Here is a 144,179-nt window from a genome sequence, read left to right on the forward strand (position 1 = left end):
GGTCATCCAAGGTTGTTCTTTATTTCTTATACGAAGGGCTGTTTATCTTTTTAATTCAGCAAAACCTGGAATCCACAGTCTGCAAAGGCCTGCAGTGTCCAGGAACCTTTTAAACTTGCTTTGCACTGGTCAGTGGAGGAATATGAAACACAGTCTCTTTTTAGCTGCTTTTAACAGGTAGGCCACCGGTCTCTTTTAAGGACTCAGCTTCTGTGTTAGCACCCCTTCTGCTTTTTCTCTTTACTTTCAGCCACAAACAGGTGAAGGGTTTGGTCATGAGGGGGGGCTCCTCTTCTTTTTGTTAGGGCAGTCTTTCACTCAGTGCTCTTTTTCTTTAACAGATAACAGTAAACACTTTGATCTTCAGCCAAAAGCTTGCTTTTGTTGCCGGGTACTAAGTTTTCTAGCTTCCCTGACTTTTGTGGCCGGCATTTTATTTCTCTTATCTTTTTTTAAAAATTTTCTGGCTCCCTATTTCTTACAGATCATCTCTAAGTGCTAGTATTATTAGCAAGTGTCACTTTGCTAAGTTCTAGTCTTTGTCATTTATTTCTCTTTGCTCCTGTTTCTTAACTGCAATGGAGATCTCATATAATGTCTCTCTTTCTATCTATATATATCTCTTTCTTGTCTTTGCTTACTTTGAATGTTATCTAATTATTACATCTATATTCTGTCACTTAACTTTTTTCATAGTTTACCTCTTTTTACTGTTAACCTATCTCTTCTGAGTCTGCTGAAGCTTTGCTCTCAGCTCTTTTTTTTTCTCAGACCTCTATCCTTTTCTTAACTTCTATAACTTTTTATTACCTATTACCTAGGTCAGATTGATGGGACACTTACTAGTCCCACAGACATGAGACCTTTATCTGAGCCCGGCAGTTAGACTCGCAGGTGTTCCCTACCTTGGACAGAAGAAGCCCCAAGTGAGTGGTCTCCCTCACCGGAGCCCAGAACAAACTCACACAGCTCAGGGCAGTGCCTGAGAAGAGAAAACACATGGGGCAGAGAAGGGAGTGCAGCTCTATTTGGCTGCACCAGACCACTGATATTTCAAAATGAACACAATTTTTTTCTCTGTTAACAAGAGACAAGATACAGAGGGCAGGAGAATGAGCCTTTCTCCCACCCAAGAGGCAGGCAAAGGCTGAAAACAGATCCTTTGATGTGAAGAGCCCAGCGCCAGAGTCTCCGCTGCGCGCAGGAATGCAGCGTAAACTCCTGGGAGTGGCAAACAAACACTGGCAGGCAGAGGCAGCAATTTAACTATTTAACTACCTGATAGATACCTGGTGCTCTCTGCACTGTCTTTGGGGAGGGAGCACGCAGCCAGGCCGGCACAAGGGAGTGCGGGTAGACTCTGGGGGGGGGACAAAAAGAGGGACGCTGTAGTCGGCCCCTCCCCAGCTGTGGCAGGCTTCACGGCCACTCCGGGACTGGCAGGCGGGGGCCGGCAGGCCGCTGCACTCACTATCAGCATTTTACAACTCATTCGCAGGGCACAGACAGCCTCCGTTGCTGCTGTGTCTGCAGAACTCAGAACCTCAGCACCACTGCGGCAGCTCTGGATCTCAGAGCTCTTTTGAGCAGCCTGGGGAGGACCGGCCTGGTGGTTTTCTTTCCTTTTTTAAAACCATTGCTGACAAATTCTGTCCTGACGTCAGTCCAAGTCTACAGTCGACAAAGGGTTAACACACACATATACACACACACAAGTCCGTCACGTGACAAAAACTACAAACAAGCACACCCGTCCACATCTGGACTTATACAACCAGCCAAACACTATTTTCTGACGGGGTCGGATTCCACATTGACTCCTTTTCCTGATAGGGGTGGGATTCCACATCCACTCCCGCTCTGGCAGAGAGAACACTCTCTCTCTCTCACTCTGCCAGGCAACAGCCAGGTCTTTTTGACTGTTCTGTACCCTGGCCACTCCTTCCAGGGTCTCCCTTGGAACATCTCTTTTGGGGTGCAGACTGTGAGGCCATAGACAGTCGTCCTCTCACAGCCACTGCCAGAATAAACCCACAATCTCAGAATACACAAATGCAGCAGTTCCACACCTACACACCCAGCAGATTGTCCCATTTCTAGAATAATAGCAGACACGACAAAAGCAGACACGAGACTGAGATAAAAAGAAAAAAACCAAAGCACGAGGTGGGACTCGAACCCACGATCTCGCAACCTGAAGCACGAGGTGGGACTCGAACCCACGATCTCGCACAGAGGCACGAGGTGGGACTCGAACCCACGATCTCGCAACCTGAAGCACGAGGTGGGACTCGAACCCACGATCTCGCACAGAGGCACGAGGTGGGACTCGAACCCACGATCTCGCAACCTGAAGCACGAGGTGGGACTCGAACCCACGATCTCGCACAGAGGGGTCCACTAAGCGTCCTTAGTCCTCCCCTTGTCCTCCTGGGACGTCTCCCAGGGCGCACAGACGGTGGACACCTGGACACGTCTGTCCTCTCCACACCCTACGCTCCTACCCGGAGCGCGGTCTCACTGTGCACATTGCACACTGAGCGTCTGCAAACCCGAAACTGCGATCGCACCAGATACAGAATGGCCTTCCTGGCCTCTCAGAGACAAACAAAACACAGACACCAGACCAAAACAGAACAGTAAATCTTACTTCTGAGTGGGTCCAGGACTTCTGGGTGGTCGCGCTGATTCCCGGCCAACGCACCAAATGAAAGACTCCAAAACTCCCAAAGGGAGGCACTTACTCAAGCCTCGGGTCAGCCGCGCACCCAAGAAGACACTGAGACCGGTACTTAAGATGTATAGAGAGTAAGATTTAATACAGCAACGACAAGAAAGCACATAAAAGCACATATACCAGATATCTGGGGTCGAAACTCATGCAGCAGGTGCAGAGGAGATTCGGCAATTAGCCCAAACTTTTCACAAGCTTTTATAGGAAGGAGGCAAGGGGGGAGCAGGGCAGGGAAAATACAGGTTTTACGTCACTAAGAGATTCAGCCAAGGGTTTTTCCAAAGTGCTTTTGCAACCGCGTCCCACACTTTGGCCATGTACTTGATTCATTGGAACTGAGGTTTTTACTCACACCCTTATCTCAAAAATGTCCCTGGCACAGTCCTTAGTTGGGAGGGGTTGGACTGGGTTCGTTCCAGGAGACCCTTATCTCAGAAATGTCCCCGGAACAGTTTTCATTTGAGAGGGGGTCTGACTCTGGTGTGAGAGTTCAGAATGTACTCTGGGGTGAGAGTTCTGGAGGGTTCTGGGAACAATCTCCAGATGGGAGGGGTAGGACTCTGGGGTGAGAGTTCTGGTGGTCAGTAATTTTCCTCTTTCAGTATTAGCTACCTGGTATTATATAACAAATAACTTTAAATCTTGGCATATATAAATAACAAATGCTTATTGTCTCTCAGAGGAGCTTGGCTGATTTTGAACTTAGGATCTCTCAGAAGCTGCCCTCAAAGTTTCAGCCAGAAATGAGCTCATCTCATACAAACTTTCCCAGAGCGATGGACTTAGATGGATTAGGCCTTTGTTCTTGTTTTGGCAGCTGTTACTGTCTACATGCTGCTGAGTTTTACAGCCCAAATAGCACCTTCCATCATGGAGTCAGTTTGCTAAGGTCTGGGGCCTGTTATAAAAGCATTGCTATGCTGTACAGGTATTAAATACAGGACATACTCAGTATGAAATTCACTAGTGCGAACATATGGGTAGAATTACAAAAATAATGTACCCACTGAGCCATCTTCTCCAGCCCTAGTTACATTTCTTTTAAAAAAGACTTTAGTGTTGCCCCAAGGCTTGTAGTATACATCTTTACATTTTCCTTTTAGTTGTAATTTTTAACTAACTTTTTGCTACCATACAAAAATAAGTTACTGTGACATTTTCATATATATATATATAATTTCATATATGTAGTTTACTTTGTTTTTATTTCCCCTCAAGCAAGCTCCTTATTTCCCCTGCTCCCCTCTTACTCTCCCCATCTCTCCTTTAATTCTTTTCCTTCTGCATTAATCTCACATATATTCTATCTCTAGTTCTCTCTACCTTTCAGCCTTTAGACCTCCTTCTCCCTTCTCATAGTCCAATTGCCCACTTCAGGTCATTTATATGTCTATAAAAATTTCCATCTAGATTCTGCTCATTTCAAAAAAAAAAAGTGTTGTCTTTTTGAATCTGGCTTCCTTCTCTTAACATAATAGCCTCTAGTTCCATCCATTTTCAGTGAATGTTATGATGTCATTCTTCTTTACTGCTGATGAAAATTCCATTGTGCATATGGACCATTTTTCGTTTAATCATTCATCTGCTGATGGAAATTTAGACTGTGACTAGTGCAGCAATAAGCAGGGGCGTGGCTCGCTGGCTTAGAGTCATTGAAGTATATACACAGGAGTGATATCATTGGATCACATGGTAGTTGTATTTTAGAGTTTCTTTTGATGAAGTTCCATGCTGATACCCCTGGTAGCCCATCAGTTTACACTCCCATTAGACATGAATAAAGGCTTTTCTTTCCCCTCACATTCATCAGTATTTGTTGCTGTTTAGTTTTTGAAGACAGCCACCCTTGATAGGATGAGATGGAATAACAATGTAGCTTTTACTTGTAATTTTCTAATGTTCTCAAGAGGAACATGACTGAAAACTTAATACACACACACACACATACACACATGCACACGAGGGAGGGGGTGAAGAGAAGGGTTTATTACAATGACATGCAGACTGTGATCTAGCTAGTCCGAAAATGGCTGTCTATCAACAGGAGGTCCAAGAATGCAGTAATTGTTCAGTCCAGAGGCTTGATGTCTCAGCTGAGTATACACCAAGTATATTAGTATACAATGGAATCCTGAAGAAGTTATGATTTTTTTAAAGATTTATTTATTATATGTAAGTACACTGTAGCTGTCTTCAGACACACCAGAAGAGGGCGCCAGATCTCATTACAAATGGTTGTGAGCCACCATGTGGTTGCTGGGATTTTAACTCTGGACCTTTGGAAGAGCAGTCAGTGCTCTTAACCGCTGAGCCATCTCACCAGCCCCAAGAAGTTATGATTTAATGCCAGTAAAGGAATAGACTTGCCATGGAGAGCAAGCAGGCAAAGAAAGCAAAACTCCCTTCTTTCATGTCCTTTTATAGGCTGCCGACAGAAGGTGTGACCCAGATAAAAGGTGTATATTCCCATCATAAAAGATCTGGATTGATGGTTTATAGTCTCACCTCAAACCAGTCTGGATCAGAAGTAACTTCAAATAATTAAGAAAAAAATCCTTCACAGGTGTACGCAGTCACTTGGGTTTCATTTAACCCTAGATGCAGTCAAATTGACAACCAAGAATAGCCATCACAAGTCCACCTCTTGTCAACTTACACAACCACATCCTTATGCCATAATTAATTTCCAAATAAAGAACAATAATTGCACCTAACATGATAGAACTATCTCACATACAATTACAAATGTATTATATATTTAACTTGGTCAGCATTATACCTAGCATGATGTAAGTCTCATACATGTATATCCCTGGTACTTCCATAAATACACGCACACAAACACATTATAAATTTAGAAGAGGTGGCTACGTCTTTTGAAGTACATTCTTCTAGTATCTCAAACTATTGGTGGGTCCCAAGGGACATCAGTATTGTCTTGGCTGGCATTTCTTCAAGGAAAATCACTACCAGACAGTGGAGGATTAATTTTCCCAGTCAATGGCAGACAAGGCAATATTTCAGTGGTGGAGGTGGGAGCATATCGTCTGTCGAGGGTGGAGAGACGGCTTTCCCAAGTGACATTAAACCCCTAAGAATCTGAGGGTTCAAAGTCCTCCCACACGTTTCTGTTTCACATTACAGGATCCCATTCTTTACCAATTAATGCTCTACTTTAATGGATGATGCCCTCCAAGGCCTGGACTTGAGTTTTTGCTGTAATTCACCCAACCGTATACTAAGGGCGTTGCATTTAAGCTCTGTTGTTGCTAGAGAGAAGAGTCTCTTCCAGGCCACACTTAGAAACCTTTAGACTGTTTACACACATCTAAAGCTGACCATCTTCACTGTTGTTGTACTCCATACTCTGGTAAGATAGAATTTTATCATGAAGTGTATTCTTTTCCTTTGTCAGTTTATCCCGAGATGCTAGGAGTAGCCAACAAGCATCTTCATTTTCCTTATTTTTTTCCCACAAGTTGCCAAACGTTTTATACACAGAGTCACCAAATCCTTTGCCTCTCATAATTGGTGAATCAGGATAATCAAATGTGTTTGTCTTCTCATGTTCTTAAAATAGCTTACACCATGGGATTTCAATATTCTCCAAGATGCTAAGAAGAAGCATCAATAATTGGAGAGGCTTTGGTAACCGTAGATGTTAGCAAATTGGAAAGCTTATTCCGGATACTTTAAAAAGTTATGTTTATCCTTATACTTACTTCTGTTGCTCTAGAACCATTCCTGGTATCAAAATCTGTATTAGTCAGTGGTCTCCAGAGGAACAGAACTGATAGAATGGCTTACTATGCACCATCTCCTTCAACAATTGCTGTTAATTAATGGAAGGCACAAGAATCTAGCAATTATTCAGTCCCTGTGGATGGATGTCTTAGCTGGTCTTCTGGTAGGCTCTGATAACAGTGAAGGAATGGACTTAGCAAGAGGAATCACAGAAAAAGAGCAAGCTTCCTTCTTCCATGTCCTTTATATAGGACAAAGAAAGATCTGGAGTAGAAGTACGTCTTCCCACTTCAAATGATGAAAAGAAAAATTCCTCATAGTTGTACACAGCCATTTGAGTTTAAATTAATTCCAGATGTAGTCAAGTTGACAACCAAAAGTAGCCACCATACCTAAGGATATTAAATATTTATTGACCATTTGTATTTTTACCTTTGAAAACAACCTACTCAATTCATCTACCAATTTAGTAATTAGATGGTTTAATTTTTTTTAGAGCAGTGCTGCAAACATATGTCTCTGCTTGTTCTCTATCTATTGAAGACAGCTTTAAGAAAGTACATTAGTTATTTGGTGATATGCTTTCCTTAGCATTATCCCAAATTAACCAAACCAGTTTGAATAGAATTGGGGCAAAAAGTTGCTTTGCAAGAGGCATACCAAGGAGATCCAGGGGAAAAAAATGATACAGGACAGATTCCAATAATGAAGGTTTATTTTTAAAAATCACCCCTAATAATTTCCTAAAAAAGAACACTCTGAGCTTTTACAGCCACATCCTAGGTGTACACATATACAGGGCATTGGTTAAAGCCGCCTTTACATAACTCAGAGACATTCTTTCCTATTTAGACCATTAAAAAAAAATTGAAGCTGGGTTATTTAAAAAAAAGATTTCTATTACATCGAGCTTAGTGCTGTTAGTGGAAGACTGGAATTAGAGAAAAGAACACAGCTTCTTACTCTAGCTTTGTGTGTGTGGTGGGGCAGGGATGGGGGTCAGAGGAAGGTTAAATTAGGTCTCATGTAGCCAGACGAGCCTTGGATCCCCTATGCCACTTAGGCTCACCTTACCCATGATTAACTCTGTTTCTCAAATGGTGGGATTACAGTCCACTACCACCACACCCTTCTGCCCTGTTTCAAGTATGGAATAGTAAGTCACACTGAAAGGTTTCCAGAGACCAAAGAAGGCTTGCTCTTAACACAGAATTATCCTGCTCATCAATAAACCATACGGCTCAGAAACTGTGAGTCTCTTTCTAGGACAGACTGTTCTCTTATGGTTGGTGGTGGCTTTCTCTGCTCCCCAGAGTGGTTTACTGTGCAGCATTCCAGTTTCTTGGAGTCTTCTGTTTCAATAGGCTGACTTTAGAGAGCCATCATCTCTGCCAGGTTGGTTATGTTTAGAACACTCACTATATCTTTGAATTTTTAAAAATACAATCTCATTTTTAAAAGAAGGTTTATTTTTTAATTTAAGTGTATGGGTGTTTAGCTTGTGTGTATGTCTGTGTACCATATGTTTGCAGAATTCAGAAGAGGGCAGTGGATTCCATGAAACTGTATTTACAGATGGTTAGGGCTGCTGCCATGCGCACGCTGGGAAACTTGGGTTCTCTGGAAGAGCGATAAGTGCTCCTAAGCACTGAACCATCTCTCCAGCCTCCAGATCTCTATTAAAGTGACACTTTATCAATAGTGAACTTATATAACCCTTTTAGGTTTTTTTTTTTTTTTGAAAGATACTGTGTTCATGAGCTTAGACAGAAATTATTTAAGCACCAAATTTCTCAATTTGTTGCTTTAAAAAAAAAAAAAGGAAGAGGTGAAAGGAGGGACAAACAAACAAGTCAGGCTTTTGTCTAAGTGGTGCTTGCTGGTCTTATTTCTGAGATGGTGCGTGTGAAGAGCCTGCCTTTCTGAGTGGCCCGCACCAGTGCTCTGAGAACCCTGCCCAGGGCTCCGGCGTGTTTTAAACTGCCCGCCAACTCTGCAAGCGGGCCCTGGAGCAAGAATCGGGAAGGCAGGTGATCGCCCTCTGGAGGCCACTGGGAGAGCCGCTCGGCAGACCGCGGAAGGGCGGGGCCGCAGCCGGCTCCGCCCCTGCCATCCCCTCCCTCCGCTTTCCCGCTCTTGGTCCGCTGCGCCACTTCCGCCGCTCTGGCCGCGATGCTGCCTAGGTTGTGGTGGCTGGTGCTCTGGCTGCAGCCCCTGGCTACACTGCCAGCAGGCGCGGTGCGCGACGAGGAGGCAGCGATGTCAGGTAACCCCGGCTCTGGGCGGGGGGCCTCCTTTCGGCGCCGCAGGGTCACGCGCGGCCAGGCCCCGCCCCTGTCTGCGGGCATTGGATGCTTCAGTGTTTTGATTTGTTCAGGATCACACCGCTGGACACCCGCACAACTGGCCCTTTGTCTTCAGTTTATGTCTGAAACCTTATTTTATCTGTCTTCAGAAATCTCAGGAAACTCAAGGCTAGAGAAGGATAGAAGCTTCAGAAAGAAACCGAAATTCTGTTTCTGATTGGCTGCTGTGACCTGGGTAGCTGGTCATATGCAAAATACTGGTGATGCTCCAGCATTGAACCAGGTGCACAGGAAGCCTCAGTGAGCTACTCAGACTGTTTGGGGTGCTTAATATTCTGGCTTAGAAAGCTGTAGCTGCAAAACGCAGTCTCCACGAGTTTAACATTTATTTCTACCGTTCACTACATCCTTTAAAAGATTGCTTGTTTGTATTCTTCATTACATGGTCACTTACAGACTCAAGGGAGGCTGTCAAGATAAAGACTTTCAATTGGGTAATATTCTGACACCGACAAAGTTAGTAGGGTGTCTAAGACTGAAAGAGAGAATGGATGTTCAGTAGGCAGTTATTAGCTTCTGTCACACCTTGTGCCCATACTGGTATCTTGCAGTGAGTTACACCTTAGGGGACGGTCTGTGGTCAGCTTTTCATTGAATAGGAATGTGTTAATTAACTATTTTGTGCTATGCAGGGCTGAATTGCTTTAACTGCATTGTCTTATACTGATTATTCATATATGCCCATTTTACATGCTAGAGAACAAAGAATTGGTAGTAAATATAATTGGTACTTGTGAAAATATAAAACAGTTTGAGGAGGAGGGCTCCTGAGTGTGGCAACAGAGGGGTAGAAGTAGTTATAGAGATGCATTCAGAACCTTGGGCTGTAGTGCAGTTGTTGATTTAACCTGTAGGTGTCGTATTCTCCAGGGCCACACAGGTATTCTTTATAGACCAGATTTTTCTTCTCATCAGTAAAATGAGATTTCAATCTTTTCTGCTCCTTTTATTTGCTTCAAGGAACTCAGTTTTTCAAGTTTTGCTGCTGTATGGGTCACCATATAGACCTAGTAGATCTGGAGCTTTTTATATAGACCAGGCTGGCCTTGGCTGTACAACAGTCCTGCCTCTACCTCCCTGGTGAAGGGTTTACAGGGCTGTACTGTTGCACCTGGCTTAATAGTCCTCAGTTGTGTTAAAGACGCATGTAAATGTTCACCAGGACTTTCTTTCTGAGAAGTGTAAGATACCCAGGAGATGATAAAATTCCAGTTCACAGCTGAAAAAAAATGGCAACTTCTGTCTTGCCATTCCAGATATTCCTTACGTTCACATAGGAGGGGATCACTGTCCTGCAGTGTTGAGTGACACCGTGGGAACCCTTGGTTGGCTAGGTCTAAGAACTGCCGCTACTGTAAAAGCTATGGTCTTATGAGGGGCCTGTGATGAGACAGCTAGACAATAATCGCTCTCACCCACAGGAAATGTATTTTCTAAAAAAGCACCGCAGTACCGAACCTTACATGCCCCCCACCCAGTGTGTGTGTGTATACATTACATATCACAGCAAGAGATTTATAATTATAAATCAGAGCAAGAGATAGTTATTACAATTCATTACAATAAAATATTGTGGAAAAATTATTTGAACTTACATATTACTACTTTGAAAGATTTTTTTTTTCATTTAATATTTTCAGACCTTGGTTGAACACAAAAACTTGAAGCCTCAGCAAGTGAAATTGAGTGTAATGGAAGACTGGGGGGTGGGTTGCCTCTGATGATGCCTAAGACCCTTTCCAACTCTGAGAATCTGCTTTGGGTACTTAGACACTGCCATGGCACGAAGAATATTCATTCCAAGGCCAGCCCTCTGATACCCTATTTATAGAAAAGGCAGACGCTTGTCATAGAAGAGAAACATCAAGTCGAGCATGACTCTTAATTTGAAAGCAGCAGGTCAGATCCACGAACACTGCTTCCCTTCAGATGAGGCTCTGGAATGACGTCCCATGCTTCCACTCCAGCGAGAGGTCATTTGAAGTTCCTCTGTAGCAAAAGAAATTGTCTGTAGGTAGACTCAGACCTGTGTGTGTGTTAGCTAGGATGTGCTCATTTCAGTTCCATTCTCATGACCCTGGAGGAAGAAAAACCGAGTTTTATATTCAGGTTAAAAACAACAAACTGGTACTGGTACAAGAGACATGTTACTTATGTAGTTTACATCTTTGAAAAATGTGAAACTAAATACCAAGAAAGATAGTAACTCCATCTGGACCCATTCATTATCCTTGAACTCCCACAAGGAAGAAGGAGCCAGTTTAATGAAGACAGTGGCAGCGTTTGCTGTGTTCTGGTTCTGGTCACATTAGAGGATCATTTTTCTGGTTGCAGACTGTGGAAAGCTAGGTTCCCCGAGGGGAATGGTGATGAAGGGTTTGTTTTGTTTTTGTTTTTGTTTGTTTTTTTATGGGAAGTAGTTGCTCAGGCTTGAGGAGTGCCTGTGGTTTTCATTTTTAGAAGACTCGATGAGTAGGTTAAGTACTACCTGCTCCTCAGGTTATGACTAAATATTTTTACCATATGTCTGACTCAACTTTTTAAGCTAAATATACTGAGGCATTAAAGAAACTAATAGCAAGAAAAGCGTTAAAGGAGCCATTTACTTTTGACTTACTAACAAAGCAGGAGATGCAAGGGTTTTTAAAAATGTGTACAGCAGTGCTCCTTTGTCCCTTCTGAGACCCCGAGTACAGAGCACTGAGCCCCATGTGTGCCCTTCCTGCCCCACTGAAACAATGTCTAAGTTAGGACGGTTAAGGATTCACAATGACTAATAATACAACAATACTAACAATAAACTCAGCAGTTTCTTGAAGCTTGTGAATTGTTTATTTCTGGAAGTTTCTATTTAATAACTTGGATCGTGGTTGACCCAAAATAACTGAGACAGTAGAAAATAAAGACACAGAAGTGTGGGTGGGGCACCACTGTCATCCCCACGCTACATTAGCTGAATTTTATAAGCTGAATGATACTTATAGGGAACAGAGGGGCCTGTCTCATTGGTTCACATAAAGGTGACTTGAGGCTTTTAGTAATGTAAGTGATTAATTCCATCTGCTCGTTCCTTAACCTGTTGAAGACGGGAAATCCAGGAAGTTCTAACCAAGAAGTGCCTTATACATACACTGATGTCAAAACCAAGATTCTTGCCACTTCTTGGCCTCCACATCTGGGAGGAACAAGAAAGATAGTCCTTAGCTAGAGACTAAGTGTAGCCAGCCTTACCCTCTAGTTTAGGGTGTACTGGTGATAGAGTGGAGAGGGGCGCAGTCTATGCCCCTTGCTTCCTGGGCTCTCGAATGGATGGCTTGGGACAGGCTGAACACAGAGGGACACTGCTGGGGAGGTTTCAAGACAGGGCTCAGTGCACCGCCTCTTGTGCTGGCAATTCTTCAGGGAAATTGGTTATATTTTCACTGGCTGGGCAGTTCTTGCTCAGATAATCCTCTAATCCTCTCAGATTGCAACACACACACGCAAGTGACAGGTATTTGAACGCTGCAGGATTTAGTTAACTCCATAGAAAGACAGTAAGATAAGAAGTGCATGTGTAAGATGGACCCTGTGTAGTCAGCAGAAAGTAGTTGAGCATCGTTGGGTGTGCATATTCAGACATGGCTCAGACAGGGCCTTCCGTGGAAGAGCAGACAAACATGCCAGCTATTGACAGGTGTAAGCCTTCACAGGATCTAGGGGAAGAAAATTGCAGTCCAAGGAGACCTGAGGCAGGAGTAAGCTGTTACTTTGAGGAGCCATCAAGCAAGAGAGAGGAAGAAGTCGTCGTAGAGGTACTTGGATCTTTCTAAAGGAGGGTAGATTTTGCCTTGGTGTTAGCAGAAACGATGAGAGGAATATAATGGACCCCAGGTGAAGTTTTCAAAAGATCTGTGTGCCTGTTTAGAAGAATGGTTGTAGAGGGAATCGTAGGGGGTATTTCTGGAAGAAGGGAGACCACCTAGAAGGCTGTTAGAGTAAGCTTAAGTGTAAAACGGCGTGGCTTGTACTAACAGAAGCATTTGCTCTATGCTATGGCACTATACTCACAGCTTCGTCCTGTTTTTAGGAGCTACACGTATCCAGTGACTTAGGAAACGGCCATGGGACTCTGTGAAAAGCCTTTGTTTGATGGTAGCCTTTCTTTGTTTTCAGTCCTCACAAGGAGATGCTTCAGCAGGGCATGGACACAAAGTTTTATGTGGAAGTTGGTTCAGCCCTTAAATAGTGGGGCTCACTAGGAGAGTTACAGGGAGAACCCTTGGCAGCATCTAAAAAAGTCCCCTTAGCATGAAGTGCACCTAGTGCCAGACTGCCAGTGAGATTTGTATAAAGTTCTGGGACACTAGGGTTGTGAACCTGTGGCCCCATGCCCTTCACCTTTTCTGCTAAGACGTGTTCTTCTCCAGTGGTAAATGGATCCCTTATCAAGAATTCACTGTACAGAATTTCCAGTTCTGGCTGCCCAGTTTAGCTCTGGTTCCTGTTCAGAGGGGCAGGAGATAGAGCATGAGGTCTGGGAAGGCCAGGCCTGAGACCTTCCATTCTCTCCTCTGTGGCTCAACAGGTAGGGCCTCCAGGGTGTGTCATTGTATTCTCACATCAAGTACTTCCTGGTTTTACTTTGCATTCTTTGACCTCTTTCTTTTCTAAAGCTAACTTCTTTTTATTTTTTATTTTTAAAATGATTTATTTATTTAATTTATATGAGTACACTGTCACTGTCTTCAGACACACCAGAAGAGGGCATCAGATTCCATGACAGATGGTTGTGAGCCACCATGTGGTTGCTGGGATTTGAACTCAGGACCTCTAGCAGAGCAGCCAGTGCTCTTAACCACTGAGCCATCTCTCCAGCCCTAAAGCTAACTTCTAGTATTAGACATCCAAAGACTGTTTCTTCCAGCATGCTGCCCTTGGCCTTGAACTCTGTGCCTCTCAGTTATGCACAAGAATGCCTCTGCCTTGCCTGTCTTGTGTGTTCACAGCACTGGTTATACTGTCTTCTTTGGGTTCTTGTGTATAGGTGTACCATGATGGAATGTGTTTTTAATTTTTGGTAGCCTGTGCTTAACTAAGAGCCTCTCAAGTATCCTCTTACTGCTTTGAAATCTGGCTCTTGACCTAGATTCTTGTATTTTCAGCTCAGACAGTTGATAAATTTAAAAGCGTATGTGTTTCATCACTGTGCTAAGAAGAAAAATGAAAGGATTCATCTGTCACAGTAGAACATACTGGGTCGTCATTATATAACTGAGCTGTCACTTTGGTTCAGCTGTCTCAAGGAGGGACTGTGCCTGTCCTCACTTCAGCCTGTCACAAAACATATTTCAGGCTAGGGCAGGTACCTATTGAGCTTATTCAACGTTATTCTTCTAAATCGGTATAATGATCAACTTGTGGCTACTGGTCCTTACCCAACTTTGTTATAACAGTTTGCTCTAACTTCAATTCAGGGTTGTCTACAGATTTCCTTCTTGTACTTTGAATGGGGCAAAAGGCTCATTTCTCTTTGTACCTGTGAGTACTCCATGCTCCTGCTTCCTATTCTGCATCCGCACTTGGATCTGGGTAAGTGCCTCACCAGCTCCCCATTACCAGATACCTTCCTCTCCTTCATCCAGTGAAGCTCCACAGTATGCTGATTTGTCCTCTGAGAGCTCTTGAATTCTTCTACCCGCCTCGGTTTATAGCCTAAGTCACTGCGTCCTCTCCTTACTGTGGGGCTGGAGTTGATTGAAGCCTCGTCTTGTTGTGCCTTTGCCTGGTAGTTGGTGCTTGTTCTGCTCACACTTGACTAGGCAATTTAGTTGAGCCCTCTTTAGTGTCATCTGTTTCCTACTGAGTCTGTTAGGTCTTTTTGGACTCTGCTCTCATGGTGAAGTATAGATTCCTTATGTAGAAGTGGTTGTGGTTTACCTCCAGCTGCAGCTGTCTAAGATGTCCCTAAGCTGAGCCACCGTGACTTTGCTCATCTTAATACTGTGCACATTTGTCATCTGTCAGTCCCAATGCTGTCTTATGCTTTCGACTAATTATTGAGTCTTCTGCTCGAGTTTCTTTTTCAGTATGCTTCCCTTAGCTCTTGCCATCACTTGAGGACCAACGACATCAGTGCATGTGTGCTGCTCAGCAGGCGACCTAACAGTACTGACTCTGGATGGGCTGTTTGCCGACAGACGCCTGCTAGATAGGGAAGAGCAAGGGGCCATAATCACCATGGAGAAGAATTTTTGGTCATAAAATACTAAAAACTATGAAAATCTCCCTTTGAGCACATTTTTTAAAAGGGTTTTTGGAAAATTAAATACTTAGGTAACATGTTTATTTCATTTTTTTTTTTTTATCTTTCAGTTCCCAGATGTAAATCTCTGAAGGAAACGGACTTAATTAAAACTTCTGTGTCAGACTGCTATTGCTACAATCAACATTCACAAATCCAGTGGACATATATGTGGTCAACTGTGCAGGTTAGGGCCTGCTTTTTTTTTTTTTTAATCATGACTTAAAAATGTGGAATTAAAATGTACCACTTTGTGTGGGAACTAAAAAGGGGCCCTGGGGAAGAGGGGGAGGAAAGACCCACGTTCCATCAGAGTTCCATCTATGCTCTGGACAGGCGGATGTGGGAGGGTTGCCAGACACTTTCCACTCAGCCCCGAGTGGGCATCCAAACCTCTGACCCACTCTTTGTGGGGGGACAAGGGGAAGCCCAACCTGGGGGCCCCGGGCTACTTCTCTAAAGCCCCAGGGTTATGGGAGAGAGGGATGAGGGAAGAGAGGTTCTCACACAGGCGAGAGTGAGCACAGCGGATCTTGACTGGAGCACATCCGGCCTTCCATCGGGAGATTAGAAATTTCTCATTAGGAGAAAACCTATCCCATCCTCCAAGCGCAGTGGGCCTTGATGAGCAGAGACTGTCTGTGGTTTTAGAGTTTTATTGTAGAAAGGTAGGGGGAAAGAGAGAAGGTATGGGGGGCTAGAGAGAAAGAGAGTAAGAGGGAGAGAGTGAGAGGAGAGGAGAGCAGAGAGGAGAAGGCAAAGAGAGAGGAGAGAGAGGAGTGAGATAGATGAGTAAGAGAGAGGAGTAAGAGAGAGGGGTGAGGCCAAGCAGCCCCTCTTATGGTCTTTACTGTTGCTAGGTAACTGTGGAGGAGTTTACCCCAAAGGTCAGAAGCTTGGGACATTGTCTCTGTGACTTCTAGCCATGCTTCTCTTGTGAGGGCTGTGGGGGGCAGTAAGTTAGTCAAGGGTTAGGGTTCCAGGAGCATGAGGGAACGCCTGCTGTGTCATGTAGGTGATTTATCACCCTTCCGGGGTTCAGACCTCAGCTCGACTGGAGACTAGCCTGTCTGTGCATAGCCCAATGCCCCACAGCTTTGGAATTTAAAAATACATTTTATATGGCTTAATTTATCAAATGAATTTATCAAGATAAAATCTAATTGATGAGCACATAGTGGCTTAAGGGGAAGTTATGTGGGAGAGGACATTAATTCCTTTTTATATCTACCCAGGCCCTCCCCTGACCATTCCAAATAAATACGCCATTTAAGTCACTGGTTCTCAGCCTGTGGGTTGTAATCCCTTTAGGGATCACCTAAGAACTTTAGAAAACACAGATATTTACATCACTATTCATAACAGTAGCAAAATTACAGTTATGAAGTAGCAACAAAAATAATTTTATGGCTAGGGGCGGGTCACAAGGGTCTTAGAGTTGCTATTACTGTGCTGAAACACCGTGACCAAAAAGCAAGTTGTGGAGGAAAGTGTTTGTTTGTTCAGTTCATACTTCCATATTGCTGTTCATTATTTAAGGAAGTCAGGACAGAAACTCAAGCAGGGCGGGAACCTGGAGGCAGGAGCTGATGCAGAGGCCATGGAGGAGTGCTCTGTACTACTGTCTTGCTTCTCTTGACTTGCTCCTCCTGTTATCTTATAGAACCCAAGACCACCAGCCCAGGCATGTCACCACCCACAATGCACTGGGCCCTCCCCCATCAACCACTAATTTAGAAAATGCTTTACAGCTGGATCTCATGGAGGCATTTACTTACCTGGGGCTCCTCCCTCTCTGATGACTCTAGTTCGTCAAGTTGACACACAAACCAAGCAGTACTGGAGGGTTGATGACCTCTGAGGGACATGATCTAAGGTAGTAATTAAACGTGAGGAGAGCAGCTCTCGCTGAGAATGGGACACGTAAGACTTCGGTGATGGGAATTACCTTTTCTGGGGTCTGATGAGCGTCGGCATCGGGCGCCTTAACCCGGCGTTCGGTTCATCTCGCAGCACCAGTTCTGCTTACCAAAAGTGGCCCACTAGGCACTCGCATTCCACGCCCCGCTCCACGCCAGCGAGCCGGGCTTCTTACCCATTTAAAGTTTGAGAATAGGTTGAGATCATTATAGGTTGAGACCTCTAATCATTTGCTTTATCGGATAAAACTGCGTGTGTCGGGAAGAGCGAGAGCGCCAGCTATCCTGAGGGAAACTTCGGAGGGAACCAGCTACTAGATGGTTCGATTAGTCTTTCGCCCCTATACCCAGGTCGGACGACCGATTTGCACGTCAGGACCGCTACGGACCTCCACCAGAGTTTCCTCTGGCTTCGCCCTGCCCAGGCATAGTTCACCATCTTTCGATGTCAGCTCGTACGCTTTCTAGAAAACAAGATGTTTGAGGCTTATGTGGTTTCTTGTGCCACCTTGCCTGGAGCTCTTGGGACGTGAAAACTGCAGTCCTTCATATCTCACACTCCTGTTCATTCATTCTACATTCAACAAATGAGTTCATAGTGAGTTCCAGTACCTGCTTCCCATCTTCATTCCTGCCCAATGCTCTTTTACTTCTTTAAAATAGAAGAAATATACTTTAAAAATGGGGGTAAACAAATGGGGGGGGGGATGAAAGGCACCAAGGAAACAAGAGTGTCTAGGCACAGCAGGACTGATGCATGTCAGATGAGCTTGTTGACTGAGGCGGCTTGCAGAGGACCCTCACAGGTCCAAGCGCAGGGGGTCCCAGCACGGAGAAGGGAAGTGAACACAAGCCCCCATCTCCAACTGAGAAGCTGTCTCCAATTGATAGCTTCATAAAGGAAAAGTTAGTTTTCGCCAGTGAAAGGTTACTGGTATACAAAGCACACTTTCCAAGTAGGCCCCATGTCCAGCAGTAGATGGCCAACACAAACCAAAGTCAGTGATAGTTTTTGGAGTTTTTAAAATTTTTTCACAGGTATTTTGCTTCTATGTCATGGTTTCCAGCTCTGTTTTTATGGGATTTTTGTGTGTGAATCTATGTCTCTGCATCTGTATGTTTTTCGTGAGCTTTTTCTTAGGGGCACTTTCCCTGCCTTGTTTGTTTCTTTATTTGTTTTAGCTTGTTATCATTGATTTATTTTAGATGACTGTTTTCTAACTAGAGGAAAAAAGGGTGTGGATTTGGGTGGGTGGAGAGGATCTGGGAGAAATTAGGGGAGGAGAAGCCATGATCAGAATGTTCTGAATCAGAAAAAAAAAATTCAATTTAAAGAAATGTAAAAAATAAAGATTAAGGTCATAAAGAAAAAATGGAAAAAAATTAGAAATGACTGTGGACTAGCTCTTTTCTTACCAGCCGCCCACGTGTCAGCACCTGTAGGCACATGCTCTGCTCCTTGTCTGTTACGATGAAGTGTCTGCCACACAGGAGATTTGTATGTCTGAGGCCTCGACTGTGCCCTGGATCGCACACACTTCTGCCTGCTCAGGTCCTCTCTGCCCTGGCTGATTCTTCTACTCTTTATCTGATAAAATTCCTTTTCAAGTCGGTGTCCGCAGCCTGCAGGTCTCCCATGCTCTGTATGGGACTGACTCCTTCAGTCAGGTGCTCACACTTAAGTCTGCTTAACCAAGGTCTCTAGCACCTCCATGTTGCTAACTATGTGGCCTCAGACTGTCGATCCATTGTCTCAGAGTCCCAAGAACTGGGACTACTGCCACATGCACCACCACACCTGGCAAACCATCCACTCCTCTAAGCATCTGTGAACTGAATGCAGGTATGTGAAGACCCAGCCACTGGGGACCAGAGCCCAGTCTTGTGTATTATGGTATTTTTGTCAGCCAATTCTGGCTTCTTACTCCTCTGTTTGTGTCTTGAGGTGCCAGAGGGAAGGTTTTGAACCTACCTGGATTGATCCATTCCTGTTTTGTAGGTGACAGTAACCAGCCCGGGCCTGCTCAATATTGTATATATCACAGGAAGTCATAATTGCCAGCACACAGAAAGCATTTTATCATTTATCAAATGTGTGACTCATAACTTTTGGGCACCAGAGGAGGCTAAGGAGATAACCATAGTCTTCAGTCCATATGGAGAAACTGTGTGCTTCTCTGTGAAGCCTGTTGGGAGGTTACTTCCCTACATAGTAATCGTGAATCGAAACAGTAAGTCTGTTTTCATTATAATTGGCTGGACATTCAATGAGTTGACTTCCCTATTCTTTATTTACTAACACAGAACATTGGTTGTGTTTGTTTTTTTTTTTTATTTTCCAGTTGTGGATTTCAAACTCTTCCTTGTGTTTGTGACAGGCATTTTCCTTTTCTTGTATGCAAAGACCTTGAGCCAGTAAGTGCCCCTTTTTATATTTGTAGTGATTTAAATTTAAATTCTGATTGAAAAGTCTAGAGGTTGTTTGTGACTCTGTGCTGAGTATTTGCACACTATTCTGCATGTGTGGTTCTTCTAGGATTTACAGATGATAGGTCTGAAGGTAGCATTTGATTCAACTTTAAAGACGGAGGCAATTGTATAACAGATATGTACATGGTACCGAGTACTTTTGCTTACATTATTTTACACACACACACACGTGAACTTTTCCCGTTGCTATTAATTTTTGGTTACAGAACCCACAGCCCTCGTCTCTGACTAGTTCTCCAGGGTGCTGGGGTTTGCTCATGTTCTCTGATACCAGGCGCTAGCTGTTGATTGAGTTAATTTGCCTCCTGAATTGGTGACTCTGGTGTAGGATATTAGACATGACAAATACTTGCTTCTCGGATAAATACGTTGTCCTGATATTTTGTTTCTTGTAACTTAGCCTATAAAACCCACCGCTCTTCTCAATATTTACTTTTTAATTTGCCCAGGCTACTTAATACGAATATTTTTGCATTGTTCTTATCATTGTTCACTCTTGAACTTTTCTTTATGATACCATCAGGTATGTGTAGTGTTATCTGCCAGCTTTTCTGACTGCGAGATGGATGGATGGATGGATGGATAGCAGGAAGAGAAAAGCCTAGAAGTTAGGCCCTATATGCTGATGAGCTGGGCAGCTGCTCTGAATCTTCCAGCAGCCAGCTCACATGAAAGGCGTTTAACTTCTTGCTATCTCAGTTTTCTCCTCTGATTTAGCTGTGGATATCTGGGAGTTCTCGGGCAAGTGCCTGACATGTAACAAGCTCTTAGCATTGTCAGATGACATTCTGACTATAGAAGACAGCTAGACATTCTGCAACAGTCTATTTACTGAACTTTCAAGTATTGATTTAAATTTTAACGGTATGAAATACGATTAGAGTTTTTCTTTCTTAATATTCTGTACTGGCTACTATTGCCACATTGAGCATTTTGAACTCTTTTCAGGTTTTATTGCTGAAATTGCTGGTTGATGTTTATGTGGCTTTTTTTCCTCTGTCTTGACAGAAGCCCTGTTTTCTATTACTCTTCGGGTACCGTGTTAGGTATTCTAATGACATTAGTCTTTGTCCTTCTGATGGCTAAGAAACACATTCCAAAGGTAGGTCTCTTATATGCAAATGAGTACAAAATAGGAACCAAGATTTTATGGATCTGAAAAATTACCTAATTCAAACGTGCTCCTCTGCTGTGTAAATCGACCTTAAAATGTGTCTGTCTCTGAAAAGTCAGTTTTTACTTATTAGTAATGCATAGGATTACATTAAGTTTAGTGACATTTACTTATTAGTAATGCATAGGATTACATTAAGTTTACTGACAGTTTTTGGTACTGGTTTGTGAAATGTATGTTGGCAGAATGATCCTGGGTCGTCAGCGCTTTGTATACGAGTGGTCCTACATCCGGGCTTTTTGTTCTTGTTGTCCCTCCGCTACATCTTCAATAAAATAATGTTCCAATGGATAAATTTTAATTCATGATGGTAACTTTATGGCTACCCTGATCAAAACTCTAAATAGCAGCGTTATTTTGAGATAACTAATGTACTTTCTGGTAGTTCTCTCCAACTTCAGTGTACCTGCTAGCCACCTGGGGGTCTTGTTAACGTGTAGATTCTAGCAGGGGGACCGGAGCCTGCATGGCTGTCATTAAGCTCTTGTGTGAAAATGGCTCTCCTCCTCAGAGGGTCATCCTTGAACAGAGAGACTCTGGATTAGATCAATACTTGACTTAGATTTGGCATAGACCTTTCAAGCATAGATTATTTATCTGTTTGCTTCTATTTTTATGAGAGTGAATGAACCAATATATATCTATATATGTATATTGTGTCGTTTATTTTCTCCCGCACACAGTATAGCACATTTGGGGCGCTAATGATTGGTTGTTGGTTTGCTTCAGTTTATATTTTGTGCCAGTTGATGGAAGATCTGAAGTGGCTGTGGTATGGAAACAGAATGTATATATTAGGTAGGTAAACACACAAGAACTTCCTGTCTATCAGGCTGAGAAGCAGGGGGCTTCTGGGCACATATTTTTATTTGATTGAAGGAAAGGTGCTATTAAAATAATATTGTATTCATGACCATAGTTGGTGTTTGAACTCATTTAGATCTCGTTTTACACCACTTTCCTTTATAACCATTCTTAGTTGTCTGTACAAATCGTTAAAAGAATAAAACTACTTGAGAATTATGGCTGAACTTGAACTGCATCTGAGCTGCACTACACGAGCTTCTTTAAAAGCTGGTTCTCTTCATCTGTCAGTTTTCTTTCTTGATGTGTTCTGTATAAAAAGTGGGAGGTTGTTAGTAATGAAACTTGACTTTTCAGAAACAGAGAGGGTAAAAATACCATTTAATTTCCTTGTTTTATGTTACAAATTTCTTCCATTTTGTTAGGAAATAATGGTAATTGCAGACCCATTAACATCAGATTTCACATATGAGGATACTGTTGCCAAAAGAAAAGCAATTCATCCTTGAACACTTTATTTTTAGCCTATTTTCCTAGTATATTAAGTATTTATAATTTACTCATAACGTGAGACATTCCTATAAGTTCTTTACTCTTTGTCTCTAAAGAAACAAGAGCACATTTATATATAACTGAATAACTCTTACTTATTGTTGTTGTTGCTGGGAACTGGACCCAGGGCCTCATGTACACTCAGCATCCGTTGCACCACTGAGTTAGATCCTTAACCTCACTCTTCGATGTGAAAGATTCATAATTGCATAGAATGACCTACTGCCCAGGTCATATTGAGATTTTGAGTTACCTGTGCTGGCTGACTATATAACCTCGATGCTGTGCTGAACCTTCTGCTGGGCCAGGCAACTCTCCCAGTCCATCATAATTTCTTTTGTTTCCCCCAAGTACAGTTTAGTTTTATTACATATGGCTTTTTAAAATTAATTATTTTATTTATTTACATTCCAAATGTTGCCCCCCGAATGTTGGTTCCCCTTCCCAGAGTTTTTCACCCCTTACCCTCTCCCCTTTGCCTCTGAGAGGGTCCTCCCCGCAGGCATCCCCCTGCCCTGGGGCATCACATCTCTACAGGATTAGGTGCATCCTCTCCCACTGAGGCCAGACAATAGTAATAGCCCCATCATTGCTTCTTTCCTCACCGAGGTGCTGGAAAAGCCGCATAAGACATCCTGTGAGAGTTCCACTTTCTAGATTGATGTGAGGCCCATTTTAAATTTAACTTATTCCTCCTTAGTGTCTACTGTAAATGAGAAATTGAATCTTAGATTTGCTTAGAAACAAATTAAGCACCTACAGTGAAAATCACTAGAAGTGCCATATACTTCCCATCTGGAAACAATGTATCAGATATAATTATGGACTGGGCATGGCTAGCTATCTGATTGGTACTCTGTAAAATTACATTCTCCTTTAGTGACCAGAACTTAAAAATTAAATCTAGGGTTTGTAAGCAAAGTATGATATCCACTGGCTTACTTTTAACCAAAGCAACCATGAAACCACTTGTCCACCCAGGACACTGGACTTAAAAACAGATATGACTATTATTATCATAATAATCAGCATATATCTTAAATTATTACAGAAGCTAGCCTGTCAGGCTGGAGAGATGGCTCAGTGGCTTAGGGCGCTTGCTGCTCTTCCAGAGGCCTCGAGTTTAGCTTCCAGCACCTGCTTACAACTGCCTGCCATCCAGTTCTAGGGTATCTGACGTTCTCCTGACTTTACCGCTTGCTCATGTACACACTCAGATAACAATAACGATACATCTTTAAAAGCCGGCCTGTTCACTCACTCAAATCAAGGACTAATGAGCTGTAGAATCGCTTTTCAAACCTTATTGAAAAAAGGAAACATTTTAATTTTTGAAATCAAAGTTAACTGGTAGATGTTACTGTTCAGCCAGGGCTCTGTCAGGTCTTCCAGCTCAGGTTTAAACGCTTGCCCTTCTCCTGTGTTTCTAGGCTATGTCTTGGTTGTTGGACTTTGTAGCTTTGCTGCCTGTTACAGTCACGGGCCTCTTGCTGATGAGAGGAGCAGAGACCTTCTCATGTGGACACTGAGGCTCCTCTCCCTGGCTCTGGTCTACACCGGTGTGGCCGCTCCTCAGTTTGCCTATGCTGTTCTGATCCTCCTCCTGTTCTCCTGGAGTCTGCACTATCTACTGAGAGCATTCAGCTACCTCAGATGGTGGGTGTCCTTTTTCTATGGTTACCAAATCTGATATTTTGAGTTCTGGGTTAGTTTACTGTTTTAAGAGATACTTTTGGTTACATCTTACAAGTAGTTATGGGGTGTTTGTTTGGTTTGGTTTGGTTGTTTGTTTTTAATTTGGGGGATTTTTTTTGTCCTTGTTGTTTTTTTGTTTGTTTTGTTTTGGTTGGGTTTGGTTTTTCAAGACATGATTTCTCTGTGTAGCCTTGTGCAGTGTCTCCTTTCTGTGTCGGGTTAATCAGAGGCACCACCACTAGGTGGGGGTGATACCCCACAATTCCAGCTTCTTTGTAGTGTAGTAAGTGGTGTTCCTCCCTGTTGGTCTTAATGAAAGGACACATTGAAAGCTTGCCAAAGAAAATCAGCAGACAAAGCAGGAAGCCAGACTTTTTGTCTAATTGTTTGATTAGAAATCAGTGAAAAAAGTATAATCAACATCTCAATCAGAAACTGATTCTCCAAAGCCTTAGGCCATTGCTCTGGCAGGGAGAGAGGAGGAAATCACAGCAGACTCATTCCTTACCCCTCTGTCATGGCAGGACTGTGCAAAGTGCAGGCTGCCATACAAGGAGCTCCCAGGTATGACCGTTGGCGTGTAAGATGCGTATTTTTGTGTATTACAAGGATTGATTTGGGCAGGAATCTGGCAACCACGTGTCATGTGTTTTAGGAAAATGAGGCCGTGGTTCACAGCAGAACCTCAGGTGGTGAGGTATCTCACTGATGAAGAGTACAGGGAGCAAGCTGAAGCTGCAACAGCCAGCGCTCTCGAGGAACTGCGCCAAGCCTGCTGCAGGCCTGACTTCCCTTCCTGGCTGGCTGTCTCCAGACTCCAGGCTCCTAAAAAGTAAGTCCTGCCCTGGCCACAGCTCACGTTTGAAGTGATTTGAAAATCACGTAGTATCTGCAGCATACGTTTCTGCTTAGAAGCAACCATTCCTCTTGGTTACACCAGAATTGTGGGAGTTCTACTTCCTGGCTGCTCTGGCCTGCCAGGAGAGCTGCTGAGGTCTTAGATGCCATGCGGATCTGATCGAGGCATTGACAGTGAAATCTGAACAATCCACTACACTCAGAAGGAACAGGGGAAGTTGAAGGAATGACTTGGTACACCCGCCTGTGGATGAATAATCCTGCCCACATGAAATCACATAAGCTGTTCTCTGTATAGGTTTAAATGCTATCCTCAGCTGACACAAATTCAAATTTAATTAAAGGGGATAAGTGGGGAGGCACACATCATCTTTCAGATAAACCTCTATGACAAAATTAACTATTTTTTTAATTAGATATTTTCTTCATTTACATTTCAAATGCTATCCCAAAAGCCCCCCAGACCATCCCTGCCCCCACCAACTCCCACTTCTTGGCCCTGGTGTTTCCCAGTACTGAGGCATATAAAGTTTGCAAAACCAAGGGGCCTCTCTTCCCAATGATGGCCGAACTAGGCCATCTTCTGATACATATGCAGCTAGAGACACGAGCTCCGGGGGTACTGGTTAGTTCATATTGTTGTTCCACCTATAGGGTTGCAGACCCCTTTAGCTCCTTGGGTACTTTCCATTGGGGGCCCTGTGTTCCATCCAGTAGAAAATTAACTATTTAAAGCAAAATTTTCTTAGGTTTGCAGAGTTTGTTCTTGGAGCCAGCCACCTGTCACCAGAGGAAGTCAGCACACATGAAAAGCAGTATGGCCTTGGGGGTGCCTTCCTGGAGGAGCAGCTCTTTAGCCTGCAGACTGACAGTCTACCTGCAAGTTGACTTCATTCTGAAAGGGAATGCAAGGAAAAGGCAAAGATCCTACTCCAGCTCAGAGAAAAATAAGCCATGCAAATAAGGAAAAACTCGTTTGCATTTGTGCCAGAGAGCTCTACTGTGGTGGTGTGAAGGCTGAAAGCGTCATTGCCACGTCCCTGAATGAAGACCTTCATGGCAACAGTGCAAACCTGTTCTTTAGGACCAGTAAACAGAACCTGAGACCTTCCCTTCACCAGGCACTAACTCCCTTCTGGATGTCCAGGAGCTGGCTCAAAAGGCTGCATTATTGCCCTCCGTCCTTCCCCTCCCTCATACCAGTTCACCAGTATCAGTGCTTTCTAAGGTGCCATTCACATGATAGTACGAAGTGCTGCTGAAAGAATTCTGATGCTGGCTGTGGTTAAATCAGAGTCATATATTCTGCAAGCTCCTCGGTCTTTAATGTTACAAAGTCATTGTGGGTCTCCTAAAAAGCAGACATGCACAGGGCTTCTAAGTTACTAACCACAAACCATTTTTCATGAGACTAATAATCTTTAGAACTCATGGTTGGAAATGCTATTGATGGTGGAATTTGGGTTTGAGAGTTAGAGCAAGAGTGTCATCAGCAGCCTTGGCAGCCCCTGGTGCATCTGGGACTCAGGTGTAAGACACTTCTTCACATGCAGGTTCAGGGCTGTCTCCCTCTAGCCTTGGTCTCATGGTGTTGGTGCCCCAGGTTTTTTTGTTGTTTTGTTTTAATAACTGTGATTAAAAAGAAACATTTCTTAGGCTTATATTTAATGTTTTGATAAGATTTTATATACACAGATTAAAATATTATAATTTTTGTACTTTTTATATATTGAAATTGAAAGTATGAAAGCATTTGTGACATTTTGAGATTTATTTTTTAAAACTGATTATATATGTCTACAATGAATTCCCACAAAATAGATTTGTGATACCTCGGGGGTTTTTTTGTTTTTGGGGGGTTTTTTTTGTTGTTGTTGTTGTTTTAGTGAGAGCAAATGTTTGTTTCTTGATCCATGATAAACTTCAGGATAAAATGAGCTACAAACTGGGCTTTGGGCCCAAGGAAAGGAGCAAAAATAGCCTTAAGAGTTGGCTATGGCAGACATTCTGTGAACAGGTCTCTACTTGATCCTCTGAGAATCAAAGTCAGGGTGTTTTATCTTATGTACTGTAATGATTAAACAACAACAGAAACACAAAGCATGAGAGAGGAGGCGGGGGACAAGACACAGACTTGGTCACTGTCATCCCCTGAGAGTGATGCTGACTTCGGAACTTTCTATATTCACTCTCAAATGATGCTCTCTCTTTGGAGCTCTATGTCAGTGTTTCTGCCTCTGCCTTTTGACAGACATAGGTAATATCAGGAGTCTTTTTCCTTTTCTTAGAAACCTCACTCAGGTCAATCTGTGCCTTTACGTGTTGACTTTAAAACGTCAAAGAATAGGGTCTGGAGAGATGGCTTAGTGGCTAAAAAGAGCCTTACAGAGGATTTGAGTTTCGTCCTCAGCATCTGAGTGGCATGGCAGCTTGCCGCCATCCATAACTCTAGTTCCAGGAAGTCTGGTACCTTCCTCTGATTTTGCATGCACATACAGACAGGCATGAACACTTGTGTGTAAACAATGTGCTTCTATTCATTTTGGCAACTATTTTGCAAAAATAGACAGGAGTTGTAACATTTTGCCACAGCTTACTCTGGCTTTCTTTTTCAGTAGCTTTATTTATGGGCATTGTATCGAAACAGGTCAGTTGTGTCAGTGCTAGTGCATTGCCATGTTCACCTCTCACTACGCAGCTTGCCTAGTATAGAATGTGTTTGTGTGTGACTGAAATGTCAGCACCCCTTGAGCCACCAGGACAACCCCACAGTTGGGACTTCACTGTGAAGCTGTAGCTCCCAGCACCAGCAAGCCTGTGTACCCACAATGAAAACAGTGGTCATCTTTTGGGAGAGCAGTTTTTCATGTTCATTTCTGGAAAGAATCATGGATCTGTCAGATTGTTATGTGAGAGCTGTGAGGAGCTAAACAATTAAAACTTTTCTGGTGAAATGTTCCTTGGGCTCCGAGTCAGTGTGTATGACAAAGACCAATGACATTTCTAATGCCCACCAAGCAGTGTACAGTCCTTTCCTTCTAACCTTCCTCCTCTTTCTGAAGCAGCCGATGACTGTCTATCCTTCAGTGGCAGCTATGTTTCAAACCTTCGCAGACATGCACGTACACACAGCAGAACCCTCGTTGTGCCCTTGCTTACAACAGATGCCTCCCAACAGCATCCTGTTTGAAGCAAGTTGGACTGTTTGACACCAAATGTGTGGGTGAGAAGCAGCGTAGGTGGCTATACTTAAATGGTTTAAAAAAATCATATCATTTGAATGTTAGTTTTCAAGGGTTTTAAAACACAGTTTACAAGCACAAAGACAATTTGTAAACTAGTTATATAGTTTGCCAATAATATTCAGGGCTTAATTTTAGAGGAGTGTCCATGTGACAGGAAAATATTTGAATTTATGTCTTTTTAAAATATCTAGAAATGTAAGAGATTACAGATTTTAGGATATCTGATGGATTGTATCAATATATCTGAACATATACATAGTTACGATCCAGAGGCGATGCTGATTAATAACCACCCAAATAGGATCTCACATTATCCTCTATTTGGGAATTCCCCACAATTAGATGTGTAATTTTTAGATTGGCTTTTCTGTCTAACCTGCAGTGGAATCTTACACATAAATCACATGGGATGCTTGCGTCTGATGAAGCCTGCAGCAAGACAGATGTCTTCAGATGACCCTGTGAGCAAGCTACCTTCACAGAGTCCCCACTGGGTGACACTGCATGGATAGATGAGTTTAGCCTCTGACTCATACCTGACTTCCATTCTCTAGACCTGTCTCCCATTAGGCAATCTGCAGTGTATCCCAGCTGGCAGAAGATAAAGACACGGAGACTCACATAACCAGCAGATTCTATCTCAGAAGACACGTTTACCTGGTTCTGTACTATCAAGTCTCTCACTGAAACCTCACTTTTACACAGGAGGCCTTAGGACCATATAAACTGTGACTGGCAAAGCTGACACTTCAGTCCAGACAGACTTCTGGCCCCAGACCCACATTCTTGACCCAAGTCTCCAAGCTGCCCTGTGAAATCTGGGTCTAATCTTGAGCTGCAATAGGGCAAGTGTGTTAGCGGCCCAGGGCAGATGGGAACCAGATGAGATGTTCACCTGGGCTGGCTCACATTTTCCCAGACAGCAGCAAGTTGCTCCCTTTTATAAGCCATAGCTGGCCCTGCATAAGCTATGTGATTTCTGATTTGAAAACAACTTTTCTTTCACCTCCCAAATCCTGTCCTCATACAAGCATCACTTTCCCAGATGCCCGTTGGTTTAGAAGTTCTGCATCAGGGAGTTATTAAAGCTTTTGTGTAAACAGTACATGAATGGTTTAGAGTTTAAAGTGTCTTGTCTCAATGCACTGAAGGATGTCTGGATGGGAAATCACCCTTTCCCTTTCCAGTAATCATCTCTCATAATCATCCTCTCACCTTCACAGAGTCACCTAACTTGGATCCAAGAGCTCTTGCCGAACTTAGGGAAGTAGAGGCCCCCAGACTTCCCATAAGTGATGTCTTGTGTGACAGTTTGCATCACAGGAAGTGGTTTAAAGATAGAAGCCCACAAAAATAACAGGAAGTAACAATCACTTTTCCTTAATATCTCCTAACATCAGTGGACTCAATTCCCCAATAAAAAGACATTAATTAACAGACTGGCTATGTAAACAGGACCCAGCATTTTGCTGCATACAGGAAATGTACCTCAGTGACAAAGACAGACACTACCTCAGAGTAAAAGGTTTGAAAACAATTTTCTAAGCAAGTGGTCCCAAGAAACAAGCTGGAGTAGCCATTCTAATATCCAATAAAATCAACTTTCAACCAAAAGTTATCAAAAAAGTTAAGGAAGGACACTTGATACTGGTCAAATGAAAAATCAACCAAGATGAACTCTCAATTCTGAACATCTATGTTCCAAATGCAAGGGCACTCACATTCATAAAAGAAACCTTACTAAAGCTCAAAGCACACATTGTACCCCATACAATAATAGTGGGAGACTTCAACACCCCACTTTCAGCAATGGACAGATCAGGGAAACAGGAACTAAACAGAGATACAGAGACACTAACAGAACTTATGAACTGAATGGATCTAACAGTATCTATAGAACATTTCATCCTAAAGCAAAAGAATATACCTTCTACTTAGCACCTCATGGTACCTTCTCCAAAATTGACCATATAATCAGACACAAAACAGGCCTCAACAGATACAAGAAGATTGAAATAATTCCATGCACCCTATCAGATCACCACAGACTAAGGCTGGTCTTAAATACCAACAAAAACAACGAAAAGCACACATACACATGGAAGCTGAACAACGCTCTACTCAACGATAACTTGGTCAAGAAAGGAAAATATAAAAAAAGAAACGCTTTTTAGAATTTAATGAAAATGAAGACATATCATACCAAAATTTATGGGACACAAGGAAAGCAGTTGTAAGAGGAAAACTCATAGCTCTAAGTTCTCCCAAAAGAAACTGGAGAGAGCTTACAGGAGCTTGACAGCACACCTGAAAGCCTAGAACAAAAAGCAGCAAATACACCCTAGAGGAGTAGATGGTGGGAAATAATCAAACTCAGGGCTGAAATCAACCAAGTAGAAACAAAACCAACTCTACAGAGAATCAAAATCAGAAGCTGGTTTTTTGAGAGAAATCAACAAGATAGATAAACCCTTAGCCAGACTAACCAGAGGGCACAAAGACAGTATCTAAATTAATAAAACCAGAAATGAAAAGGGAGACATACAACAAAATATATCTTAAAATAATTATTCTGTTTGTTGAATATTAACAGTTGAAAATACTAAAATCATGTTCTACAAACAAAAAAGCCAACCAAACAAACAAAAAAGATAGAAATCCTCAGAGACACAGTAGGTACATATCCACTGTAAGAGTCACAGGCAGCTCATAGCACTCATACTGGGACAACAAAAGTAGAGAACCTACAATCTTGTCAGGAAGTTTTATTGGAAAGGCTATTGCTTGGGATGCTGATTTAAGGTTTAGAGAATGTCTAGATATCAAGAATAGAAACAAACACACATAGGTTTCAGGCACACAGAACTCATGGCTAGGCTATTTATGTCTTGTACCACAGTGGAAGCTTTCCCTCCCACTAGGATGGGAAGGTGGTAGACGGGGCTCTGGTGTTAGCAAGAGTTGAGTCTGTGTCCTGGCTCTGACCATGATCCCATAACTTAGGCCCTATTGGCTTAAGAATCCTCATATTTTCAATGAGGAAGGTTATGTAAACCAGGTAGGGCTTTTTAAAAACAAATGATCTAACCATGGATGAACTTCCCTTTTTGCAGCTGCTCTACTTAACGGATATGCTGAGAGGCATATTGCTTAGGAGTCCCATGAGCAAGCTGCAAACCCCTGGGAGTGCTAGCCACCTGCCTGTTTCCTGCCACTGCAAGGTCACTAGGATGATAAAGTAGCACTGTCCTATGACTCTGGCTCTTTAGCTGTGCTGGCCTTTGGGATGTACTATTACTCTGCTTTAAGAATAGTCTAGTTAATAGCAGCGAGCCAACTTGGGTCCACACAGAACTCTAGGGTAGCATAACTGTTCCTGCAGGCAGAGAGGAGCAGGACAAATCATTATCGTAGTGATTATTAGCCTCAGCTTTGACATCCCTGAGTATTTCCAAGGATCTCAAGAGAGATTATAAAATTCTCAAATCAAGTTTAATTGGAATTCACTTTAATATTTTTCAAGTGACATATGGCACTGTAAGAACAGGAAGAAAAAGTCACAAAGTCCACAAACTCGTGAAGGTGTCAGCTCAAAAGGCTAGAAATTACTGCATTGTTGGATCGACGCTCACAGTAAACATTTTGTAACGAAGGCATATTGAATTTGGTGTCATTCATTACAGAGCAGAGGATGTTCTCTTGTTTGGTCACGTGTTTTTCATTTAAGAAATATTTAAAAGTGGTATTTACTTTTTATTTCAATACATCCACTGTGCATCTCCAAAACCAGCAGCTTTTCAAAGACATCAACCAGAATTGTAAACACAAGATACAACGCTCTGATTCCCTACAGTCAGTTTCACAATCCACATACTGTACATTCATAGGTGGGGCTCAGTCTGTCTCCCACTTCATTTCTGTAATTGCACAAGCATAATAAATACATCTGATTTTAAAGGTCACTTAAAATGAGCCTTGGGGGTTGACAGTGCAGTACCATTCAAGTGCAAAAGTAACCATTAGCTTAATTGTCCCCATCATTCCAAGCTGTGTTTTGTGGTGAAGCTAGGCATCCAGGTGTAGAATGTTTCCTCCCGAGACAGGGGCAGGCAGAACTGTCACACAGAAGCCTTCACTGGACAGCTGATCCTGTCTCCTATGTTAGAGGCTAGGGTGAGCTTCCATTTCGAACCATTCTGGTGTCCATCCACAATATGACTGACCCCCATTCAACCACAGCAGCATCCCCCTTCCATAGGCAGGCATCCCTAGGCTTCTTACAGCCTCTGCTTTCCTTCTAGGAGGAAGCTCTACATGCAGTCACCCAGACACCTTCTATCTGTGGTGGTACCTGGTGTAGTTTGTAGCCCAAACCCAAAAGTTTTCAGTGTATGACTATGGTTTGGGGGAGAAGAATATGCTAAGATTCATTTCTTAAGTCTTTAGAAAGTCATTCTTATTCCCATTCCTGGCTCCCTACTTACTCCTTCACAAACAAAACAGACCTACTATGTAAGTTTTAAACATCAAGTCCCTCCCCCAGGCACTTAAATCTTATCCTGCTCTTTGTAAATAGTACTCTTTAGCTTAACACTTAGGAATCCAGTGAGTTTTTTTTAATTCCATTAGCTAATTAGAACCCAAGTCTAATTAAAATACAGCATCAGAGGCTGCTATAGAAGGGCCTGCTTAGAAAGGCCTTGCCTGTCATGTCTTAGGATACTGAGTTTGTTGGAGTCTTTGAAATATCCTCTCACTTCTGCTCATTCTCACAGCCCATTGCATCAAAGACATTTTAAAGCTCAACTCAGTATGCAGTAGTCTGTAACAGCTTTGCTTCCCAAAGAACTATGCTCACTATATACTATATGCATATAAAAATATATTTGCTAGAGATGTACAAAGTTCAGTGAAACTCTGAACTTTTCTAAACAACAAAAAAGCATATGTTCTACTAAGTTCCATCTGGTTCCCTTTTCAATATGCCTTATAATTTTTAAAGTTCTTTTCTTCAAGATGAATAAAACTATAGATATACTTTTTTCCCTCTCACTTTTCACTAAGAACCCAATATTTAGAATAAATAATCAGAAGAGGGAGATGAAGTCCTTGTTCACCTTGTGGCCCTTTCATTCACCCAACTTGGTGTGAGTTCTGCTTCTCCCCCTTTCACCTTGGTGGAGAAGTTAGGTCAGACCTAACTAACCAAGAGACGTTGTTCTGTGTCTCTACTGGACTGTGGCAGTCTCTGTTTTCCTGCCAACATGTACTCATGTGTGCCTGTGCATTTGTGCATCTGTGTGCGTGCGAGTGAGTGAGTGTGAGTGTGTGTGTGTGTTGTTCCACAGTAATGAGTTTAGATATTTAGAAGCATATGCATTGCAGTGACCCCCTTGCAGAGGCATGGTCAGGGTTGGGGCCTCGCCCTCTGTCCTGGCTGAGGTGCCTAGTGCCATGCAGGGTATGACATGACCCTCAGTGTTCTCCCACAGTGGGCTGAGCCTGCTTCTCTCCACTCTCCTGTCCATGTGGGGTAGCACTGGGGTGAGCAGGGTTGGACTGCGTTTGAGATGCTGCTGTGTCAGGGGATGGCTGGTTTCTAGGTGAGGCAGAGTGAGTTTCACGTGGGGCACGCTGGGCTCCACCAGCTGGAGAGACGTCCCGATTCTCACTGGTCCCCTGGAAGGAAAAACACATGTTCCATGGTGTTTGAGAAAAAAACAAATCCAACCATTATACATATTTTCACACAGCTAATGTGTGGCGATCTCTCAAAAAGCCCACTTCAGGGACCAACGCATAAAGGAATAGGATAGACATCTTACCTTTCATCTCCTTTCCTATGTGCAACTGCCAAAGCCGCATGAAAAACACAAACACTATAAGCAGACATACCTATGGCTAAGGGAACATTTGTATCTGTGTTCTTGTCACTGCTAGGCAAACAACTTTACATTTACACATACGTCACAAATAGAGTACCCCAGCCCTGTGGCAAGTCACCAGGCAAGAGCCATGGGATACCTGAATGCTAGCTATTGGAAAGGCCACAGTATTGAAGAGCCAGGAGACACTGAATAGTAATCAGTAAACAAGGACCCTCAGCCTCAAGATATCTAGGCAAAGAATGCCTGTGAGAGAGTCCTGGATTTCAAAATGAGTACTAATAGCTAAGCAAGACAGAGCAGGGAATGCACACAGGTCTGTGAAGCCGATGGGAGCGATCTGAGAACACACACCAGTACCCTTAGTAAATGCTACATTGACTGTACAAGTCAGGGAACAGGATTATTTCAGAAGTTTTTTTTTTTTCTTCTGAATTGCTGTTCATTTCTATTTCCTGTAGTTGAACTAAAAATTTTTTTCTTTCATTCCCCTGATTCTGAAATGTAATTACCTCAAACAATACAATTTTAACTCACACAAGAGAGCAAGAAAAGCAAACTTTAATGCTGCACAGGCTACTGGGCATCTGTAAAAATAAGGATAAATTCACAAAGTACTGAAAGTATTGCCTCTCCTGGGTAGCAGGGCATCCTTTCCCTGTGTCTCCTTCCTGCTTTAAGCTCTGGAAGCCTCTGAGCGCTCCTCCATCTCCTGTCCAGTCCTGGCTTGATGGATGACTAAACTGGACTATGCACATTGTGGCACGAATATGGCTATCAGTGAAGTGTCAGTTCAGTAAAACTATGCAAAGACTTTCCAGGTAGTTTATAAACCCGAGATTCATCATGGTAGTTTGACAAACTTGCCTTTTCTTTCATGAAGCTTTGTCTTTATTTTGAATTATGTGTGTGCATGCGTGTTGGCGGATGGGCACCTGCACACGAGCACCATTAAATCCTTTGGAGATAGAGGTACATACAGCTGTGATACTGGGCGAATCCTGGATGCTCAGAACCAAACTCAGGTCCTTTGCAACAGTAGCAGACAACGGTTGGGCCATCTCTGCAATCACCAGTAGTTTGTCAAAATTTTTAAAAAGAAATTACTCTTTATTTTCCCTCTTATTTTTCCTTTTGAGTCGCTTTTTAAAAAAAATCACATTTATTTGTTTTTGTTTGTTTGTATTGTTGTCTAAGTGTGCCATGGAGTGGGGATGGAAGTATAAGAACAACTTGTGGGAGTTGACTTTGTCTTTCAACTATTTGTATTCCAAAGATCAAGCTCAGGTCATTGAGCTTGGTGACAGGTGTGTTTACCAACTGAGCCGTCTTGCCTGCCCTCCTCTGGGTCCTTTTAAGCTACTGTAAATATAAAGCTGACATGACTTATCAAGAAAGTGGAAAGATTAATCTAACCGTGGAGTAGATTTATGGCTTTGACCAAACTGTTCACAGAAGGCATGTTCCTTTTCCAAAGTCAGGGTATGACTTTATTTCTATAATTGCTGATTTTATCAATAGCATTGGACTTTTTCCAGGAAAGCCTTTGGGAACAAAAAAAGAACATGCCTCTACCTCCCAAGTGAGGCCTCTCAGAACCAGACTTTACTGAGTAGGCTTATCAGACAGAGCCATATGAGGCATAGCTAAATGGGTTAATTTAGCAACTGTTTACTGCACTCCTGGTATGTGTAATGGTCCCCCTGGAATTCTGATTTATAGAGATTAGTAAACACATTTTCTGAAAGCAAGAGCTGCATATTCTGGCTGAGAATTGTAGTATGAAAAGCTGGAATAGATTTTTTTTTAATGCCTTTGTGAAGCCTTTCTGATCTCCATAAAGCCCATTCTCTTCCTATGCTACCTGGTAAACACTCCTGTGACAGAGTGATCCCAGACCACTGATATCCTTTGCTAACATGCCTGATTTTCTGTTTCCCATATGTTTTGATGAACAAGGAGGGAGTAACGGTGCAGACGCCATGCTAGCCCAGCAGAGGGTTACCTGTAAAGGTTGTATCTCAGAAGCACGGCTGTCTCTTGTCAGTTGCATTAGCTCTTTAACTTGGTAGAGAGCATAGACAAAGGTCACCCAAGGCGAGGAGCTGACCCCCCAGGCCGGTTTATTTACATCTTCCTGCTCTTCCTGGTGCTTGGTTTTTTTGGGCGGAAGTCTGGCCTCAATGCGTGGCATGACATCTTCAGTCTGTTGTTGTACCAGGTCGATGGTTGCTATGGGAACAGGACTAGAGGGAACAGGGATCCTTTCTGCCAACATTGTCTTGTCTAGAGAGAAAATAATGTTAAAATGACTTTTTGAGTTTTCTACATGTTTCAAACAAAGGTGAAGGTGAACACAGTCCTGACACGGTAGTGCACACCTAGGACCTTATACTCCCAGCCAGAGACTGAGAACCAGTCTCTGTCCAGTGCTGCTCAGTGAGATTGAGATGTTCCTCTAAGGTTCTGTAACAAGCAATGTTCTCTCTTACTAGACCACCTCAGGGAATATTGAAGTATCATGTGACTGGGAATATTGAAGGACTGAGAATCCAAGATGCAGTGCCTTGGATTGACACTTGGATTGGTTGACACTTTTCACCAAAAGTTTAATAGCACCTGACTCATGTTAATTTTTTAAAATCAGGACTAGAGAGATGTTTCAGATATTAAAGGCTAGGCTCACAACTAAGATGTCAAAAAATTGTATTATTTATTTAGTGTGTATGTGGTGTTTGTGGGAGTGATGTAGAACACAGGTGAAGGCCCGAGAGGACAACTTGAAGGCATTGGTTCTATCTTTTCACTGTGTGGGTCTCTCGGATTGAATTCAGATAGGCTTGGCAGCAGGTGCCTCTACCTGCTGACCTGTTTCACTGGCCTGACCTCCCCTTTGCATGACAGTTTTTTGTTGTTTTTTTGTTTGTCTGTTTTGGGTTTGGTTTTTTTGAGACAGGGTTTCTCTGTATAACCCTGGCTGTCCTGGAACTCACTTTGTATACCAGGCTGGCCTCGAACTCAGAAATCTGCCTGCCTCTGCCTCCCAAGTGCTGGGATTAAAGGTGTGTGCCACCACTGCCCGACTGCATGACAGTTTTAACAAAGGCCATGCCTCTCAGCGGAAGTATCCATAGACATATGTTTAATGAAGGTAAGGGCATACAGTTTAATAAGGGTATCCCATGTTACTGGTAGTAAATTACCACACAGCTGTATGTATTTGCCTTATATCTGCAATCTCTTAAGAATTCCAGGGAGGTTTGTAACTACTGCTTCCATGGCACTTCACACTATTACATAAAACAAAACCAAGAAACTGCAATCAGCTCAGCAGCCAGTCTTCTCATTATAGGAGGTGTGTCATCTCTATCATGAGTTTACCAAGACAGCACTGAGAACATGATGTCTGCAGGCCAGATGTTCACAGTACAGCAGGATTCTTGGGAATCACCAAGAAAGAGGCAGGATTGCAAACTCAAGGCCAGTCCAGGTTACACATGGAAGCCTAGCCTCAAACCCTTAACCTCCTACGCTCACCTCCAAAGATGAAAGGAAAGGAAATGTTCACCTTCTTCTTCATCTGGTACTGCCAGCCACTGGATCAGGGCAAAGAGGAGAAGGATCACCAGGCAAGCCATGCCAATTCCTCGGAAAGTTGCAGCAGCCCCTTGAAAATAAGCAAAGCGGGCCAAATGGTAATTCCAGGAAATAGAGCAACCTTTCGCCGTAAACAGTCTTAACACTGGGGCAAAGGAAGCATTGGTTCATTGAGCAGTGACTCACTGCCCTTTCCTTAGCTGCCTGTATTAGGAGACCCCAGTGCCGGTTCAGCTCGGTGGAGGATTGTCTCTCAGTCACATGATACTCAGTGCTGTCTTCATGATGCCCATCAACCAGCTTGCTAAGGAACAGTGCTATTCATCTGCAGTTGGGCAGCAGCTCTTAAATAGTGCTATAAATTCACACAACCCTGGGTGCCTTGCACAGACCAAGCAGTCAAAAATCCAGAATGACTATCTCAGCTGTCAGATTTCCAAGGAGAGGTCAAATGAGGCAGACTGGCTGTGATGCAAAGACCCAGTGTCAAGAACAGTGAATAGGGAAGCCTTTCTAAGCAAGGATAATGGATTCAGCTTCCTTCTTATTACTACAGCAGGTGTGGGGCACAGGACTCAACTAAAAGCATGCGAGTGTGCTTCTTCAATTGTTTGGCTCCTTTGAGGTTTATGTAGTATTTCATCAAGCCATTTGCCAGAAGATTGGGCCATGAACATCTTTACAACCTAATTTCCTAGAATGACCTAAATGGCTTTAAACATCTTCACAACCTGACCATGTGCTTTACAATTATGATGACCATGTAGTGTAAAAAGAGGAGGACAAGAATACTGGTATAGTTGGGAGAAAAAAAAAAAACTATTTTCCCCAAAGGACCAAAAGGAAAATCATTCTTACCAAAATAATTGACTAACACGCCTCCGATCATGGCACCACATCCTCGCCCCAGACCCAGATGAAGGCCTTGCAGGATTCCCTGTGCAGAAGTCCTCAGCTCAGGGGGAACAGCTGCACTGAGGTATGAGATGCACGCTGCCCAGATGGCTGCGTGTGTGACACCTACAGAAGAAGAGCAGGAGGGCGTCAGCATCTGCTCAGCACTCCTTGGATAACATTTATTTTGTGACATGAATTATTTATTAAACCAGGGACCTATTATAATATATAGATATACTATGCATATGTGAAAACACATGTACATATTTTATGATAAAACATACATAACAAATGTTTCATTTAAGTCACTGCAATATATTTTTTTGCTTTGAGAATTTCATTCAAGCATACAATGTTCTTCTGATTGTTATTTTAGCTATTTTTCTTAACATATAGTTCAGGAGCATTAGGGACAGTGATAGTGCTATAGCACTAGGCACACTCACAGTGTTGAGCATCCATCACTATTATCCATCTTTGACTTTCTTATTATCCTAAACAAAAGCATCGCCCTTTACCCCACCAGGCTATTCCCTAACAACCAACCATCTTTCCATCTCTGCGAATGTGACTGCTCTGCGTCTCATATGGGTGGAATCATAACAGTATTTGTCCTTTCTTTCCTAGCTTGTTTCACTTAGTGTGATGTCTTTAAGGTTTGTCCATAGTGTAGCATGTGTTCTGCCTCTCCCCTCCTTCAGTGCACACCTTGGATGCAAGCATAGAGAAATCAAGCTGTGTTGGGGCTGGAAACATCCTCCCTGCCTTTTCAGGTCCCAGGGGGTGCTGTACAAGTTGCTAGGAGAGGAAATGTTAATAGTTGTACCCAGTTGTGAACTCTATGATCTACAAGTCTGACCTTTCAGTAAGATGTGCCCACTTTTGCAACAGTGGTACCACTGTTATGAGGATAACAACTGCTTTTGGTTTGGATTCAAGACCTTATCCAAAAGGGCAACCTTGTTTAAAAAAACACACACACACAAACACATGGTTGGGAAGATCTTAGATCTTAGTGGGGGAACTGAACACTATTGTTTCGCTAAATTTATAGAGTGTCAACCTGGCTCTAAATATTTATATTTATACCAATAGAGAAATGCTACTATCATTCTAATCAGAGAAACCTCTTTCTAGTGAACGGTACTGATTGAAGATTATGGCTGTAAAAAGTGCTGAGACTAAGTGATAGGTAAGCTCTAGATAAGACATTTATACCACCCTTTCCAAGGCTTAGGGGATACTACAGAAGAGGAGAAGGAAAGAATGTGGAGGCAGATGGTAGGGCACAGGGCTGCAGAATGCTCTCTTCTGGACAAGACACAGCTATGGTGATCATGAACTCACAGCTGCCATGAATACAATGCTTCTACACAGGAGTGACACCTCTCAGCAGTCAGGAACAGAAGGAGACGGCTCAGATGGTCCACCCCTGACACATGAATGCTTGCTACTGGCAAGAGTTTGCCAGAGGGGAATCCTTGACTGCAGCTCTGTAGCCACTGATGAGCCTCTCAGGCTCAAACGTATAGTTCCAATCCAATAGCCACACAGATGCCCCTAAGTAATTTCAATAGGTCACAAAAACCAGGCCAAAATTCATGAACCTGGGAAAGGGGCTAATAGAGATGAGGTTTTGATAGGAGGAAGTTGAGAGCCACAGGGTGGCAGCATAATCAGAATGCATTCTATACATTCATGAAATGGTCAAAAACAAAAATGACTACTATAAAAATGATTTTCTGTTTTTGTAAAGACTAAATAATAGTTCATTGCACATATATACCACATATACATCACATTTTGTTCCTCTGTTGATTGCATATGAGTTGTTTATACCTTTTGATTATTATGAATAATATTGATTAAATATTGATATTTCAGTATCTTTGAGTAAATACATGCTGGTGTTTATACAGATAGAAGTGGACTTTACCGTCACATGGCATTCATTATATTTAATGTTTTTTTTAAAACAGTAGTTTACTACAGCAGCTGTACCATTTCACACACTACACACACACACACACACACACACACATACACACACATACGCACACACACACACCAGAAATCTACAAGTTCTCCTAACCAGAACTTTTAAAAACTATTTTCTTCTAATAATAGCATTCAAATTGCTGTGCAAAACAGTGTCTGCTGTGCTTTGGCTTACAACTCCGACAAGCAGTGCTGAGCACTGTAAGGCACTATTGACTATCTGTATATTTTTGGAGAAATGTTGAGTCCTCTGCTTGGCCCTACTGAAAAACACATCATCCCTGAGATTAGAGGAATACGCAATAGAGGGGCTTGTGATGTCTTATGTAATAGTTATCACTCAACTGAGCCTGATCTGGCCTCACATAAGCAACCTTAAAAGTGAAACCCAGAAGGACTGTACTGTTTCCAAGTAACTTAACTATATCTCAGAAACAAATTTGTATTTACAGGAATATAAATATATCCAGCACAGGAAAGGTGAATCTTAATTCTGAGTTATCTGGACTGACTGTGATTAAGGAGGCCCATGGGTGAGTAAACCTTATCTTTACTGTGCACATCAGTATATGCCTTATCATTAACTTAGAAATATTAAATCCATTTTCCTGTTTCTTATATGTGTTTCAGTCATAATTTCAAGGAAGAAGGTTTTATGGAGTTTGTCTGTCTTGCTTTGTCTTTGGCAGTGCTGAGGTTAAATCCAGCCTTCTTACACACAGGGTAAATATTACCACTGAACTGCATCCCTGAACCAATCTAGGTTATTTTTTAACTACAAATATGGACTGAATAGTTATTAATAGCATGCACACTTAATTAATTTCCACAGATGTCAAATAAACTATTTGCTTTGTCTGGTTAAACAACCGCAACACTGTAGATATTGTCAGTCTTTTCAGAATCAAATAATGCCTAGACAGAGCCCTAGTTATAAATGTTGACATAGTAGTATACAATGAGGATATTTTCATTTATATTTATAAGATGATATTGACTTCTTTTTCAGATATCTATATTATTTTTATGAGTTACACTAGAAAAAAAACTTCAAAAGTATACTGGGAAACAAAATTAATTAGACTCAATAGTAGAATTCAAATGAATTCATCTTTAAGAAATGATTTCCAATGACCGAAAACTATATCAAATGGCCATAGGCTAACTTCATTGATGAATCTGTCTAAGTCATCAGTTGTAGGATTTATAAGTAGAGGTAGATAGGTGTGGCTATCTATGTGACCACAACATTACATTATATTTGGGGTTGTGATTTTCGATCACATCTAAGTCCTGAATTAGCCTGTGTATAAGGGTTAGTTACACACAAAAGCATTTGAATAATAATGTACACACATCTCTCTCACTGCCTCCTGCTCCCCATCTTTCCCTCTTTCCTTCCCTCTTTCTACATTCTCCTCCTCTTTCAAAATTGTATTTTCTAAAATTTTATTTTACGAGGAAATTAAAGCATTTTCCAGCAGTATAGCTTGAGCATGGTACTGACATTATGTTTAAAATCTGTTGGCTGGCATTGGGGGGCAGTTATAAAAGAATCTGTGCAGTTAGATTTCTGTTTGGGGGGTGTTATTACTAGATAATTGCAAACTATGTTCTTTTTTTTGTTTGTTTTTTGGTTTTTGTTTGTTTGTTTGTTTTTGTTTTTTCGAGACAGGGTTTCTATGTATCACCCTGGCTGTCCTGGAACTCACTCTGTAGACCAGGCTGGCCTCAAACTCAGAAATCTGCCTGCCTCTGCCTCCCAAGTGCTGGGATTAAAGGCGTGTGTCACCACCACCCAGCAGTAACCTATGTTCTTTAAATCAGCAGGAGGCATTAACTGAAGGAAAAGTCAGTAATGCACACAGTGAAGTTCCTACCTCTAGTCCCCACATGGACTCTGCTAGAGCATATACTCGCCCTTCTTCAACTATTTGTTATAAATGCACTGTGGTTCCTTGGTAGTAGTTGTCACCAAGTCACATAGTAGATGTTTGATAAATATGCTGAGTGACAATGAATGACCCCCAAAGATCAGACAGGTATGAAGTCTAGTGTCTCAGTCCCCCCTAGCTTTACTGGGCTCAGTCAGGATTAGCTTTGAGGCTCATGGAATGGAACCTTTCCATACTATTCAAACTGTATCTACCTGGAGGCATAATTAACAATAAAAATGCCGTTAGCAGCATCCTTACAGCATCTTTCTCTACATAGATTTATACTATTTTACATAGCCTTCCATTTATTCCTCCAAACCATCGGAACTATTTTTTTCTACATTTTCTAAAACAAAACTCAGGCACCGAGAGATTACCCTTGTTCAAGGTCAGAGGGACAGCAGAACAGCAGAAGGGATCTGAATCTCAGGTGTCTGTGTTCAGAACTGAAGTGGAGTGGTACGACTTCACACTATTTCCTTGAGGGTTGGCATAAGTTAAACCGCTTTGTGAAGTTTTGCTGATAGTATCATACATGACCGAAGATTTATCTTCTTAAGAAATGAGTATTAGCCGGGCGGTCGTGGCGCACGCCTTTAATCCCAGCACTTGGGAGGCAGAGGAAGGTGGATTTCTGAGTTCGAGGCCAGCATGGTCTACAAAGTGAGTTCCAGGACAGCCAGGGTGACACAGAGAAATCCTGTCTCGAAAAAAAAACAAAAAACAAAAAAACAAAACAAAAAAAGAAAAAAGAAAAAAAAGAAAGGAAAGGGAAAGAAGAGAAGAGAAGAGAAGAGAAGAGAAGAGAAGAGAAGAGAAGAGAAGAGAAGAGAAGAGAGTATTATTACCTTGTTCCTTTCCTAAGGAACTGTACGTTCCAAAGTTCTCATGCACCTAGGGAATGCTCTACCTTATAATATTGCAAAACATGTATTTCAAAATTGTTCTCTCTTGGCCCACGGTAGTATGGTAGTATCTATTGCAACAACAGAATGTACAAACAAGGGGGAAAGACCCCTTCTTAAGAGACCTTTGTACAATGCTGCTTGACTTGGGGAAATCAAATCATAATGGCCGGGAGGGGTGAGACCTGACAAAGCACTGGGAGATGGGCTTGTTTTGTTCTTGATTCTGCCGTCTGTGCCCACTCACTGAACAAGATAAAAGCTCCTCCACAGTAGCCTTCAGAACAGCAGCGGTGGCAGGCCTTTGCTACTGAAAAATCAAAGCACTTGCTCAGTTCAGAGTGCCTTTCAAATGTGGGGACGGGAAGAGCTTCGGAGAGATCGATCTGATGAGCCTCAGTAAGAGAGCTCTCTCTCTCTTCCCAAGAAAGGCCTCCACCAGGCAGGCAGTAGAAAGTAACTGTAATGGCTAAGGTAATGAGACTGTCATAACAAAAACACTTCAGACTCCTGGCTTTGCATAGTAATATTCACGCTTACATGAAGACCAGTGGGCAGGAGACCAGAGGCTCGGCAGCTCTGCTCCACACAGACATTCACAGATCCAGCTGCACACTGCCCTCTTCAATGACTTGTTACCCCAACGTTCAGCATCCGAGCTAGGAAGGAGGAGCGACTCCATATGGGAAGTCTTGTGGACTGGATTGAGAGGTAGCATTTCATTTTGTACAGGCCAGACATAACTAACTGTAAGGCTTACCGGAAAAGCTGTACATGCACAAGGAAATGAAAACAAGGGGAAGAGCAAGCCCGCCAGAGTTAGAGCCAACAACAAAGGACTTTCTGAAGAAGGAGGAGGAAAAAAGAGTGGGAAGGAGGAGAAGGAGGAGGAGAAAGGAAGAGAAGAAGAGAGAGGAAGAGGAGAGGAGATGAGAAGGAGAGGAAGAGGTAGTGGTGGAGGGGGAAGGAAATTATAAAGTGCAATTATTGCTAGGGTCCATGTCTCCACATTTACCAATATACAGCACTGTCAGAATCTCTTTTGTGTATCCATGCATCAGTATCTTACTATGTGCCAGATAGCATGTTATAACTGACAAAAGACAAAAAGTGGCTCCAGCCATCAATAGCTCATGGTGTGCCATACAGCAGTGGGTGAAGCCGGGACAGGATTTACCGGAAAGAAGAGCCCATTAATGCCCTTAAGAATGTAGCACCCAGCACAGTGCTTCATACTTAGTAAAAGGTCAATGGCCTGAAGCTAGGCAGGCAGTGGGTCTCATGATGGAAGGTGAAGAAGGAAGTGTTTGTGGGTAAAACACACTCTGGGTAAAGTAGGAGAAAATGTCCCAATGTCATATATAAACAAAAGAGGATAGGAAAAAAAAACAAAACACTAGCTGCATCTCATTTATATACATAAAGGAAAACAGTGAGCTCTACAAAATCCCATCCAACATTTGAGAACCTCATGAATCTTACATTATGCCTTCTGCCTATCTTACAGCAGGTTTTAGTAGTGTCAACGAAAACTGAATGTGTTTAATGTCAAGACTTGGCAGTACTATAGTCTACTGTGTTTATCCATGCAGCCATGAAAATGACTTTCTCAATGTAAATAAGAATACCACATCATCAAAGGTAATTTGAAGACCAGTGTGCACTGACCAGTTATGATTCTCACATGCTTTGGTCATGAGGCTGCAGAACCAGTTTATGGCAGATATAATTGCAGTTGATTCTCTTGGAAGACAGTCTTTTTTTTAATGTATTTTTTAATCATTTTTAATATTGTATGTGTATGTGGGTCTCTATGTGAGTGTGCTAGGCCAGCAGAAGCCAGAGACATCAAATGCCCTAAAGTCACAGTTACAAGTGGTCATGAGCCACTAGACATAGGTACAGAGAATCAAACTTAGATCCCTGGAAAAGCTGTATTTAGTCTTAACCATGAAGCCATTTCTACAGCCCCTAGCAAGGGACTCTTTTAAAATATCTTCTCCTTGACATTGATGTTTATATATTAATAACTTTACCTTTGTATGACTGTGCTACCTAACACTAGCTGGACAATAATTAATAATTAATACTTTGCACTGATTGGTTGATTCTTGTTATTGGTCTCTTCTTCTAGCTCCAAATTGTGAGGCTTTTGCACAAAGATGCAGAGCTTATTGGCAGGGGCAGAGGCAAATGTTAATTTATAACTTCCAAATTATTGCAGATTTTAAAAACTTTCCTCAACTAACTTAAAGATGAGTGTTTAAGTATGTGAGTGTCCCACGTCAGTGTCTTGACAGCTGTCCATGGGAAAGAAGCTACCCTGTCCCAGGCTTCAGAATTTATTTGATACACATTTTTAAGAACTATTTCATCTACTAATTATGGCATTTCAAAGTTAGAAAATAGCAACTACAATACTGGAGACAGAGGGTAATAAAATCCACATCTCTGTATATACGTACATCTTTGGAGAAGTCAGATGGTAAAGGCATGGACTTTTTTAATCAAGGGGTTACACCATGAAACAAAACTAGTATTTGGAAATTAATTAGGAAGCAGCTAAGTCCTATGTAACTATGTAACTGAAATTACAGAAATTCATGTGGCTGAAAATATTTTAGGGAAAGCTAAATGTGGAACACAACTGCCAGAGGAGGTCCTCAGACAAGAAAGCATTCCAGATGGACAAGGGCGCTCTACTTTGAAGGAAATATTTTTAAAATCGTTCAGTAACTGTAAAAGAGTTGACTTTTATAAGCCAGTTACTAACTGGACTTGTCTATCATAGTTATTCAAGTAGCAAACTACACATGCTTCAAGGATTAAGCCTGGCAGAACTTTTTCAATATGGGTGCTAATAGAATCATGTCTAGAATAGAATTTCCGCTGTCAGATAAAGCCTGGATGCTAGTTGTCTTATAAAGTTTTTCTGTGAGCTCCCAGAACATAATGAGAAGGGAACAGGACTCTTACCCCCTCGACTCACATACTGCACGAGATAGACAGAGACCAGGGCCAGTGCTACTGACAGAAAAGCCGCCTCTCATAGGGTCTCGACTCTGCTTCCTCACTTAGATCCCACAGAGGAGCTGGCCAGTTCTCACTTTTCAGTACTGGAAACATTAGCTCAAGTAACTCAAAAGGACCTCCTCAGGGGCTAGGGAGATGGCTCAGCACTTAAGAACATTGGCTGTTTTCCAGAGCACCTGTGATTGGCTCCCAACACCTACTGGGAATTGTAGAACAATTCCAGGGCATCTGGTGCCCTCTTCTCTTCATTGTGGGCACATACATACTCATGGCGCACATAAACTCACATATGCACATTCACATAAATAAAAATACATTTTCAAAAGGAGCTCTTCCACCATAGCAGCCCTGTCTGGTTTATTCTCCTTAAATACATTTTTGTTTGTGTATGTGTGTAGGTATTTTGCCTGGATGCGTATCTGTTCATCGTGTGCATGCCTGACACCCATAGAAGCCAAAAAAAGGCATTGGATCTCCTAGGCCTGGAATTACAGATGGTCATAAATCCCCATGTGGGTTCTGGAAATCAAACCTGGGTGCTCTGGAAGAACAGACAGTGCTCTTAACTGCTAAGCCTCCACTAAAACAAACAAAACACATATTTACTTTATATGTTGGACAGGGTGCATGCGTGTGATAGTGTGGAAGTCAGATGACAGTTTGCAAGAGTTCTCTCCTTCCACCATGTGGGTCCCTGGAATTGAACTCACGTCATCAATACACACTAATACCAAGAATAGTTGTGATCCCATCTGCTGCTGAGTCTTTCTGTGAATTGCCACAGCTAACCTCTACACAGGAAAGGAGCAGAGTGCTTCTGATCTTGACCTTTATCGAATGTCACAATCCCAAGGATCTAAACGTTCCTTGTAAAAAGTAATTGTGAAAAATAAAAATAATCTTGGCCAGTATTACCATCGTCCAACAGCTCTGCCAGCACTCAGACCCACTCTTAAATCACTGCAGACTCACCACAGCAGAAAGCCTGATTCTCTAGATGGTGCTGCCAAGTTGCCTGCTGAAAACAGTAGCTGGCCTTCTCAAAGGATGGGCTTCAAGGGAGCACTGACCACCACACGGGGAAGGAACTGATGGAGAGGGTCAGTCACATGAACCTAAGTAGAGGCCACTAGCCATGTAGCAGGTCTTAGAATAAAATAAATCGGGTTAATTAAGTTACAAGCTAGCGGGAATGAGCCAGAGCTTAGGCCTAGGCATTTATTCATAAATAATTCAGTCTCAGAGTCATTATTTCTGGAACTTGGGCATGGGTAGAAAAGCCTGCAGCTATAGACAGACTTCCCTTATATTTTTTTAAAAGAGACTATTCTTGGGTGGCTCAGCAGGTCAGAGTGCTTGCCACAAAATTATAGGAACCTGAGTTTGATTCCTGAAACCCACAAACGAGAGACTCAACTCCTGAAAGTTATACTGTAACTTCTCAATGTATGCTGCTACTGCATGCACATGTGTGTACGCAAACGTAATACACCCAGGGGGAGGACATCTTTCTTTCCCTGCAGTGCTGGGACTCAAACCCAGGGGCTTGATACATGTTAAGCAAATACTGTCCTTAAGCTATACCCCTACCCTTAATAGGCGTTTATGATGACAAGTAGGCTTGTCCCAAAATCAGGACTTCCTTACAGTTATTTCCTGCATTGACTATATACTAAGATTATCTCCTTTAAGGGCAGACCCTAAGGTCATTTGGACAAGCCTATACAGATACCAGAATCAAGGATGCCCAAACAAACCTGTTTAGTAATATCAGGTGTGGATTGGTTTAATCTGTGTGAGCCTTCTGGGGATACCACATATCAAAGAAGGGGATCTGTGCAGCCAGAATACCAACTCCTGCCTAGAATTGAAGCCATGTCCTCCAGCATAGAAACAGGGAGCTCTGGGGAAACAGGCTGCAAAACCCTCTGCTGAACCAGGAGGCATTTATGGTCCTTTCTTACTTGTGGCAGATCAGCACTGATTTCCATGGGCACAAAGGAGAGTAAAACAAAAGTATAGAAATGTAAGCCATAGCTGGCCTCAGGAAGAATTCCTGTTCAATCCAGAACATGCCCAGGGCCCACATGACACACTCTGAAGGGAATACCATAAGGACCTATGTCCCAGGTCAGCAGCTTGTGATGGCCACTCCATCCAGCCCTGAGCATAGCACAGTGTTTGTGTTCCTGAGTGGGGGTGGCTTTTGCCATCTACTCTTTGGTCCACAGTGCTGCTCCATAGCCGGTGTCTACTCCTGATAGGCCACATGTGGCCCTTCAGATGCCAGCTCAGATCAGACCTTGAAGAACTTTTCAATAAAATGTTCAGGCCTCTACTCTGCTTCACAAATCTAGTTAGTCGCTCTAATGAGCTTCTCACTGCAAGTGCACACCCCGCCCATCCATGCACTGTGTCTGTCTGGCTTCCAGAGCAAGATCTTAGCACCTGAGCCCATTTTAAAACCGTGTCTCAGTTCACCTTATACATCTTTGCTAAATAACAGAAAAGGATTTCTAAATTGACAACAAAGAACATTTGTTTTCTTCTCTTCTAAAACTCTTGGATTGTTCCCTTCATCACGCCATGAATGTCTTTTGTTGTTTGTTTGTGTTGGCTTTTATAGACAGGATCTCACGCTGCATTCAAGCTAGCCTCAAGCTCACAACACTGGTCTTCCCTCAACCTCTCAAGTGCTGGGAGAACAGGTATGACAAACCCAGCATGCCCAAATTCACCAATGCTATTTTTATTGAGTCTTTTATGTAAAGTGTCATTTTCTATCTAATCTATATTAATTTAAGGAAAAATAGTATATTAGTGAATATGCAATATACATTTTTATATTTTTATAGCAACATGAATTTTTAGTAGGCACACAGATCTCTTTATGGAATCTTAATTTCCTTATATATCAACAATTAAGATATTACAATTAAGCAAGACGAAAGAACAGACCCTTGAAGTGGGAAATGCCACAAATTCGGTTTTCCTTATGAGAACCCTTGCTCTTCATGCTTACTGCTTTATGATTCTTTCTCTCTCTCTCTCTTTTTGCAATACATTTCTCTGGTTTTTTTTATTAGATATTTTCTTTATTTACATTTCAAATGTTATCCCCTTTCCCGGTTTACCCTCAGAAAACCCCCTATTCCCTCCCCCTTCCCCTGCTCACCAACCCACTCACTCCTGCTTCCTGGCCCTGGCATTCCCCTACACTGGGGCATAGAGCCTTCATAGAACCAAGGGCCTCTCCTCCCATTGATGACAGACAAGGCCATCCTCTACTACATATGTGGCTGGAGCCATAGGTCCCTCCATGTGTACTCTTTGGTTGGTGGTGTAGTCCCAGGGAGCTCTGGAGGTACTGGTTTGTTCATATTGTTGTTCCTCCAATGGGGCTGCAAACCCCTTCAGCTCCTTGGGTCCATTCTCTAGTTTTTCCATTGGGGACCCTGTGCTCAGTCCAATGGTTGGCTGAGAGCATCCACTTCTGTATTAGTCAGGCACTGGTAGAGCACCTCAGGAGACAGCTGTATCAGACTCCTGTTAACACGCACTTGTTGGCATCCACAACAGTGTCTGGGTTTGGTGACTATATGGGATGGATCCCCAGGTGGAGCAGTCTCTGGATGGCCTTTCCTTCAGTTTCTGCTCCATACTTTGTCTATGATTGTTAAGTGACAAAATGCTGAGATGTGTGCTTCACTGTAAAACCCTTTCAGACTTCTAAGTTACAGACAACAGCTTTCCTTTTAACAAACAATAACTTGCTATTATATAACCCATCTTTGTATATGTACTTGTAAACACATTTTCTCTTACCGATGACACACTATATCAGATCTGAGAAAAGCACCTTTAAGGAGTGCCTAGTTTTGAATTACATAATTACATGACATAATGATACCTATTCTTTAGTTTAGCGTGCTCTTTCTTCTTCTTCTTCATTGTGAGCAGGGACTATAGTAAATGAGCATGCGTTTTACACAGTCTACCTAGATGAGGAACTGTGAATCTGAGTCACGACAGGACATTAGCCTGGCTACAGTACACTCACATCCTTCAAGTTAGGAAATGATACAGCAACAGCTAAGAAAGCGAATGAAATTATGCAATCACAGTGATTTAGGAGCCCAGGTTGTCACAGGGCTTCTACTCCAGTATTCTTATCCTGACGATCAAAATCATAACGCCAACCACTATTCAGGCTAGCAAAGTTTTAGAATCTAGATAGGGTCATGCACACTAACATGGCAAGAAGCTTTGAACACAGATCGATGCCTTCAGTACTCTTGAGCCACATGCTAAGAGTCTTTCAGATTTATATCTTGGTGGGAAGCAGTGCCCTGAAGCAACAGAAGGAAGTTGGAAGAGCTTGTCTGAGCAAAGACTTAGGTGGCTCATGGGAAAACAGTAACATGACCCTCAAGGTTTCATTATAAACCACCAGATGCAATAAAAATAACCTAAGAGAGAAAATATTAGAGCCATATTTTCTCACATGTACAGTTAACCTAAAACAAAAAACAAAAACAGAAGAACCTTTAAAAGACACATCCGTCTTTTTTTTTTGTTTTTTTATTTTTATTTTAAAACCACCTTTGGAGGGCTGTGCAGCCAAATTTCTTCCTCTTTCTTTGTTTAAACAAGGGTGTGGAGAATATTCAGCCTTGTTTGGCTCAGCACAAGACGGCATTCAGAGCAGCTGAAGAGCCAGCCTCTGACATCAGAGCTGGAGGTGGACCCTCCCTTCCTTCCGGGGTGGACCCTAATGCAGAAGGTCAGGGCCCAGGGCCACTGTGGTCACTGCAGGAGCAGCAAAGAGGCTGGTCTCTTGCTAGCTGTCAGCTTACCTTGAAGAACTTCCATAGGGAGGACAGTCCAGGCATTTTCCAGGTAGGAAATGTAAATATAGCGAGCTGTATTACAGGCCAGGCCAATGTATAAAACCCTGGAAAAGAAAAAAAAAATGAGGGAGTGTTAAGTTGAGGGTCAAGTGTGAAACACAAATTGTGAGTATTACTTATTTCACTCTCCAAGCCATTCACAATTAAACGGATATGTTCCAAACTTAGGAACAGGATACCTCATGGAAAAAACTTAACCACCAGTGTAGGAAGGAGACTGTCCCTATCTTATCTGCCTGCTGCCTTATGCTTAATGTCCCCAAATGCTTAATGTCAAAGCCAGCATCACCCTTCCTAAAAACTTCATTAGTGGCAAAACTGATGCTTTTTTAAGATAGTCTGGGCTCACAGCCAGCAATATAATGACATTGCTGGCCTCCTTCCAAGTGGCTGGAGCCTAGACATGGCTGGGTCCATAGTCACTTCACAATGATGGGCAGAGAGGTTAAAGTGGATGGGGGAAGTATAAAATTGGAAACCTAAGCCTTGAATATATATGCAGGTCACCAAAGAGTTTCATAAAATTCACATCTTTTAAAGCCAAGCCAAGTATGACAAACGATAAACTGGAAATCACATGTTTTCTCTGGAGTGCACTGATTCATGTTTGTCATTTTTTAAAATTACCTGTGATATCACATTCTTACAAAACAGATAAATGTACAGCAATCTCTCATATTACTACCACCAAAAATATAAGACAATCAAATTGAGCATAGACTAAGGCTGTGCAGCACCCTAGATACAACTGTGGCCGCTTCTCAGCTCATGGCGGCAGGAGTAACCCCTATCCCTATTTTCTATCTTCTGATAATTTTCTTAGCCTTGAGGCTTTTATTTTCTTTCCTTGAGAGACAGAGGCACAGACAGACAGACAGACAGACAGACAGACGGGCAGGTAGGCAGGCAGGCAGAACATGTGCACATGTATCCAGGTACACATAGAAACCAGAAAAGAACATCATATCTCCTGGACATGGAGCCACAGGCTGTTGCAAGCTGTCTGTTATGAGTGCTGGGAACCAAGCTCAGGTCCTCTAGAAGCACAGAAAGTTGTCATAGCCACTGAGCCTCTTTCCAGCCTGCTTGCCATGCTCTCTAAGTGGATGAAAACCAGAGTGAAGGGAAACCCACAGGACAGTCGGCACCTGCCCTCATCTTGCACGACTGTATTTTTACATTTCCTAAACACTGCCTCTAGCTGGAAGTGATCATAAGTATGCAAGAAAAGACAAAGTCAATGTGGGGAGGTGCAGGGGGCAGGGACACACTACTAGAAGGAGCTTATGAGATCCTCAAAGAAGTTCTTTCCATAGAGAGAGGCCTGGGCCATCTAGTTCTACAGATAGTGTATCCATACTTATGTGGCTTAGTGAATAAAAGCATATATTTCAGTCTTGTTTGATAAAAATTACTTTTACTTGCTACTAATCTATCAGCCTCTCTCTGTTACAAAAAAAAAAAAAATGACACAGAAAATTAAGATGTAAACCCCTATACAGAAACAGGCCTTTCAGCTTCGTTTTTAAGTTGGAAAGCAGCCCTGTTCATGGTTCCCACTTAGCCTAACTTAGGGATTAGTATTAGGGCCTATGAAGTAGACAATTTAGGCTTTCTGCACTACAGTCTATTGCAATTGAACTCCACTGTGACAATGTGATAGCAGCCACAAATGAATAAGTGTGCCCATACCAACAGTTAGTTAGAAGCACTAGAATTTAAATTTAATATAATTTTCATGAGTTCTTGGGCTTTTTCTCAACCACTTTCAAAATGTAGAATTTTTTTAAATTCATGGGCACACACACACACACACACAAAAAAAAAAAACCCAGAAAACAAAACAACAACAACAACAAAACCAGTATGTAGTCCAGATTTGGCCCTTACACCACAACCTTGACCACTGGCCTAGCTCATTAATTGCTAGCCTTAGCTATAGATCAAATTTACTCTGATAATTTCCAAATGTGTGTGTCAGGACCCATCTCAATAAAGAGCACTCTGGGTAAAGCCCAGGTGTGGTACATTAAAAACCTGCAAGGCTGTTCTGATGCTGAGAGAACCACAGGCATGCTTCTCCCTAGTGTTTCCAGTTGTATTCCATAAGCCTGTCCTAAGCAAAATTGCTAACCACCCTCAAACATTCATACTGCCCATCTTTAACCATGCTCTTGAGCTGTGAAACTTTATTTGATCCAGGACACAATTCAAAACTCTCAGCTTCAAGTAGCACAATGTTAAGCAGGCAGATTAAAGGTGGCATTATAGTGTGACCTCCAGGTTCTCCGTACGTGGAGCGCTGTCACTAAAGTTACTGGTGTGTACCTTGTGGGACTCTTTGGTCTTCACTGAAACCAACCAGCTTAGTTGCTATGAATTAATTTACCATTACTTCATCCCCTTGGTTCCAAAGTCACAACAGATAGTGTGCTAGAGCAAAAGAGTCCCATAAAAAGAAAAATGGGAATAGTCAGAACAACTTACTCTAAAAAAGGATCCTCACACATCAGATACCGATAATAACATAGTATCCCACAGGTGTGTGGTGATCTCACAACACAAGTACTTGATAAGTGGTGGCATTATCATTACTTAAAAGTATGTGTGTGTGTGTGTGTGGGGGGTGATCCAAGAAATTTTTTATTCTCTGACAAAAACTTTATTCCAGGATTCCCGAGGGACCCTCTTAGATTTGGGATTTCAAATGTCCCCCACAGTCCACATGTGGCAGCTCTGGTCCCCAGATGGGTGTGCTATTGGAATGCAGTGGAGAAGCTGGCAGGCACTGTTCTGGGAGGCTGTGGGCTTGGCTGGTGGAGGGGAGCTACTGGTAGGTCTTTGAAGATTATAGCTGACCCTGTGTCAGTCCCACCTTCTGATTCTCAACTCACCAAGCTGTAAATGAAGGAGCCACAGCACAAAGCTCTTGCCTCACTGACAAGCCACCACCCTTCCCTCTCCCCCGCAACCCCTGCCATAACAGATTATACCGCCTAAAACTGTGAGAGTAAAAATGAACCCTCCTCCCTTTAAGTTGCCATGTGAGGTATTTTGTCAGAGCAGTGAGAAAAACAACTAAGACAGGGGTCATGTACTTGAAGGGGACATTGGGACCCCACCCCTTTCCCTGTTCTCTACTTCTTGGCCACCACGAGGTGAGAGGCTTTCTTTCACCATGCATTCCATACTACAAAGTCCTCCCCAATCTCAAGCCCAGAGACACAAGGCCAAGTTAACCTGGAATGAAATCATAGCCCAAACATTTCTTCCTCCTTTAAAATGCTGTCTCTACTATTTTGTTACAGCCATGGAAAGCTAGACACACTTAGTGAGTGAAAATTATTTCAGCAAAACCCAAGAATCCCTTGAGTGTTTGAACAGGATATTTAAACTATAATATATTCCCCTTTATAGGCTAAATGTGAATGTATTTGGTGACATCAAATAAGGTCACACGGGTGGGTCCTAATCCAATGTCTGGTATCTTCAGAAGAGGGGAAGAGAGAATGAAGGGACAGATAGTGGAAGAAGGCAAGCCAAAGAGTGGCCCTAAGAAAAGCTAACCCTGGAAACACTTTTATGTTAGACTTTTAGCTTCAAAAACTTTGAAGAAAAACAAATACCCTAAGCTGTCCTGTTGCTAGTATTTTGTTAGGGTAGCTCTGAAGCCAGTGCATTTACTCCAAGTTTGTTAATAAAAAGGAAGTTACTGTGTATTTAGGAGGCCTTCTTCTGGAAAGACCAACTCTTTACATTGGACATAAAGTTACGTTCAGGGTCTTAGCCTATTCCTTGGTACCAGTGACCTAAAACTCCTCAGGGAGTGACCGTGGATAGGAACCTATAAATCATTGCTGTGAGTGTAGCAACAACTTTCATCTCTTTTCTATTCAGAGCAGGACTCAGTAAGAAAAGCAGACAAGAAAGAGGGAGGTTTGGAGCAGGTATTTGGTATATGTGACATTACCCACCAAGATGTGTAAACATAGCAAAAAGCCAAATAACTTGTCAGATCAACCTAAATTGGAGCAAAATGTGAAGGTCAGTGAAAAGTGCTTATGAGACTCTAACTTTTTATATAACCACAGTTCATAGTAGCAGCAGTTTTGGGGTGACCGACAGTCACAATAAAGCTGGTATTGTTTTCAATGGGTGGTATTGAAGAAAGACACAGAATTGTGAAGTCATTTGGGGTTGCTGATACAACATATGTGAGCAGGATACCAACTATAATATAGTGGAGTGCCCATTCCCAAGAGCCAGACAAAACTACAGTGAATGTGTGTTTTAAGAGTGTACATTAACCAAGACATCACTGTGCACTCTGCACACTGCTGGGTTCAAGGTGAATAAAAACAAACAGAAAATGTTCCTTGTCTTAAAAAAATGACAATCCACTGGGAAGAAAGCAACATCAATAAACAAGCTAAAACAAGGACACATGCACAAAGAGGCATGGGAACACTTGCTACCCATATTGGGTCAGACACACCTGAGTTAAAAACCAGCAAAAGTAGAAACAGCATTACACACAGCAGGAGCAGAGGGAACAAAAAATAACCAGAAAGCAAAAGATGGACAGAGACTGTTGAAAAGTTATAAAAAGGGTAAAAAATATAAGGGCAGAGGGGAACAAGGAAACCTCTTCATTCAGACTTATTCAAGAAAATATTTCAGAGACAGCAAATGTGGAAACAGGGAATCTAAGTAGGCTCATACTGTGATGCTCAACCAACTCTCTACACAACCAATCTATATCTCCAGGTCCCTTTGTTTTGTGACCTGAGTTTCTGTTTCAGTTTAAAATAGCAAGGACCAGAGGGACAGCCCAGTGGGTAAGAGCACTAGCTGCTTTTGCAGAGGACTCCAAGTTCTAGCACCTTTGTCAGGTGACACAACTGCTTGAAACTCTAGCTCTGGCCAAAATGACACCCTCTTCTGGATGCCACAAATACCCACACACCTGTGACACACACACACATACAAACAAACAAACAAACACAAACAAAATGATAAAAATAAAATAAAAAAAAAACACAGTCCTAGCTGAAATACTACTGAATATTGTTCCTATATCTTTAATTTATTGAGAGTCTGGGTGTAGCTAAACCACATAGTTGCCTAAAGAGTTGAAAACATGAAATAGTATTTCCACAATTATTTTCTTTCTGAACCTAAAAGGAGGAAGAGGAGGAAGAGAAGGAGGAGGAGGAGGAGCTCTGTAGAGACAGACTTAAGGAAACTACTTGCTTCTTTCAGAGTCATATCAGAAAGCATAGAAAATGTAGTTGGGACATTCAAATCAAACCAATATTATCTTAAAAGCCATTTCTCACATAGCCTCCCTAGGCCAGCACTGTGTCCTCTAGCCCATATGCATGCCGAAGGAACAACTGGCACAGCACCACCCCATCCCTATGTCCAGATGGTGTTCCTTCAGATCTTACTCAGCTGTAGCACATATGAGGGCCATTCCCTTTGCAAACGATAATGACACCATGTGACTCTGCACAACACTTAGCTTGTAGTAACTATACATTATAAGCTGACCATGTTGTCAGTGGAAGGTGGGGTCTCTGATATTATGATCACTCCATTTTATACTTACTGCCTGATATAATGAGTACTCAATAAATAGATACGAACTGGTGGGAATTATGAATATTTTAAATCATCGCTGATTAATAAATATTTAATAAACACATTTATACTATATGGGTACAATGGCAAATAAGATATAAATACCCATTATGTATGTGTGATGTTTATAAGTGTGTATTTTCTGATAGCTGGTTAGAGTATTGGAATAAGTGAACAGTTTATGAAGAAATTGATTAGCTTCTTAGAAACAGGAAGGTTAAAAAAAGATGTCCATATTTGGCAACATTTTTGACAATGTTCATGACTAAGCTTGGAGATAAACGTGATTTCTGTGAAGATGTAAACAGTTCAATGCATAGGGACAAGAAGTGGCTTTGGGTGACATCCTGAGACACTGTACAACGGAAGCCGGCACATGCGCAGAAGCAGACAACAAGGCTCTGCTCACAATAGGCTTGTCTCACTAAAAGACAGAACTGTTAACATGTAAGCCACAGAGCTCCAAAAGCCAGTAGTGTTCCCACAGAACAGCTGAAGGGACAAGCCTGAACTCCTGGAGGACATCAACCAGGCAGGTATCCTGGGCTACTGACCCATCCTTGGAGAGAACAGGGCCTAAGAGCCACCCTGCATCAGAAAAGAAGATGAGAGAGAAGCAATGATCATCTTAGCTGTATGTGTCTTCTGCAGATACCAATAAAAGTTGAGTTAACAAAGTCTGAAGTCACTGATGGACCAAGTCATTCCCTGTTGTTTTCAGATCTTTCTCCTCTTAGATGGCTAAGGAGCTAATAGGACAATGACAGCCATCATCGGCAAGGTCACTGTAGTGCCAGTCTATGGTCATATTTATGTTTCTTTATTGTTCTTTTACCTGTCTGTACTTGTTCAGGAAGAAAATTAAAATATTCAAAAGTGAATAGGACTGTTATTAATGGTATCCATCTACTTCTGCTCAGATGTTATGTTTTCCAAATAGGTAAAAGCTAAGTGAACACACACACACACACACACACACACACACACACACACACTATTATTTAGTTTTTCCTAATAGGGCTGAGGTAGCCACATGGTATGAATGCTGTAATTTTCAGAGCATAATCAGTGGCATTTGATATATTGGTTATTTTGGGAAAGACATTCAAAGTTTAGTTGACTCTAGATGACATTTGAAAGAACTCAAAAAGTTAATTAAAATTCAAACTAAAGGAGAATTGTGACCAAGTCCATAGCTGCTCCTCTTGCTTTTGTGCTTGCAATGGTACATTTGAAGACATGACTTACAAATCCGACAGAAAAAAAAAAAAGCCAGAAAATGAAGGGGATGGAGAATCCCTGATAAGATGGATGATGTGGAAGAGTAGCCAAGGGGACTGGAAAAGCAGGCTGCAAGGACACTCAGGCAGGTGGGTCTCCCTTCTTTGGAAGAGGGAGTGCAAGGCAGACAAAGGTACAGCCTGTACAGCAGAGTATTGTCTGAGGCCTTCCTCAGTTTCCAGCTGGACTTGACCCTGGAGCTGCCTGGGATCTCCAGCATCTATATGGCTCAGCTTGTCACCAAAGGACTGGTAAGAAGGAAGAACCCAGGTTCTGATGACATCATCTGAGACCTACTTAAAACTACACCTAAGGCATTGGCTGGGCTTTTCAGTTATACAAATATATTCCCCTCTTCACTTAAGTCTCTGACACGAATGTTAGCTGCCTTATGAGTGAGCAAGTTCTACATCACTACATATGGCCAAACCAAGGCTAGGTAGTGATCTGCCAAGGACTAGAGGCCATAGTGAGATGAAGCCAGTCCTGTGGGCCTAGCCCCGCACATACTACAGAGAACTTGAATGGTTTAAGCAATAGACAGTTACTGTCTTAGGATTCTTGGGGCTTGGAGTTCAGGAAGAGGGTGCCAGTAGTGTTGATTTCTTCAAATGCCTTCCACCCTGGTTTGTAGGTGACTGTCTTGTCCTATGTCATTGTGAAGGATGTGCTTGTGTCTGGATTACTTTTCATAAGGACAGCAGTCGGGATGGATGAGAGCTCATACAAATGCCTTCATGTTAATTTAACCACCTCTACAAACATTCACTTCAAAGAGTGTGTCACTACAGCCTCCCTATAAACAATGGGTCAGTGCTGGTGTCCAGACTCTGCAGTTGGGTGGAAGGAAGAGGTGGAAGGAAGCTGGGTCTATGAGAAGGGCTGTGAGCACTTTGTCCAGCCCCATTCAGACATATTTGCTCATTTACTTTAGCTGGGGGACTGGCATTTACTTTTCCACTGGTTGATATAAAACAAAAGGCTTGTACAAACATTGCTAATAAGTACACTTTGCCAGTCTGGAGCACAGTGGGGCACGTGGATTATATTCAGGCAGGCATACGTGAAGTGGCCTTTATAAGGTCACATTTGAACAGATCAAATAAGGCTATAAGGAATAAGTGTAGGGCTAGAAAAAAATGGCTCAGTCAGTACAGGTGCCTGCCACCAAGCCTGGCAACCTTTGTTCAACCCCCAGAACCACACAAGTGCTGCAGCACTTCATGTATCCTTCCACCCAGACACACACGGAATAGAAAATAAACTGTGTAAGCCATCACTAAGTAAAATGCAGCTTTCAGCAAGAACACTGATGCCTTGAGAATTCTGCCCAAACCCATAAGACTAGGTTCCAAATTCCACTGAAGTCACATAGCTCTGAAGAACATCAGCCTGGTGCAGCAGCACTGCTCTAAGTCACACACGCACATACCCACCACTGGCTGGATGAACAGATAAGTGTGTGTGACTGTCTCCTGCATAGTCCTACTCTCACAGTCTGAGCATCATAGGACATAAAGGATAAGGGCATCCAGGAAGGGGAGGTCTGATATGTGACTGCTTTCAAAAGTCACAGCATAAAGTAGACCCATAGTTCAAACTAAAAGAGACACAGTGGCTACTCCAGCAGCCCATTTCACAGATGAGCAAAGAGAGGGTTGGGGTGGGGGCAGGGATCCAGCAGAAAGTCACTATTGGACTTGACAGCCACCTGTTGTTTTCCTACTGCAGGGTGGGTCCCTGGACAGTAGCTTGGCATGTTAATGTGTTTTCTTGGGACACGCCTCAGCATTTAGATTAAGGAAGCTGGGTATGTATTTGTGTTGGCTTTGGAAAACTTTCTGACATTTTAAACTTTCACAAATCAACGAGAAGAGCAGGCAGAAGAAAAGTAGAAAAGTAAATGCCACTCAGCATCGGTCCAAGATTCTGGATCACAATAAAAGCTTACCCAGAAGCAAGTGGTGTTCTGGGAAGAAAGGAGCCATCTCCACTGAGGAAGCTGGAGACAGCACAGGCATCCGTCCAATGGAGGCAGGATAAGAGGTGAGGAGGGTTCCTTACTTACTGGAGGCTCAGAAGTCTCCTGTTAGCTATGTAAGGCACAGAAATCAAGGACAGGCTTACATGGTGAGAGAAGAAGGGAGGTAGGAACAAGCCACAGAGAGCATAGAGCACTCAGCACAGAGCACTCAACAAAGATCACTCAGCATAGAGCACTTGACCTGATCTTTAAATCTAATCCTAGCCCTTCCTCTCATCATCAATCTTTTAAGGATCTCTCTCTCCCTCCCTCCCTTCCCCCTCCCTCCCCCTCCCTCCTTCCTCCCTCCTCTCTCTCTCTCTCTCTCTCTCTCTCTCTCTCTCTCTCTCTCTCTCTCTCTCTCTCACACACACACACACACCTCTCCCTGTCTTAAAATCTCATTTTACAAGTATGTGTTATCATGCTCTGCCTACATTTGAAATTGATTTCTAAAAAGTATCGTACAACTCTAGAAAACTACAATTAGCAGTAATAGCTTAGTAAGAAGATAGTCATAGTCATTATCAGTGATTTGATTAATTGCAATGAAATCATAATGTCATCTATAATGGTTACATTGACAATAATATATGGCATGTGTAAATGATCAGATGACCTGGACTGAAGTCTCACTCTTCTTCCAAACAAGGGGAGATTATGGACAAATCTGGTTTGATGTTTGTTTGTTTGCTTGCTTGTTTGTTTTAGGCTTGCACAGTAGTTTTGCTAAAACAATGTACATGTCACCAAAAAATACATACACATGCAGAAGTAAGGTCTGCCACTGCTGGACTCATTCCTTGGCTATTTTGCTATGCTGAGCCATAAGTTCCTTTACAGCATCCCCTGGCTGTGAGAGTATTTAGAAATCTCTTTACATACAGTTCAGGTTTTCCTTCCTACCTCTGTGTAGAGGCATAGAGGTTACCCCAGGCTGTCATAAGAAGGTACCTGGATTGTAAAAAAAAAAGCAGACATTTATTTCTAAGTTCTGGGACCTGGATACTGATGGTTGTGTTTGGTGACAACTCTCTCACTATCTTGTAGAAGGCTGCTATATATAGTATCCTTACATTCCAGGAAATGTGACAGAGAAAAATGGAGGGAAGGAGAAAGAAACAGGGAGGGAAAGGGAAGGGGAGAAATGGACAGAAAATGTAGGATGATGAGGGAAGGAACAGGGAGAGGAGGGGAGAGAGAGAGTCAGGGAGGAAGGGAACCAACAAACGTGAAAAGAAGTGAGCACACAAGCACATGTCTGCTAAGCACTAGTCCCATGTGTTCATGGCCTCATCGAAAGCCTAAGAACCTGGAAAGGCTTCATCTCCAGGAGGCATCCCACTGACAGATCAGGTGCTAACAGGTCAGTTCACGGGAGTGCATAGCCCAGCCCTCTACAGCACAGCTCTGCCTCAAAGGTACCTGAGATTTGACAGCTGTACCAGACATTGTTCAGTCCAAGAAGAAAAGATGATTAAAGGGTAAGAATGGGTTCCATAAAGGAACAAAATCCTTACCATGCTAACTTACAAGTTTAGAGTCGAGAGTGCAGTTTTGAAGTCTGATGGTTTTCAGCATGTCCAACCAATAATCCACCAGGAACCCAGAATCACCAGGATTCCCCAACATGAAGTCATAAAACTGCAGACTTACCAAAAGTGCTCCTGAGATTGCTTTTGAACTTTACTTTTATAATTTAATAGTGAAGTTCCTCAACATAGTTGAAAAGGTGATGTCACAATGTCAGAAGTTGGGTGCACACATATTGTCAATTTATTAGTGAGCTGTGCTACCATGGGCATTTAACAAGTACAACTCTTATCTTAAAATGGACATAGCAACACCTAACACCTTTTGCTAAGGCATCTAACATGTTTCTGCAAAGCACTTTGTATGCAATAAGCATGAAAATGATAGTATAGCCACTGCTATTCTCATTGTCATATCCTATAATTATATTTTACTGCAATGAGAGATTGTTACCATATTTTTATATTTTACTTATGCTCTAGAGTTTAGGGAAAGTCAGAAATCTTGATGCTGTTAAAATAGAATAAAAATTTTCAACTGAATTATGAGAACACAAAGCATTGACTTATCGTTCAATTAAAAAAAAGAACAATTCATATTTTCTCTGAAATCCAAAGATGTAGTAAAATGGACCTTTCTAGGTGCATAGCAACATAAATACTTAAGTAATTTTTATTGGAAAAAAACAAAACAAGAAAAGAGGCTGGAGAGAAGGCTCCGTAGGCAAAGTGCTTGCCACAAAAGCATGAGTTTGGATTTCCCAGCACCCTTGTAAAGTCCAAGAATGGTCCTGTGAGCTGTAACCCCCCTAGCTTGCAGGGCTGAGTAGAAGCCAGAGCATCCTTAATGCTCATTGGCCAACCAGTCAGCCAATCAGTGAGTGGCCCTTGCTCAGGTGATAAGGTGGAGTGTGACAGTGCAAAGCACCAGATGTCAACCTCTGGTCCCTAAATGCATACGCACATACATGCACAGACACGTATACATACACACCAACATGTACACAGAAATACTGTCTTCCTATAAACTTTCTTTTCAAAGAAAGAACATACTGTTTACGCCATCCCCTGCTCAAATTCCATCCCTCTTAGAAGAGCATTGTCACTGTTCCTGAGATCCTTGAGCCATGCAGGACTCCTGCCCGCTCTGCTCAGTTACTGCTCTTTACCACTAGGCCATTCACACTCCTGTATTTTCTTTGTCCTTAAATCTTAATGTGCAGGACTCTGAACAACTGACAGTTCTTCAGAGAAAACACACACACACACACACACACACACCAGACTTACCTACACTAAACCCACTCCCTTGCCTCACCTATTTTGGGATGTTTCACATATCATGAAATTAAAATAATGTTTACTCTTTATTGCCCATCGCAATAGAACATTAGCCCAGGAAGCCCGTTCATCTGTCATGTTATATACTGCATGTTTGCCTGCATCGACAAAAGTGCCTGCCAAGACTGTGTAGTTGATAAACGTTTGCTCAAGGCGTGAACTTCTAACATAATGATACTGCTTCCTGTTCCTAGCTAAGCACTCAAGTCAGTTCTGTGCATTATCTCACTGGCTTTTAAACATGCGCTGAACTCAGGTACAGTTGTTGCTCCAGTTTCACCAACAAGGAACTTGAAACTCACAAAACTGAGAAAACATGATCACTGCCATACTACCCAACCATCTAGGGCTTGGACTGGCAGCCGGAGTGAAGCCTAGGCTGACCTATTTCACTCTTTCTCAGTTTCCTAAATGAAATGAAATGCCTGGTTGTGGAGGTAGCCCAGGACTGGACCACAATCCCAACCTCTACAGGCAACTACAACACACAGTGGCATGGTCCAAAGACACAAAACCAGGGGGTATAATCAAAAGTTAAACTTCCATTGTTAATGCCAGAGCCACAAGGAAAGCAAAGATTTAATAACTGGTGTCTGTTACAGAGTCAGGCATGTTTTCAGTAGAAAGTCACCAAAGAATAGCTCTTAATAATTCAGAAATAAGAATGAATTATGTCTTTCCTTCCTTAGGTTAAACAGTCTTTGGAGAGAGATATTCAAAAAAAAAAAAACTCTAGGGATTTCTTCTCTTCTAAATTATATAATTGCAGCTCCCTAAATATTTATATGGATATGTAGAAATAAAATTAGTTAAATGACTTAGGCTTTTGGCTTGTCTAGTAAGAAGGAGACCAACACTGAAGGAACCAAGTAGTCACACAGCTGTTCAGTCAGAATGGACATTACTTGGCTTTTTCATATCCTCATGTGAGCTTTAGTCCCCACCCCCTTACTCTACCTCACCCCTGTTCTAAAGATCAAACCCTGGTCTTTGCACATTCTTAACAGCCCCACTACAACCCCATTCTCTTTGATAAAAAAGAACTACAATTACTACTCAAATTAGGGCTATTGCTGCTGGACCCAGTAGAACATAAATTCTTAATTGGATGTATAAATATGACCAAGTCTCATTATTAAAGAAAAGAAAATAGAGCCAGAGGCTATGTTAATATTAGAAAGCACAGTTTTAATAATTTTTGCTTGTTATTTAGGGAAAACTTAGGAATAAACTAAGTATAGAAACTTCTTAGTGTGTACCTGATATATTTGGAAGAATATGCCTCTTTAAGACTATGCTATAGTGACTTACTCATGTATATTTGGGTCTTCAACAGTAGAATGGTTATATAAGTCCACTATAAGGTGACAAGGTATTCAATTTTTTTTCCAATAGGAAATACAAACAAAAGAAATGAAGAGAACACTGAGCACCAAGAAATGGAAACTTGGGACCCATTTCCTCCCTCCTCGGACAGGATACTGTCGTATAGTGTGGGTTTTCTTTGCTCCCTTTTCCTTGTGTCTTGTCAAAAAATATCCAAGTCTCATAACGATTAGAATACACTCTGTCTCTCCAGTCAGTACTTTTCTAAATATGTTCATTTATCCATGAAATGCTTAACTTTTAATATTTATGTATTGTTAGATCCTAATAAAGGTATCAAAGCATAGCATTCAGACATTTACACACTTAATTTTGTTTTGGTATTTTGAGGGCCTTCTATGCTGACTTAGTCTACCTCTTGCATGCAATCCCTTCTTATGAGTACACCACACTGAATGTCATTGCTTGGCCTTTTGCTCTAGGAAAAGGACAGTGAACATACATAAATGGCCACATGTTTCTCTTGTGTATATGTAAATGTTTCTTTACCTTATGTAATTCTTAGGTCACTGGAAATGTCAAATTTAAGATTACCACACACTATTAGATGAGTCTCACTGTGGTTGTGTAAACAGAGAACATGTAGGGACAGTCTTCACGATTGTCCAGTGCACATCTTGGCTACCACCTTGGCATGTCGTGAACAGGAGCAGGCTACAGTCACAAAGCTAAGAAGTGTAACAAGCCAATTCTGCTCTCTCTAAGCCTCCCAGTGCCTCATCAACCCTGAGGGTGGAAGAGAACACAGTGCTAACAACTGAAAACTATGGATTTGTTTTTGTTCTTGGAACAGTGGCCTTTTGTTGTGAGCTATGAATAGCTGGGTTCTGAGTGGACCCTTATTAATAAGTCAGCCTCGGGACTAGGATATATTATACAGCTATGTTTTTACAAAGATGCTTTTTCAAGGACATAAGAGTCAAATGCTTCCTCTTGAGTTCTAATCACAAGTTCTAGTTTTCAAACTTTACTTCATACACTTTAGTAATAATATTCTAAACTTGAAATAACTCCAAGAATCTTTTCCAATATGTATTGATATTTTTGAAGGCAGAATTGGAAAGGAATTGAAAAAACCCAAACCCACATAAATATAATAATAGCAATAGTTATAATTATGCTGTATGCAAGCTATCACAGAGATGAGTGTGTATATTATAGTTCCAAGGCCTTTTAAAAAATGGCACTAAGGGGGCTGGGTTGGTAGCTTGATTGGTAAAAGGCTTGCCTTGGAAGCATGACCTAAGTTTAATCCGAAGAACCCATATAAAAATAACATCACAGGTGTGGCAGTCACAGTTCCAGCTGTGGTCCCAGTACGAGGGAGGCAAAGGCAAGCAGATTCTGCGCTACCAGTCAGCAAGCCTGGCTTACTTGGTGAGTTCCAGGCCCATGAGAGTCTGTCTAAAAAAACAAAAAACAAACAAACAAAAAACAAAACTGGACAGCAACTGAGGAGGACCAGCAGCAAAAGTTGTCATCTAACAGACACATATGTATGACACACACACACACCTCAGAGAGAGAGAGAGAGAGAACTATAAAGAAAACAAACAAATTTGACTTGTATTTTCTTTTTTTTTAATTCCTATCATCATTATGGACTGCACTTACAAAATATGGCTTATATGTCTCCCATGTACAAACTGGACTTGGAGAGACAAAACCAGCCAAGAGTTGCTCTTATTTTTATTTCAAAATGCTCCAGTTTGCACAACTAACCAAGAAAATCCACTGGTGATGAACTTGTTCTGACCTAGCTTCTCTTTCTCACCCATCAGCACAGATAAAAGCAAATCTAAACATCTAAAGCCACTAACTTTGATTCCTAAAGAAAAGCTCTAACTGGCTCACTTTGTTACCTACTTAATAATTCCATCCCAGACCCACCCAATTGTACTAATATTTTACTTTATAAGTAAAAATACCTATTAACTTTGTATGTGTCTATAAGTCACAGATAGACAGACACACAGACATGCACACGAAGTTGGACTGGGGAGTTCTGTTTAGTTTCTTCAGAAACAGGACTGTATTAGACAAGGGTCTCTTGGCAACACAGTCAAGATGTCTCACCTTCCTTAGTGGCTCAATGGACCAGCAAGGTACTGGAGTCATCATATCCCCATCCCCTCAAACTCCTAGCTTCTTAAACCTCAGCCCTTCTAAACTCTAGTTCCTTTAAAACTAGAACTAGTGCGGTCTTCTACTGTGTTGTGTTGTTTAATGCTGACGCTCAATGTTAGAAACAGGCCATCGCTGCTGAAGAGCCAGGGACACACTTATCCCAGAAATCAAGGGCTGATCCCTGGTCTCTGCAGTCCACAGTGCCAGGCTGTGCTGTAACTGCTACAGATTGCCTCTCTTTGGTACCCTGGTTCAGTCTGTAACTCATAGGATTCTTCATAGGTAGAACGCATCCCACTGCCCTCTCAGCTTTGGAAATATCACTGACATTGCTAAATTTTCTTTCAAAGTCAGATCCTGATGAGCTGCCTCGTCAAATTTTATAGCTGATACTGTTTTTATTGGTTAGAACTGCCTTTCTATTAGCTTTTCAGGAATTAGAGGGAACTGTGACAACTGGAGCTGCAGGATTCTGCACAGTAAGGTACTTCTGGCTGTATATCTGTTGGGTAGAATGCTCTGCCAGGGAGTAAGAGGTCTACAGAGTCCCCACCTGCATCAAGGGAGATTGCCACAATCTGGCTCTGTGAAGGTCACCACCAAAAACAGTCAGACAAGGCACTCAACCCTATCACCAGTAAAAATTTGAACATTGTTTGGGGATGGTGTCTCTTTTAGAGAATATGTGTGTGTGTGTGTGTGTGTGTGTGTGTGTGCATGTGTGTGCATATGTGTGTGCCTGTGCATGTGTATGTACGGTTAGCTGAATTTACAGACATTTTTAAAAATATTCAAGTTTATGCCCTTTGAGAAAATGTGGAGATAGCATATCATTTTTTTTCTGACAATAATGTCTTTAATACATGCTCTAAATCTCCTGTGAAAAATTAAAAACAACAGTTCTGTAATCCATGGCTTAAAGAAAAACCAGGAAAATCACCTCCCTGTGGTTCACACAGTCAGGGGCAGAAGTCATAAACCCCTTCCCCATGGGCACCTCTAAAATAATGATTGTGAAAACAGAACCACTTTTTCCCAAGTTACTCTGCAAATGGATTTTTTAAGTGAAGATACTGAGATAGGAATATGATTTTATGCAGTAAGTCACAACAAGAAACAAATTACTTTTGCTTTTATGCAACTAGCTTCATGCTAGTCATGACACTGGCCTTGGAGAACTAAACTCATTCTTGTGTTCTATGGTAATGGTGGGGTGTCTCTCTTTCTCTCTCCCCCTCTACCCACCCCTCTTTCTCTCTCTCTCCTCCCCCTCTCCTCCTCCTCTCCCTCTCCATTTCTCTCTCCCTTTCCGTCTCCCTCTCCCTCTGTATGTGTGATTGTGTGGGTATGATTGTGTGTGAATTTCCATATGAAATACTGTCCTCTGTGTGTGTTATTGTATAAGCATTTCCATATGAATGAATATTGGCGTGTGTGTGTGTGTGTGTGTGTGTGTGTGTGTGTGTGTGTGTTGGCAAATGTGTGGAAATCAGAGGACAATCTTGGTGCCAGTCCTTGTGTTTTACCTTGTCCCCACAGAACACACTAGGCTGGGTGGCCCAGGAGCTTCCAGGGATCCCCCTGTCTTTCATCTCTCTGTGGGAATGCCAGGAATGCAGATATGTGCTAATGTTCCAGCTTTGTATGGTTTCTGGGGATCTGAACTTTAAGTCCTCATGCTTGCACAGCAAGCACTGTAACTAACAAGATGTGTCCCCACGGTTCTAAGGAGCACCAGTTAACAAAGCCTGGAAGACCCACCCTCCCCGCTTGTCTTTAAACTGGGCATGCTGTACCTTTGTTCCTGTACAGGAGAATATCTTTGAAAAAGGCACCTAGGGTCAGCAAGATGCTCATGCCACCAAACCTGATGGGCATGAGGTTCCCATCAAGGGCCCACATGGTGACAGAAAGAACTGACTCCCATAAGCCGACTCTGCTCACCCTCCACACACGCTGTGGGAGTCATGCACAGCCCCACACTACATAAGTAAGCAGGGAGTCTAGAACTAACCTATTTGAGTCTCCTTTCTAGTACACAAACTGTGTGATTCATGTATTTGTCCTTACTACTATGATAAATTGAAAATAAGTTACTTGAGGTAGCAGATGGCCCAGAGTGACCTGAGTTCACTTCCTGGGACCCAAATAGAAGTGGAAGGAGATAACTGACTGCTGGAGGTATTCTCCCTCTCTCTCTCTCTCTCTCTCTCTCTCTCTCTCTCTCTCTCTCTCTCACACACACACACACACACACACACACACACAAGTAGTATATAGCCCATGCAGAAACATCATGTGAACACACACAAATTAATATATATTTTTTTAATTTTAAAAATACCTCACACTCAAGTATTACTGCTAGTAACAGCAGGCCCTTCTACTTCCCCCACCTTTGCTCTCTAGCCGACCCACACTCAGTGACGTACATAAATACTCATGAAATTCCCCCTAATTCCCCTGTAATTACTGCCATCCAGACTTATAGTTAAATGAAACTGCAGCTCAGCACACCTAGTACACCTAGCACACCCAGCACACCCAACGGCACACCCAGCACACCCAATAGCACACCCAGCACACCCAGCAGCACTCCCAGAAGCACTCCCAGAAGCACACCCAGCATTGTCTCATTAGGGACGGAGCTGACATAGGATGGAAGCTGGCGCAAACTTCAAGGCCAAAGCTGCCAGGCAAAGTCTTTAAATGAGGGCCCTGAACGATTTTATCTCTAATCTAAATATAATATAGCATGTGAGAATTAATATATCTAAATATAATATAAAATGGGGAAAATAATGTCATGAAAAGCTTAGACTTAATAATTGAATAAGCAGAATTCAGAACTGCACAAAATCATGGTCTTTGCGAAACTGCTTCTAGAAGAACTGGGCTGCTTGCCACACCTAAATACTTCAAAACTATAACTGTTAAAAGCACATACCAATGTAAGCAGTTCATAGAAGTGTTTGGCTGACTGACCAGTTTCAAGAATTAGACGGTGACTGTACGTTTGTCCTCTGCAATGCTCCACCACACTTTTTCATGGCACAAATGACAAAATATGACAATAACAAAACTGAGTGCTGAGAAATAAAGGCTTCCAGGGTCTCCTCCACACAGAAGGCAAAGGACACAGTTATGTTGACTGCAATTCCCCTGCCTCAGATCTTGGGGGTAAACACCTAATTCCCACAACAGACCACTCACTCATCATTCCACATTCTCCACACTGACACTGACACGGTAGCAAGACTACGGCTCTGACTACACTGTATCCTTGCCTCCTGTGCTATGATGAAGAACAGTCAACCACCCAGACTGCTCAGGCAGAGAGAGCCAGGGCATCACTTCCCCATTGCCAAGTTAGTATACTTTATTTTATTAACTAGCTAGAGTCCATCAACTCACCAGAGGCAAAGGTACTTGATTGTCTGGAACTAATTAATTTTAATTAGACTAGACTGATTTCTAAGACCATCTCAGGTTTTATAAGAATTTAAAATTCTGGGATGGCAAGATAATTTAGTTGTCAATGTCCTTGCTTAGTTTGAACCCCATATAAGTTGTGGTGGCATGTTCTTATAATCTCAGGATCTTGGGAGGTGGAGAGAGCCAGCTCCTTGGAGCTCACTAGCTGACTGGTCTAGCCTACTAGAAACGTCAAGGCGAGAGGGAACCTCTCTTCCCTGCAAGGAGAATGGCTTCTGAGGAAGGAAACCTTAAGTATTTGTCTTCTGTCCTTCATATCCATCTTTATCCATACCAGCAAGTGCATATTCATTCATTCATTCATTCATTCTCTCTCTCATATATATAGGTTTTGTCAGTTATTATTCTACCAGTTCAACATAATACCATTTCATCTGACAATTTACAATCACCATAAGTCAGTAGAAAAATAGATATCTTGATTTGAACAAGATTTCACCTTGACCTGGCAACTTGCTGATTGACACACTATTGATGTTATATTGTTACCTTAACTTTTACTAGATCCAATGTGTCATGCAGCTACAAGAAACTTAACTAAACAATTAAACATTAGCTGACGCGTCTTCAGTGTACCAGTCACTGCAATGAGAAACTGCCATGTTCCATCTAGCTATCATAAGCCACTCTCAATAGACAGGCACTAACTTCATGCCCATGAGCAGCAGCGGACGTAACAGACACGGAAGCTCTGTAACTTGCCTAATACTGTCAAGTGGCAGCTTTGGGTTGAGTTGGAAAACCTAGTTCAGCTTGTGCTAGCATAAACACAATGAAACTAGTGGCCTGGTTCATGAAACAGCCTTTTATAAACCAGGCCCCTTACTCTTACAACGGTACTGGAGGATGCTTGTAGGTCAACTCCTGCTGAAGCCAGATGTGGGAAACAAGCTATATAAAGTCCATAGCACATCCCTAAAACACTATATGCTCTCAGCATGCAGGGACTTATTGAAGCCAGAAGTCACAGGCCAACGTTTCAACACCATCAGGGACTTACAATGCTGTCTTGTAGAGAACTGTAATTGATTTTCTACAGCCTACTACCTTTTTTAGCCTACAAGGTTTCCTTAGCAATCTTATCTATGTTTGTGGTTTAAGCTGTCCCAAATCTTCACGCCCGCCCAAATTTAGAGTAGTTAACTGTGTGCCTGACAGTTCCCTGTAGAATATTCCAACTTCAAATTAAACCCAACATTAAATCCAGGTCATTATGTTTCCCCCTTTCTTCAACTCTCTCTTCTCTGGATTTCCTATTTCAGAGCTACCTGGACACATCAGGGTCTGTAACCTCCCACTTACTGATCCAGTCCATCAGCTTCACCTTGCCAAAGTGTGTCTGTCAATGTCTGCTGCTACTTCTGCAGTTCAAACAGTTCCTGCCTCACACAGGGACTCTTTAAGAATGTTCTCTATCGAAAATACACAAGGAGCTAAAGGGATCTGCAACCCTATAGGTGCAACAACATTATGAACTAACCAGTACCCCGGAGCTCTTGACTCTAGCTGCATATGTATCAAAAGATGGCCTAGTTGGCCATCACTGGAAAGAGAGGCCCATTGGACTTGCAAACTTTATATGCCCCAGTACAGGGGAACACCAGGGCCAAAAAGTGGGAATGGGTGGGTAGGGGAGTTGGAGGGAGGGTATGGGGGACTTTTGGGATAGCATTGGAAATGTAATTGAGGAAAATACGTAATAAAAAAAATTTAAAAAAAAAAAAAGAATGTTCTCTGTCGGCTCCAACTTCAGAGTTGGCTGTAGGCCACACTCTGTAGTGTAGTGACCACCTCATGTGAAAAATGAGATCTTGTTTGCATTGAACCTTGCTATGATTCCCATCTGCCACCAAAGAAAGGTCACACTGCTCATGCCAGCATTTGACCTTCAATAGCCTTTGTCTTTCCCAGCCCATTTAGCACACATTCCTTGTATCCAATTAATCTGAGATTCTCAAGGCCCAGGTAATTATTCAACTAAATTGCACAATTACCCTGGCTATTTTAAATAATACAAACCAACAATTGATCATTTAGAGCACATATAACATAATTGCAAACTTAATTATGTCATTTAGAACATTTTACTGTGATCAAATACTTTAATAACTGTTTCCTACTTATTAGCTTTCTGGGGGCTGGGAGGTGGCATGCATAGGTGTGTGTGGAGGGCAGAGGACAGCTCAAAGGAATTGGTTTTCTCCTAAAGTGTGTTCTGGTGACTAAAGTTGGGTCATCAGGCTTGGTGGCAGACACCTGCTGAATCATCTGGTCAGTCCAGGAGGAAATGTTTTTTTAAAAGAACTGCTGTTCTTCTAAATTAAAAGGGAAACAGAGGTTGTTAAAGTTCCACCATTGTCTTGCTTTTAAATCAAGAAGTGAGTTAGCCAGGCATGGAGGCACACACGTTTAGTCCTAGCATTCAGGAGGCAGAGGCAGCAGATAAGTTTGAAGCCAGCCTGGTCTACACAGAGAGTTCCAGGCCAGCTAGGGCAACACAGTGAAACTTTGTCTAGGTGGAAAAAAACAAGGAAGTTGTTGACTTCCATTCTATTTCATCACAGTGGCCACCACTGTCACCAGAATTCTTCCTAGGCTGTAGGATGCTCTATGAGTCATCATCTAACCAGGGAAACAGGCACCAATCTGTCTTATTCTGAGTACTTTAAGGGAGAAAATGGAGAAGCCTGAAACTGTGGTTACTGCAAGCAGCCTTTGAATGGCCAAGTGAAGTAAAGAGAGGAAACGTCCACACAGTAGATGGACCCATAAGTTAGACAGGCATGCTCCAGAGATGGTGTCTGATACAGTGCAGAGATATCTTGAGTTGAAAACACCTAGTTCTCAGAGTACAGCAGTGGAATGACCTACTACAAGAGCAGTTTCCCTGAGTACCAATTACCACAGGTATGTGTGAGAAGTCCTGAAGGCAAGGAAAGGACCACTTAAAAGGATTAAGGAATAGAGGGCCATGCTACATATTCTGGAAAGGCAGAAAAATGCCCTGGATCTTTCCAGACTTTCTGTCAGCCATGCATCTAATTAGCCTAGCATTCTTAACCTTGGCTGCAGAGTGAAACCCTCTAGGGATTTTGGAAAATACACACCAGAGTCTGATGTCACTGATCTAGATGCAGCCTGGGTATGGGTAACTATAAAAGCCCTTTTAGGAGTCTGCTGGTGGAGAACCATGACATTAACTGAACTCTGCAGAAGACAGGGTGGCAGGTCCCAGGAAGCAGAGCCTTGGGAATCGGAGCCCTTCAGAGACATCAGATCCAGAAGCAGGAGAAGGCACAAAGAGATGGGTTGAAACAAGAAAAAGTATGAGAAGCAAATAAGCAAATCTGGACACATAGAGAGAGGTCATATCTCTGTCTTCCAGGCTCAGTCTTCCTCCATTAAATATAGTGTGCTGTGTATTCTTTCCAGAATCCTCAGTCAGGTGCAGCTCTGCACTTCCTACCTGTCCTGGGTCTTCCTGCAGTCTTCCCCTCTGGAAGCCTGGAGCTCCTCTTGTTATCTGTGTCATCTTTGCCAAACTAACTGGCTAGCCTATAGTACATAGCTAGTCTATTAAGTACATACATAAGTATCTAATACGTAGAAAGCAATGGGTAATATTTTCTTCCCTCTAATATTACATGCCAGAACTGACCTTAAATATGAGAATTTTGGGACAAAGTGATTGAGTAGATTTTCATATATCCCTTAGAGTGGAACTAAATTTAACTAGAATAACATAAGTGGTAGCCAAATACTGCGTAACAATGACTTATAAATTTATAATGACTTACTGAGATTTATTTTCGGTCACAACCTACTCATCACTCTACAAGTGTTCATCAAGGTAAACATGCTCTTATGCTATCTTTAGAACTCCAGCAAACCATCCTTACATAAACAGGGTTAGAAAAATACTTGCAGTAAATTCCAAAGTCTTATGATTTCAAATAAAAAAAGACTCTTTTTTAGTGCAAACATTAAGAACCATCATATTTACCTGGCAAAGTTACCTTACAAAGAAGGACAAAATCCAAGGCCAAGTCAGAAACTATTTATTCTTTGTATGTTAGGCTGTTGGAATTTTTCCTTGAAACACTGTGTACAATTGTGGGACTGTTTAATTACTGAGTGGTTCAAAAGTAGATAGTTTTTGAAAACGATTTTTTTTCCTGTGAAATTGTCTTCATTATGAAACTATCTAAACAATCTGTGAAAACAGTGGACTAGTGAGACAGATCGGTCATCATGAGATACTCGTCTTCCAAGCATGAGAACCTGTGTTTAATCCCCAGAACCCAGGTAAACAACCAGGCACATGCTTGTATTCCAGGAGTGGGGAGACAGACAGACAGACAGATTCCTAGGCTCTCTATCCTACTGGACTAATTGGCAAATCCCAGACCAGAGGCAGATCCTGTTTTAAGAAAAATAAGGAGAGCCAGGCATGGTGACTGCCTCCTTTAATCCCACTACCCTGGAGTGAAAGACAGGTAGATTTATATGAGTTTGAGACCAGACTGGTTTACTACATAAAGGCTTCCAAGCTAGCCAGAGCTACACAGAGAGATCTTACCCCAAACCCCACAGCAACCCCCAAAAGTAAAGAGAAAAATAAAGGAAAAGAAAACCAAGGTGAAAAGTACCTAATATAGTCTCCACATGTATGTACACATACATGCACACCACACATACATTGCACAATTTTTTTATGAAGACATAGTTGTAACTATATTAGGATATTTTCAATTTTTGTTATTTGTCTTTTGTTTTTCGAGACAGGGTTTCTCTGTATAGCCCTGGCTGTCCTGGAACTCACTCTGTAGACCAGGCTGGTCTCGAACTCAGAAATCCTCCTGCCTCTGCCTCCCGAGTGCTGGGATTAAAGGTGTGTGCCACCATCATGGCTTATTTTCAAATTTTTAACATAGTATTAACTCCAGAAACTCTCAAAAGGAACCAAACAACAACAAGATGCACAAAAATCCACCAGGAGCTTAGATTTATGACTCCTTATAAAGTGTAAAATCCCTAGAAAGATAGCCCCTAGGCTTTATCATGTACTGATATTTTCCCCAGCAAGAAGTTGACTGTTCACCTTTACACATTTCAACGCCCATGGCTCAACAGCCACCTGACCAGGCCTTCAAAGCTGACGCCAAGAGAACAGCTCTCTGTCTCTGAGTGCAAGTGTGGGCTCAATCATTTCGTAACTATTAGAATTCTTAAATTAGTAACATGTTTTGTGTATCTGTGTATGATGTGTGTGACTGTATGTTTGCGACTGCAGATACACTCATGCTAGGCATGTGTGTGAAGTCAGAGGACTGCCTCAGGTGGCCATCCTCACCGTCTGCCTTGTTTGAGACAGGGTCTGTCTGTTGATTCCATGCTGAGTGTGACAGCCTAATTTGGCCTGTGAACTCATCCCTCCTTCTACCTCTGACAGTGCTGGAATTTCAGACATACCACCACATCCAGATTACCTGTGGAGTCTTGCATCCCTCAAGAGTCAAATTAATATTTTAATGGACAGAATTTAAAAGCAAAATGGAGGAATAGCCAACTTCAAATTGATGGAATCCTCAAAGCTCTCTTGAGAGCAACTATGAAACCCCAGAAGCCCCCTTCTTGATTACATCACTAAGCAGGAAAAGGGAGATGTTTTTGGTACATAAAACCAGGGAATTAATGTGAACTGTAGATTTCTAAGTAGTTACTAATATTGCTTAGAAAGAAAGGCTACAAGTGTAAGCTCATTGAATTGACAAACACAGCAGTGAATTAATTATGATTTTGTTATAGAAGATATGTCTCTAAGGCCTGGGGAGATAGCTCAGTGGCAGAGTGCTTACCTAGCATGCACAGGACCCTGAGCTTAGTCACCAGTACTAGAACATAAATAAACAAACAACAAAATGTAAAAAGAACATATCTATTTCATATAGCTAGAAGGTGTCTTTTCTAGATATAAGGAGGGCCTATTTGAAAGTGTACATATATTTTATACTGTTTTCAACTATGTTGTTGGATGATTAATTTACTCTGTTTGGGAATTCCACTCATTGTTGACACCTAACTGGACATGTCCTTTGAAATAAAATACTGATTCAAAAGATACTTTGAGCAGTGAGGCCCACTCCCACATCCAGAGTGCAGAGAACACACACACTCATCAAGGGCAATGCACTAGGCATGGCTTATACAAGACTGAGGGGTACTCTCGAGAATCCCGAATTTTAAGTCCCCTTTCTGAGTGATTCGGATTACTTGTGCCACAGGGCCTCAAAATCTGGGAACCATCCATACACAGCCTGGCTTTTAGTGACAGCACACAGTCAAAGATGTGAGCAAGAAAAAAAAACAGGACACAACCTCATGAAGAAAACCAAACAAGAAAAACTCTTCACAGTGGCTTAGGGGAAAGTGTGATTCTCACTGAAACTTTACATTAGAAAACATTCTCTTCACCTTACAATGAGTAAGCACCACTGTTTGCCAAGCCTTCCCACTGTTGCTGCCTGCAAAATTTCATATGGCAAAGCAGATCTGAAGAGTATCACAGACACAGCACACAGCTGTTCAGTGAGATCAGCTTAGTAGTTTATGGACAGGTCTGTTGCACTTTTCTACAGCTTAAGTGGTAAGTGTAGCTCACTTCCCATTTTAGAGCCAGGTACTTTTCGATCTGCTTTATACAGATGCTAATGGTAAAAGACTATACTACAGAAAAGGTAGGCAGCTGTCTATTTTATTTTAACTAAAAGGATAACATAAGAAACTTCAGGTAAAAGGTCATCAAGGCACATAAAACTTCAAAAACTAAGCTAATTCAGAGAAAATGTTATATGAAAATCTCTTCCACATAAAATCATGGATTAGAGAACTATGGTATGTTACATCACACTTTTATTGAATTAACAGTTATTTTCTTTTTCCTCCCCTTCTTTCTTTTTTCTTTTCCTGGCAGTTCTGGGGATCAAAACTCATATTCACAAGGGCTCTGTCACTACATGTCCAGCCTCTGGCATTTTTTATATGGCACAGTCCCTAGCTCTAGATTATTAGTAGGTATCGGAGACTATACAAAGGCTGGAGAAAGACAATTGTTATCCACTAAAACCATCCTTCATTAGTGCCACAGACAGGTGAGCCCTTGAGCTTCAGGGAATAAGAGTTCACTACGTTGATACTTGGAAATATTCGTTGTCAGAGTCCCTTAATAAACAACCTCATACCTATATGTTTTTTGGGGAATGGGGATTATTATAGCCTCCTGTGTGTTTCTCTTAGATAATCCAGCTAAGCCCGTGTCTTGCTTCCTTTCTTTTATTTCTGTTTGAAGGAGGAGGAAGAGGAGCAGCAGAAAGCTCCACCCCAGTGTAGCCCCACCCAAAGCATAACACTCTTAAGAAGCTATACAAAGGAAAGTTCAATTGCTGAGGAACAGCCAATAGTAAGCTTTCTCTTACCTGATATGGCCAATCAACTCAATAAGCTTGTGGCTGAAGAAGTAAGCGGTCAATTCTGACACATGACTCAGGACTGAACAGACCCCAAAGAGGGTTGTAGTTCCATTTAGGTCTTCCAGATGCCAGTAGAGAAAGGTGAACACGAAGCCGTATCCAAAACCCATGAACCAGGCCACAAACAGAACCGAGCCATACTGCACACTGCATAGCAACTTGATCAAGTCCCAGAAGTTGAAGGCCTGTGAGTGAGTCGCGGCAGTTGGAGTCTCTTCAGAGGACTCTGTGGAGTTGTCCCTTTCCACCTGTGGGATCTCCACCTCTTTCCCTTTACCATCACTATTGTTGAAGTGGTTGTAGCGGAACCGGAACTGAGTGGCAACGATCAGGGCCATGGTCATGAGAACTCCAAAGACGATGAAGACAATCTGGTAGTTCCGGTACTCGGGGGGCTTACACCCCTTCCCATCAATGAGCACATCTATATGAGTATAGTCAATTCCAATACCCACAGACAGCATGGCCAGGCCCCAGCCCAGGGAGCCCCACATGCGCTGTAGCCCATAGCGGTCTCGGTGTTTTCCCAGGTACTGGAGGGTTACTGTGTCTACAATCGTGACAGAAGAGGCACTGAAAAATTCTCCTATTATGACAACCACCAAGATAATCAAGAATATCGCCTCAACTTCCTGTTGGTCATACACAAGGGTGACTTGATCAGATGGTAAAGATTTGGTGGTGGTGACCACAGCAATGGTTGTCTCCCTGGTGACATTTCCTGTGGGGGGCAGAGTCACTGTGCTTGTGTTCAAAATCAAGCCTGTAACAGGGTAGGTAATTGCCTCTGTCTGGGGCCTCAGTGTGGGTTCACTGGTCAAGGTCAATGCTGTTGACAAGAGATCTATGTCTGAGATATTGGGCTCTGTTTCAGACAATTGCACGTCCCTTTTCTCGAGCAATTTTGGTGGTGTGGTAAAGAAAGCAACAGTGGAGGAGTTCATTGGCAGAATAGTTACTGGGTGACTTACATTGGTGGGGTGAGCTGTTGGGGGGATCTTTGGTAGACATCTCAAGGTAGCAGGTTTGACAAATCCAATGCCCAGGTTGAACAAAACCCAACACAGAAGCGAAAAGAGGAGGACAATTTTGCCCTTTTTGAAACGATCTGCAACTACACCCCAGAAGGGGGCACTGCAGAATTCAATGAAGTATCGAATGCCCACCAATAGTCCACTCTGGCTAGGTGACATTCCCAGCTGTTTATAATATACAGGTAGGAGAGGGTAAAGAGAGCCATAGGCAGAGTAAAAGAAAAAATAAAACACCTTGGAGATGAGAAGGTCATTGTTGATTTTCACACAATGTTTCTCTATCCAGTCTATTTCCTCCTCAGGAATGGCTGACGTCTCTGTGGAGGAGGGGGTTTCGTTAGAAGGTGGTTCTGGTTCCCTGCAGATGCCATTGAAGGGATCAGCAAGCACGTATTTTCTCTTCTGCTCCTCTTCGTCATCAGTTAGGATAGCAACTTTATCATCAGCAGCCATGGCTTACCACCACCATTAGGGTCCGTGACCTTCAAAATTCTGAATGGTGATCTGTAAAATGAAGCGTAAGAGACACTTAGCAATGACAATCAGAACCTCAGTCTGCAGAGACATGAGGAGTTTCAAGCTGCAGATCAAATCACAACTGGGGAGAGAGTTCTTATCACAGCCATAGGGTCCTGACCAAGAAAAACAGCCTTAAAAAATTAAACACAAGGATGGAAAAATAGCTCAGTGGTTAAAATCTCTTTCTGTCCTTATAGAGCCCAAGTTCAGTTTTCAGCACCCACATCCTGTGACTCACAAATGTTCCAACTTGAACTCCAACTCTAGGGCTCTAATGACCTCTTCTGGTCTCCGCAGACAAAGGCACATACACATGTTTACATATATATAATACATACATACATACACACACTGGAAGGACACATATATAAATAAAAATAAAATAAAGTCTCTTTTGAAAATGAAATACTCTTCTGACCACTGATTGGAGGTGGGGTCAAGACCTACAGGTGAGAACCACTGCTCTAACCAGCCACTTAGGGGCTGAGTTTAAGTGACTAGAACCAAAACCAGGTACTATCTTTTGAGGGTTGCCATATAGCTCCACGGTAGAGCATTTGACTCCTGAATTGGTTTGGTCTCTAGCAAGACACATATGTAGAAATAGATGTGGATTCAGTCTCCTAGTTGAGAGTACACAAAAGAAAAAGAAAACATTTACTGAGCTCTTACTACACCTAGCAATACTTAAAGTCTTTTACATGTATTAGTTCACATTAATCACAACATGCCTACTATTCTGTCCACATTACAAATAAGAAAAATGAGGCCTCGCAAGGTGGCAGGGCCTGGATTTGAACCCTGCTTTATAGCTTCAGTACACATAATCTGATGCAGTACTCAGCTTATACAGTGTGCAGTTTATGGGCTACGTGTATTCTTGAATAGCTTTGAATATAATTGAACACATTTATAAAAAACAAGAGTCATGCTGCAGTATCAAAAGATTGGATATTTCTATCACCAAAATGTCAAAGATTAGCAATACATCAATAGTATAAATTTATAGAAACCATGCCACATGGTTCCATAACTTTCTCTTACTTTTATTATAGAAATGACTAAAGAGTCAAAAGATTGTATTTGCATTAAACTTTGTCCTCTCCAGTTCCAGTAAAAATATTCGGATGCTAAGAGGCTTGCCTATTACAATCCTTTCACTTTCTCCAGCAGAGAGAAACATCAATTCCACTTGCCACCCCAGGCCATGATCTTAACTTCTTTTTCCCAATATGAACTGACACTCAAACAATGCAGAATCATGCATGTAAATTTCTACAAGGCTCCTAGACAAACAATAGAAACTTTTTTTTTTTGAGCCAGCATCTCACTATGTAGAACTTGCTCTGCAGACCAGGCTGGACCTCTGGATTAAATGCATGTACCATCATGTACACCTGGAAACACAATTTAATAAGACCTGTGTAGTTAGCTGATTTATGTTCTAGCCCCCAAAATGATGTAGCACATAGCCACTAGTTTCTAACTTCAGGATATTTAGGTTCAAAAATGGTTTATAAATTGAGGTAAAATTCATATGAGTCATTTTTAAATAAATAAGCCACTGGCACTTTATTAATTTCTCCCCTTTGATTAATTTTCAATTTTTAAAATATGCCATTTCCCTCACAAAATGTCTGATCATAATCTTTCCTTCTTGCCTTTCTTCAGAGTGAAATGAGATGCTCAGGTTACTTAATGGCCTTAAACTGGATTCCAGGAATACCACCAACCATGTGACCTCTTGACTAAGTCAAGCAACCAGAACATTATTGCTTTGTCAGTGATATATAAGCAGCCATCAATTGGCATTGAATCTCTGATTTTCTTGCTGTTCTTAATCAGTTGGATCCCGCCACACTTCCTGATAACTGCATTTAACTCTGAACCATGCCTTTTCCAGCACAGTTCCCTTTGCTTTAAGAAACACTTCCAAAATAGTTGGTCTTCAGAACTATGCCCAGCTAGGCATCTGGGATTGTTTATTAAGCTATACCAAGTCCCATTGGTGAGTATGGAGCTTCCTAGCATTAAGACAATGCATACATTTGCCTGTCCTGCGGGCTTCACAAGCCTGAGCAAAAGAACTCATTTCTCAGCCTCATTTCCCCATTTTCCCATTTTTTTCCCTTTTGTGGAGCTGGGGTAGAATCTGGGTCCTTAAGTATGTTCAGCAAGCACTCTACCACCAGGCTACATGCCCAGCCCGAAACCTTTTTTATCTTAGTAAAAAAACACATTGTTTTCCCCCAGGACTAAAAGCTCTTACTGCTGGGTTATGACAGACTTTCTACAATGTACTGTTTTTATTTTTCTGTGGTTATTAAAATCTTCTCTTCAACTTAGCAGTTCAACTGGCAACTCTGCCAGCCAAAGGACATTAGAACATGAGTCAAACACCAATAGATCTCACCAGGTCCTGAGAGGAAATGTAGATAACCCAGGGAGAGCCTGGGATGAGATGGGATGAAGTACAGAGAAAACAAACACATTATGTGTCCCCATGGTAACCAATCACACACTGACAGCAAAAGGATAGCTCTACTAGGGAGCAAGAAGGCACAGACAGCAAGGCAGCTCCACAACTCTGTCAGCCCTGAGAGTGACTCCCAAGCCAATCTTTCCTCTGAATTCCAGTGGCTTTTATTATAGTTCTCTAAGTTTCCCCACTAGTTCCCAAGCATCAACAGACAAGGTATCAACAAATGCAAGTAACTAAGGAAGTGCTCTATAACTATAGAGCATTCCCTTCTGTCTGTATGGAAGACACACTTGGAAAGGTCAATCTAAAAATATAAGCAATAAAGTACTTTAGTTTAAATTCAGGACATTAGTTTTTATTGGTTTGGTTTGGTTTTTGAGACATGGTCTCACAGTATAACCCTGGGAGACCTAGAACTCACTGTGTAGACCAGGCTAGCCTCAAACTCATAGATCTGCCTGACTCTATCTTCAAAGTGATGGGGTTGAAGACATGCAGCACTAGGCTGGCCCAGGACATTCAGTTTTAGACAATATTTTCATGTCCTATTTGGATTTTGAGGAAACAGAACTCAACCATGGAACGCCACTGCTGTAACAAAGATGAAGCAAGGTAGAAATGAAGTCACTTCTGCCACCTCAGGACCAAGGGAAAGAAACATGCCAGAAATAATGCCTGCATTTTAATAAAATTAAGATTTATTAGAGCCAATGTACCTTTGTTGAATTGGATTATATCCGTTACAAATGCAGACCAGACAAACATTCAGACTGTTAGCAATACCTGAGGTTTAGTGTGCTCAGAGTGAGGGGCAACTCTGTTATTCAGAGACTGAGACTCAAAGATGTTTGCATCTCCCTGCCAAGTGCTCAAGTTGAAGCCATAGGCACCACAGTGATGTCTCTAGACAAAGATCCTGAGAAAAAGACCTTTGAGATAGGATTAGATCCCTAGCAAACAACAAAACAGGTTCCTCTTTCCCCCAAAGCACCTGCTGAGTAAAGGCCCTTACAAATGCAGTGAGAGCCAGCTGACTTCAAGGCAGGAAGCCATCCTCACTGGACACTGTGACCTGGGAGTTCCCTGTCTCCAGAACCATGAGAAATTAACCTCAGTGCCAGTACACACATGAAACTTTGTTACAGCAGCTTGTGAATCCTGGGACACTGGTCAGCCAGCATAGACCCATGCAGCACATCTGTTCTTACTGCTTCCTTAGACATTGTACACAGAAATCTCTGAGCTTCTCTAGGACAGGTCTACAACTACTTCTAACTGGGTTAGCATGACCTTTTGTTTATTTTGTAGAAAGCCAAGCATTTTCTTACCCAGTAGATTCTAATCAACAACAAGGTCCTAAAAGGCCTCCTACCAGTACCTACACTGAGTCATTCCTACAGCAGGGGTTTCTGAATTATTATGTGAGACTGTGAAATCATCCTTACTAAAATAGATAGTTTTTTCATTTGGTATTTATATTAACATGGCTTAAATGTATATTGTCCACAAATATATGCTACGAGGATGGAAAGTGGTAGAAAGACTCGGAGAGGACATCAGCTTCAGATCCGAGACATTATTTGGCCTAATTGGCCTAATTGCAAGGTCAGACTCATGAACATGATGAGCAAGTGTGTCTTGGTGTAGCAGTGGCACAGCTATCAAAGAAGAGAGTAAAGAATCCCTGGTTAGGGCTGGTGAGATGGCTCAGTGGGTAAGAGCACCCGACTGCTCTTCCAAAGGTCCGGAGTTCAAATCCCAGCAACCACATGGTGGCTCACAACCATCCGTAATGAGATCTGACTCCCTCTTCTGGAGTGTCTGAAGACAGCTACAGTGTACTATATAATCAATAAATAAATCTTTAACAAAAAAAAAAAAAAACACTGGTTGTTCCTTTAAAAAAAAAAAAAAAAAAGAATCCCTGGTTAGCACTGGAACAAAATGTCCCCTGTGCCATCGCTACTATAACCCAGTGTTGCAGAAACCTGGCTGCAGCTGTGAAATAGAGACATCTATTTCCTGAATTGTGGAGCCAGCTCTGCCTTGTGAACTGTCACTGGTCATTCAGAATGTCATTAAGCAATGTGAATTTCAAAGCACAACTTGGCCACTGACTGCTGCAATTTATTGCCAGCAGAGAAAAGGGGAAAACAGTGCAAGCCAGGCTCAGAGCTCAGAGTCCTAGCATTTTTATCTACTACACTCTCCAGCAGTCAGTTCAACCCTAGCATTTTCCAGAAGAGCTGATTGCAGAAGCATTCACACAGTGTCAATCCAGCAGATGTTTTAAGATCAGGATTGCTTTTGTATCTGCTACCCACTCAGCCAATGTCATGAAACACACATACAAACTTGGCTGGATAGCAGCCCACAGGAAAGGTCACTGAAGCACATCAGAGGGAACTACTGCCTTTGGAATCTTCTTCCTTCTGAGGCTCTGTGACGCTGAGGGCTGAGACAAGCTGAGAGACAATGCCCAATCTCACTCTGTTAATCCACTTTCCAGCTGGGCTCTCTAGGTCCTCAGCACTGTGCCTAGGCCTGCAGAGCTGCCCTACAGACTCGCACAGCAATTGAGCCTTCCCTCAGAACTTGCCACCTTGGAAAGCCCTTCCCAGGCCCCTGACAAAACTTGTCTGTAAGATGACAAAGAGATCCATAATTTGTGGTTGCATATTTATGTTAATTAACTCCTAGTGGTGTATTTACATGTTAATTAGAAGCACAATTATTATTACTAACCTGTCATGGTTTCATAAGGATTAACTCAATCTTCCCAGAATAACACAACAGTTCCTAGAATATACACGGCCACTTTCCTACTGTACAGATGAGGAAACTGAGGCATAGCAGAGAGCTAGCCCCAGCTCATATCCAAAATAAACAGAAGAAATGGGTTTCAATTTCAGATAGTCTGTGCTTTTAGTGGTTGCTATTTCTAAATGTACTGTGGAGCTATTAAATAAAATGCCAGATGCACACTCTTTTGCCTCAAAGCCATTCTTTATGGTAAGTAAAATAGTCCTTAAACTCAAAGAAACATTAAATAATGTGAAAATATTAAGTGGCAATAGAGAACAGTAATGAAATAGAAGCTACATCACACTGCATAATAAATTAGCAATAACAAATTATAGACAATAGGAGTTCTGAGTAAAGAGTTTGCAAGCTTGTGAGAAAATGAAGGGCTTACAAGGTACTTTTACTTGCAGACTGTATGATTCTCTACATCAGCAACCATAAAGACATCACCAGGAAACTCTTAGGTCTCACAGACAGCAGCAGGAGACAAAATCAACATCCAAAACTCAGCAGATTTCCTACATACCAATAAATACCACACATATGGAGAAAGATACCAGGGCATGGCAAGATGGCCACTTGCTCTACAAGCACAGTGACTTAAGTCTGATCCCTGAAACCCATGTAAAGAAAAAGAGAAGTTACTCCAAAGAGTCCCCCTCTGGCCTCCATTTATCTGTATGCATTGGTATGCTTGCCCCATATCATGAATGTGTTTACACAAGAACACACACAGGTTTTTTTTTTATTTTTAAATATTTTTTGAGATTTTATTTATTTGTATGTTATGAGTGTTTGCCTGAATATTTGCACATGCATGCAGTTCCCATAGAAGTCAAAAAAGGGAATCAGATCCCCCAAAGGGAATGGAGTTACAGATGGTTGTGGACAGCTATGTTGGCAATGGGAATTGAACCCTGATGCCCTGGAAGTGCTCTTAACTGCTAAGCCATCACTCCAGCCCCACAAACAAATGTTTTAATAATTAAAAGAAACCAGTAAAACAATCCATCCATTTTACAATTGATTTTGAAAAAATCATAGAATAAACCTAACTAGAGAAATCAAAAGTCTTCTTCAGTAAAAAATTTAAAACACTGAAAAAAGAAAAAGTGTAATACAGAAGACAGAAAGACCTCCCATGACTATGGGCTGAAGGAATTAACATTATATAGATGGCTATGCTACTCAAAGCAATGTAGATATTCACAAAAAAATTCCCATGAAAATCCCAGGCCATTCTTCACACAAATCAGAAAAATTCTTAAAATGAACACGGAAGCAAAGAAGAGTGCAGAAACTAAAGAATTCCTAGACTAAACGAATAATGTTGGAGGCTTCACCTTACCTAATTTCAAGTTATATTGCACAGCTACAGAATTAAAAATAGTATGGTATTGACTAGCATGTGTACACACAGGCATATACAGATACACACAGACATATACAGATACACACACACTACCATCAACAACAACACCAGCAAAACCCAGACACAGAGATCAATGGAATGTAGCACAGGATTCAGATATAACCCAAACTACTACAGCCATCTGAGTTTTGATAAACACACCAACATAATGCTGAGAAAACTAAACATACACACACAGAAGAATCAAACTGGATCTTGAACTCACCCTAAACAAGAACCAACTCCGAGTGGAACATAGATAGACCTTATGTAGGACCTGAACTCTGAACTCCTGGAAGAGAAAGTGGGGAGAATACCTCAAGATACAAGAACCAAGAAAGAACTTCCTGAATTGGATTAGAGCTACTTCATAAACAATTCCATCATTTAACAAATGGATTCTGGTGAAATTAAGAAGCCTCTGTACAACAGAACAAATAATAGGGTGTGAGAAAACAGCTTCTAGAGTGGGTAAGTCCTCTGTAGACACGGTCTGAAAGGCTGGAACTTGGACATGCAAACAACTCAAAATGCTAAACAAGAAATCAGACAACCCAGCCAATAAATGGGCTGATGAAAAGAATAGACAATTAAAAGATGAAGAACAAATAATTAATAAATAATGAAAAATATTTATTGATCAGAGAACATGTAAATTAAAACCACATTGATAGCCCATCTTACCCTAGCCAGCACTAAAACACTGAATCCCAGCACCAGAAGGCAGATGCTGGTGAACTTCCATGAGTTCAAGGCCAGCCTGCTCTGCACAGTGAGTTCCAGGACACCCATAATAGACTTAATACCCTGTCTCAAAAAAACAAACAGCAAACACAGGGATGGATATGGACAAAAGGAACCCCTTATATACTGCTGGTGGGAATATAAACTAGTCCAGCTACAATGGAAATCAGTGTGGAGTTCCTCATAAAACTGTAGGTAGATTTACCATATGACCTAATGTTACCACTCCCAAAGGACTCAAGGCAACCATTACAGAGACACGTGCACGTCACTGTCTATTACATTCATAATAGCTAAGCTGTGGAACCAAGGGAGGGGTCCATCACAGAGGAACGGATGAAGAAAGTGCGAGATAAATGCACAAGGAAAAAATTCTGAGTAATAAGGAAGGATGAAGTCATGTCATTGTCAGGCAAATGGGCTCAGCAGAGATAATAAAATTAAGTAAATTAAGTCAGTCTGAGAGATAAATACCATGTTTACTCTTTGTGGCTCCTACATTTTATATAGACACATAAAATTGTGTGTGTATAAAAATGGCATAAACTGCCGGGCATGGTGGCGCACACCTTTAATCCCAGCACTCGGGAGGCAGAGGCAGGCGGATTTCTGAGTTCGAGGCCAGCCTGGTCTACAGAGTGAGTTCCAGGACAGCCAAGGCTACACAGAGAAACCCTGTCTCAAAAAACCAAAAAAAAAAAAAAATGGCATAAACTATTGTCAGGGGGAAGAAAGCAGTAAGAGGGAGCAGGAAGAGGTGAAAAAGGAAGGTACAGAGGTAGGAGGAGGTGTTGTCAAAGTACATTGCACATAATATTTAAACAAAATGTCCTATGCGGTCCTGTCCCGTGAACAAGTCTTCCAGGATGGGAAATGAAAGAAGAACCACGGTTCCTTAAAGAGTTTCCAGCAGGACTATAGAGCGTGTGAAGTTACCAGATAGAACAGATCACAAAATACTTGAATACCAGGCTGAAGGACAAACAACACAAAACAGGATACTAAAGACTGAAAATACAGACATCCATTTTCTTTTTAATCTAACAGGTTAATCTAACCTCACCACCAACCATTAGATGGACATGCACTTTGTGGCCCATGGTTCACACAGTGAAAATCATATAGTCTGTGATTTCTAGTCCACAGACAACAGAGATGACAGAGGTTCTCCAAGTCCCAATATACTGCTTCAAATGCTAAAACAGGAGCAAGCACAGAAGATGTCCTGTGAGGGAGCCCCTTGAGGGAGCTGAAGATGCAGAGCCATTCAGGAGAGAGGAAGGATTCTGATCTGGAGGCCTGAGACTGGCAGGAAATCCCAGCTGTCAAAACTCTGGGAATGTTTTAACTTGTCTTATCTCCTCAGCTGCAAATGAGAAGGGGGGCATTGAATCATGGTAGCTGTGAGAGTGAAATAGTGCATACTGGGCTTTGTATAGCATGGTGTATAGGTGTAAGGAGCCGCCCTCACATTGGCCATTACAAGATGGCGCTGATGGCACTGGCACCTGTGTTCTAAGTAGTAAACAAGCAAGCTGCGCATGTGCCGGGGTAGCTTTCCACGCCATGTGCTCTGCCTTTCCCGTGACGACAACTCCGGCTGATGGGCTGCAGCCAATCAGGGAACGACACGTCCGAGGCGGAGGACAGTCCTCCATAAAAGGGACGGTTTCCACCACTCTCTCTCTCTCTCTCTCTGGCTCCCTCTCTGGCTCTCTTCGCCACTGGCTCCTGATGGGGTAAGCAATAAAGCTTGTGCTGCAGAAGATTCCGGTTGCCCTGAGCGTGTTCTTACCAGGGGTAAGTAAAGCGGCGCGCAATAAATGGCGCCGAAACCCGCGAGCTACTACTTCAAGGGGAAGGAGCGGTTAATGAAGTGTTCCCGCAAAACAGACTGTTGAGAAGGATCCGGCATGGGTTCAGAACTCTTCAGCTGGGGAACTGTGGTAATGAAGTGTTCCCGCAAAACAGACTGTTGAGAAGGATCCGGCATGGGTTCAGAACTCTTCAGCTGGGGAACAGAGCGGAACCAGAACTGTGGGGACGGGACGCACGTTACAGCTTTACAAGGTATGTCTGGTCTTGAACTTTCTCTAGTGTTAAAAGTCCTTTTATTTCTTTTCACATGTCAACAAGTGGTTAAGGCAGGATGGAGAATTCTGGACAAAATTCAAGACAGTCTATCAGAAGTAAAGCGGGGAGAGAGAGCAGGAGCAAAGAGGAAACATGGTGCACCAAATAAGTACACAGGCCTTTCCACGGGTCTTGAACCCGAGGAAAAGTTAATGTCAGGGAAGAATACCTGGGGAGAGATTAGAAGGAAAGAGGAGAAAAAACAAAGGAAAAAAGAAAAGTTAATGTCAGGGAAAAATACCTGGGGAGAGATTAGAAGGAAAGAGGAGAAAAGAGATGAGTTTAAAGAGCCAGTTCTTAGTAGCTGTGAATCAGATGAAAAAATTAGCCCTTCTGAGGAAACAGACTTGGAGGAGGGAGCAGCTCGTTATGAGAGAGAAATGCGAGCTTATAGGTCAAGAAAAAAGCCAAAAGCGGCTGGCAAAGGCCAGCTTGCTGCTCGGCCTCAAGGTCATAGTGCACCTCCGCCCTATGCGGAGCCCCCGCCTTGCGTAGTGCATCAGCCCTGCACAGAGAGGCAGTGTGCAGAGAGACAGTGCGCAGACTCGTTCATTCCAAGAGAAAAACAAAGGAAGATACAACAGGCATTTCCGGTCTTTGAAAGAGCCGAGGGTGGGCGTGTTCATGCTCAGGTAGAGTACAGGCTTGCCGGCATGGCACTAACTCCTGCCGACTGGCAAATGATTGCAAAAGCCGCTCTCCCCAATATGGGCAAATATACGGAATGGAGAGTTCTATGGCAAGAGGCTGCACAAACGCAGGCCCAAGCAAACGCTGCTGCTTTGACTCCAGAGCAGAGAGATTGGACTTTTGACAGGTTCAAACCTTGGCAGCCACATCCAATGATTGGGCAGTTTTAGTTACCTCCTTTTCAGGACAAATAGATAACCATTATCCAAAACATCCAATTTTACAGTTCGCCCAAAATCAATCTGTTGTGTTTCCACAAATAACAGTAAGAAACCCACTTAAAAATGGGGTTGTGGTATATACTGATGGATCAAAAACTGGCATAGGTGCCTATGTGGCTAATGGTAAAGTAGTATCCAAACAATATAATGAAAATTCACCTCAAGTGGTAAAATGTTTAGTGGTTTTAGAAGTTTTAAAAACCTTTTTAGAACCCCTCAATTTTTTAGAAGTGGCTGGAGTGATTAAGCCTTCCAGTAAAGTTGCCAATATTTTTCAGTAGATACAATTAGTTTTGTTTGCCTCTCCTTTAACTGGAGAAAAGGCCTCACATGTGATTCAACATTGCCTTAAGGCATGGAGTGCTTGGGGAAAACCCAAACTCCTTAAGACTGATAATGGACCAGCTTATACATCTCAAAAATTCCAACAGTTCTGCCGTCAGATGGACGTAACCCACCTGACTGGACTTCCATACAACCCCCAAGGACAGGGTATTATTGAGCGGGCGCACCGCACCCTCAAATCCTATCTAATAAAACAGAAAGGGGGAGTCGAGGAGGCTCTACCCCGAGTACCAAGAGTGTCTGTGTCTACAGCACTTTTTACACTCAATTTTTTAAATCTTGATTCTCATGGCCATACCGCGGCTGAACGACATTGTTCAGAGCCAGATAGGCCCAAAGAGATGGTTAAATGGAAAGATGTTTTAAATAACAAATGGAAAGGCCCGGATCCTATTTTGATAAGATCCAGGGGAGCTGTTTGTGTTTTTCCACAGAATGAAGACAACCCATTTTGGATACCAGAAAGACTCACCCGAAAAATCCAGACTGACCAAGGGAATACTGATGTCCCTCGTCTTGGTGATGTCCAGTGCGACAACAACAAAGGGAGAGCAGCATTGGGAGATACAGAATTGGACGGCTAAATTTGAACAGACCCTTTGAAAATTGAGACTTGCCCCACGCACTTGGACCTGTCCCTGACCTAAGGACTATCTTTTCAACATTTTCCTTCTTTAAAGAATGGGTGGGGGTGGAATTATTTGGAGCTGTTCTTTGCTGTGGATTAGTGTTGCTTCTCTGATTGGTCTGTAAGCTTAAGGCCCAAACTAGGAGAGACAAAGTGGTTACTTCCCAGGCGCTTGCAGCACTAGAACATGGTGCTTCCCCTGATATATGGTTATCTATGCTTAAGCTATAGGTCGCTGGCCACTCAGCTCTTGCACCCCACGAGGCTAGTCTCATTGCACAGGATAGAGTGAGTGTGCTTCAGCAGCCCGAGAGAGTTGCACGGCTAAGCACTGCAGTAGAAGGGCTCTGTAGCATATATGAGCCTATTCTAGGGAGACATGTCATCTTTCAAGAAGGTTGAGTGTCCAAGTGTCCTTCCCCCAGGAAAAACGACACGGGAGCGGACCAAGACCCCTTCAGGTGATGAGCCTGGGAGGAGGTTTTGTGTAAAGCCCCTATTTTGCACACTGGGGATTTGACCTCTATCTCCACTCTCATTAGAATGGGTGGCCTATTGCTCTTAAATAAAAGAAAAGGGGGAGATGTAAGGAGCCGCCCTCACATTGGCCATTACAAGATGGCGCTGATGGCACTGGCACCTGTGTTCTAAGTAGTAAACAAGCAAGCTGCGCATGTGCCGGGGTAGCTTTCCACGCCATGTGCTCTGCCTTTCCCGTGACGACAACTCCGGCTGATGGGCTGCAGCCAATCAGGGAACGACACGTCCAAGGCGGAGGACAGTCCTCCATAAAAGGGACAGTTTCCGCCACTCTCTCTCTCTCTCTGGCTCCCTCTCTGGCTCTCTTCGCCACTGGCTCCTGATGGGGTAAGCAATAAAGCTTGTGCTGCAGAAGATTCCGGTTGCCCTGAGTGTGTTCTTACCAGGGGGACACAAAAGCTCGCAATATATAGGAACATGCTCAGAGCAGTGGAGAGCCTCTGTGGGGATGAAGCAGGAAGCAGAATGCGCATGTTTGGATTTTACAAACATCCTACCATCTGAACTTATATTTTAGTGTAGGGGCTTTTCACAGGGTGATATAAAAGATGTGACAGTCTGTTTTAGGACAAAGGGCACTTTGTCAACTGTATCTGATGCAGCCATTGTTAACGCCTGGACCCTGATTCATCGTGTAACACTGTGTGACTCTCCTTCCCCCATTTCCACCTCACACACTGTCCTCCCACCTGACTTGTAGGATTTATTACAGGACTTACAGGTAAGCCTATTTTCAATCTTTTCATAGATTCCTCCTCCATACCTACAAGATTACAGACAGCTGAGAGGATTACACACTTCTCATATTGTTCTTTATTCTGTCACTTGGCAATTCACAATAGCAATATGTGTCTTAAATTTATGTGATAAATGTATAAAATGTAATGTGATCAGAGATTAGTTTTAGAAAAGAGCACAGTGAGGTCCTAAATGCCTCTTTAACCCTCCTTGTCCTCTCAGTAAAAGGAGGATCAAAATATCAACCCCCAGGGGGCCAGGCAATGAGGACACACGCCTTTAATCCCAGCACTCAGGAGGCAGAGGCAGGTGGGTCTCTGTGAGTTCAAGGCCAGCCTGGTCTACAAAATCTCCATGACAGCTGGGGCTACACAGAGAAACCCTGTCTTGGAAAACCAAAACCAAACCAGAGCCAAAACAAAACAAACAAAACAAGACAGCCCCAGCCAACTCCTCCCAGAGGATTTTATGACTCCAATGAAACAATGCAAAGAAAGCACCAAGTAGTTTCATTCAACAGCAATATATGAACATTTAGTGGTGGCAGAGCTGCAGCTGCAGATTTATCCCATAATACTCTACTTTTTTTGCAATTATTCTAAAAGTATTCTTCTGGACTAAATGTTCTAGAACTGCTTGACGCCCCCCACTGGACTAAGCTGGTACTTTACCCATGATGCTCAGAGAGTATGCTCTGTCAGCATCACAGGCCACCTCCCAGAAGAGGGTGTGAATGGGGCTCTGGCTCTCAAAAAGCACCCTTGAATTACAGACTGGAGCAATAAGGATTATTTCTAGGCCAAAAATGGTTGCTTGTGTTAAAAGAAGCAACTAGCATATTTGCAAGTAGCATCACAAATCTGAAAGAAAAGGATTAAAATCTTTAAAGTGGCTCTCCAGCCTATTAAGAAGGTAACAGGAACAAATTCGTTTCATTTCTTTAAAATAGAGAAATAGCTCTAGTCTTAACAAAGAACCAGGTAGGTGGTTCATCATTTTTGCTTTATGCAGAGAAACAAATGTCAATTAAAAAGAAATTATAGTTCAGGCCTTTTAGACTGTATCAATCAACATCAGATTCCTGCCTATGTGTTTTAGATGGCTGACTTAGTCTACTGATAGGTATCTAAGAATAATTTAGAATATATGTTTGAAGCTAGTTTCAGAATCTCATCATCTTCTTTCAAATAAACATCCCATCTTCAAACATGCCCAGTGGAAGCATGGAAAAGCTTTTAAAGAAAACATATTTATATATCTTTTCCATTTCTCCAATTAAAAAAAAAAATTCAGGGGCTGGAGAGATGGCTCAGCGGTTAAGAGCACTGACTGCTCTTCCAGAGATCCTGAGTTCAATTCCCAGCAACCATATAGTGGCTCACAACCATCTGCAATGGGATCTGATGCCCACTTCTGGTGTGTCTGAAGACAGCGACAGTGTAGTAGCTTCATATACATAAAGTAAATAGATATTTTTTCAAAAAGAAAAATGTCATAGATGCTCAAGAGAATTAAATGTGTCACTGAACCTGTGTATTTATTGATTAAGAAGAAATACAATGTAGGGACTTAAAGGGTTCCATAAGCTTCTGTGAAATGGAAGCAAGTTTTATTGATCTCTTCCCCAACCACAATCCCTAGCCAGATGGCAATGACATTATCTGTGTAGGAAAAGTCAAGGGTAGCGATATCCACTGTACTTCAATTGCTGATGCTCAGAAACCATTTCCTCAAGGAAATAAGATTACAAATAGGAGTACCCAGATTACTCAGCAAACTAAGGGCCAAAGATGATAGGATATGCAATTTTAAGGGAAAATCCTTCCTACTTTATAACCCAGGATGCCAGCAACGCATCTCGCTGGCATCCCCACGGGGTCCTATTTCTTCATGGCAACAGTAAGAGGGGAGGGGAAGACTGGGAGGATAGAGTCTAACCACCATGGTCAGTCATGACTAAGTGGCTATTTGACAGCTGTCTCCAGTAGAATCACACCTCTGTCCCAATGACCATAAATGTGGCTGTCAGTAAACTGGCAATAAAATGATTTTTAAAAATCTTTTTATAGAAACAAAGGAAAAAGCTTGTAAGAGTTGACATTGAAAACAATTATTTGTTTAAGGTTTTATAGCAGGCTTTTCTTCAATTAAAAATTGTTATACCATTGAAGTAATTTATATAAAATGAAAATTAGTTTTTAAAAAGACAAAGTAGTGTCCAAATTGAGTGGCTGAGAGTTGCTTTTGAAAACTAGCTAAATTAATTCTTTCGATCAAACTTACACAAAGAGATCCCATCCCAATATTTTCAGGGAAGGAATGAGTTTGGTCAATATAATTATGGTAAAAATATATGGGACACACACACACAAAAAACCAAGGAACACTGAAAAGTAAAAGCATAACTTCAGATATAGTAGTATAACCATTCATAGCACAATGGTAGGTATAAATTAATGGTATCTTTAGAATGGACTCTTAATAAATGGCTATGCAATAAAAGACTGATTCTTATCATATGGCTCTGCTGATAACTGACACAAAGAAGTGAGGGGGTTAAGGAAAGCACACCTCTCACAAAAAGCACAGAATATAGATATCAAGATTTAAACTACATTTTTCTATAGCCATGAACTTATTACCAATGTTTCTATCTGATTCCACTAAATACAGTATAATCTTAAAAAAAAAAAAAACAGTTTGTGTACTTTTAGCACATTCTGTATGTCATTTAAAATTGCCTAGCTGTTTCTTGTGCTGTTAAGGTTCTGATGACTGAGAATTATCAATGCTATCAATTATAATGATATACTTACCTTCAGTAACAGTTTATTATTTAGCATGTTAAAGAAAGAAGTTTGAATATATAATCCTAGCAATTCCTTGTAAAATGCTGACGAAGGTAACAAGCACTCTCACTGAAAACAGAACTATAGAATTTCTGGAAAGCAACGGTTTAAGTGTAGACAATGCAATCGTTTTCATAGTTAACAATGGAAAGCAGGAATAATATGGGCAGTTAAATAAATTATGGCATGTCCTTATAAAAGAAAAATTAGCATCATATATCCATATGGGATGGGAAAACATAACAAAATATAACATAGACAAACAGGACAACAGAACAAATATCTATCTTTGTCAGTTTTTATCTGTAAATTTGTGATCTTCACATGAAATATATTTTAGAATAAGATTTAAAGAAATAACACCAAATTGTTATAAGGATTTATCTGTGGGTAACAAAATTAGGACCTAAAAGGCAATTTCCCCCATATAGATGTCTAGATTTTCTTTGGCAAACATTTATCATTCTTCTAATACACTATTCTAAGTAATAAAGCTTTGCTTTAAATCCAAGTCATCTAAGTGACGTTTGCAGCACTCCTAATTCTGGAGATCATGGATGATCACAGGGAATTACCACACTGCTCTGATGTCCATCCTTCAGAGGTGGCTCTCCTCCCCCACAGAGACCCTCAAAGCACCCGTCACAGCACTCCCTCTGCACCTGGACAAGACTTTACACCCTTAACCTTATCATTATAAGTAAGGAAAACAGTAAAGTGTACATCCTTCTGTCCCTCTTCTTCTCAAGTATGAAAATAAAGTCTTGTGATTAAATTTCCTTAACAATGGTGGCTTTCAGGCATAGCTGTCTGTTAACACAGTATGACATCATTGTGAAAAGAACCAAAAAGGAGCTTTACAGTAGCAGTCTTCAGGATCAAACATGTTCACCAAGAACAGTGAACTTTTTTAGGAGTCATTTAAAGTAGGGTTGTCACTATATCCACTCTGGCCTTCTATGCTTAACATAGGGAATGTGTGCTGGGCTGTGTGTGAGCAACCTTATTTGTCTTGTGCCCTGTCAGGGGTGCTCAGTTAACCATGTGGAGAGTAGACAGCGCCCAGCTGAGGAGGGAAAGCTTCCCACACTGGAGGGAACAACCGACCAGTCCAGACTCGTCACTCACTTTCCCTTGGCATGGTTAACCCACAAATCAGGCTCGTCCAGGCAGCAACAGTTCCTCTTTCTAGTTCCCATTTGTCTCCCCCTCAAAGCCACAGTAGGCCTCCCTCAAGCCATAGCTGACTCATGGGATTCCCAGCCTCCCTCTCAGTCTCCAGTTTGCTCTGCATCTCAGATCGAAATACTTTCATGCATTCCTTCAGTCATTCAAAGTTGGAGTATCCTGTTTTCTAATTATAGATATTCCCTGGATTGTTCTCTCTTCTCAAACAAACTAAGAACCATGGCAAGAATGGTATCCATGCCACCCAATTTATTCCTTTTCACATCTCTTGAATATGACTTTTCTAATAGACCGAACTTCTTCCATCTCTGCTCTGTATTTCATTCTATCCCACCTTATCCTAAAATGCAACAAAGCCACCTACGAAGGCAACATTGCAATCCCATTCATGCTGACAAACTTGGAAATGCTCTCAGCTCTACCATCAGTTTAACTGTGGCTCAGCCACTCCTGCACTTTACTGAACTAAAGCATAAAGCTATGTAGACAACATACAACAGGCATACACACACACACACACACACACACACACACAAACACACAGACGCCCCGATACGCAATGCTTAGAGATACAAAGTAAAACTAGGAGTGTAACATCTATAGTGAACACAACCTCAAGGCTTGGGTTCCACATTTTAAATATTTATTTTGGTTTTCTCCTGTTTGCCTTTGTACCAACAAATGAAGCATCATTTGTCATGGCAAAGGACATGGGCAGCTTCCAAAAGTTGCCCAATGAATCGAGACCATGCTGTTTTATAAAATAATAAACATCTTTCAAATATAGAGGCCAAAACAGCTACAAAGAAAGGGCAGTAAATCATTTAGTCTAAATACTAGGTGACATGCTGTTCAGGAGTCAAGAAATCAGGCAAGATGAACAAAGCTGTATTCACACACTGAAGGCCGGAACAGTGAACACAGCTAACTCTGGGGAGCTAAACATGGAGGACTGCAAAAACCCAGAGGCAATGTCCCAGGTGGAGGCACTCAGGTGTGTTTACTGCCTCAAATTCACATCAAAACCTAAAACTACTGTGCCCTAGGAAATGCCTTGAGGGTTCCACCTAAAGGAAGAAACTTTGACCCAAACTGGCCTTAACCAGGGTACGTTTTTTGCACAGATTTCTATCTACCTGAAATATAATGAAAACCTTAAATGAAGTGTTACATGATGCCTAGAACTGTCAGAAAACCTCCTCCTCAGATGAACTTTATAGGACCTCTCCTGCCAGATTGCATTATAATAAAGTTGCATTCCAATGGACCAAGACAATTTAGATTTTCTTCACATATGAAGTAGTGTGTTTTCTCATATCTAAAGTCTGAATGTATTTTTCTTTGGATTTCTAATTCTGAGCAGAAAAAAATTGTATTGACCTTTTAAAATTCTACACATTAATTTTGGTTACGTTTACATAGAAGTAGGAAGACTTTTGGAACTGTTTTTAGGATTACTAAATACATACGTACATCAGACTAAACTTGATGATAATGTGCTGCTCCTGAAATGACCCTATGCCAACCTGAAGTCATCTGTAATGCCACATTTTCCTGAGATGACACAGCAAGTAAGCTGACTCCTCCTATCAACTTTACCAAGAAATGAAAGTATCTCCCTGCTTGCAGTTGCAAGCAAGACTAGACAGAAGGAAAGACATTCTGGCATTCCAGCCTAGACTTAGTGGGAAACCTGGGCATCAAAGTGTCCTTGGAGGAAGCCCAGCAAGCTGCAGACTATGCCACAACTATGACTGGAAAAGGGAACAGTTGGTCATCTGAGACTCCTGACTCTGCCCCACCCCTGACCCCCTCTTACTTTCCAAAACAATAAACAACAACACAAATAAAACAAAACAACCTCACTGTATGTTGTGGTTAGGTGCACTCAGTTTTCTCTTCAGTGATTTTTTTTCCTTTCTTCTCTTTTTTAGTTTATATAATAAAGGAACACACACTTTTCCAATTTTTTTAAACCTAAATCTAACTTTCTAAGGTCAAAAGAAAAATTACCCCTGTATTGGTCTAATACTCAACTCATATTTGGCACTTAGTTTTACATTTCTTGTAAGTTCAAAAAATGTAAAAATAAATGGGTAAAAGTATTATACATCCACTAATTTATATACATCATCAATATGTAGATGATTCTGCATGGAGAAATGCTAGCATGTGTAATGCACACATGTTGAAACAAAGTTAATTTTCAAAGGCAAGAAGCAAAGTAAAAGCTTCCGTGTGGTGGGAGAAGGGATAGGTTCATATCTGGAGGAACCGTCTGGAAGCTTCCTGGGCTTTGTTTGGGGCCATCGGGATAGGTCAATTCTAACTCCACCTCTTATTGAATAAGTTGCATAATTTCTCTGAGCTTCTTTTTCATGGTGCATAAAATTAGACATTGGTACAGGGATTTGGAAACTAACTCCAGAATGGTGCCTTTAAAAACATAAGAATTCCAAAAGTGCCATATTACTATAAGATAATGCAGAAGTTATATATATATATTTTTTAAAAAAATGTATATTATTTATATATATACACATATGTACTATATATATATACTATAATACATATACATACATATGTGCATACATATATGTGTATATGTGTATTATGTATATGTATGTATATATGTTGCATAGAATTGGTGATGATTCAATACCCAGACCACCAGACATGTACTGTTTTGTTTCTGTTTTAGTCTACCTTCTTGTTTTATATTTACCTTGATAGATAGCCTGGAAAACTGTAAAATATTTAATAGTTTTAATTCATTTTTTTTTAAATTATACCCCTTTTTCTTTCCAGATGTGTCTTGCATTGTAGTAACAATGTTTCAGCCTTTTCCTAAGCAATTTTTTTTTAATATTGTGAATTTTTACTCACAACCTGTGAAAACGCCCACTCACCCTTACTCATCACCAATCAAATGAAAAATCTTCCACATATGCTAATGACAAGTATTGGGTGTCATAGCCAAGCTTCCCAATGCAAAGGACTTTATCCTCCTCCTTTTCTTCATAAGAGCATCAATAATGCATACACCTTTAGCTGGCTAGGGCCTGGTCTCGAGGAAGCGATGCTCTGTGCAGAACATGGACCTACCAAATGTTCTCCTCTTTTACTGTGCTGCTGGTAACACATAAACTGTATGCTGCCTACTTTCAACTACACCTAATATCACACACAATATCACACACAACTACACACAACATCGTGAACTTCCAGCAAGGTTAAAGGAGATTTGACTGGTGTACTATCATCTAGTATCCATCTTTTTCCTGTGTGAGAAAACTGCAGCCTGGGATGATGTAACAACAACCCAAGGACACAAAACTACTTAGACACTGGTTGGGACTTGAAACTTCAACTCCACAAGGTTATTTCTACGATGGATTGGCAGGTATTATATGTCCCAGTGGGTGTAGGCATGCTTATTAATTTTTTTTTTTGATGAAAGGGAATGTCTGTGGTTTCGCAGGCGTGTGGGAGAATCAAAACGCACAGCGTGCCAGACTTAAGGGTGGTAATCCACGGGCAAGACCACGTGGGGAGGGGCAAAGAGAGGAGGAGGGGCTACATCTGAATTTTTCCTCTACCTGGTAGTCTCTGTGAAGCGAGGGACCCAAGCCTGAGTTGAAGCTCAGTGCTCAGCGCACGCACACCATAAGGCATTTCTCCTAAGGAGGTAGCAGCCCGGGGAAGAGGTGTACCACCCCCTGTATTTGTTTCCACGGGGGAGGCAGACAATGTCAGTTTCCTCCTGCTACACAGGGGGACACTGTCAAGGGCCATGAAGACAAGCTCGCCTCCCCTTCTCTCCCGGGGATGTTTACCTCCAAGGCGACGCCGGGACCGGACTCTGACAGGCTTGGGCCCGCGGGGCCCACCCGCGCCCCCCACCTTCTGCAGCAGCTGCGGGCGGGCGGTGACCGAGGGCTCCCGGGCAGCGCCTTTGTTTTCCCGACTCCAATTACGTTTGCGGAAGTGCTGCGGGCGCGGGGGACGCCGCTGTCCTGCACCCCGAGATGACAGGCGGCACCAGGGAGGGCGGGATAGGCTCGGAGGCTCCCGGCCGGGGCGGCGCCCACCCCGCAGCAGGTGCACGGAGGAGGATCCGGGGCCCCGGGGCGGCGCCGACCCACTCACCTGGAGGCGCTCAGCTGCGCGAGGCGCGGGGAGCCCTGTCCCCGGGGTGCGGGGCGGCCGCTCGGGGCGCCGGGGCGGCGGCGGGCAGGCCAGAGCGCCGCATGTCGGTTGGGTGGCTAGCTCCTCTCCCGGGGGTGCGGCGGGCGCGACGGCTAGATGCAGGCCGGGTGGGGCGAGCGATGGCGGTGGCCCCGCGCAGTCCCGCGCAACCCCTCTGTCCGCTCCTCCTCGCCGCTTTGGTCCCAGGCCTGGCCTCTCGTTGCGGCCGCCTTCGCTCCCGACCGGCTGGACCCGTTTCAGGGCTGAGCTGGAGAACCGGGCGCCAGGTGCAGCGCTCCGCCTCCTGCGGCGGCGGATGCGTCCGCCGCCTCCTCTCGGCCTCCCGCCCTCTGGGGCCGCCCGGGGGACCCGGGATCCAGCTCCGGCTGCCGTAGCATATTCTGAAGAGTGAAGAGGTGGGCGATGCCCCATCCCCGTTCCACCACACCACATTGCGCTCGGGCTGAGCGGTGTTCTACTCCCTAATCTCTGATGGGGTGTTGGAGGGAACTTGAAGCCCAAAGTAAATAACAACCTGGTCTAGGGGTGGTGACAGCCATCAGTTTTCCAGAACTTAATAGGTGCCACCCTCAAAGCTAACTCTGCTGATGAGATGCATGCTGTCTGGTTCTAGGCACAGCCTTGGTAAACTGTCCTCGGGTGATCCTGCAGACTGCAGCTAGGAGAAAGACAGTGCTCGCTCCAGGAGCTTCTGGAACCCAGACAGCATCTGAACATGGCACCTTGATGAAGAGGTGACCTGAGCACAGGTGTTACTCTAAGAATTAAGCAGTATCATTTGTTAAATTCAGATAGCAAGTAGATTGTATACAGGCTTGTTTTGACAAGGGTATGTGTGTGCCTGTGATAGGGATCAGAGAATCCAGAGCCTGTTCTCACAAAGCCAGCAATAATGACAGCTAACATTTAGGGACATTCGTTTCTTACATGGGAAGCATTGTTTACATACCATCGAATCCTATAGATGTAAGCAATGTTAATCTATTGTTACAGCTACAAAATGAGACTGAAAGATAATTAGGTTCAAAATTACAAACAAGTAGAAGAAAATCCAGGCTCTGCATCCTAAGACATTACTAAAGAGCACTTTATAGGCCCTGACACTTCAAAATGTGAAGCCCTTCTTTATGAAAAAGTATAAATATACAGTTGCTGGATGCTCAGCCCCCGTTTCCAGGGACAATTTCTGCAGTCAATACACTAGCCTTATGACAGACCACTTGAAATGTTGAGACATGGAAGTTAAATAAAGACGGTGTCTGCTAGCGTTTCAGAGGAAAATTATAAAGGTGATTTGTACAAAGGATGACATATCTGCTCTGGTGTGACCTGGAGACAGCTGGATCCCTCATTGTGTGGAAATGAAAAGCTCTTCAAGTTCCCAGTTGAGCTATCATGAAAGACAACATTCTCCTGATCTGTCCAGCCAGTACGGAAGTGAAAAAGAAAGAAAGCATTCTCCTGATCTGTCCAGGCATTAAGGAAATGAGGGAGAGAGAGAGAGAGAGAGAGAGAGAGAGAGAGAGAGAGAGAGAGAGAGAGAGAGAGAGAGAGAGAACAAAGTGCCTGAAGATCTGACTGTATCAGGTGTGAGAGGAGAGGTTTTGTAGGAAAAAGGACCTGGGAAGAGGGGCTAAAGTTTGACCTACAGAAAGCAAACTGACTTTGTAAGAGCAGGGATTCCCCACCCCCACCCCACAACCATAATGCTTTTAACTTATCAGTTTTTACAGTATTTCCTGGGTCCTATTTAAATTTCTTATAATTTTAAAAATAATATAAAAATCTCTTTAAAAACATAAATATGCATGAAGCAAGCATGATCTGTCACCCAACACCATTGTCACATACACTTTTTTTTTACCCTTCTGTAGGGTCCAGTCTGTGTGATATGGGAAATTAGCCTCCAGATACATGGCCAGTTAGGCTGTCCCAGAGAACATTCCCCAGAAAGACTTGAAAAGATAGATGTTGAAATCACCTGGCAAGAAACCAGAGGGAAGGGCCAGGCTAACACTTACAGGATAGTTAAAGCAGGTGGAGTGTTTCATGAAAGACTCATAGTTGCCCAGTCTCAGCTGTGCCATTCTTCCCAGCTGCCACAAACCAGAGGTGAGGTTGCAGAAGAGGGGCTGGTAACAGACAATAGATGGGACTCAGATATAGCATGTACTTGCTCTATGGTGCACGGAGGAGCAAGTCCCTGGTTAGTTATTGTTGAAGATCACATGTTGGTGTGGTGAGTAGCTGTGGATTTTATCTACATTTCTCAGACAGAAAATGCAGCCTTCATACATGTCACCAGCGCTTGATAATTAGGCAACTTCCTGAATGTTGCTGCCTTGTGAATATTTCGTCATCAAAATATTGTGTGCCCACTTGGCTCTCAAACTTTTCCTTTGTAGTCACCCTGTGTGTGCTCCATTTACTTTATCTCAGAAACTAATTTCTTCTGTTTTAATTTCATATGGCCTCCTCCTAATCCTTGTTTCTGCTATTTCCTTTGGAAGAATTGTTTGTTCTTAAGTAGTAAGATAAATACATTGTAGCAAGTAGCAATACTTAAAAAAAAACCCTCACACCCAGGATTTATTGCATGCTTGGCTCAATGTTCGTTCAATTTTATTTATTCACATAATCGCCATAGCATTCACATGTAGACAGGGTTACAATTATCCTATTTTACAAACAAGGAGACCTGTGCATACCACTAGCAAATGACAGGCTCTGCACTGAACCTACACAGATTGGCATCTAGCCATGGCTCTTAATCAGTCATTCGGTCTTGCTCATTTAAATATTCATGAACATGTATGCTTACACATGAAGGTATGAGGATTTTATTCTTATAAAAGTAGTCACTGCAACTGTGATCCTCCTCCAAGGCCAGTGATTTGATTCTCCTCTTCCTCTCTGGCCATATGCCTTTGTATACCTTATTTGTGTTTTAATTTTCCTTGGATTTTGCAGGCCTGCCCACCCTTGGTGTGTTCTCTTGTAAGTTACCATTCTATTTTGCAACCAAAAAATACTTTAAAACATTTGCTCTTCAGGGTTGAAGCTCCTAGAGGTTGCATAACACCAACAGGGCACCCTTTACATTGCATGTGCTCCCATGAGATTTTGATCCTCTTTAAACCCATCAGTGACCTTCTTCACTGTAACAAATGGCGGTAAAAGTCTATTAGTCAAATAGGTTTGCATAGTTTTCTCCTATAGAGTAGTTGCCCCCACTCCCACCTCCTAATCCCCACAACAAACAAAGTTTCCATCCTCTGGCCCGAAATGACAGCTTTGGCATCACATTGTGATCACATTGTAGTTCCCAGGCCTTAGTGGGAAACCTTCCGATGTGCTCCATCCTGTCCATTCACTTCCCATTGGCTGGGACTCAGATACATCTTGGCACTAAAGAGGGAAACAGGCTGGGTGCCCAGGTAAATTCTATTTAGACTGAAGAGAGGGAGAATGAATTTTGAGAATCAGCCAGAAGTCTCCAACAAAGGAAAAGCAAACAAACTGGAGACACACAGGAGAAAATGGAGGGATATAATTTAGATCAGAGGGACAAGAAAGCCTTCATGAGGAAGTGGCATTAAGCTGGGAGCTGAAGGATAAGTAGGAGATGATCAGATGGTGTTCTGCAAAAGAAAAGCCGGGAAGTGAGCAAGAGCTGGGGCCATGTGCCTAACAGACATGAGATGAGATTGAAGAGATACTACAGAAAGTGGGTTGGGCAGACACCAGTACCTCCGACTAAACATCAGAAATGTTTGAATTCAAAGCAACCAGTGGAAGGTGCTTAAGAGATAACTAACTATTGGTGCTGTTAAGGAGGTCACAATGGCTGCTGCCTGAAGAATGGCAGGCAGAGAGCTAGCTGACAAGGAAGCAACTTACAAAGTATCCAGTGGTGAGCAGAGGGATTGTTGGATTTGTGGTTCACAGTGGGAGCAGAGGGACTGGAGAAGAGGTTGGCTCAGACATGGTGTCTCAGGAGCCCGTGGACAGACTTGGTGATAGGTTTTCATGTGGGGAGCAAAGGAAAAGAGGCATTCCATGTGACTCAGTTTCTGATGGAAACAACTGAGTAGATTATAACCTTTACTGTGGGAGGAGCAGGTTGGAGAGAAGAAAAAAAAAATTCACAACTGACAAACACAGTTTGAAATGCAGGTGGACCATGGAAATAGGCAATTAACTATGAGTCCAAAGCTCAAAAGAGAGGGCTAGACTTGGCAGTCACCGGGGCTGAGATGCATGTGCAACTATGAAGAGTAGTATATTAGAGAGACTGTATTAAGAGTTTGAGGAGGAGCAGAATTCACCATTTGGCAAAGGAGGAGAAACCAGAAATAATCAGCCATGAAGTACGAGACCATTGGGAGAATGTTGTCATGGGAGCCTGGAGGGTGGATAACGCTAAAAGCTAGTGCTTTTCACTCTGCTTGCCTCTGATTTATCTGATTTCAGATAAAACCCTCTACTCTTTTATTTTGATGAATTACTTCTTCATTGTCTTGAGTCTCTAGAGAGATGGTTATATCAAAGTACAAGTAATAACTCATTGGGCCTTCTCAATGTTTGCATTTATTTTAGAAATTCTTATTAAACAAAGAGCATAGTAAACATTCATGACAGTCAATATTTGACACGTGTACATTGTCAGGACTGCTCTACTTTTTACCACTGACTAGAAGACTGTCATGCTTTCAGGGTCCCCAATGGAAGAACTAGAGAAAGGACCCAAGGAGCTGAAGGGGTTTGCAGCTCCATTGGAGGAACAACAATATGAACAAACCAGTACCCCCAGAGCCCCCAGGGACTAAACCACCAACCAAAGAGTATACATGGAGGGACCCATGGCTCAAGCAACATATGTAGCAGAGGACGGCCTTGTCCGTCATCAATGGGAGTAGAGTCCCTTGGTTCTATGAAGACTCTATGCCCCAGTGTAGGGGAATGCCAGGGCCAGGAAGCAGGAGTGGGTGGCTTGGTGAGCAGGAGGAGTGGGGAGGGGATAATGGGTTTTTGGAGGGGAAACCAGGAAAGAGGATAACATTTGAAATGTAAATAAAGAAAATATCTTAAAAACAAAAACAAAAGACTGGTGTGCTTTGCTTTGACATAGAGTTTTCTCATTAGACTAATAAAGTATCTTACATATGGGCTTAATAAGAGATTTTTAAACAAATACAGGTTGTTAGTATAAATATTTTTCTCATTTACTTTCAACCCAGTCCCATATCATATAGTATTTATTATCTTCTAGCCATAGTCTTAAATGGCTACTGTAATGGAGGAGAGGGCTGAACCATGGAGGCAGAAGGAAATAGAAAATCCTGTTTCTTCTGTTGACAGGCTGTTGACTTCTCCTAGTAGTCATTTTCTACTAGGACATGGGCATCACTATGTCAACTCTAACTAATAAGACACGAGGGAGCATACATTGTGAGCAGTACACACATTCACGTCTCAAAACAGCCCTTCCACCATGTTCCTTCCCTCCGTTCTTCCTAAGAAAAGCCTATCTTTGTGGCCTAAAGCATAAAGTATAAAATAGTTAACCATGTTTAGGGTTTGTTCTTGCTCATGCAAACACACTGAAACACACACGCATCTGACTCCAGACCCAGTGTGACTATCTTCATAATGGCTGTCTTGTTCCCATCCTTAGATTCATTCAGTGCAAACAAAGATACATAAAGTAGATCTCTTTTAAAAAGGAATGGAGGTGGGGGGTGCTGAATAGATGCTTTAGCCAGTGGGTTGCCAGTCACCAGGATGAGGACCTGAATTGATCCCATGTAATATGCTGAGCATGATGTCATTCAACTATAACTCAGTGCTGGGGAGACAGTGACAGAAGCTCATTGACCAGCCAGCCTAGGTAAGTCAGCTAAGTCTGTGAAGTCAGTGAGAGACACTGTCAAAGAATTATGGTGCAGTGATTGAAGAAAGATACTTGAAATTGGCATTGGGTTTCTAAGTGCAAGCCTGTACTCTCACTCAGATGCACACACACTCATGTACTCTCACTCACATGCACACATGTAGCCTCACTTAGATACACACATGTACTCGAACTCAGATACACAGGTGTACACACAACAATAAAACTATAGACCACCAGAAATATTTCAGGTATATGTTTTTGTATATTTCACATTTAGTTTCTCTATTACATATAAATATATTGTCACATATTCATGTCATATTTAATAATATGTATTGTATATTATTTCCTTAAAATTTTCTTAGAATCTAGCAAGCATTCAGAAAAGCACATTTAAGAGTACAACTCAAGGAACTATAATAAAATCTACATATTTCCCACAATAGCAAACTATGTAATTTTGTCAATATCCATAGCCACCCTTTTGGAGAGATTCTAAGTTAACCATCTGGATCTCTAACCTCATAGATGTGTCTTGGCTGTTTTGGGGCACTGTATAAATGGAATCAAACAATATGCAATCTTTTGGGTCTTTGAGTTGTTTATTAAAAAATATATTGCTCATTCTCTGTCTCTCTCTGTCTCTCTCTCTCTCTCTCTGTGTCTCTCTGTCTCTATCTTCTGTGTTTGTCTGTCTGCCTTGTTCATTTAATTCCCAATATACAAGATTGCACACTGTCGGTTTTCTGGTGATAGATACTTGGATTATTTTCATTCTTTGCCAATCACAAATACTGCTGTGAGCCCTCTTTTGCATCTTTTGTATCCATGTGCAAATTCGTATCAATTATACCTGTGAGTATAATTACTAAATTACCAGACATGCATGTTTTCATCATTATTAGTGAACACCAAGCCCTCTTCAAGGTACCTTAATTAGCCCAATCCTAAAACAGACCCTGTGACTTGCAGGGGTCTTCCCATCCCGCTGCTTCCACACAGCACTTCCAAGTCTTTAGTCCCCAATCTTCAGCAGTTCTGCTACCTTCACCTACTTTTGTAAACTTGGTGTTTACAAAGCACACCGAACAGGCAGCTTGTAATATGATCCTTAATTCAAGGCAAATGCTATTTTCTCATTGGTAAATTGAGGCCATATATTTGGGAGGAATATCACACATTAGGTGTGCTATTATCAGGGTCACATACCTCATGTTTCCTACAATTTTCAATGTTGATCTTGATCTCCAGATTAAGCTTCTGTGACCTACATTTGTCCACTGTAGTTACAACTGTGATTTGAATGTTTTTGTCCCTTCCCAAATTTCATGTTGAAACAATCCTCAATGCAACAGCATTAAAAGGAGGAATTTCCGGGCAGTGATTAAGCAAGCTAGGGTTCCTCCCTCTTGAATGAGACTGGATCCCACAAGTGAGCTCCACCCACCCTACCGATTTTACTTTTATGCTGTGAGAAGGCAACACCAGTGCCCTTCAGAGAGTACAACCCAAGCATTCTCTTGGAGGAAGTATTTCTCATCATGCCCCATCCTTGGCAGTCATCTGCAGAATTTAGTTCTGGTAGTTCACCATTTCCAGAAAGACATATAAATGGAATCATGCGATATGGGTGTAACTTCCTTCACTTAGCAATATCAGTTTATGATTTTTGGCATGGCTATATGAATTATCGTGTGACAATATTATATGAGTCAACACTTCATTTCCTTTTGATTGGCTATAGTTTTCTTTTGTGTCAATACAGTCCAGTTTTTCATCCATTCATTTGACAAAGGGCATCAGAAGTATTTCCCTACCGATTAAACAACTGGAATCATTTGTAGTTTGAAAAAAAAAAAAGTTTTAGGTTCACTTGAGTAAATGCCTGAGACCGGGATTGCTGAAGCAGAAGGAAGGTATGAATCTACGTTTAACTTTGGAAGAAAGAACTGAAATGCTTTCAAAATGTCTGTGATATTTTTATCCTTCCATGAATCTATGACAGTTACAATTCCCACCCTCGGCAGCACTTGCTATACACTGTGATTTGGCTCTGGCTCTTAGAATGGACAAAGTGGCTCGTCCTTGTGGCTTTAATTGCTTTTCCCTAAGTATTAAGAATATGGAGCACCTGTATGTTTGTTATCTGAAACATGTTTCTTTAATAAAGAGTCTGGTAAGCTCTTTTATTCATCTTTATGGAGTGTAGCTGCTTTCATTCTAATGCTAATTGTGTCCCCCAAAAACGTTTGCAGGAGAGGGTCTATCCATAGCTTCTGGGAACCTGCCCCAAGGTAATTCTGACTGGTAAATAAAGATACCAGTTGCTAGGGAGAAGAGAAAGAAGCAGGGTTTTAGGTTTCCTGGGCTTGGAACCACAAGGAGAGGAAGGAAGGGGAGAGAGGTCATGCCTCAGGACTGTGCAGGACAGAGAAGCACAGCTGCCATATCAAGGGCCTGGAGAGCAAGGCCCACAGGGCTACTCAGTTGGGTCAGGAGCAGTCAACATGGAGCATAGATATTAGTAAATAGTAACTTGGAATGATCAGCGAGAGGTATATTCTAGAAACATGGAGGCCAGGCAGCTGCCCAGCTATTGTGCTGCATAAGGCATATTAAAATATAAAGGCTGTACAATAACTCTGATACCTAAACCACAGAAAGACCCAACAAAGATAGAGAACTTCAGACCAATATCCCTTATGAATATAGATGCAAAAATACTCAATAAAATTCTCGCTAACTGAATCCAAGAACACATCAAAACAATCATCCATCCTGACCAAGTAGGTTTTATTCCAGGGATGCAGGGATGGTTTAATATATGGAAATCCATCAACGTAATCCACTATATAAACAAACTCAAAGACAAAAACCATATGATCATCTCGTTAGATGCAGAGAAAGCATTTGACAGAATCCAACACCCATTCATGATAAAAGTCTTGGAAAGATCAGGAATTCAAGGCCCATACCTAAACATGATAAAAGCAATCTACAGCAAACCAGTAGCCAACATCAAAGTAAATGGTGAGAAGCTGGAAGCAATCCCACTAAAATCAGGGCTAGACAAGGCTACCCACTTTCTCCATCCCTATTCAACATAGTACTTGAAGTCCTAGCCAGAGCAATTCGACAACAAAAGGAGATCAAGGGGATAAAAATTGGAAAGAAAGAAGTCAAAATATCACTTTTTGCAGATGATATGATAGTACATATAAGTGACCCTAAAAACTCCACCAGAGAACTCCTAAGCCTGATAAACAGCTTCAGTGAAGTAGCTGGATATAAAATTAACTCAAACAAGTCAATAGCCTTTCTCTACACAAAGAATAAACAGGCTGAGAAAGAAATTAGGGAAACAACACCCTTCACAATAGTCACAAATAATATAAAATACCTTGGTGTGACTCTAACTAAGGAAGTGAAAGATCTGTATGATAAGAACTTTAAGTCTCTGAAGAAAGAAATTAAAGAAGATCTCAGAAGATGGAAAGATCTCCCATGCTCATGGATTGGCAGGATCAACATTGTAAAAATGGCTATCTTGCCAAAAGCAATCTACAGATTCAATGCAATCCCCATCAAAATTCCAACTCAATTCTTCAACGAATTGGAAAGAGCAATCTGCAAATTCATCTGGAACAACAAAAAACCTAGGATAGCAAAAACTCTTCTCAAGGATAAAAGAACCTCTGGAGGAATCACCATGCCTGACCTAAAGCTGTACTACAGAGCAATTGTGATAAAAACTGCATGGTACTGGTATTACGACAGACAAGTAGACCAATGGAACAGAATTGAAGACCCTGAGATCAACCCACATACCTATGGTCACTTGATCTTTGACAAGGGAGCAAAAACCATCCGGTGGAAGAAAGACAGCATTTTCAACAAATGGTGCTGGCACAACTGGCAGTTATCATGTAGAAGAATGCGAATTGATCCATTCCTATCTCCTTGTACTAAGGTCAAATCTAAGTGGATTAAGGAACTCCACATAAAACCAGAGACACTGAAACTTATAGAGGAGAAAGTAGGGAAAAGCCTCGAAGATATGGGTACAGGGGAAAAATTCCTGAATAGAACAACAAAGACTTGCGCTGTAAGATCGAGAATCGATAAATGGGACCTCATAAAGTTGCAAAGCTTCTGCAAGGCAAAAGACACCGTCAATAAGACAAAAAGACCACCAACAGATTGGGAAAGGATCTTTACCTATCCTAAATCAGATAAGGGACTAATATCCAATATATATAAGGAACTCAAGAAGGTGGACTCCAGAAAATCAAATAACCCCGTTAAAAAATGGGGCTCAGAACTGAACAAAGAATTCTCACCTGAGGAATACCGAATGGCAGAGAAGCACCTGAAAAAATGTTCAACATACTTAATCATCAGGGAAATGCAAATCAAAACAACCCTGAGATTCCACCTCACACCAGTCAGAATGGCTAAGATCAAAAATTCAGGTGACAGCAGATGCTGGCGAGGATGTGGAGAAAGAGGAACACTCCTTCATTGTTGGTGGGATTGCAAGCTGGTACAACCACTCTGGAAATCAGTTTGGCAGTTCCTCAGAAAATTGGACATAATACTACCAGAGGATCCAGCAATACCTCTCCTGGGCATATATCCAAAAGATGTTCCAACTGGTAAGAAGGACACATGCTCCACTATGTTCATAGCAGCCCTATTTATAATAGCCAGAAGCTGTAAAGAACCCAGATGCCCCTCAACAGAGGAATGGATACAGAAAACGTGGTACATTTACACAATGGAGTACTACTCAGCTATTAAAAAGAATGAATATATGAAATTCCTAGGCAAATGGATGGACCTCGAGGGCATCATCCTGAGTGAGGTAACCCAATCACAAAAGAACTCACATGATATGTACTCACTGATAAGTGGATATTAGCCGAGAAACTTAGAATACCCAAGATACAAGATACATTCTGCAAAACACATGAAACTCAAGAACGAAGACCAAAGTGTGGACATTTTGCCCCTTCTTAGAATTGGGAACAAAACACCCATGGAAGGAGTTACAGAGACAAAGTTTGGAGCTGAGACAAAAGGATTGACCATATCCAGGGATCCATCCCATAATCAACCATTGCATACACTAGCAAGATTTTCTGAAAGGACCCAGATATAGCTGTCTCTTGTGAGACTACGCCGAGGCCTAGCAAATAGATAAGTGGATGCTCACAGTCAGCTATTGGATGGATCACAGGGCCCCCAATGGAGGAGCTAGAGAAAATACCCAAGGAGCTAAAGGGATCTGCAACCCTATAGGTGGAACAACATTATGAACTAACCAATACCCCGGAGCTCTTGACTCTAGCTGCATATGTATCAAAAGATGGTCTAGGCGGCCATCACTGGAAAGAGAGGCCCATTGGACATGCAAACTTTATATGCCCCAGTACAGGGGAACGCCAGGGCCAAAAAGTGGGAGTGGGTGGGCAGGGGAGTCGGGGTGGGGAGGGTATGGGGGACTTTTGGGATAGCATTGGAAATGTAAATGAGGAAAATACCTAATTAAAAATACTATAATGGGGTTGTTTGTGATTTTGTTTTTGAGTTTTGAGAGGTCTTTGTGCACTCTAGATGTGATTCCTCTACTAGGCATGTAATTTTCCACTACCACTCCAAGTTCATGGCTTGCCCCTATCCTTCCCACTTTGCCTATGCTATTCAGGCTGTTCTCAAATTTACAATTCTCCTGCTTCCACCATTCAGGTATCTGGGAGTACAGTTGCACAGTGCACCCAGCATTTTTTCTCCCTTAAAAGAGCCTCACCTTTTTAAAACAGAGAAATGTTGTTTAAATTAATTTTTTTTTTAATTTTATGGTTATAGGTGCTTTGGCAACATGTATGCCTGTGAACCACATGCAAACCTGGCAGCCACAGAGACCAAAAGAAGAAGTCAGACGATCCTATGGGACTAGAGTTATAGACAATTGTGAGGTACCAGGTGGGTGTTTAGAATTTTATTCCTTTTTTTAATTAGATATTTTCTTTATTTACATTTCAAATGTTATCCCCTTTCTTAGTTTTACCTCTGAAAATCCCCTCCCCTCTCCCCCTGCTCCCCAACCCACCCATTCCCTGGCCCTGGTATTCCCCTATACTGGGGCATAGAGCCTTTACAGGACCAAGGGCCTCTCCTCCCATTGATAACCGACTAGGCCATTCTCTGCTACATATGCAGCTAGAGCCATGAGTCCTACCATATGTTTTCTTTGGTTGGTGGTTTAGTTCCAGGGAGCTCTGGGGATACTGGTTGGTTCATATCGTTGTTCCTCCTATGGGGCTACAAACTCCTTCAGCTCCTTTAGTCCTTTCTCTAGCTCCTTCATTGGGAACCCTGTGTTCCATTTTATAGATGACTGTGAGCATCCACTTCTGTATTTGCCAGGCACTGGAAGAGCCTCTCAATAGACAGCTTTATCAGGCTCCTGTCAGCTAGCTCTTGTTGGCATCCTCAATAGTGTCTGGGTTTGGTGGTTGTTTATGGGAAGAATCCCCAGTCTCTGGATCATCATTCCTTCAGTCTCTGCTCCAAACTTTGTCTCTGTAACTCCTTCCATTGGTATTTTGTTCCCTCTTCTAAGAAGGATCGAAGTATCCACACTTTGGTCTCCCTTCTTCTGTTTCATGTGTTCTGCAAATTGTATCTTGGGTATTCTGACCTTCTGGGCTAATATCCACTTATCAGTGGGTGCATATCATGTGTGTTCTTTTGTGATTCGTTTTGTGATTCAGGATGATATCCTCCAGATCCATCCATTTGCCCAAGAATTTCATAAATTCATTGTTTTTAATAGTTGAGTAGTACTCTATTGTGTAAATGTACCACATTTTCTGTATCCATTCCTTTGTTGAGGGACATCTGGGTTCTTTCCAGCTTCTGGCAATTATAAATAAGGCTGCTATGAACATAGCGGAGCATGTGTCCTTACTACAAGTTGGAGCATCTTCTGGGTATGTGTCCAGGAGTGGTATTGGAACCACCAAATTGCTTTCCAGAGTGGATGTGCCAGCTTGCAATCCCACCAGCAATGGAGGAGTTTTCCTCTTTCTCTGCATTCACACCAACATCTGCTGTTACCTGAGTTTTTGGTATTAGCCATTCTGACTGGTATGAGGTGAAATCTCAGTGTTGTTTTGATTTGCATTTCCCTGATGATTAAGGATGTTGAACATTTTTTTAGGTGCTCTCAGCCATTTGGTATTCCTCAGTTGAGAATTCTTTGTTTAGCTCTGTAACCCATTTTTAATAGGGTTATTTGGTTTTCTGCAGTCTAACTTCTTGAGTTCATTGTATATATTGGATATTAGGGTGTTTAGAATTTAATACAGGTCCCCTGGAAGAGCAGCCAGTGCTCTTAACCGTGGAGCCATCTCTCCAGACCAAGTTGTGTAATTTTTTATAAAGTCCATCCAAACCTTTAGAAAATATGGATTATGCTTTTGATATCACATAATCTTTGCCAAGTCAATAGAGTTAGAGGCTATATTTTGATAAAATTAATAGCACTGACAAACTTCTACTCAGGTCAGATAGGAAATAGAGAAGGCACACACAGTCAATGCAACAGGGAGAAATCTGTGGAGGTTCTCTCAAAAGAACATTAAGCGCCGGGCGTGGTGGTGCATGCCTTTAATCCCAGCACTCGGGAGGCAGAAGCAGGTGGATTTCTGAGTTCGAGGCCAGCCTGGTCTACAGAGTGAGTTCCAGGACAGCCAGGGCTACACAGAGAAACCCTGTCTCGAAAAAAAAAAAAAAAAGAACATTAAGACATCTATGAATAATTTTTTGGAACTAAATTAATCAAACTGGATGAAAAGGTGTATATTCTCTCAGCGATGTGTACCACTAGGGAAAGCCATCTAACAACACAGACCATCACAAAAGTGGGTGGATGTCTTCATGAGATTCTGTTTGTATAAATCTGTGCTTTATGGAACACTGAGCCCTCATGCTTCCATTTCTAAGGTATATTAAATATTCAACTATAAAATAATCCCACTTCCTGAAGCTTGGAAAGGAAGGCACACGTCCCAACTTAGATCTTGCTTCCAGGATCATTATGCCAAATCCATGGGCCTATCTATCCTAAGGCAATATTCACAATACAGATATAAATTATACCATCTTTTAAAGAAAATATAATTCAATGATGCATTAAAAAGAACACTTCATGACCTGCAGTAAGTATAAGTTTAATATTAAAAATTAGGTGGACATAGTGATATATATATATATACACATACATACATATATAATATATACATGCGTGTATATATATAATATCTGAGGAAATTATATCTAAGGTTGACCACTGGTTTTCACATGCATGTCACATATACATGTACATACACACAAAGCAATGGCATTTACCTTCTGTCTTAGTCATGGTTTCTATCCCTGCACAAACATGACCAAGAAGCAGGTTGGGGAGGAAAGGGTTTATTTAGCTTACGCTTCCATACTGCTGTTCATCACCAAGGAAGTCAGGACTGGAACTCAAACAGGTCAGAAAGCAGGAGCTGATGCAGAGGCCATGGAGGGATGTTACTGGCTTGCTTCCCCTGGCTTGCTCAGCCTGCTCTCTTATAGAACCAAGACTACCAGCCCAGGGATGGTCCCACCCACAAGGGGCCTTTCCCCCTTGATCACTAATTGAGAAAATGCCTTACAGTTGGATCTCATGGAGGCATTTCCTCAACTGAATCTCCTTTCTCTGTGATAACTCCAGCTTGTGTCAAGTTGACACAAAACGAGCCACTACACCTTCGTAATAGACAATGAATGTCAGGAAACTCAAATTTATAACTATCATTTATATGCTATTAAAATATGAAATATTTATGACTTGTGCATGTATATAAAAAACTACAAAAGATTCTTGGTGTTAGGATTTGTCAGCAAAAATACTTTGGCCAGTCCAGGCTAAGGTGCATCACAGAGAGATCCCACCATGCAATAGATCTCATGTAAGAGGGCTATTGGGGGAGGAGAAGTGAAAGGCCAACTTGGAGTGGAGTCATGAGAGAGGGATAAAAACAGAGAGATGGGAAGACAGAGTACACACACACACACACACACACACACACACACAGAGAGAGAGAGAGAGAGAGAGAGAGAGAGAACCCCATGTCAATGTGTCCGGAGGGGCCTTTTAAAGGGTACTGTGTAGCATAGGAAAATATGCAAATAGTGATAACATTGGAAATGTGCAGAACCTAGTGGTCGTGGATGAGGCTGTGTCTGGTGTCTGCTGGTGCTGAGGTGCTGAGGACTGGCTGGAGGAGAGCCTGCTTTACCACAGTTGAGTTTAATGAAAACCAAATAAATAGAAGTGAACTACTGTGTCAGTATATTAAGGTCTAATGTTAAAAGTCATTTCTCTCCTAACTTAGACTAAACATAAGACCAACCAGAGTCTAAGCAAGTTTTTTTTTTTTAGGAATTGACAAATTGATTTTAAAATTTATGATGTAATCGAGAGTCTAGAATATCCAAGGTAACTTGCCAGTGTTGGAGGCCTTAAACTACTTTATTTCAATATGTACCATAACCTTTGAATTAATGCATGGTAGTATTGCTAGAGATACAGTCATAGAGCTCAATAAACATGGATAGGGGTCTAGAAAAATTCCCACATGCCCACATAATCAAATGAGTTTTCAATAAAGCAAATTTCATCATTTACTTTCTCTTGCTAAATCTAAAGCTTGTGGCTGGGTACTTTACATAAAGGAAATTTATCAAACTCACCATTTTATGGCTAGAAGTGTAAACAGTATGGTGCTAATTCTGGTAAAGCCATTCACCATGACAGAATGGATGCAGAGAGATTACAGGGAAGGACAGGAAATTAGACAAGGGGCACTGATTGATCTTGATCTTTTATTGCAGTCCATAGTCATGGGAACTAATTCTCCATGAGAACAGCATTCAATATCCTTGGTATCTTAGTTGGACAACATTTTACTTGGGGCTGGCTTACAGGTTAAGAGGTTAGGTCCATTATCACCAAGGAGGGAGCATGGCAGCATCCAGGCAGACATGGAGCTGGAGGAGCTGAGAGTTCTACTTCTTGTTCTGAAGACAGCTAAGAGAAGACTGGCTTCCAGGTAGCTAGGACAAGGGTCTGAAAGCCCACACCTACAATGACACACCTACTCTAACAAGCCCACATCTCCAAATAATGCCACTCCCTAGGCCAAGCATATTTAAACCACCATACTTGGTGACAATTGCCATGCATTAAAGGTCCCACTACCCCCAACAATTACAGACTGGGGACCAATCACCTAATACACAAACCCATCTCGAACATACTCAAGCCACAGCAAGCCAGAGCAGCCACCAAGCCAATTCCATAGAGAAAGGAAAAACTTTTCAATAGGTGCTAGAGTGATGGACAGCTGTACTTAAAGATGAATCTGATCCTGAAAAAGAAAAGCCAACAGAGAAAATATGATTCGCCATAAAAGCTAGCTGTGATGGATGGAGCCCAAGAAAGACCATCTGGGTTTCCCCTTTCTCTATGGCTGCTAGATTGGTGTGGTTAGAAGAGAAAGACAATTCTTTCCATAGTTGAATATCCCAAATCCTTTGGCAGCTTCTTGAATTGAGTTCAAACTTGCTTCTCCATAATTTTTGCAAGTGGTACTACCATATAGGCCTTTAAAGATTTATATGTCTTACACAACAAGATAGTACAACCTAAGGAATACATGGGCATCCCTCCTTACAGATAACAGAGGAGTATTCAGTAAGATGTGACTCAACTCAAAGAACAATCAAATGTAACCCTGAGCTGGCCTTTCTCTGCCATATATGTATGTGTGTGATGATCAAGTGTTGCTGTGGTCCTGTGTACTGCCTCTCTGCAGTGTCTGGATATTGCCAGTACACCAGCAGGGCAATACCAGGGTCAGGGAGTCAGCAGCCTGCCCCCTTCCCTCTGGGGTGAGAGCTGTGAAGTGGAGCCTGGGATAGATAGGTTCCATAGGGTTCCAGGCAGGCAGGGAATGCCACGAGTGTTACAGCTCTTCAAAGAGGAATTAAGAGGTTTGGGTAGCCTGGGTGAGGCAGGTAGCCAGGATCCTGGGTCCCCCAACAGCTGAACCATCAGCTGCTGCCACGCTGATGTGAGCCTCTGTGGACAAGGAGAGCCCCACCAGCCAGGCAGGCCCAAGATCCAATGATGAGTATACCAGGAGAGAGGTCTTCCCTTCGTGTTACAGCTCAGTAAATACAGCAATTCTCAGACGATTCTTGGTGAAATAACTTGTGTGCTTTATTACTCCATGTAGTCATGGACTATATAAACCTTGGGGAGTGGGATGGGACTGGGGTGTGTTTACTACTGACTATGTTCAAAGTGTTTGTGATGCTCTATTTGCATGGGGAAGGACTCCAGGTGTTGCATCTTGTGACTGACTGCACATGGTCCTCACAGTTGGGTGTCATGGTTACCAGTTCACAGAGATAGGGAGGATGTAGCTCCACTGCTGTTGCTCTCAGATCCCTGAGATTCCAAGGGTTTGAGCCCTTGGCCTCACCAGTCCTTATCCAGGTCAGGTGGCACAGCCCACTTGTCCTCCATGTTGGCAAGGACTCAGGAAAGAGGGCTCTTGGTCCCCATCTTCTCTTGGTGATGTCACTTAGAACACCTTCTCTATCAATACATACCCTAAACTTCTTCTAATGCTTAATGTTACAGAGAAGCATTCAGGTCACGCACATATTCCTCGAGCACATTCATCAGCATATGCCTTTTTCTTAATTTGCAGGGCTGGAGGTTGACTCTATGCCAGGTGATCACACTACCCCTGAACTATATCCTCACTACCCCTCTGCCTCTTTAATGTTTTACTTTGAGACAAAATCTCATTAAGTTGCCCAGGCTGGCTTTGATCTTGCAATTTTTCTACCCCTTGCTTCCCAAGAAGCTGAGACGATAGGTCCATGTCACCAGGCTTGGCTTTGTTATGACATTTTAAAGTGAGATAACACCTATTTATGTAAAATACATGCACCTGGTTTTATTAAGAGTTTACATTTGCCACTGGGGTAGAGGGAGAAAGCGGTGGTGCCCAGAAACCCCCTTGATGTTAACACTACTTTGACTTTGCAGCTTGGGCTCTTAGGGATGCTGACTAAGATTACTATGTAACTGAGCCAGTGCTTGTGAGGAGAGGAGAGGTAGGAAAAGAGAAGACAGGGAGAGATCCTGACTGACCAGGCTGTGTAATCTCACATCTTGAACTGGTTCTATAGGGAACTCTGACAATCTTGAATGGAGTAAGAGTGGTAATTCTTAGCACCAGAATAGTAGCACAGGCTTGGGCCTGCTTGCTTTCTTCAGCTAAGAATACCTGCATTCCTGGAGCCAGAGATGGCTGGGAAGTTAAGGGCACTGGCTGCTCTTCTGGAGGACCTGAGCTCATGTCCTAGCACCCACATGGCAGCTCACAACCAACCCTCTTTAATTCTAGCCCCAGGTTTTGTACGGTGTGTACTTGTGTGTGTTGCTTTCATTTTTCATTATGAAATTATCAGTCATCCATGCTATGTCATTCCATTTCAGCATACCATAATGCATCTACTCACTCTGCTGCAGATGTTGGCTGGTGTGAATAGTACACATCTTTTGGTATATATTCACGTGTTAAATATTAAGAAAGAGGTTATAGAATATGCATATATTCAACTTTATTAAGTACTGATGAGCATTTTCCTAAAGTAATTGCACAAATCCATATTCCCACCATGAGTGTAAATAAACTTTATTTTACTTATTTAGGCTGTAAGACAAGCTCCACCTAAAACTATGTGGGCAGGCTGGCTTGGCACTCACTCTATAGCTAGGCTAGACTGGAACTCACAGGAATTCTTTTGCCTCTGCCTCTTCTATGCTAGGGGCAGAGGTGCAGACTACCATGCCTGACTTGCAAGAGGATTTTAGTTTCTATGAGGGTTTGGTGCACTTTTCTGATAACTAGTTGGTCGCTGTCTTAGTCAGGGTTTCTATTCCTGGACAAAACATCATGACCAAGAAGCAAGTTGGGGAGGAAAGGGTTTATTCAGCTTACACTTCCATACTGCTGTTCATCACCAAGGAAGTCAGGACTGGAACTCAAGCAGGTCAGAAAGCAGGAGAGGCCATGGAGGGATGTTCTTTACTGGCTTGCTTCCCCTGGCTTGCTCAGCCTGCTCTCTTATAGAACCAAGACTACCAGCCCAGAGATGGTCCCACCCACAAGGGGACCTCCCCCCTTGATCACTAATTGAGAAAATGCCTTACAGCTGGATCTCGTGGAGGCATTTCTCTAACTGAAGCTCCTTTCTCTGTGATAACTCCAGCTGTGTCAAGTTGACACACAACTACCCAGTACAGTTGCCTTTCATGTACTTACTGGTCATTTAAATATTTTCTTTTACAAGGATTTAGAGGCCCTTTTCACTTGGCCTTCTATGTTGTTCCTCTTGACTTTATTGTGAAAGATCTTTATTGCTTGTGTATTCCAGTCCTTAGTCAGTATATCCTGCAAATGGCCCCTCTACTCTGTGGCTTAAATCCTTGTTTCTTTATGCAACGGAGAAAGAATTCCACAAATTAACTCTGTGTTATGCAGTAGTCAAATCTGGATGTTGTTTTTTTTTGTTTTGTTTTGTTTTGTTTTGTTTTCCCCATAGTTTCCATATCTTAAAGGAGTTCTAATAAACACTTTAAAACTCAGTAAAAGGTATGAGTTAAGGAAAGCAGTTTGTTTAAAGCACAGTGAGAGGTTGTTTGAGGAAGGTGATTCATTTAAAACTTAGTTATGGAGTTACAAAGTAATCAATTGGAAGTGGTTAGCTGAGAGAGGAACTTCCACAATTGGTCTTTAAGCTGCATCAGCCTGCACAAAAAATGTTAGTGCCCCCTGGTGGGCAGTGTGAGCTTTACAGTAAATCCCGAAACACCATCAAGGTTTCTTCTAACTAAAAAGAACTATCAGTTGAAGTAATCCTAAATTCCCCTGAGGCTTGGGTTTGGGCCAGGCTACCAACTAGAAAATAATTACAACATCTAGTAAGATCATAAGTGGAAAATCGAGTGTTGAGACCTAAATCATTGCCATTGTGGGGACAGTACAGGGAGAAATGGGTTGGAGGTGAGGATCACCCCAAAAGCAGGGACAGGTGCCATTAAAGTACAAATGGAAAACCATTTCCTTTTCTTTTGGAGTATATTTAACCTCATTCTGGGTAAAGAATATTAGCCACTCATCTTTATATTGCATTAACACCTGTTTTCAGCGCAGATGTGTAACACATATGTGAAAACGTCAAAATCCCTCTCTTTTTTTATTCTTTTGAGATAAGATCTTCCTAAATAAACCAGTCTGGCCTTGAATTCACAGAGGTGTGCCTGCCTCTGTACTCCAAGCTGGGATTAAAGACTCGTGTAATCATGCCCAGCTTTTCTTAATTCAATCTTCACAGTTCATGCTATGTATTTCATTGTTGCTAGAGCACCATAAACAAACAGTGCAGGGTACTAATCCAGTGGGTTTATTCCAGTGCTTACTAACCACACATTCTATCACTTTTCTCTGTTTGGGCTTACCAGCAAGCACCATTGAGACGAGGAACGAAGTGGCCCTGTCTTCTCTCTTTCCGTGTCACCCTTTCCAGCATCAGTGATTAGACAACACAGGAAAATAACACAAATCAGACTGGCTGTGGCAAGCCTTCCTCCTTGTACATCTTTTCTGCGTGCCATTGCCTTCTTCATGCATGCCGTGAAACCCGGCCATGATACTTAGTCATGAATATATACTTGTCAACTGCTGGCTTTGAATCACAGTGGCCCTGACATCTAGGTTCCCCTGAAATGCTGTATCATGGATGCTGTGATACTGTGAATAAAACAGCTAGGAGATAAGACACACACACAAGCACACATACATATATACATACACACACATGTGCATCTGTGCATACACACATACTGTATAGCTCTTCTACTTCATTACAGAAAGGAGATAATCAAAGTATAATTTTGTAAGTTAAAAAATTAAAAATTTTTAGGTGTTTTCTTTATTTACATTTCAAGTGTTCTCTTCTTTCCTCATTTCCCCTCTGAAAACACCCTTATCCCATCCTCCCAGCCCCTACTCACTAACCCACCCACTCCTGCTTCCCTGTCCTGGCATTCCCCTATAATGGGGCATTGATCCTTCACAGGACCAAGGGCCTCTATTCTCACGGATGTCCCACAAGGCCATCCTCTGCTATATATGCAGCTGGAGCCATGGGTCCCTCCATGAGTACTCCTTGGTTGGTGGTTTAGTCCCAGTGAGCTCTGGGGGTACTGATTAGTTCATATTTTTGTTCCTCCTATGGGGCTGCAAACCCCTTCAAGCTCCTTGATTCCTTTCTCTAGCTCCTCCACTGGGGACCCTGTGCTCAGTCCATTTTTTTTTCCAACATTCAAAGAGCAGGAAAACAATGAGTAAAGGTCTCCCTTGAGATGGGCAGAACATGAACCACATGGTGGCTTCTCATTCTGTCTAGTATCCAGTGACCAAAGTCTGCTTGCTCTGTCACAACACAAGCACCCTGTGCAGGTGTGGGGCAAAGGTCTCTGGTACTATGCAAGGTCAGGTGGCAGGGAATAACCATGTGTAAGCTGGCTTCAGAGTGTGGCTTGCAGGCCCTTAGGGCAACCTCACACAACTCAAGCTCTGTCAGTGGCTCTGGATGTGTCTGGGGTTTGAATATGATTCAGAATCCAGTGGCCAAGGCCACTAATTCACATCTGTGTTCTGTTGAGGGCCATGTCACACTGTCATGGGACACTGACTATACCTTGTGTTTTCATCACAGCAAAATATGTCACCATGCAATGTTAGGGATCATTTCAAAACTACTTAACCCTCCATCATGCATATGGCCTTGTCTGAAGGTAAAACTTTCAGAGAATTTCAACATGTCAACCACAGAGCAGTAAAGCAAGCTTGGTGGCCTGGGTATGGAACTTTGTGAAACCTACATGGATCTCAGAGCCAGTCCAGGGCTGGTTGGCTTATTAAACATTTTATTTTTAAAGGAAATGAAAGGGATAAAGTGCTAGCATTCTGTCTAAGCTCTGCCCTCACAGTTACCTGGCAACAGTCAGGCACGCCTAACTTACTATAAAAGAGGCTGCTTGCCCCCCTCCTTGCTCTCTTGCTCTTACTCTTCCCTTCCTGCTCCTGCCCTCTCCCCATTCCCTCCCCTCCCCATGCTCATGGTTGGCCTCTACTCCTCTACTTCTCTTCTCTTCTCCTCTCTTCTCTTCTCCTCTCTTCTCTTCTCTTCTCCTCTCTTCTCCTCTCCTCTCTTCTCCTCTCCTCTCCTCTCCTCTCCTCTCCTCTCCTCTCCTCTCCTCTCCTCTCCTCTCCTCTCCTCTCCTCTCCTCTCGTCTCCTCTCCTGTCCTCTCCTCTCCTCTCCTCTCCTCTCCTCTCCTCTCCTCTCCTCTCCTCTCCTCTCCTCTCCTCCCCTCCCCTCCCCTCCCCTCCCCTCCCCTCCCCTCCCCTCCCCTCCCCTCCCCTCTCTCTCTCTCTCTCTCTCTCTCTCTCTCTGCCTTTCTCTGTCTCTACTACCCTCTTAACTCCCTTCCCCATGCCCTTAATAAACTCTACTCTCTACTATGCTGTCCTGTGGCTGGTTCCCCAGGGGAAAGTGATGATTCAGCATGGGCCTGCAGAGGCCCCTCTTCCTCCATACCTGACTTACTACAGCTCCATAGAACATATTCCCCCTCTCTTTATCTTTTTATAAACACATCATAGTTATTAATGATGTAGATTCATCTAACTCAGCTTAATTAGGATCAGGGCATTGTAAATATAATCTAAAGCAGGACAGTGGTGGTACACACCCTTAGTGCCAGCACTAAAGGGGACAGAAGAAAGCAGATCTCTGTGTTCAAGGCCAGTCTGGTCTAAAGAGTGAGTTCCAGGATAGCTAGGGCTACACAGAGAAACCCTGTCAAAACAAAACAAAACAAAACAAAACAACAAAAACAGCAACAAACAAAACAAAAACACAAAAGCAAATATAATCTAGAGAAAAGAAAAACATCATTTAGAATTACAGAGCTTTGAGTAGTGCCAGAATTCTAGCTAGCTTGAGAATGAGTAGAGAAAAAAACCAAGCAAACAAAATCTTTAGAGTGCTGGTGCCACAGAGCCCAGACTCCAGACACAGGAAATATTTTTTAAGTAAGTTTGAAAGTAAGACAAAAGAAAAAAAGAAAAAAGAAAAAAAAAACTCTGCACTGAAATAAAAAGGAAAAAAAAAAAAACCATGCAGAGGTGTGTGTGTGTGTGTGTGTGTGTGTGTGTGTGTGTGTGTGTGTCTGTAGCAAAACTATGAGCATCCTGGCTCAGCCTTCTGAGGACCACGCTATTGCTTGATTTTTAATCATTTGTTTCTAGTGACTAAGCCAAATGAAGCTATAAGATCTAGGATGCCTGAACCCAAAGGTTCTGAAGGACCAGTTCCTAGTTGCTCTAAGGCTTTCTGTGGGAAGAGACCATAACACCATTGTATCATCATCAGTGGGGTGTGTATCTACCTTGGCCAACCCCATGCAGAAGAGCCAGTCCTGCTCACCAGGAGCTCGGCTGAATCCTGGAAGGTGCAGAAAAGCTGGCAGCCGTTGTTATTTGACTCTGTCTTGACTTGTGCAAAGTGTCATGCATTACTTAACGATAAAAGAGATGATGTTTTAAAAAAGAAAAATAAAAGAAAGAAGGACAAAGGAAAGGAAAAGAAAGGAAAGGAAAGGAAAGGAAAGGAAAGGAAAGGAAAGGAAAGGAAAGGAAAGAGCTACTCCACCAGACTATTTTCAAAGCTGTTGGCTGCATGCTTTAAGTCCACTAGGAAAGCATCTATTGTAGCTTAGGCTTCCTTTGGATGTGATTTTTCACCCTATCAACCCAGACTTAAGAACCATTATTAATTATGGATAAAAAAGTTACACTTACCCCACCTTTCCCTCCCTCTCTCCCTCTTTCTCTCTCTTTCTTTCTTTCCTTTCTTCTTCTTCTTTCTTTCTTTCTTCCTTCCTTTCTTTCTTTGTTTCCTTCCTTTCTCTCCTTCTTTCTTTCTTCCTTTCTTTCTTTTTCTCTCTCTCTTCTTTCTCTTTCTTTCTTTCTCTCGTCTTGTCTTTTTCTCTTTTTTTGAAGATCACATCTAGACAAAATTGAGGATAAGAAGCAATGGAGGACATGTTTGTGGAGGAAACAGCAAGTGTGTGTGTGTGTGTGTGTGTGTGTGTAGTTTATATCTTTCCTGCCATATTGTAGGTGGTGCTTTGAGGGGGTGGGTCTCAGTGTAAGGCTATTTTTGGTAGCTTGCTCCAGCCTGTGGGTAGAGAATGCAGAGCTCAGATGAGCTGCAGTGAATGGGGCCAAGCAGCCAGAATCCTTAAATAGCATGACTCAGCAGAGTCCCTTAATCAGAGAGTTTGTCTGCCTTCTGAGCAGAGAACACACCTCAGAAGTGTAGCTTAATAGGAAGAGACAAGAGGCCTCCAAGAGAATCACCAAGAACCTCAGAGATGTCTTAGCATCGCAGAGAAGTGGTACCTGAGTTTGCAATTGTCTGTCTCCTTTCATTCTTGCCGAAGGAAGTTCCATTTGCCTGCTATCTTGATGGATGTGTGTGTTTATAGAGCTTTTAATTCTTTCAGAGATAAAGTGAACACATGTCCTGTAAGTTAGTGACTGACTATGGCTGGAGATTGGCTTCTGGCTGTGAAGGCCTTGAGACCTCCATGGTAAGAACACAGTGATGGGGTGTTAGCCTGAGGCCAAAGCTCGGGAGCTCAGGTCCCTGAGAGACAGAGTAGTAGCCACCCTCTTGTACCTGTTTTAAGTCTTACAGATGGCAAGGTCCTTGCTGTAGGCTGCCCAGGAATTAGACTTTCCCTATAGTTGGCTGTGGTCATGGATTACAGCCAATGAACAGTGGTTGAGGTCTGCCCTCCAGCACAGCTGTAGCCGTTTTGTTCCATGCTCAGCAGTTATTTCATTCACCCTGCTTTGTCATTTCCTTTACCTGGTTGTGGGCAATGCAGAACCACTGTTACTACATTGTCTGTGAATAAAAAGACCTTAGTGAGGGGTTTGGGGAGGAAGATGCAGGAGTCCCTGAAGACATCAGAGCAGGGTTTCTGCTCTGAACCAAACCACTCCCCTTCTGTGAGAAACCACTTTGATCTTATGTAATTGTTCAGGCATTTCTGTCACTTGCAATTAAAGCTAACACATACTGATAGAAAGTGACTTTCAGGTGGACTTCCTGTGGATAGAAGGCCTACCTCTGAGTCTGCCTATGGATGCAGTGATGTTGTCATACTCTCACCATCCTAACACTTCAGAACCCTGTATAAGCCATTACAGGGCTAAAACTACTTTATGTAACTCTCTTCCATTAGCACTTAGATAGATCTCTCATGGAGGGATGTGGTCTGTGTGTGAGCATGAGCTGTAGCTATGGGTCCGAAGTCAGTCAAAAGACTGACACTATGAGAAGCATATTAAGACTTTGGACACAGGGGCTGAGAAAGTGGTTCAGTTGGTACAGTTCTTGTGCAAGAATGAGGACCTGAGTTCAGTTCCCCATCTGAAAAGGCTGGCATGGCTGCCTGAATCTGTAACCCTAGTGCTTGGACAGAGATTGGCACACAAAGAGGGCAGGCCTTGGAGTGGTCCATGAATCTGTCTGAATCAGTGAATTCAAGGTTCAGTGAGACACTTTGTTTCCAAAATTAGTGATGAAGAAAGAAACCCAATACTGATGTCAACCTACCCAAGCACATGCTCACTCTATCTCCGTCTCCGTCTCTGTCTCTGTCTCTCTCTCTCTCCCTCTTTCTCTCTCAAAGGACTAGGGGAAAGAAGAAAAATCTAAAGGTGTGGGACAGAGGTAGAGAGAACAAGAGAAAATAATGGGGCCAAGAAATACAAACTGTTGCATTTTGTTTTCTTTCAAAGGGAATCTAAATTGAACTATATATGTATAAAATAAATTAATTTGAGATGATGAATGTGTGCATGGACTACCAAAGTAGTTTCTTTAGTTCCTTTGTGATAGGCAGTGCTTACTAGATAACAGACAAGGTGCCTGGTCCCTTCTCACTTGGTGACTTAACATGCCCACAGTATATAGTCCTGGATTTTGACCAATGAGTTTATGACAAAGCATTCATATGCTGAGTGAAGTACATCCTGGAACTTCTCATTCTTTTCTGTTCACCTCTTAATACTCTCTGCTATAGTGAACCTGTGTTCTGTTCAAGGACTTGATTATCTAACTAAGGGGTTTATGTTGAGTAGGTGTGATTATAGGTATCCAATACATTTACATGTTTTCACACACACATGCACAGAACAAAACATGAAAGCAGAAGGAGTAATATGGGAGGGAGACAAAGAACAACAAAAGGGAGGGGAATGGATGGATACAGGAGAGCAAAGTATTGTAGATTCTTGTATTACAAATGCTAATTACATTCCCCAACACTGCTCACAGAAGTGTCTGCTTATAAGACACAGGGGGACCCTGCCCCCAGTTAGGTCTGATTGGTAAATAAAGATGACAGCAGCCAATGGGTGGTTAGGGCAGACAGAGGTGGGATTTGAACTTTTCCCGGGCTTGGGACAGAGAGAGGAAGGAGGAAGAGGAGGAGGAGGAGGAAGGAGAAGGAGAAGGAGAAAGAGAAGGAGGAGGAGGAGGAGGAGGAGGAGGAGGAGGAGAAGGAGACGACATCATGCCTGAGAAGAGTGGAGGACAGGGAGTCATGGTTGCCATGTGAAAGAGCCAGGAAAATGTGGCCCAGAGTGCAGCCCAGTTGCACTGGGTCTAGAGCAGCCAAGGTAGGATATAGAATTTACTAAGTGATAACTTGGGATTATCAGAGGGAGGTGTATTAATCACATGGAGGTTAGGAACTGGCCAAATTATTGTGCTGTTTAAGGCTTATCAAAATATAAAGGCTGTGTGTGTGCGTCTTTCATTTGGGAACCCAGAACACTGGGGTGGTAGTAGAAACACCCTGCTGGGATTTCTATATAAAAAATATTGCTACAAAGTACAGCAGTTATGAATGAAAGTGTCAGGACAAAACTCATTATTCTGTATGCTTTCTAAACAACAAACAAATTTTTTAAAAAGCAAATAAATTTGGGCATGCTGGTTCAGGCCTTTAATTCCAGAATTTAGGAGATAGAGGCCAGCAGATCTCTGTAAATTGAAGGTCAAGCTGGTCTACAGAGTGAGTTTCAGGTCAGCCAGGGCTACATAATGCATAGTAAGATATTGTCTCAAATATATTTAAGTGCGTGTGCACGCGCACACACAGTGCCTCAGTTGATAAAGATCACCAGGCTCCTGCTGATGTAGAGCTGTTCTTTACAGTTGGACTGAGAGATGGGTCATGATAAGCAGAAGATAATAACTGGAAAATAATGACAAGTGAAAGGAGTGGGTAGAAAGTGTATTAAAAAGTGAATATTGATCAACTGACAGAATAAGAAGATGCATTTAGACCTCTTCCCTTTGTGGCCATCATGGATAAACAGCTGCCAAAATGAAATTCAATCCCTTTGTGACTTCTGATTGAAGGGAGAATTGCAACCAGCATTTCATTGCGCCTTCTCATGTTCAGAGGAAGATCACATCTTTCCAAGGAGCTGAGATGGAAGCATGTTTGCTCCATGCCCATTCAAAAAGATGCTGAAGTCAGGTTGTCTGAGAATGCTACAAAGGTCAGCACACTGGCAAAGTAGTCCAAGTGTCCAAGAAATATGTCTTCTACAGTGAACGGATGCGTCAGGAAGAGGTTAACGGCACATCCATGTAGACATCCATCGCATCACAGCAGGTGGTTGTTGCCAGGCTAAAGGTGGACAGAGACTGACAAAAGATCTTGGGAAGGAAAGCCAAGTAAGTCTGGAGAAGTAGGGAAGGAGAGGTAAATACAAGGAAGAAATGATTTAGAAGACGCAGAAGTAGAAGCATCTCTCACACAATCTTCATCAAGACTGCAGAAGTTTTAAAAAGGTGAATATTGAAAAGTTAATTAGTCACACACAGGTGAAACATCTAGCTAGGCTTTTAAAACAAAATTAGCAATATCCCATAATGGCCAATGTGAGGCAATTTTGCCTATGATTTTAAATAATATATGTAAATGTCTAACACTTTTGTAATATAGTTGTTCAGTGTGATAGCTGGTATGGTTGAGTGTTGTGACTCACACCTGTAATTCTGGCCTTGGAAGATGGAAGGAGGAGGATCATGGTTTAAGGTTGCCTGGGCCCTATGAAGCCACATGTAAATAAAAGTTAGCTGTTATTATTATATAATATAATAACTATGCCTTTTAATATTTGTCTAGAATTATAGCCAAAATATGCCTCATTTCCTGACAATTTTTCACCTGAGTCCAATAAACATGAACTGAAAAGTACAAATATGCATTTATTTTTAAAAATGTTTACGTATGTGGTATTTTGTCTAAGTGAATTTCTGTGCATCACATCAGAGGAGGGCATCAGATCTGTCCCCTGGAACTAAAGTTACAGATAATTGTGAGCCTCTGGAAGAGAACACCTAAGTGCTCTTAACCACATAGCTGACCCCGGTCTCCCGATTTTACTGCACTGGAGATCTTTGACTCATATGACTTTGTGTATGTGTGCATGCATGTGTACATGTGTGTGTGTTCTGATAGATGGCATGGTTCATATTATTGGATGAAGAGACTGGGATCCTAAGATCAGCTTGTGTGGTGGTGAGTGGAGACTTTTTTTCTGCTGCTTTCTATTTCCCTGGTGCCAAGGTGTACAAAGATATAGTTTTTCAAGTGTTATTTGGAGTTCATGTTGGCCAACTGAAGCACAGTAGTATAAGAGTTACGTTGTGTAGATGCTTCTGTGAGATTTTAGATTAGTTAGTGAATATATAATTGGTTATGCTTTTTACTAATTGTTTATTAGTAAACTGGGTACTTCCATTTTAGTACTCACCATTGCAGATTAGACAACCTTACTTTAAAATTAAAATTTTAAATGGAAAACTATTCCCTCATGAGATATGGAGATGACTAACTTTGGAATTTAATACTGGGTAAGCAATGCTGAAAGGAACCAGTTAATGGGATGAGTACTGTGTCCGGTTGCTAGGAAACAGCTTTTTTCATGCATGCTTCCTTCCTTTGTTCCCTTGTTCTGGAATTTTCTTCTCAGTCTCTGGCTTTGTGCTCCTGTTAGCTTGACTATAAGCCAGCAAGAATTCTTCCAGAGGTGCATGGGCATTCAAAGTTCTTAGTTCTTTTGTGGTGAATTCTTACTTGTGGAGAGCAAGTACAGTCCTAAATGAATGTGTTTGGTTGACAGGGCACAGTCATGTCAAGGACACCAATGTTTCAGCCCATAGCAGTAGCAAAGCCTTCTTCAGGTTAGGCTCAGTGAGATGCCATAGCCTTCCTTGGGTCCAAGTGTTCAGAACGTTGACAATGTGTGCAGGAAATGTCCATCATAGCTTTCTACAGACTGAAGACTGTTCCCTACAGAGACTGCTCCTGTAGAGATTAGTTAAGCTTGTCTCCCACTCCTCTTGGGAATCTGTATGCAATAGCCCCACTTAACTGTTCAACTGTATGTAATAAACACATTAAACTGGGGAGAAGAAAATGGTCTATGGTTTCCCCATTCAAGAGTCCAGCCTACCTGATCCTCCCAGATTGTGTGAGAGAGAGAGAGAGAGAGAGAGAGAGCATATGTGTGTATGTGCATGCATGTGGGTGTAGCCATTGTACATGGCAATGGATCACCCAGGAGATACATTTTTATCTATATCTATCTATATGTTCTTCGAGATTTCACATTATGGATCCTAATTCCATTCATCTCCCCATCCCTTCATATCTGCCCTCTGTTCTTGCAACACCCCTCTAAAAGAAAATAAAAATTTAACAAAATAAAACTATTTCAGGTTTTTATACTTAGTATTTTGCCCACTAAGCTACCATCTGCCCAGTTATTACTAGTCTATTTTAAGAACACATTTTGGATAATTTTTGAAAGTAGTGATTATTTGGTACCCATATGTGCTGGCTGCTTTTATGTGTCAACTTGACACAAGCTGAAGTTATCACAGAGAAAGGAGCTTCAGTTGAGGAAATGCCTCCATGAGACCCAGGTGTAAGGCTTTTTTTTTTTTAACCTAGTGATCAAGGGTGGGAAGACCTAGCCCTTTGTGGGTGGTGCCATCCCTGGGTTGGCAGTCTTGGGTTCTATAAGAGTGTAAGTGAGCAAATCAGAGCAAGTAAGCCAGCAAGGAACATATCTCCATGTCCTTTGCCTCAGCTGCTGCTTCCTGATCTGTGTGAGTTCCAGTCCTGACTTCTTTTGGTGATGAACAGCAATGTGAATGTGTGAGCTTAATAAACCTTCCTCCCAACTTGCTTCTTGGTCATGATGTTTGGGCAGGAATAAAAACCCTGATGAAGACACCATAAAAACATAATTCTAGTAATATATGGACAAAAATTATCAGAAATGCTCATAAAATATTTAGTTAACATGAACTTTGTTCTCAGAGAAAAAATTATTTCTGCTTCCCCAAGTCCAGTATCGAATTTTAGTTTTTGCTTCCATGCTCAAATATTACATAATTCTACTTATCTTCAATACTTATTAGCTACTTCTTTCTACATTACTGCATATTTAAACTATTAACCAATATTTGTAAATTCATCATTTATAGCAACTTTATTTACACCCACCAATGACAGACATAAAAGAAACAATGAAATGACAAGCAAAAATGGTAGAACATGTGCCATGGAATGATATTCAGTCCTATCACATGAGGGGATACACACACATATTGTAACACAGATGAAGCTCTAAGATAATATCCTAAGTGAAACTGGCTACTCACAAAATAGACACAAAGGAGATTTGATTCCATTTAACTGAGGTGTCACTTAACTGAAGTAGTCCAGTTCACAGAGCTAGGGAATAGAATGGTGTTTGCTAAGGTCTGGGGAGGGGAAGAGTGAGTTTTACTATGGAGTTCATGCATTGAACCTGAAGAGCCCCCACCCCCACCCCTAGGGAATCGTGAGCAGCTACACAATAGAAGAACCCTCTTGTACCATAGACTCTGTGTTCTCTCTCACACAAGGTCTAAAAGCTTGAAGCAAGATAGCTTGTCCAGTCTGGGATATAGGCATTCCCATCTTAATGCATTGCACTACAGTCTTAAAGACATTCTTCTTTCAAGTCTTCAGAAACACATACAGCATTGGTACTATTTCTAGTAAAAACAAATAGGTAGTCTCTGACCCATAGCAGTGTAATTCATCAATTTGGAATAGTTTTTACTCTGACCAAGGAAATCTTAACAGCTGAGTATTATTAGAGGTCACAAGTACTTCTGGCCTTGACCACACAGAAGGATGTAGCAAAGGTGGGTCAGGAACATATGCCCAGTACAGTATCACCATCATCAGGACACTCAGCAAGCTCACAGTCAGCATCATTTGTCCCAGCATCAGCATGTCTCCCCGGTCACTCAGGCAACCACTGAGATCCTTCAGCATCCTGAGGAAAAAGCCCTCTTCCCCATGTTAGTACTGGATGGGAACCATGCCATATGCCAGTAAGTGGATCCTTCCATTTCACCTGGGCATAAGAATGCTGAGTTGCCGGATGCCATACACACCCAGCAGCAGAGTTCTTTGGATTTAAGGTAAAAAAAAAAAAAAAAAAAAAAAATTAAATAAAATTTTGTAGTGAAGGAGAGTACAACTCCTTCTTTTTTATTTTTTGTGACTGCTTTTTTTTAGATCTCCATTGGCTAATTCTATAATTCTCTGTCCTTGAAGACATATGAAATTATGTTTTTATATAAATTCTAACTCATATTTTATAAATTTAACTCATATTTCATTCATATATTAATATATAATTCATATTTTAACACACATTTTATATCTTAATATATAATTTTCATTTAAAGTATATAATATTTAATGCATATGATTTATGTTTACTATATATAATACATATTAACATATATAAAATATATTGAAAGTATATAATTTATTTTGCATGTGTTTTTATTAGATATTTTCTTCATTTACATTTCAATGCTATCCCCAAAGTCCCCTATACCCTCCCCCCACCCTGCTCCCCAATCCACCCACTCCTACTTCCTGGCCCTAGCATTCCCCTGTACTGGGGCATATAATCTTCACAAGACCAAGGGCCTCTCCTCCCATTGATGGCTGAATAGGCCATCCTCTGCTACATAGGCAACTAGAGACACAGTTCTGGGGGGTTCTGGTTAGTTCATATTGTTGTTCCTCGTATAGGATTACAGACCCTGTTAGCTCTTTAGGTACTTTCTCTAGCTCCTTCACTGTGGGCCCTGTGTTACATCCAATAGATGACTGTGAGCATCCACTTCTGTATTTGCCAGGCACTGGCATAGCCTCACAAGAGTCAGCTATGTCAGGGTCCTGTTAGCAAAATCTTGCTGGCATATGCAACAGTGTCTGGGTTTGGTGGTTATATATGGGATGGATCCCCTGGTGGGGCAGTCTCTAGATGGTCCTTCCTTTCATCTCAGCTCTGAACTTTGTCTCTGTAACTCCTTCCATGGGTATTTTGTTCCCAATTCTAAGAAGGAATGAAGTATCCACACTTTGGTCTTCCTTCTTCTTGAGTTTCATGTGTTTTGCAAATTTTATCTTGGGTATTCTAAGTTTCTGGGCTAATATTCACTTATCAGTGAGTGCATATTATGTGTGTTCTTTTGTGATTGGGTTACCTCACTCAGGATGATGCCCTCCAGGTCCATCCATTTGCCTAGGAATTTCATAACTTCATTCTTTTTAATAGCTGAGCAGTACTCCACTGTGTAAATGTACCACATTTTCTGTATCCATTCCTCTGTTGAGGGGCATCTGGGTTCTTTCCAGCTTCTGACTATTATAAATAAGGCTGCTATGAATCCTTCTTACCAGTTGGAACATCTTCTGGATATATGCCCAGGAAAGGTATTGCGGGATCCTCTGGTAGTACTATGTCCAATTTTCTGAGGAACTTCCAGACTGATTTCCAGAGTGGTTGTACAGGCTTGCAATCCCACCAACAATGGAGGAGTGTTCCTCTTTCTTCACATCCTCGCCAGCATCTGCTGTCACTTGAATTTTTGATCTTAGCCATTCTGATTGGTGTGAGGTGGAATCTCAGGGTTGTTTTGATGCATTTCCCTGATGATTATTAAGGATGTTGAACATTTTTTTAGGTGCTTCTCAGCCCTTTGGGATTCCTCAGTTGAAAATTCTTTGTTTAGCTCTGTGCCCCACTTTTTAATGGGGTTATTTGATTTTCTGGAGTCCAGCTTCTTGAGTTCTTTGTATATATTGGATATTAGTCCCCTGTCACATTTAGGATTGGTAAAGATCCTTTCCCAGTCTGTTGGTGGCCTTTTTGTCTTATTGACAGTATCTTTGGCCTTATAGAAGCTTTACAATTTTATGAGGTCCCATTTGTCAATTCTCGATCTTACAGCACCAGCCATTGATGTTCTGTTCAGGAATTTTTCCCCTGTGCCCATATCTTCAAGGCTTTTCCCCACCTTCTCCTCTATAAGTTTCAGTGTCTCTGATTTTATGTGGAGTTCCTTGATCCACTTAGACTTGAGCTTTGTACAAGGAGATAAGAATGGATCAATTCCCATTCTTCTTCTACATGATAACCGCCAGTTGTGCCAGCACCATTTGTTGAAAATGCTGTCTTTTTTCCACTAGATGGTTTTAGCTCCCTTGTCAAAGATCAAGTGACCATAGGTGTATGGGTTCATTTCTGGGTCTTCAATTCTATTCCACTGATCTACCTGTCTGTCGCTGTACCAGTACCATGCAGTTTTTACCACAATTGCTCTTTAGTACAGCTTGAGGTGGGGCAGGGTGATTTCCCCCAGAGGTTCTTTTATCATTGAGACTAGTTTTTGCTCTCCTAGGCTTTTTATTATTCCAGATGAATTGCAGATTGCCCTTTCTAACTCGGTGAAGAATTGAGTTGGAATTTTGATGGGGATTGCATTGAATTATAATTTATATTTAATATGGATAATTTATGTGTGCATGAATGTGAATATGTATGTAGTTATCAAGGATGGGTCATCTCCTGATGACATGTGAATAAAATATACATCATATATGTATATATTTCAATGTATATAATTTCTAACATGTATGATGTATGTTAGTTTATATAACTTAAATTTGGTGCCACCTGTGTGAAAACCAGGACTCCTAACCGCTTACCTGTTCATAACTCACCTGTGCCAGAGCTTTCCAGTCCACAGCAGGCACTCACTGTCTTCCATGTGGGCAGAGATGAATGAGCTCTGGCTGCCTGCAGCTCAGGACTTGGCTCTGCTCTCTATGAACTTCTCCTCATCCTGCCACAGCTGTCTCTGCCCCTCCAGGGGTGGGTGGGTGCTACAGCAGGCAAGGAATAGAGCCAAAGGGAAGTGCCCCCTTCCTGGGGCTCATGACTGACAGCCACTGGGTGCACCTCCACTATGGTGGTGTGCAGTGAGTGACTCCAGAACAGCTTAGTTTCATTTTCTCTCTCCTTCGAGAAAACCCACTTCTCTCTCCTAGCCCTAAAAGTATCTACAGGCACTTTACCTAGTCCAAGCACATTTTATTAATTTTGAAGTCTTTCTCCAACTTTCTTCCAGGTTGCTAAATTTATTGTATTCCTCAAGGAATAGCCTCTAGAAAAATCTAAAAAACTATGTAATTGCTGTTGCCCTAATTTAGTGAAGCATATTCTTAAGAATTTGCACAAAGTCAGAATCTGCCGAGCACATCTTCATTTGCGATCAACAGCCACACGCCAGTGTTTCAAGACAAAGTGACCTTTCATTTTTCTTTCTTGAAACTTGAGAGGAAGTGAGTTACATACTACTGTTTTTTGTTTTGTTTTGTTTTGTTTTGTTTTGTTTTGAAAGAAACAAAATGCATGGCTGCGGAGTGGCAGAGGTGTCTATTTTCATACTGTGGGGGAAAGCATGCTGCTTTTGGGAGGGGCTGGAATGCCTGGTTTCTGCCCTGGGCCAGTCTTCTATAGGAGTTGGTGGTGAGACCTGCAGCTGCCCCCTCCTGCCCTAGCTGTGTAGAGCTGGAGACTGTGCACTTTGGCTGTTTCTACCTTCTATTGAACCACTTTGATTTGTGGAGAGAGAGAGAAAAAAAAATAGAACTTTTGATAGTGTGGTAAAAGCATTGATTTGAACTATTTTAGTAAAAGGAGTAACATATAAGATTGTGACAGTGTCTACTTTGAACTAGATAATAAAGGCCTCTTTGTGAGCGTCGGGGGAAAATAAAAAGAATTTGCACAAAAAGCATATGGCCATTTCCATTTCCCCTTTTTTCTTGTTTCTCCTCTAATTAGTCCTGAGAGTTATTCACCACTGCCAACACTTTCTCTTTCCCCAAGTGCTCCACTTCCAGAGGTGTCCTTCACTGAGTCTCATGTAGTAGCCCCTCTTTAGGCACCACCTGCCAGAGCCTGCGGGTCAGTCAATGGGAAAACCATGACTGGGGAGGTAAGGATTGGAAAAAAGTTGGGAGGGCTAACAGTAAATACTGTGCACTGAGTGTTGGGTTTATAAAAGGATAAAGAGAAAAGGAATATATTCTATGGAGGTGTGGTGAGGTGTGGGGGAAGTGGATGCCTCCGCAGGCCCATGCTGAGGCACTCCCCCTCCTGGTCCCCCTAGAGTTTATTCTGGGCATAGAGAGGGGAGTTAAGAGGGTAGTAGAGGCAGAGAAAGGGAGGGAGGGAGGAGAGAGAGAGAGAGAGAGAGTAGAGGAGTAGAGGCTGGCTATAAGCACATGGAGAAAGAGGGAGGAAGGGAATGGGGAAGAGGGGGAAAAGGAATGGAAGGGAACCATAGAGGAGCAAGGGAACAAGAGAGCAAGGAAGGGGCAAGTAGCCCCTTTTATAGTGAGTCAGGCATACCTGCCATGTAACTGTGAGGCAGACCTTAGACAGAATGTTAACACCCAGTATATTCTCTCAGTGTCTTTTAAAGGCAAGCAACAGAAAGCATGACCAATTCCAGAAAGTTAAGCAATAACCACAAATGCTTACATGGCGAGTTTATGGTACACAGTATCTATGTTTGACCAAGGCCATTTCCTTCAGGCTTGGACAGTCTCTCAAGGACATATGTGTAAGGAGAGGAACTTGGCAGAATATAACACATCTTAAGTAAAAACAAAGACAGCTGACGGCTGACTCATTCATTATTAATCACAAGCAAGAAATTAGCCAAAGTTAACCCCGGATGTGCTTCCCACAAAAGTTGCTGTGCTCAGACCCGGTAGAAGTTGGCTTCAGATCCCAGTACAGATGGTTGTGAGCCACCTTGTGATTGCTGGGAATTGAACTTAGGAACTCCGGAAGAGCAGTCAGTGCTCTTAACCACGGAGTCATCTCCTCCCCAGCCCATCCATATTCTTAAAGTTCATATTCAGGCCTTACAATAAGATGTTCCAGAAGGAAACACTCCCTGGAACCAAAGACAATTTAGCAAAGGTCATCTCTCCGAGATTTCCTCCAAAGGACAAGCTGAGCCTGCCACGAGGCAGAGGTCAGAGATCCAGTAAAGAACTTAGGCCCGGGCAAACCATGGGAGGGGGATCTTAGGCCAGAGTCAAATGCACCTCAAGCCCAGGGAAATTTCCAAGCACTGGCCTGAGGCCAAGGAAGGAGGAGTTAAGTGGATGACAACAAAGAAAGCCCCAGCTATTTACACAGGAAAGTTACTTAGCAAATCTGTAGCTTTTCTGGTCACTGCCTGGGTTGTGAAAGCCTTGGGAAGCTAACCAAACTGTTCTCTCAGGCCAGAAGTTATCCTTGTGGGGAGAACCAGTTTATTAGACCTGACCAAAGGGGCTCCTCCTGGTCTGACAGTGCTGATACGAGGAGCCAACACCTTTAACCCTACAACTTCCCAATGAATTGGACACACTGCCCAAGTATACCTGTTCAATCCTGGCCCCTATGATCAGACATGCTATCTTTTTCTATCTTTTTTTTAAATGAGATATTTTTTTAAATTTACATTTCAAATGTTATCCCTTTTCCTAGTTTCCTCTCTGAAAATTCCCCTATCCCCTCTCCCATCCCCCTGTTCCCCAACTTCCGAATCCTGGCCCTGGCATTTCCCTGTACTGGGGCATAGAACCTTCACAGGACCAAGGGCCTCTCCTCCCATTGATGATAGACTAGGCCATTCTCTGCTACATATGCAGCTAGAGACACAAGTCCCACCATGTGTTTTCTTTGATTGGTGGTTTAGTCCCAGGGGTACTGGTTAGTTCATATTGTTGTTCCTCCTATAGGGCTGCAAACCCCTTCAGCTCCTTGGGTACTTTCTCTAGCTCCTTCAATGAGGACCCTGTGCTCCATCCAATGGATGCTATCTTTGACCAAGCCATATGGGAACAGATGCCCCAATTCCTTGAAAGCAAAACTAGATGAAACTTTAATACAGGAATGGAACACAACAAATTGGCTATGCATAGCAGAATTCCCTAATTTACCATGGTACAGCAACAGCCTGGGACTATGGTATTAGAACTAGAAAATTCCCAGACATAAAACAGTGGAAACCAATGGCATCTGGCATAAACATTACAAACAGCTGTTAGTACTTACTGACACCATTCCACAACTATGGACAACAGTGACACCATGGTGAAAAGCAAACTCTTACACTTATAGCACTACAACACATACGTGCTACCCTGTAGGAGTAGAAGGCAGCATTGGAAAGACACAGACCCCCAACATAGCTTATAATTGTCTGAGAAAAAACATCAAAACCAAATCCCAGCACTCGGGAGGCAGAGGCAGGCAGATTTCTGAGTTCGAGGCCAGCCTGGTCTACAGAGTGAGTTCCAGGACAGCCAGGGCTATACAGAGAAACCCTGTCTTGAAAAAACAAAAACAAAACAAAATTTCTACTTGGAAACCAATGGAAAATGACATGTTCCTGCATCTCCAGTGTCTCATGTATTTTTAATACTTCTTCAGTGGTAATATCTGTCTCTAAGGTTCTAGTTGGTATTGGCTTCCATTCTGCTTTAAACCTTAATTTGTTGGAGTATATCTGTTCTGCTTTCCAATTTTGTTTTAATCTAATTGCTAGGCTGGTGAATATATCCACTGTACCATTATGTCTATATTGGTCACCTTCTTTATTAGTATGGGCATTCACACGGTATACATTTACCTTAACTTCTTTGACTATATTATATAATTCCATCCAAAATTCCTTGGACCATATATCTTTGCCATTAGTTTCCCAATCATTCATTTTCCATTTTCCTGACCATATGGCTATACATACCAGTGGCTACATGCCATGAGTTGGTGAACAAATGCAGTATATTTTGTTTTTCTTTGTGGCTTTGCCCTGCTTCTAGCATGACTGCTACTGCTTCTTCATGTTGCACAGATTTAGCTGTTCCTTGTTTTGTGATCACTCTTCCATTACCTGCTCTGTAGGCTCCTGCCTTCCACAAGACCATGTTCTGTTTACTGGTGCAGAGCCATCTGTAAACTAGGCATTAACCAGGGAAGTTTGGAACTCTCCTGTCCCCCAATGCCCTAGTGGTTCCTGTTTCTGGGGAGGGGTGGCATTTGGTATGATTGATAATCCCTGTAGAATCATAAGGCAGTTAGCCTGAAATATCGACTCCGATGCCTTTGGCACCGACCCACATGCAGACAGGTTACCATTTTCACTGTCGTACTTTCCTTCCATGGGTAGACTGACCCATGCTTCCTCCGGTGCCTGGATCCATTCTAGGATCAGGATGGTGGTTCTGATTATTCCTTGGTTGTTCTGCAGCATGCTATGGCAAGACTTTAAGGCCTCATATGTTGTCCAAATTGCTTTATCAAATAGAGAGAATTTGTTTTCCAACTATGGGAAGCGTTTACAATAGAAGCCTACTGGCCATTCTCTACCATTTCTTTTGGCAAAGACATCCTAGTTTCCATACTGTTTTAGAAACAGTATGTTTAAATATACTGTATCATCTTGTTGAATGTATTGTAGTTTGGAATATTCCTTTATATATTCTAGCACTGTTTCTACAGCTTGTTCTTGGGCTTTATCCCAAATGAAGTAAATTTGCTTTCCTTCTATCATTATACAAGGGTGACTTGTGAATATGGTATATGTTGTCTGCAATATCCAAATAATCCAATAAGATGTTGTACCTGTTTTCTTGGTTGTTGTTTTAAGCTTTTCTAACTTACTTATGACTTCTGTAGGTATTTCTGGTCCTGTAGTGGACCACATTACACCCAAGAACTTGATCTTTGTATCTGGTCCTGATACCTTAACCTTATTGATGGCCTAACCATCATCTCTCAATACTCATATGGTTTGGTCTACTGTTTTTGTATATTTTCCTTTTCTTGTCCTATTTTCAAAAGGTCATCAACATATGAATATATACTATAGTTAGGTGCTGGTGTGACCTTATTCAGTGGCCATCTTAGAATGTTGTGGGCAATTATTGGGCTGTTTATGTATCCCTGTGGTACTCTAAAACATTGGTACTGTGTTCCTTGCCAAGTAAATGTCGTGTATTCTCTCTCTGCTTTGTGGGTGCAGTGATATGACAAAGAACATGTCTGACAAATCTATAGTTGCCGGCAATTTTGGTGTTGTTTTCTTAATCCTCATGAACATATATTCTACATCTGGTAATTGTCCTGGCAGTTTAAGGGACAATTTACCATTTAGCATGTGGTTTTAAAACTGGTCAAATTGGACTCTTAAAATTGAAGCTGTGAGTCGGTTCAATCACACCTTCCTTTAGTAGAGTTTCAACGGTTTCAGATATCTCCTCATTTCCTCCTTGAATTGGGGACTTTGACATAAGTGAAGCTTTAATTATTGCTAGCCTAAGAGACTTTGTTTTACTTCTGCTTTTTACATTTTACTTTGGCAATCTTTTTAAAATTTAGAAAATCAGGAAAAATTTTAAAAATTGTTAGAAAGCCTAACATATTTTCTGGTGCACAGCAGCATGCAAAATCCAAGGGAATTATTTTGTCATATACCACTAATTCTAACATATATACTGGCACTATAGATTCTTCTGCCACTCCTTGTATAATTATTTTTTCTGGTATATATATATATATATATATATATATATATATATATATATTAAAAACTGGTCTCTCTCTCTCTCTCTCTCTCTCTATATATATATATATATATATATATATATGTATATATATATATGACTGCCTGTGTCAATTAGTCATCTAATATTTATCTTCTTATTCTTAATTCTTAGGAGCAACATAATATATGGTCTTATTGGCACCTGATTTGATTCCTGTTGAAAGGTATATTTGTTTGCTTTCTTATAATTGGACAGTGAACATTCCTTGATACTGATGGCCACATTTGTGGAGTCCTTCTGTTCCCTAAAAAAAGGCTTAGGTTTGTTCCATCCAAAAATATTTGGTGTACCCCTTTGTAGGGTTCTTTTCACAAATGGCATTCCAGGTTTTCTGTGAGTCTAATGTTTGTGGATGGTCTGAAAAATCTGGTTGTTCTTCCTAATTTGAATGGCTTTCTTCTTATATTTAATGTTACTACTTTTTCTTGGTTTAACTCTCTGTATCCTTTGAATAAATCAATTTCCTCAAAAACAGTTCTGCAGTTGTGAAGTGGTCCTTCCAAATTAATTCTCATGTGTGGTGATGTCCCCTTAGTTAAACTTCTTTTGAATTGTGGTATAAATGGAGGAGCCTGTGGTGTAGCTGCTTCATTATATAATAACTAGAAAACTCCTAGTCTTCTCACTAGTGAATGGCCTCTTGGAAAGGGTTCCATTTTACTGCTGCTTCAAATTTTGTAAGGCCTAAAGATGGAAATGTGTATCTTCAGGTGGCAGTTATCCAGTCCAGGAGAGGGTGTCAATGACTTGCTCCTTGCTCTAAAGCGTCATACACTTCTGGGTTCTCTACTAGGCCCTTAATTTTCCTCATCTCTAACTCTAGCAGCATAACTGTGTCTGCTCCTTTTCCCCAGAGCTTTATCATTGAGGATGCATCTTCCATTCCATTCTGGACGTATTCTTGTTTCAACTGACTTAGTTCTTTTTTTAAGTTAATATATCAAGTTTAATAGATAAAAGAAAATACAAGACCCTATACAATTGAATCTCAGTGTAGATAAGTATTTTGCACTGGAAAGTTTAAAGCAATGGCAAAGAGGGAAAACATGAGGAATCTAGAGCAGGTGATTTGAAGGATGAAGGCAGATATCAATTTGGAGATGGGTTAACAAGAGGAAATTATAAGAGGGACCAATTCACAACTACAAAATTAAGTTTAAACATTCTCTGACATCATTCTGGAGGAGTCTATGGTCTAATGCCTATTTGTTGCTGGAGCTGTTCCTCATCTTTGTTACAAATAATGTGAATTTTCTAGGTGTACTAACCCTGGATTAGTAAGCATGTTTAAAGGAATTGTTTGCTTCCCATTTCTTAGTTATTTTAGCAGCTAGCCTGTTGCCCATTAGTCTGTCTTTATCTATGTCCACTACAGTTTCCATCTGTATTGCTGGAACTTCTTTACTAGCTGTGTGCTCTACCAGTGGCTATACTGCTTGTGGACTTGTTAGAGGTAACTCAATCTTCACCCTCCTTCTTCTTCTCCTTCTCCTTCTCCTTCTCCTTCTCCTTCTCCTTCTCCTTCTCCTTCTCCTTCTCCTTCTCCTTCTCCTTCTCCTTCTCCTTCTCCTTCTGCTCCTGCTCCTGCTCCTGCTCCTGCTCCTGCTCCTGCACCTTCTCTTCTCCTTCTCTCTCTCCTCCTCCTCTTCCTCCTCCTCCTCCTTCTTCTTTTCTTCATTCTGGTGTTATCATATATGCAAGGGAGTATAGAACTTTGATAGTTTTCTTTTTTAGATAGTACCCAAAGTTAGTTTAGACTAGGTTTCTTATTAGTTTTTCCAATAATGTATCTGCCCTTCTCTCTGGGCATTTGGCCAACCAGTCTTGATGGGTTTCTCTGAACCTTATGCTTTTCCTACAGTGTAGGTAGCAGTTGGCATCAAGGTATTGGTAATTCCCCCTTTCAGGAGCACCTTTTTCCACACCTTCCACTCTTCCTATTGCGTGGGCAGCAGTTGGCATCAAGGTGTTGGTAATTGGCTCATGCTTTTCCATGTACCTTCTGTTCTTCCTAACACACGTTTAGCAGTTGGCATCAAAGTACTGGTAATCACCATTGATTACCAGTCCCTCATCACTGATTCTTCCTCCTGCCTCAGCACCAGTTGGCTTCAGCAGCATTTGGCTTTGGATCATGCATGGCAGTGGATCCTTCTTTCACCATCTCCCTTAGAGCTCTGGTTAGTTCTGTGCCTGGGCTGCAAGTAATTTTGTACAACTAGAGACTTATTGACAATTTGGTGAAATTTAGAATAATTAGGACTACTATAGTCCTTACAGAATCCAGTTTCCTTCTCAGGATTCCACTTTGAAATTGGAATTCTGCCGACTATGACAACTGTTGTGAGCCATGTCCAGCTTAAGGCTGGGAGGGAGAGACAAAGTCCAGATACCATTTGATCTCAAGGTTTATTCACTACAAGGACAAGTATCAGAACACATGCATGGGGTACCTGACTCAGAAGCAATTGGCAGAGAGGCTCACAGGCAAGGCTCAACACTACAATGACAAGCATCAGTCTACTACACACTTACCAGGTACATGACTCAGAAGCAAGTGGCAAAGAGGCTCACAGGCAAAACTCACAATCTGTTTGTCACTCAGCATGTCTTGGGTGGTGGCTCCTTCTTTTGGACCCTCTATCTCAATACAGTCAGGGAGGAAGTCAGTTATCCTCTGGTCAGAGAGCAAGACAGCACGACAGGCACAGAACTAACCAGAGCTCTAAGGGAGATAGTGAAAGAAGGATCCACTGCCATACATGATCCAAAGCTGTCACAACATCAGGGTCTTTGCCTGCCTGCTGTGAGCCTCTGCTTTTATAGGCTACAAGGGACAGTCACACTCTAGCCAATCACACGCTAGCATCACATCATTACATACTACCTCATTCTTGTTTGCTACAGAGACCTGACATGAGCAGGCTGCTCATCCAACTCTTATCTACTACACATAGCTGACATGAGCTAGCTGCTGCTCACTGTAACATCCAACTCAGGCTTATTCTTATTTCTTATTTACATGCTCTCTCCACCAAAATTTGTTTGAAGACAAACTTTAGCCTATTTGGCTAAAAGTAAATAGCAAAGGCCAGCAGATGCAAATGATCCACAAATGTATAATGAATTCAAATGGCACCCATGGATGTGCTGGATTTGAGAAAATTTAAGGAAAAGTGTAAATAATTATGGTATGAATTCACCATTCATAAACAAATCTTGGCTTCTTGAGTGAGCAAAAATAGAATAATCCCCCAAGACCGAAATGTGACAAGAGCAATATTAGAACGTGGGCCACAGTTACAATGGCTTTCATGGTAGAAAGAAACTAAAGAGATAGCACAGAAAAATAGAGCCAGAGATGTCAATATTTCTAAAAGCCAACTGCTAAGTGAAGGTCATTATTCTGCTATAGAAATACAAACTACAAATGATGGAGAATCCTTGACATTATTTCACATAGCAACTTTAAACGCCTGGGACAAGATTGAAGAAACAGGAAAAAGATTTGAGCCATTTACCCAGGTTGTACAAGGCCCAAGAGAAACATTCACTTACTGTTTTCAAAGATTAACTTCAGCTATAGATAGAATGATATCAGATCCATTAATTAAAAAGGCACTAATCAAATCTTTGGTGTTTGGAAAGCTAACACTGAATACCAACAGGTGATTAGACCATTGAGGGCATGATCAACATCTATTGATGAATGGATTAGAAATATGATTGGTAAGGGGAGACCAGGTGAGGGGATAACACTTGAAATGTAAATAAATTTAATAAATAAATAAGTTAATTAATTAATAAGAAATATGATTGGTGTTAAATCTCATTCTTCTGAGAAACCTTAATAGGAAAAGCCATCCCTAGGGGTTATGAGAAAGGCCAAATTAAAAAACATCCAAATTTAGTGAACAAAGTCATTTCAAAAGAAATTACAAAGAAAACCAAATTGAGTCTAAAAGAGATCCTA

At 42.0% G+C, this 144,179-nt stretch overlaps 2 protein-coding genes across 5 annotated transcripts; one reads left to right on the plus strand and one right to left on the minus strand.

The window, feature by feature from the left end:
- The first annotated feature begins 8,599 nt into the window (after window positions 1-8,599).
- Nemp2 (nuclear envelope integral membrane protein 2) lies at window positions 8,600-27,562 on the plus strand. 2 transcript variants are annotated; one of them, XM_021160532.2, is made up of 9 exons: window positions 8,600-8,744; window positions 15,199-15,314; window positions 19,046-19,277; window positions 19,389-19,461; window positions 20,545-20,638; window positions 21,394-21,508; window positions 23,497-23,722; window positions 24,417-24,593; window positions 25,369-27,562. In XM_021160532.2, exons 1-9 carry the CDS (start codon window positions 8,651-8,653, stop codon window positions 25,505-25,507), a joined length of 1,266 nt encoding a protein of 421 aa, XP_021016191.1. In that variant the 5' UTR covers window positions 8,600-8,650; the 3' UTR covers window positions 25,508-27,562. The 2 variants fall into 2 exon arrangements, with proteins under 2 accessions (XP_021016191.1, XP_085693231.1); XM_085837105.1 differs by lacking the exons at window positions 8,600-8,744; window positions 15,199-15,314 and adding an exon at window positions 17,489-18,889.
- A 3,793-nt stretch (window positions 27,563-31,355) lies between these two features.
- Mfsd6 (major facilitator superfamily domain containing 6) lies at window positions 31,356-100,141 on the minus strand. 3 transcript variants are annotated; one of them, XM_029478509.2, is made up of 8 exons: window positions 99,860-100,141; window positions 77,330-78,921; window positions 50,973-51,070; window positions 38,205-38,366; window positions 37,318-37,416; window positions 35,755-36,035; window positions 33,690-33,714; window positions 31,356-33,543 (listed from the first exon to the last, which is right to left on the minus strand). In XM_029478509.2, exons 2-8 carry the CDS (start codon window positions 78,868-78,870, stop codon window positions 33,533-33,535), a joined length of 2,217 nt encoding a protein of 738 aa, XP_029334369.1. In that variant the 5' UTR covers window positions 78,871-78,921; window positions 99,860-100,141; the 3' UTR covers window positions 31,356-33,532. The 3 variants fall into 3 exon arrangements, with proteins under 3 accessions (XP_029334369.1, XP_021023713.1, XP_021023723.1); XM_021168054.3 differs by lacking the exon at window positions 33,690-33,714; XM_021168064.3 differs by lacking the exons at window positions 33,690-33,714; window positions 99,860-100,141 and adding an exon at window positions 99,547-99,796.
- Between the last annotated feature and the right edge of the window lie 44,038 nt (window positions 100,142-144,179).

This window comes from Mus caroli, unplaced genomic scaffold (assembly GCF_978045245.1).
Source record: "Mus caroli unplaced genomic scaffold, Mus_caroli_1 scaffold_1, whole genome shotgun sequence".
Taxonomy (NCBI): Eukaryota; Metazoa; Chordata; class Mammalia; order Rodentia; family Muridae; genus Mus; species Mus caroli.

Coding starts and splice junctions, on each gene's coding strand:
- Nemp2 (XM_021160532.2), top strand. CDS start 8,651: ATGCTGCCTAGGTTGTGGTGGCTGGTGCTCTGGCTGCAGCCCCTGGCT. Junction 19,278..19,388: donor AGTAATCGTGAATCGAAACA/GTAAGTCTGTTT, acceptor TTTATTTTCCAG/TTGTGGATTTCAAACTCTTC. Junction 23,723..24,416: donor GCATTCAGCTACCTCAGATG/GTGGGTGTCCTT, acceptor CATGTGTTTTAG/GAAAATGAGGCCGTGGTTCA.
- Mfsd6 (XM_021168054.3), bottom strand. CDS start 78,870: ATGGCTGCTGATGATAAAGTTGCTATCCTAACTGATGACGAAGAGGAG. Junction 37,417..38,204: donor CGTGTTAGTCAATTATTTTG/GTAAGAATGATT, acceptor CTTATTTTCAAG/GGGCTGCTGCAACTTTCCGA. Junction 33,544..35,754: donor CTGAGATACAACCTTTACAG/GTAACCCTCTGC, acceptor TTTTCCTTCCAG/GGGACCAGTGAGAATCGGGA.